A 132,419-nucleotide genomic window follows, 5' to 3' on the forward strand; every position below is an offset into this window, starting at 1 on the left:
GAGGAATAATAATACCCACTCACCTCTGGGAAGCATACGGAACACTTCTGATTTATTATTTGTTTTATTTATTTTGTCACATTTATCAGCCATTCAACTCCCTGGGCATACAGCCCATACATTAAAAACCAGAATATACTACAAACATCTCTACCCTGAGAATATCCTTTCTGTAAAACCAGTCATGGGCAAGAGGGAAGGATGAAAGATGCTTTACAGAAGCAAAGAATGACAACAATGTATATTTTTCTCCAATTCTATTATTGACGGAACCATTCTAAAAGTGTTGGCAACATCAAGACAAGAAGATGTGGGCAATAAAAGTGTTGGCGACATCAAGAAGATGTGGGCAATAAAAAGCATGGGGGATGTAAAGGCCTCCTGAAGCATGGCTACAGAGACTCAGCCTCTAGCCAGCCTGTCTCATGTTCAGGAAGTCCCCTAGAATGCTCTTTACATTATTATTTCTCTAATGACCCCATTAGACACATATGAAATTCTGAGAATCCTTAGATGTGTTGTAGAGAGCCACATTGGCAGATCTGCCCAGCTCTTCTAAGAAACAGCAGGCTGCCGCGATGAATATTTTAGCTTTAGTGCATCCCAATGTGTAATTTATTTGCTGGAAATTAATTTCATGTGCTGGTTTCATTTTCCTGTAGCAAATAATCAGTTTTGCTCCCTTTTTAATTAGGTAACAACATAGATTCCTCTGCTGATCATGGCACAGTGGTTTATGCATGTCATGTCTTATTCTAAGAGAGACAATTTCAAATGGTTTTCTGGGCCCCAGCACAATTTTTGGGTGGCATCAGATTGTCTATCAGCTGTAGCTCCTTGATCACTGCCAATGAAGACCTCATACACAAGACCAACTAGAGAAAGAACTCGGCCTGGGCATTTGTACATGTTCTATCCTGCTGCAACAGGAGTGTGAGGAAACCCTATGGAGAAAGCAAATTGAGGACCCTGAAATTTCAATGGTGTTGACACGATGTCAGACCCAGGCCCAGCTCTATGTCATTAAATCTGGTGGGTGTTCACTTGCACCTGAACTGAAACATTGCACTGACATTAGCCAGATTGCGTAGACTAGAAGTCTTTGGATCATGTGTATCATTGATAAATTCGTTCCACATCAAACCTAGCACCTTTGTTAGCTCTTCCAGCTGGGATGGCAAAGGCAAAGCCCCAGGGGAGAGCTGACTTTCCCCATGCCTTTGAAGGCTGGATGGGGCTGCATGAACACACAGAGCAGGACAGTGTGGAGAAACCCACCTCTGGTGATGTTTGCAGAGAGAAGCTAATGGGCTTAAGTAGCAGCTGCTACTTAAAATTAATCAAATAGGCTGAATAGAGTAAAAGCTATCCCCTTTAGCAGCCACTGGTTACTTTCAGCAAATCTCTAATTAAGAGATAGTGTTCAGGCATATCTGCCCTTCACTGGGCTGCAAGGAACCCGTATTTCTACTGAAATATATGCTCCTGAAACAAAACACGTCCATCAGCAAGCAAACGCTGCTGGAGTGAAGTGAAAAAAAAAAATTATCATAGCTATTAAACCATGTAATGCTCTGCAACTAATTAATCTGCTAGGGAAAAAGTTTGTTAGTGGGATTTCGGCTTCCTGCTGGGAATCTAAAGCAGACACCACTACCCGAGAAATCGCCGAACAGTCGGTCGCTGCCACCTGCCCCTGAAAGTTTCCTTGTCTCGTAGGTCCCTGCAGCGGCCGGTGGGAGGTGAAAAGCAGCTTGAAAACGCGCCAGAGCGCAGAGGTTTCGCTGCCTTCCGTCTCCTCTGAGGCAGCGGGGCCGCTCCTGCAGCAGCCGCGCTCAGCAGGGCCGGCTGCAGGGCTCCCCGGCGGCGAGGGGCGGAGGGGCCGGGGCTGCGCCCCGCGGAGCAGCGCGGAGGCGCCGCGCCCCGCCCCGCCCGCGCCTGGTGGAGCTGTCCGCGGTCCGTGGTGCTGAAGCCGCAACGGCTGCCCAGCCCCTTCCTCGCCCCTCCTCCCTTCCTCGCCGGCGTGGGCTCTTGCCGGCAGCCCGGAGCATCAAAGGTTGGGAAGGGACCCATTTCTCCCTTTGATTCTCCCCCTTTCACTCCGCCTTTTTCGCCTTTGTGCTGCTTCCCCTCTCCCCCTTTTTGTATTTTTTTCCTTAAGGCCGGGGGAGGGAGGAGAGCGCAGCCACGTTACACCCCTCCCTTCCTGCAAATCCCCGCTTGCACTGCAAACAATCTGCCTTCCCCATTGCATCTGAGAGAGATAGCAACAGCAACATCATCACGGCAAGCCGGATGGGAGAGCGGAGAGGAGGCTGCTGCTGAGGGAGAAAGACACACGCACACATCAGCTCGGTGTTGCCAAAGCGGTGGGAGCTGCACGAAAAATAAGCCATGCTGCCCCGTGTGTCTGGCGCATTGTGCTCCATCCGAGCCTTTTAGGAGGAAGAAGAGAATTATCTGCTCTGATTTTTTTTTTCCTCCGCCAACGAGAGTGCGACAGACTTGCAATGGTTGAATGTCAATGCCTGTGAGAGAGAACAACAGTCAGAGGAGGAGGAGGACAGAAGGGGAGGAAAATGAAGGTGGGGACGGTGGTGGAGAGAAAGAAGGAGCCTCGTCCAATGCATCAAAAGGAGGTCCCTGCAGTTGCTGATAGAGCCCTGGCCGCCTCGCCATCCACAATGGTCTGTACAAGCTGCCAATGCGTTTGATGACGTTCCTGTTTTGTGAAAGGAGGAAAGGAAACGTGACCATGTAAGATCCACGTTTCCCCGGTCAATTACACGCGAAGAATAGATCCGATTTCGACGGGATTTTTTTTTTTTTGGTCCAGAATGGTAACAGTTTAGGGAATAATACAGCCGCCTTCCCTCACCAATTTTGCTCTGATTTTTTTTTTTTTTGGTGTGTTCCATACAGCTGCTGGAATAGAGAAGGTCAGAATATATAAATATATATAAAATATATATGATATATATATTATATATATACATATATTTATCTCAGTACGTCTGGGATTAAGCTCATTGAATGCTAATCATTTCTTTCAGGACTTTTAATATTTGCAATGAAATCTTTTAAAGGCAACGGTAAAATCTGAAGCCACCTGGGAGTACAGTGTTGGAATCGTAGGGTGTTTTCCCATAAACAATGTGAAGGTCTTTTTTTTTTTTTTTCTCAAAGGGGCAATTTTGATAATAACAACAGCTACCAATTTTGCATTTTGATAGCCAGACCAGCTGCTATTTTGTCTGGGTGCACACCGGGTCTCGTGTGATCGGGTTTTATTTTTTAATTGAAAAGAAAAAAAGAAAAAGATATATATAAAAAATAGAAGAAAAAGGAAAAATTACTTGAGATGCCAAATACTGTTGAAAGAACCATATTCTTCCTCCTCCCCACACCCACCGGAGAAGACGTGGACCTTTCTTTTTTACAGGCTTAGGAGTTGGGAAGATCGGGGGCTTTCTCCCGAGCCCGCCGCCCGCGCCCCGGACCCGCGGGCGTGGGAGATTCATTTCCTCCTCCCGCTGATTTCTAAACAAACTTGTGGAGGGGGGAAAGGATCCTCCCGGAACGCAGAGCCGGGGGGGGGGGAGGGGGGGGCTGGTGGTTTGGGATATTTTGTTTATTTTGGGGGATTTTTGTCATTGTCATCCTCGCCGGACTACCGCGGGCTGCCGGGGCATTCACCCCTCGCCCTCGGCCCCTGCTTGTGTCGTTTCCTCGCCGGCCAGCGCTCCCCCCGCCGGCACTGAGACCGCAGCGGAGCCCCCCCCGGCCGCGGGGCGCCCGGCTCCTGTCCTGTTCTTTCCCGCCCCGTCCCCGCCTGCCAAGGAAAGGCACATGTTAATTCCACCCGGCGCGGTCATTTTCTGTTACTGCTGCTGCGGGCTCCTCCGTCCAAGACAGATGTTGCGAAACCAAGGCCTCCTCAAGTGCCGCTGCCGCATGCTCTTCAATGACCTGAAGGTCTTCCTGCTGCGGAGACCCCCCGCGCCGCCGCCGCCCTCCCCGCCGCCGCCGCTCCCCATGCTCGGCGGCGCAGAGGCGGCGGCGGGCGGCCCGGCGGGGGCCGCTCCGCTCGTGGGGCGCGGGCTCGGCTGGCGGGCGGCGGGCGGCGGCGGCGGCGGAGCGGGTAGCCCGGCCGCCGAGGAGTGGGGCAGCCCCGCCGGGGAGCCGCCCGCCTCCTTGCCCAGCAGCACCTCCTCGGATGACTTCGGCAAGAGCAAGGCCGAGGACCGCTACTCGCTGGGCAGCAGCGTCGACAGCGGCATCCGCACCCCACTCTGCAGGATCTGCTTCCAAGGGCCCGAGCAGGTGAGCCCGCTGGGGGCGGGGGATAGCGGAGGAGCAGCGATGCTCTGGCCTGCGGGAACCGGGGCCTGCTGCTCTCAGGGAACAGGACCTCAAAACCCAGAGGGCATCTTGGCCTCTGCCCAGGGCCTGTACTCCAGGATTTTGTGCCTCGGTGGTGTTTCCCAGGGAAATGTGGGGTGGAGGCTGGCTCCATCCCTCTCTGCTGCCTGGCAGCCTTGGCCCAGGCACTCATGCCTGGCCTCAGAGCCGTGCAGCCCTGGCATGGAATGGACTTGTGGACTCCTTTATGTTGCATGTGTATATTGTCTAGGGGGCTTTTTGTCACCTCCTGGGTACCCAGTTGCAATGAATGCAGAAGTGATGCAAAAGATGTATTTAATGTGCTGTTTGCTTTTAAAAATACAACTTCAGTCTGTATAAACACGTGGCAGGAGGCAGCCCCACTTCATCAGTGGTTCCCAGGGGATGGCTGGTGAGAGCTCTTCAGGTTTACCTCTGCTCCTGTGTTCCCAGTTGCACTAGCTGGAGGAGAAAAGACTGCTGGTTGCATCTAGACCTGCTGAAGCTGCAGCCTTGAGATGCTTCTTGGTACAAACTGAGGTTAGGCCAGTGAAGTTTCCCTCCACCACACAGGAGAATGAACCAAATGCAACATTACTAGAACTAAGGTGCCACCCTGGGGTGCTATTCTCCCTGTTTATGACAATTCAAAACAGTTCATGTATTTTCAGTCTGGCAACTTCCTTACAGTGATATACACAGCAGTATTTGTACCCAATGTGACATAGCTGCAGGTGGAAAGGAAGGCTGCAGACCTCTGCTTGTGAGATCAAGCCCGGATATGCGATAAACTTTATTTCTCAGGATAGCCTTGTTACCTGTGATAAGGGATCCTTGCATGAGAAAGGGTTGTGAGGTTTGACTTGGCTGATACCCATTTCCATTTTAGGCACAGATCGTAGCATGTAAGGCGATACATTGAAATCTTGAGCAAAACAGGTTTTGCCCCATGTCTTCTTTCCCATTCATAGACCTATGTGGTCTGTGAAAGAAAGCCAGTGCTAATCTGAGAGTGGCTATGCTCTAGCACACATCCTGCCTGTCCCAAGGCTGCTCACGTTTATAGTGCAGTGATTGTGCCTTCGCTTGTGTTGGTCTGAGGATGCTGGCGATGGGGGCTGGGAGGTGGGGAATGGGCTTCCATTCTTCTTTGGGAGAAGAGGGGCCTGCCACCAGCTCATCAGAATATCCACAGCTCTGATGGATGTGTCATACCAAGGGTTCTATAGATCATAGCTCAGTGTTCAATGAACTGTAGCCTTCTCTAATGGTTTATGCAGCTGACTGATAGCTGTGAGACATGGTTTTCACCACAGGCTTTCAGATGGGGGGTGGTGGAAATAATTCTTTTTTGAAGATGCTGTATGCCTTCCTCACGTGACTGTCTCCTTCCCATCTCTTCTAAAAGTTGGAAGCCATGCGACTCACTCCATCGGAATTTGCATTATTCCACATTTCTAGTACTCTTCCTTGGCTTGCCATTCTGCCTGCATACACGAGACATAGTGCTTGCAAGATTGGCTTACGTGTCTGAACAAATAGAGTCTAAGCAGAACTAAAATAGAGGCAACTTGCTTCCTTGGAGAACATTAGTGCTTGAAAATAATTGGATGCTAATTCTCACACTGAAAACCTGTGTAGGTTGCATTGTAAAAGTGAGATTATTTGCTGACCATCTGCCAGCCTACCTGAGTGAGAAGCTGAGCAGACGTGACTGGTGTCTAATTGCATTTCACCAGGATTTCTCTTTTTTGCTTCTCACAGTTTCTGACCAGTATAATAAGACATTGACAGCTGGATTCTGCCACTTGTCCTTGAGCACCACCTTATTCCATAAATATTTTTTTCTTCACCAGCATGGCTTGGGGAGAATCTGAAACCCTTTTTCCTGCAGCAGTTGGGAAATGTAAGTCGTTATGGAGGCACAACTCCTCATGGAGGCCCAAATCATGGGGTTTTAAAGCACGTCTAGGTCCTGACACAGCTTCCTAGAAGTATGGTTCAGAATAACTGAGAGCTGAATCAGTTCAGCTGATGTCAAAACCTGCAGTTTGGTTTATTTGGCCCTTACGTCAATAAAACTCCAACAGGGCTAAATCCCAAATTCCTTGTTCCTTTTTACTATGGTGGTTATTACTGGTTTAGTCTTTATTTCCCATTCATTTTCCAGCTCAACAGCTGAGCTAAGACTCTTCATGGTTTGGACCCTCACAACTATAAAAGTCATAGATGCACATTATTCTATTCCACCCCTGCCAAGATCATCATAAAAATTTATCCACTTGGAAAGAAAATGTAATTGCTAGTTCTTTACTCTGCAGATTAATAACAATGACAGATATAAACAGTGTTTTATTTACCTGTCAAAAACATCTGAAACTGCTGCAGCTGTGGGCAAATTTGCGAGGCTGCATCACAGTACGAAGAACAAAAACCTTCATTATGAATTGACTGTTAGGCACTTTAAGCTTATTTATCCAGATAGAATGACAGCGAGCCTCCAAAAGATGTTTTAATCCTGTTTCAATTTAAAAAAAAAAAAAAGTAAAAAATACAACAGCCAAAGAGGTTTCTTACTAATATGGCTTTTCAAGCAGGTTTTATTTAATATCTAACGCAAAACAAAATCGGTAGGGATTTTCACTTTAAATTTATGATTGCCCAGCATGCATGATACTTCAGGCTACTGAATTGCTTATATCTTAAGCTCCTCATGTTTGTTTGTGGCTCTTCTGGGTAAGCTGATTCATTTAAAAATGTGCTGAGGACTGTAGGAAGGAGTAAAGCTCATTATTGTGAAACTGTTCTGATACTTGCATGTTACTCAAGAGAAGCCAGGGATGCAGATGAGAAAGAGTGGGTCTGATGACCAGGTGATCATAGAATCTAGGCTCCTGTTTTGAAGGCATGAAAAGCAAGCCCTGCTCAGGTCTGGCAGTTGAAAAAGGCAACTGCTTTCATTGAAAATGAGAGCTTAACATCAAGAAAGCTGATGGGATGAACTCTGCCCTTGGTAATGGCATTGCCTTTCAGGGCCTTGATCGGCATTTTCAAAGGTTTCACTGATTGAACATCCTGCACCATTGTGTCAGCTAATTCTGCGACCCTGGATTGAATGGGAAAGCTCTGAAGAGAAAATGAGAAAGATAGATGCTGGAGTATTTGCTTCTGTTTTAGTTAATGCTCAGTGTTTGCAGAAATTTGTCTGCATTCCTGGATCTCTGACAGTGTTCTGCAAGAGAAAGAAACTCAGGTGAGCTCTGCTCTCACAAATGTTTCATGGTATTTGATATGGTTCCAAGTTGAAAGCAAGTCATGGAGAGTAGCAGAAAAAGACATGGGTGAAAAGCCTCTTCACATCAGTGGATAAACTGTTTGCCCATGTCACAAGGAGTTAGCAGTACTGTGGAGTTTAGGATCTCAAAGATGGTACTAGCTGTGCTGAAATTAAATAGAAAAGCATTCTTAAATGAAACTGAGTTCATTTGGAAATCAGTGTGTCTCAAGGACTGCTTGTTAGGTTGTCAGTTAGAGTGTGTGCACATCTTTTCTTACCTGTCAGTTTCTGTCTGCGTTTCTCTATTTCTCTGTTCTGGGAAAAAAAATGCTGTAAAGATGGAGATTTGAAAAGTCAGTGCAGATAGGACTGGCTGGCTAAGGAGGTTCAGAGAGAACAGACTGTGAAGTCTTTTGCCTGCAGGCTGCTAGTTTGGCTTGGCATTCAATGGAAGTGTTTGCAAATAAACTATTCTACCCATCAAAGTCCCCTCCAGACTTTAGGAACACCAGCTCATTAATACAAGAACATGAAAACCTTCAAGAAAATTGGAAGAGAAGACAACTTATGGATATTGGAACATGCATTTCCGTGTGATACATAATGAGGCTATGGACATTAACGTGACAAAGAAGTAAACTTAAATCTAATGAAGGATTGCAAAGCCATGTGGTTACTAAGAGTATCTAGAGTAATTGCAATTAATGGTAACACTTCTGAAAGTAAAATTCATGCTTTAGGTCTGAAGCCTATCTAGAGATGATGGTAACACTGAAGAGGAGAGCCCTGGGGCTATTGTCTATTGCCTGATCTCACCAGGCCCTTGTGCATGGGCAGTAGGACTCAACTCTCAAAATGCCTGTTTGGACTTCATGCCTGTGTAAATGTAATGTCTTCAGCATGTAGACACCTGCTATGCTCAGGACCTCTCTAGAGTTAAGGTGACACTGAATTACTCAGTCTGGATTAACACATAGTTCTTGGGGTCCCTGTGTAGGATTACTGAATGGTTAGTACCATCAAATGGTTGGTTGTTAGCATGTGTTGCTTGAAACAACTAGTGAGAATCTCAGCACTGTTCCTGTTACAAATACAGACACAGGCAAAAGCCATCATTAGCTTCCTGTCTGGTGGTGTCTGCAGAGAAGGCATGACCTAAGACAGGAAATATTGCCACTCTACAGTCTGGTCTCTAAGCAGCACAGAGGAGTGGATGAAGTCTCTGGGATGCTTGATTTCTGATTTACAACATTGTAAGACTGAAGAGAATCAGGTATCTCTTTACTGGAGTGAGACAAAGAGGAAAAGAGGTAGCCTGTGACAGAATTCAGGGGATGAGTACGGTAATGATTGAGCAGCAGAAGAAATAACTGCACAACCAGCATCACAAGCATGTCTAAAGCCAGGGATACTCAAGAAGGGGGATGCTGGTGTTTGCCGGGGTCTGTCCAAACTGCCTAGGCCGTCAGGACACTGTTTCTAAACATGTTGAATCACATAAGGATGCTCCAGGCTTCTCATCCATGTCCTTTTCATAGGTATGTTTCCACAGGATTCATTTACTTAGTGTTGAAAGAAGAATCATTCATTGGAAAGCAGCCAGTCCTGCTAAAACTGAACACAAGAGATGCCAGGATGCAGCGCTTTAGATTTCAATCAGTAGGTCATAATTTATGTTGAAAAGGAATGGAAGATACTTTATGTGACATTCAGTCCACTCCTCTGCCTTCCCATCTTTGAATTTTAACACCTCTACAGCTAACTGTCCCATTTCATCTGTCCCAGGATCAAATCTGTACTGTGCAGACAGAACATTTTTGGCTTTGGCAAAACCTTTGCTTGAGCCATCAACTGAAGGGAGCCCAGGATGTAATCTATTTTAGATTTAGACTCTGTTGCCACAGAGTTGATTGTCAAAGCTCCCATTAACTTCAACAGCAAAAGAGTAGGCATCCAGTAGCAGGGACTTGACCCTTGTATTTCAGTAATGTTGTGCACACAGTGGGATTTCTATAAATAATAGTGAGGGCCACTAATCCCGTCGACTTTTAATTGCTCCAGGAGACAGGGCTTTCACCTTTTGTGCCTGCTGAAACTCTGATGCCTGACCCATTTATTTCAGTGCTACTAGATAGCCTGAGGAGCAGTTTTTCTTTTCTTTCACTTTTCCCCATATAAAAGGCTTCATGAAGGAACTTGTCTGTGTTTGTGTCACTGTTTCCTAAATATACATTTCAGGCTATGATTAACAGTAGCTGATGTCAGTTAGTGACAGAACAAGCAATGCAAAAGCATGTAGCTCCATTGTTTGCATCTGTAGAGTCACTGTTTTTTCAACAAAGGCAACACTTGCTCCTGGAAGGGCTCTGTTCATACAAAACTGAATTGCATTCAAGTTGTCTTTCAAGTAAAATTCATACTCAGTGAGGGCCTCCTGTGTGTCAGCCTTTTGCTCGCATTGGTATTTTTCCATTCAAGGTTAGCCTAGTCCAGAAGTTAGGAATATGGTTGTGCCAAAAATCTGTGATGCTGTGTGTCTGCATATCACTCCTGTGCCTGGAATAAGGTAGCAAGATAGACTGTAGTTGTTATTGATCCATATCTGTGACCACCACATCCCTTTTATTAGCTGATTGCTAAAGGAATAAAGCCAGGTGATGGTGTTAGATGTTAGAGTTTATGTTCATCAGCCCTTCTCTAAACCTGCTGGCCCATTTCAGCTAGATTTGGCAGAGAATGCAGATCTGAAAGGAATTAAATTCCTGAAAGTTCCATGAAAACTGGCTGCATGAAAAAGAGGAAAGCTAGAAATGTCATATTGTGGGAGAGATTATAGCATTGGCCATGCAACACACTAGGTAAAGTCTATGCAGGACAGAGCTTCAGCAAGAGCAACAGCTCTAACAGGAATGTGTATCCCATTAGACAAAAAGAAAAACCCAACATGATATGGTTTCCATGGGAAACCAGACTCAAATAGTACTCGCAGAATAGCTTGTTACCTTTTTATTTTTCTCCTTTTCCTTTGTTAATTAGAGTTACTTGCCTAAAATGAATTGCTTGTTGCTGAAGCCACTCTTAGCTTCGCCATCTTTCCACAACTGACCTATAATCCTTTTCTGATATATCTCTGGTTACAGTAGAACAGATTTCATTGTTGGATGGGGAGAGGGATGAGCGATGGATTTCTTCTGGTGAGGAAAATAACAGCAAGACCTGGAAACCTCTATAGATAATAAATCGGCTGTCCCTATGCCCCTCTGTGGAAAGTGATAAGACAAAATGTTGGTGGGCAGATTGATTCTAATGGCAGGGCCCAGATCTTGAAATCCTCACACATCTTTTCTTCTGTCATATAATTTCTTTTTCTTTGCATTCTTTGGTGGTTTTCTCTTACCTCTTCTTTCTTTTTCTTGGCCAAAGTCTATTGACACATCAGCTGTGGTTCCACTCGTCCTGTCTGACTGTATTCTGCACAGGTTGTCCTATGGTCTATGTACCTTCTTGTCCAAGCACCCTCTGTTTGCAGCATGAGCAATGTTGGCATCACTCACAACAGTCACACAGGTTTAACCCGCTTCCCTGGGTGAGAGTGAGGGAAGGGATAGTACAGATGGGAGAATGATAAGCAAAAATATGGTTTACATGTTGTTTTATTCTTTCTACGTGTGATGAAGAAACCAGGATGTGCTTGGGGAAAACTGTATAAACTCCATGAATGAAAAGGTTAGTTCAATCTTGAATGATTCCTGAGAAAGTTTTGTCTCCTCTGTAGAAGAACTTTGTACGGAACTTCCACTGTGGATGGAGAATAGGACTGTCATGGACTCATAGATGTTTTAGATAGCAAGCTCCATGTACAAGACAACTTTGCAGAACACGAGAGAGAAAATTAACTTGATATTCCACCAGTTTAGGATGCCAAAGATTGGTCCTGTCTTTGTGGTGTCCCACTGTGCCATGTTGCTCTAAGCAGAAGTTTATCAAGGGTTGCTTGATTGACAGTGTTTATGTTTTAGGCAAGGCCATGCAGTCACCATTTCCGTGCAAAAAGGTTGTGTCATTAGCTAAGAGATCCAAGTAAGAAGCACCTTTAAAGTTTGTAGTGCATTGAACATTTGGAGGGGTTTGTCCTCACTGGATGCAGACAGTTCTGTGGCTGTAGCCTCTGTAAAGTCATTCCCTGATGCTACCATCATAACCTCTGGTACTATGTGGGTTTAGCTTCTGTTACTTAATCCACTGATCATGCCCAAGCATCAGGCAATGCCCAGGTCTCTAAAGATCAATTAGTTCACCCATCCAGTATCCTGACAGAGGCTGATCTAACCAGTTCTCAAGGGTGATCATGGATTGGAGACACATCTTTCCTGCTGCAACCCATTTCTTCTTGCCCTGCCCATCAGGAAGAAAGCAGATTATTTTTACTATTTTCTTTTTTTCCAAGCAATAATTTAAGGTATTATCCAGTAGTTACATATAAATACAGTGAAAATTCATCCTTTGAGGACTTCACAAATTGAAGTGACAACTGAAGCCGTAACGCTGCTTGTTATTCTCTAGACCAAACAATCCAAATTCTGCCTTTGCTCTTATGACATAATTCTAAACCTTTAATAATCCTTGGTATTATCCTCTGGATTCTCATCAAATGGTCCATATTTTGCTTTACATGCATTGTCTAAAGTTGGGAACTGTTCTCAAGCTGAGTCTTTCTCAGTGCTGAGCAGTGCAGAAAGGTTTTGAATCCTGTGTAACAGATAACAGATGTCATCCATTCTAAGGCTATGTTTGCCCTATTTATTTATTTATTTATTTATTTATGGTTCAGCAGATTATTGATTGTTACTCAGCTCATGGTCCTGTATAATCTTTATGTCCTCCAGTTCTGCTTTGGGCCAGTTCTCCTCCACCCTGGCTCGCTCTGTGCATTTGGCATTACTGCCCTTGGTGGAGGACTTGTACTTGGCCCTGCTGAACTGCATCCTTTTTCATCCAGTCCTCTCCTCCACAATAGCTGCCCCTTCCAGGTGGGCCTGCAGATGCCGTAGGCATTAACCATTGAGCCTTCCATGTCATTAATGACTTGAGCTTGTCTGCCTTGAATCCTGAGGGGAGTTGGGAGGAAAAGGCTGGAAGAGCAGCTGTGCTTTTCTCTAAGGATCCCTTGGCTGCCAGAGATGAGACTTAGGACTGGAGCTGGTCCTGTCACTGCTCCGTTAAAGGCACAGGGAGGAGGAGAGAATGGATCCTCCTTGCTTCAATTCATGTGTCTGTTCTCTGCCCTCAATTAAAGCTACTCTCAGCAAGATGGAATATGACCTTTCCTGACAGATGCAGACCTCCAGCCAGTCCTGCCTGGAAAGTTGTTCCCACCACCCATTTCTCTCCTGCTTCTATAATCACTTTATCATTTATGGGGTGGCTCACATTTCCTCCACAATCCCCTAACGGTGTCCGTCAAAGCTCCTTTCTCCTTCTCCTTCCCATCTTTCTTCAGCTCATCCACATCCTCCATAATGTCAGCCCTTATGGCTGGCTCTGCAGTCTTTATTTGCTTCAGTCCAACCACAGATCTCCTTCTATCTCACAGACATCTGTTATTGAATGCTCTGGCATTAGCTCAGATTTCTTGTATCCAGCATTTTCCTCCATGTCCATCCTTTTTCTGCCTCTTTCTAGTGCTAGCACTGTCACATGGGGCATTAACCCTACCCTCAGCTTGAGCTTCTTTCCTCTCACTTTCCACCTGTGTATTCATGTTGTGCCCAGATCTTTGTTTTCTTTCTTTTGGGTTGCACAGACACTTGCTTGGATGCTCATTTCTTGTCTTCATGTCTGTGATCCCTTCTTCTACACCTTACCAGCAGAGGCATTGCCCTGCTTCAGATGAGTCAAAACCAAGGTGCAGAGATCACTTCTTTTACTGGTATTTTGGTGGAAGAAGTGGTTTTCCTGAGAACTTCCATGTGCACCTCTGCTCTCATCAGTGTTCCATGTCCTTACCTGTGTAGGTCCTATGGTGTTTTTTACTCCAATTCCCAGTCTTTGGGAGAGAAAAAGAAGAAGGCTTGGTGGATGGATCTGATGAAGACATAACATGCAGCACTGGCACACAGGAATCCTGTGAATGCTTCACCCACATCACATCAGCACCTGCCTTCGCAATTTCATGCAGGTAGTGAACTAAAGCTCAAAGGATGGTTTGTACTTTCTGCAAGTATAGGGCCATGAACTAAAGCTGCTCCTCCAAGCACCCCAGCACTTTCAGTTGTGTCAGGTCATCTTCTCAGCCTGTCTGGTATCTTGCATGACCTTGCCCTGATTGATGAATGAAGCACTTTTCCTTTCCTTTTCTCCTTGTTAAGCACACTAGGACCTGTCAGGATTAAAGGTGCTGGAGAAGTACAAGCCGATTATTATCCCATTCCAAGTGATATTAAAAGAACGTTAAGACGGATCAGATGATCATTCAAGAAAAGTAGGTAATAATAAACTACTATATCAGAGAGAAATAGCAGTTAAGTAGTTAAAAGAGAGGGTTTGCACAAGAGGCAGAAGTAAAGTTATGGGTGCTTCTGGCCTCTAGACCATTCTTTATTTTAATACTGTGGTAACCTTTGGAGGATGTTGCTATGTCAAGCATTGCACCACAAAGTGAAACAAAGGCTTTTGTTGCCCTAAAGAGTTCACATTTTAGAACATAGAACTGCAACATTTCCTTAACACTGAAGAGAGGTGAATTTTTACAACATTTAGGGACAGAGGGGGTTATTGGGCTAGTCTAGTCTGAACCTTGCTGTAATAGCAGTGAAATAAATTCCCTCAATCAAATTCCTCCTTGAAGTGTAATAGCTGTGCAAGGACTGGAGAAGAAATACCCCATCTTGGTTTTAAAAGAATGGAAATTGTTGCAATGCCCAAGGAGAAAAATCTGGGGAAACATAGAACTGAAACTGTCTTTGAATATGAACTTTTGTGTTTTCTTATACGGAAAGGACTGTGTACTGTATGCATCCTTAGTAACCAGCTTCAGAAACTCTTGGGCTGGCTGGCAGACGTTTCCTTCATAGAAAAAGTTCTGCGTTTGAAGACAGTTTTATTCCACATCAGATTAAAAGCAAGAAACATGCAACCTGGGAAAACAGGCATGGAATTCAGTTAGTTAGGAAAAATTAGTTCATGGCCTCCTCTGACATATGAGAGCAGAAGTGCTGTCACCTACATTTAACCCACATTTGGAAAATTTTCTTCATAGACAGGATGGCTACATCATTTCTAAGAAAAACATTTCCACAGCCCCATAGCCTGCAGTGAGGACTCCTACTTAAATCCAGCTTTTGCTAAGCTGCCAGCTGCCATTGTTATTCTTTTTCCCAGTACTTACAGATTTATTTCTTGCCCTTCTTGCAGACGTGAAAATCTGCAGGGGATCCCCTGGCCTTCCCATCCTGCAGCTATTCAAGAGATTTCTTCTTTCTTTTTTTTTTTTCCTTAATGTTGCCTGACAAGATCTTCATCTCTTTGAAGGTGTGCTCAGGCATGTGATGCAAATGTCTGGTGAAGGTGACAATTCTGAGTGTTATAGCTCAGGTCAAACAAAATCACACAACCCCAGAATAATTTAGGATGCAGGGACCTCTAGAGTTCATCTTGTCCAACCCCCTACTCAAGCAGATCTAACCAGATCAGGTTGCTCTGGGCCCTGTCCATCTGGAGTACTGTGTCCAGTTCTGGGCTTCTCAGTACAAGAAGAACAAGGAGCTACTGGAGAAGGTTCAGTGGATGGCCACAGGGATGATCAGGATCTGGAGCATTTCTCTTATGAGGAGAAACTGTGGGATCTGGGTCTGTTTAGGAAAGAGAAAACTGAGAGGGGATCTCATTAATGCATATAAATATCTCAAAGGCAGGTGCCACGAGGTTGGTGCCAGACTATATTCAATGGTGCCCAAGGACAGAACAAGGAGCAGTGGCCATAAACTAAACCACAAGAAGTTTCACCTCAACATGAGGAAGATCTTCTTTACACTGAGGGTGGCCGAGCACTGGGACAGGTTGCCTGGGGTGGGGTGTGTGTGTGTGTGTGTGTGTGTGTGTGTGTGTGTGTGTGTGTGTGTGTGTGTGTGTGTGTGTGTGTGTGTATGTGAAGTCTCCCTCTCTGGAGACATTCAAAACCCACTTGGATGTATTCCTGTGTAACTTGCTCTAGGTGGCCCTGCCTTGGCAGGGGGGTTAGATTAGAGGGTATCCAGAGGTCCCTTCCAAATCTGGTCCAATATTTTATCTCCTTCATGGTGATTTTTTTTTTTTTCTGATTTCTAGTCAGAATTTCTTGTATTCCAAATTGTGTCTGTTGCTTCTTGTCTTATAACCATGCAACTTTGAGAATAGTCTGGTGTTCTTTGCTGTACTTTTCCAGGAAGTGGCTGAAGACAGCAGTAAGATCTCCACTTAGCTTTTACAGTGATTTTAGGAGGAGCTGTGCAAAAGATAGGATTAAATGTCTGCTCTGGCTCCCCAGGGTGGATTTAGACAAGGGCTGAGATTTTTGTTATGGTAGTCAGATAAATACCAAGGGAAAATAGCTGCCAAGCCATAGATTGAAGAATGAGAACAAGCATCACTAATAATAGCACAAGCTCAGATATTTCTGTTTGTCATAGCTAAGACACTTCTTGTTCCAATAATCACTAAACCTCCAAGAGGTGATACTATTTCAATTCAGAGTCTTACAGAAACACTGGTTGTAGAAGAGCTTGATTGAACAAGAACTGTTTCTGTTTAAGCAGAACAGAAGGAGAAGCAGAAAGAGATCTGTAACTAAGGTTATCAACTTCACAGAATCAGATTTTGAAAAATTAGGAATCTTTAAAAATATGGAATATAGCAGAAATTTATTTTACATTGTCTTATGACTAACAAATCAGCCATTAGTCTCTTTATTACAAACAAAAGCATTCTGTTACAACTGCTGCTTTCTGGAAGCTTACAGTCATTCTCCCTTTTATGGGTTGTTTTTGCTTTCTGTCTTCAATTAATCTGTTTGGAAAGCTGTTCAAAACCTGTCCCAGGTTTTTTAATAAAAATGAAGCATGTTCTTTTCTCTCTTTCTAGCTTGCTTCCCTAAGCATCAGTACTTATCCATGTAAGTCCTATTTATAAGTCCACAAGATACACTCAGTGACATTTAAACTTGTTAGCCAAATTCAGCCAACTTTGATAAACAAAGGCTGCAGAATTCCTAAGCTCTTATGAGTTGTATGAAAATATGTAGCCAAGTGGGGCATACCCTCACTTTGGGTTTGTGATGTCACGGAGGGGAACTGTCATAAGAGCTCCACCAGTACGAGACATCAAAAGAAGGTATAATTCAGGGGGCACCTAGACTAGTTAGGTTAGACTAGAATAGTTAGGGTTGGAAAGGACCTTAAGATTGTCCAGTCCCAGCCCCCTTGCCATGAGCAGGGACACCTCACACTAAACCATGTTACCCAAGGCTCTGTCCAACCTGGCCTTGAACACTGCCAGGCATGGAGCATTCACAACGTCCTTGGGCAACCCATTCCAGTGCCTCACCACCCTTACAGCAAAAACCTTCCTCCTTATATTCAATCTAAACTTGCCCTGTTTAGTTTTTAACCCGTTACCCCTTGTTCTATCACTACAGTCCCTAATGAAGAGTCCCCCCCCAGCATCCCTATAGGCCCCCTTCAGATACTGGAAGGCTGCTATGAGGTCTCCACGCAGCCTTCTCTTCTCCAGGCTGAAAGGCCTCAACTTTCTCAGCCTGTCTTCATATGGGAGGTGCTCCAGTCCCCTGATCATCCTTGTGACCCTCCTCTGGACTTGTTCCAACAGTTCCATGTCCTTTTTATGTTGAGGACACCAGAACTGCACACAATACTCCAGGTGAGGTCTCATGAGAGCAGAGTAGAGGGGCAGGATCACCTCCTTCAACCTGCTGATCACGCTCCTTTTGATGCAGCCCAGGATACGGTTGGCTTTCTGAGCTGTGAGCGCACACTGCCTGCTCATGTTCATTTTCTCATTGACCAACACCTCCAAGTCTTTCTCCGCAGGGCTGCTTTGAATCTCTTCTCTGCCCAACCTGTAGCTGTGCCTGGGATTGCTCCAGGTGTAGGACCTTGCACTTGGCATGGTTAAACTTCATGAGGTTGGCATCAGCCCACCTCACAAGTGGGTCAAGGTGCCTCTGAACGGCCTTCCTTCCCACACAGCTTGGTGCCACTGGCAGACTTGCTGAAGGCACACTCAATCCCACTGTCCATGTCAGCGACAAAGATGTTAAACAGGACCAGTCCCAACACCGATCCCTGAGGGACACCACTCGTTACTGGTCTCCAGACGGACATTGAGCCATTGACCACAACTCTTTGCGTGCGGCCATCCAGCCAGTTCTTCATACACCGAGTTGTCCATCCATCAAATTGATGTCTCTCCAATTTAGAGACAAGGATGTCGTGTGAGACAGTGTTGAACGCTTTACACAAGTCCAGGTAGATGACATCAACTGCTCTGCCCCTGTCCATCAGTTCTGTAGCCCCATTATAGAAGGCCAGCAAATTGGTCAGGCAGGATTTCCCCTTAGTGAAGCCATGCTGGCTGTCACCAAGCACCTTGTTGTTTTTCATGTGCCTTAGCATGCCTTCCAGGAGAATCTGCTCCAAGATTTTGCCAGGCACAGAGGTGAGACTGACTGGTCTGTAATTCCCCGTGTCATCCATTTTCCCCTTCTTGAAAATGGGGGTTATATTTCCCTTTTTCCAGTTATCGGGAACCTCACCTGACTGCCATGATTTTTCAAATATGATGAACATCTTAGATAATCTTCTACCCCTGAGTGCTGTGATCAGAGCAGCAATACCAGCCCTCCCTAGGCTACAGGGGTAATTTCCACCTTCTCTAACTGCACTCTGAATGTTCCCAGTTTTTTAGCATGCTCTGCATTTTGGCCTGATTAGGCTATTTGTTCGGTTGTATTGCAGAGACAAGGAGTGGTGCTTAGGCACAAGAGAGTATGTTCTCTCTGTATTCTGTAAAATAAGGAGAAAATTTGCTCAGCTGGAAATGAAAAAACCTGGAGTTCAAAACCCACATCCATTGACAGCTGTTTTGCACTTTCATACACTTACCAGCCATCAGTACTGGCCAAAGTCCTTACCCCTAGGTAAATGCCCCTAAAGCACTTAGATTTTTGTATGCTGGAGATACTGATGAGTCAAAAAGAGGCTGTACAAACACACGGAGATTGGGAAGCCGTCCAGTTCCCTGCCATTTACCCTGCCTTAATCACATCTGGAACAAATATGCACCTCCTGAGTCGCCTTTCTCAGACTGCCCTGTGGTACTTGGTCCCCAGGGGTGAGGTAAAACATGAGTCCTCCTGGTGGACACTGCTTGGTAACCCTCTGACACAGCTTTAAGTATAATGGGTAGGCTGCAGCATGAATAATATCTCTTCCCATGATTTATACCCTGTCAAGGGGTAGGGAGGAATTTTTGACAGGTACCTATAAATGCATATGGTATAACTGCTGGGACATGGCTGCACTCATGTGACTGTCTTTTCCTTTTAAATTCTTTTAAAAGTCTGTTTTCTTTTAAATCACTGTGTCTGCATTGCCTTGAGGTGTTTTTCTTCCCTCCTGAAAATGTGCACAGGAGCCTTGGAGGTAGGTGTCGTCCGTGTTCCACTCCTAGACAGCATACCCTCCAGCACTTTCATGAGACGGTTGGAGGACCACAGAGGTCAGGGACCTTGGCTTCCACTAACACATCTCCTGACCCCTCTGTCTTTGAAAGTTCAGCATGATTTTCATGCAACAGCCGGCCACCATCCACTGCTTCAGCATGTGCTTATTCCAGCACTCACTATTAGGCAGGGATTGGGTGTGCACATGTTTGCGGCAGCATGGTGGAAGGCAGATGCCACCTGGCTGAGCCAGATTGGATAGAGTAGCAGATTAAGTGGTCACTTGTGGGTCAGCTTTTCCTACAGAGGGCAACTTGGTGTCATGGTGCACATCTGGGCTGTTGTGCAGATGCAGCAGAATTTCAGGCTGCTGCAATGCGTTTTCCTGGAAGTCGTTGCTGAGCTCAGTGCAGGGTTGGAGACACAACACACCAACCAAGAGCTTCCTCAGCCACAGACGTTTCTGCATAGAAAGTAGTCCTTAGAAAGGTGACTACTCTTTGCCGTTACCGTTGCATTTGTACACACAAATTAACACTGGCTGTTTTTCGCAGTAGCTTGTGCATGGCATGTCCAGTACAGCGTGGTGATTTGCAAGGTATCATGACTGGGCTGAATCAGGAAGGTTTGTCTTGTTTTTTCAGTCTCCATACCAGTGCTCTGTGTCCACTCACAGAAAAAGCTGACCTGGTTGGTCAGCTATGAGGTTTAGCAGCTCATGAAAGCAGGATGACGTGGAAAGATCCAAGATATGAGCATGTTTCAGAACTTAGGCTTGGTTTAGCCTTGAGCACTTTCTGACACTGGGATGTCAGGACTGTGACTGTGAAACTGTAGTGGGCCCTTGCTGGATAATAAATAGGTCCCAATCCAGGTGGAGGGTTGCTCACTGGCTCTAAAAGGACACACTTAGAGTAGTTCCCCCATAGTGACAGCTTGAGTAGAGAAGGTTCCTCTTCCAGTTCTAGCAGATGAGCAGTGACCCAAGGATCTCTGCTTCTCCTCTGAGCTTTGTGAACATGCCATAATCCTGGGCATATCATTGAGGGGCGACACAGCTCTGGATTTCAGACACTTCAGTGTGAGTGTCGCATCATAGGTGTCTGCATGTGGACTGGGGTTTAGGCAGTGAAAAATCAGGAGATCAGGAGCTTGACTCATGCCCACACAATGACTTCTTAGCGGAAAATGTCTCGAGGTAGGTAATTGTTCCCCTAGTCAATACAGTCAGTGGAGCTGGAGGGCTAAACACCTACATTTGCTCAGCTGACTCATTCCTGGGGCTTCACTGTCGACATTGACTAGACCTCCATCGATTATATGGGAACACAGATACCCAGTGCACATAGTGCTGCTTCATCTAGATATAGTCTGTCTGGACCTAGATTCACCTGCAGTGGTATGTAGGGCCTTTTCATGCCACCATAAAGCAGGTCTAGAAAGCTTCACTTCCTCCTAGGAAAGCTGTAAGGGATCCTTGCTCAACTATAAAACACCTAAACAACTTCAAAGCTACATGCTCTGCAAATGCTGAGTGTTTGCATTATTGTAAGTAAACAGCAACTTGGAAATGCACGCAGAACATTGAAGAGTAGCAAACAGATGGGAGAAGTTGCCAAGTAAGGCCATGCTGAAGCGGGGAGCAAAAATAAGTGTTAGAGACTGTATGACATTTTTATAGCAATACAGACGCAGCCAGGATTTGTAGCATATAGCAATGAAATGGGGTCAAGGAGGTGAGCTGCCTTTTCTTGGCCAAGTTCTTCTCCTGTTGGGCAGTCCCTTCTATGCTCAGACAGCAAATGTTCCTCGTTGCTGGCCTAGCTGGGGGCTTTCAGCATAATCACAGCTCCAGTGGACAAGGCAGGAAGAGTGATATTGGTTTTGATGAGCTTCTGTGTGGGAGAAAAGAGATTTTAAACACAGCCTTGAAGTCACTGGGTTACACCAGCACTGGGCTGAGTTGAACTGACAACTACTAATTACGGAGAGAAAAATGACTCACTAAAACCCAATAAAAATTGTCTTACGTGTAATTAAAGTAGATGATTTACAATCAAATAGAAAACTACAGTCTTAGCACAGGGGACATGCAGAATGTGATGGACAGCCTGCAGCCTCGCATATTTCTTACAGAAAGAGTGCAAAAGCTGTGCAAGATGTACTGTATTTTAATTAACCAAAGCCCAGAGAGGCTGTTCTGTAGACCCGGGCAGAAACTGCAAGACACTGTTCTCCTGGCAAGACACTGGAAGTCCAGTCTGATGCTGCTAACAGCAAAAGTCCTCTGGCTTTTGAGGGGGTCACTCTTTTTCCTTTTCCAATACCTGACTGGAATTGCTGCTAGAAACTCTCCTGTGGGGAGGAGAGAGCATCATCAGGAAGGGTTTCCACAGAGAAATAGTGAGAGGGAGCAATTCTTGGGCACTGATGTGGTGAATGTGACAGGCAGTTCTGAAAATTCATGTGTCTGTCAGAGACTTTAAAACTATTTCCTGTTGGTGCGATAAGAATGTATGAAATATTTTCCATGGTTTACACTAGTGCGGATTATGAGAAAAGCTCTTGTATTTTAAGGGATTACATAGTTTATTACCGTATATGCTACCTAAGTAGTACTGAGAATAGTTCTCATTTGTGTGTTTCTGGGCTACAAGGGAACAGTAAGCAAAAGGCAAATGGTGGTTGGTGGTCTCAGGTGTAATTTGGATGAACAGGCATGGCTTTCCTTTTTCTGGCACCCAGAATGATTTTTTCACCTCCATAAAGCAACCCGAAGTCTGTCTGAAAACTGAGCTGATGTTTTGGGGGTGAATGGCTCCACTATGCTTCTTGGGCATCAGAGCTCAGGGGATCTGTCTCTGGTTGCCAAACATTTTAACCTTGAGCAGGGAGTTCAGCAGACCTTGGGTCTGATTTTCAAGCTTCTGGGCCCACTCAGCAGAAGGAGGTGTCTGCTGAGGAGCAAAGCACATGGCATCTCTGGAAACAGCACCATCAGTTTGATGTAATTTTTGTTTCTTAAGAAGTTAGCTTAGCTGGCCTTTGCATTACTGTTACCTTCCCATGCATATATTGATAATTCCTTATTATTGGGTCATTTCTGGTTGTAAAGCACTTTAAGTACAGTTCAATACCAGTGTGGGGCACAGTCTTCCCTAGTGGTGGTGGCCTCCTCTTTGCCTCCCCTTCTCCTTTTCTCTCTCTCTTGCAGTTGCTTGAATGTTCCCCTGAGCCCTTGCTTGGGTGATTCACCCTGGACTCAAAATAGTAACAGCCTTAATTCAGGGGACTTCTCTAATCCTGGGGTCAGAGTGGAAGGCATGAGTGAGTGCTCTAAGCAGCAAGCCCATTTATGCAGTGTTTCTGAGCAGCATCATTGAGGAAGGATGAGATTAGAAGGATATCACTGGCAAAATGACTAAGAGATTTATCTCATTCATAGGCTTGGCTTGTACTTAAGGAATTTACATTATTGGGATTTTTCAAAATCTGAGCTGGCTGAATCTATCCTTCTTTCAGCAGTATCACAGATACAGAAGGATGCTTGTTTCCTTTCTAATTCATACCTTCCAGCACCAACACACTAATCCCATTGCTTTCTCTGTTGCTTTTCCACACTTGTTTTCAAATGCCAGGAGTACCACAGCCTTCCCCAAGTCCCTAATAGATTATCATAAGGCAATTCAGTCTCAAGATATTTTCCCAGGTATTCAGCCTGTTTTTTTCTTTTGCTTAATTAATTTATTCCTGATTTGTCTAGTTAATACTGTCTGGAAGGATTAAAAGGGATGCATCTCCCTCTGACACTAACATGTCTGGATATTTATAATTAAGAAGAGTTAGATCTTGAAACTTCTAGGTCAGAGATCCCCTCTAGAGAGGGAGCTGAGCCAGACCATAGGATGGAGATGGAGACAGATATTTCTGTGCATCTGTCCAGAGAGAAAATGCTCAGAAGGACAGACCTCAGGGAGCCCTTCCCCCAGCTGATACTGGGGATGCCAGCATGACACCAGCTTGCAATGCTGAGGGAAGTCCTGGAGTACCTTTACTCCATAGGAGTGTGTATTCACACAGACTACGTGGGAAATCAGCAAAACCCCCGTACTCCTCTGCTAATGAAGACTGACACCTTGCTGGGGGCTTTGGAGGGTTGACAGGGCTGTGCTGGGTGAGGAGTGGGGATGCCTGGCCTGGGCTGGAACCAACAAGGAAAGGCTACGTGGAACAAGACATTCAATGCTGGAAGGCAAAACATGCACGGTGAGCAAAGTCAGGCTGAAGTCAGTTCAGAAAGTCTGTCCTCCCAGTATGGTGTCTTCCTGCTCAGCAGCTGAGCCAGGAGCAGCAGGGACATTCCCAAGGGGAAGTTGAAGTTGAAGGTGAGGAGGTGGTAGGTGAGGAAGAAAGGAAGGCAAAAGCCTATTCTGTAACCTTCCCTCAGCGTAAGAATGACTTTCCAGTCTCTTGGTGGTGTGTGTTCATGAGCAAGCTGAGCCAATCTAAGTTCACACAGCTATAGTGAGCTGCAACCTCAGCTCTGCATTTCCACCCTTTCCAAGCTCTAGCACCAGAGACCATGCAGCCAGGGACTGGATCCAGCAAGAGCCAACTTTTACATCTTTATTGGCTTTCAGTTGGATCAGTACCCCAGTTTGACTACCCAGTCACCAGCACAGCACTGTTGAAGGGGCAGGGCAGCACACCCATGAGGGCAAGGGGGAGCGGGAGATGGCAGCACAGACCTAGGTATAAACTGTGTGTGGAATTGCATCCCGATACTGCAAATTTAACAACTCCTATCTAGCAACAATTAAGTATAAGGCATTTGAAGATATACCTCAGCAATTTCATTCGGATTATTCTAAATTCAGCCCAGTGAGAGAAAGCAAATTTTGGGTTCAGCTCTTCAAGAAAAGAATCTCCCTGCCTGACATCTGAATATCTGTCCCAGCAGGGAGTCTGTTTCACCTTTGTAAAAGGAAAAAGAAACCTAGTGGCGCTTTTAGGCATGGAGCCATGCCATTTTTGTTTTCACATGCTTTGCAGTTTTTCTCACATGACACTGCTCATTCCGTGTCACAGATGCAATGTCTTCTGGCAGCCTGGGAGGAAAGGCTGTACTAGGGCTAGATGAGGCAGTTCCAGTCTGCAGTTTCAGAGGTTTGCTTCTTAGTGCCTGAAGACCCCCCACAACAAAAGAGAGGTTGATCATCCAGGCTAGTCCAGTGGGGGCTGCTAAAATGGTAAAGAGGCAAAAGCACATAATGTGTGAGGAGACGTGTAGGGAACTGGGCTTGTTCAGTCTTGCAACAAGAAGATGAAAAGGGAAATCTACTGCCTTCCACTACTTAAAGCCAGATTAGATTATAGAGACCACAGAGCCAAAGGCACAGCAAAGGACAAGAGGCAATGGCACAAGTTGCATCAAGGGAAATGACCGTTGAATATACAGAAACAAACTTTCACAATGAAAGCAGTGCAGCTGTGAGACTGGGGGTCAGAGATATGGTAGAATCTGAGTCTTCAGGGATCTTCAAGGCTCAGCTAAACAAAGCCCTGAGCAACACTGAAGCTAGGTCTGGTTTGAGCAGGATGTTGGATAAGAAAATCCAGAGACTTTTCCCAACCTAAATTCTGCTACCTTATGAAAACCACAGAGTGTGGGGACTGACAAGTGGTTGCACTCATAGGATTTGAACACTTCTTGTTCTGGAGAAAGCATTTGGCAGAGAAGAAGGTTTTTATGCATGCAGAGATGGGCACCCATTCAGTTCCCCATTCAGGGGAAAGCAGCCAGAAAGGAAAAGCACTTATACGACTAACCTGGTTTACTACTGGTTACCCCAGGTCCCTCCAGTGTAACATTTCAACATTTTCCAAACATAAACGGGGAGATTTAAGTTAGATATAAGGAAGAAGTTCTTTACTGTGAGGGTGGTGAGGCGCTGGCACAGGTTTTCCCATAAAGCTGTGGCTACTCCATTCCTGGCAACATTCAAGGCCAGGTTGGACAGGGTTTTGAGCAACCTGGTCTAGTGGAAGGTGTCCCTGCCCTTGGTAAGGGGGTTGGAACTGAATGATCTTAAGGTCCTTTTCAACCCTAATTATTCTATGATTCTAACACCAGACCCCTGCTCTCCTGTTCATCAAGCCCTTTATTTTCAGTATTATTTCCAGCTCACCTTGCTTGTGCATCCAAGAACCCCATCCCCAGTGACTGTCACCTCAGAGCCACACTTAGCAGCACCTCTCTTACACCCCCATTTCCAAGCTCAGTACTGCCAATGCACTTGTGACTGTTCTCCATCCCCATCACCTGCGTATCCCCCATGCCCTGATCTCCCAGTGGCTTTCCCAGCCCAGCCTCCAGGAGTGGTCCTTCCAGGTGCCCTCCCTTCCTCTTCTCCCTGGCTGGGGTGTAGGAGGAGAAAGCAGGCAAAACTGCTCCCGTAGAGTGGGTGTGCTTAATTTGGTGTTTGTTTTCAGTGCCGCCCGCTCAGTCACTGCTTAATGGAGTTCATTTCTGATGTTCAAAGTAAAAGAGAAAAAGAAAAAAAAAGATACATATCCCTGTCTCACTGCAGCACCTTCTGTGAAGGGAAAATACCTTCCCTGTTTGCCTGTGGATGCTGGTTTCTGTCTGTGATGTTCAGCTACCAAAAGGCTTTAGTGCGGTCACTTGAAGTGTACTTTGAAAAGCTGATTATTTTCTCCCTCAAGGAAGCAGGTGAAAAAATTTTAAATCTGGTCCTGGTCTGCCAAGGGAGAAAGTGGTGCCAAAATGCAGCCTGCCTGCCCCAGCAGAGGAGCCAGAAGGAGAAGACAGCTCTGGAAAGGCAGCATCACCTGGCCAGGTCTGGCCATCACAAGCAACCCCTCTATCTCCTGAGCATACCCAGCATCAGCAGAAAGGGGGTTTCTTCCCCACCTGCTTTTGCTGGGGACAGACCATCATCATCCCTGTGCTGGGGATGGCCTGGAAATCTCATCTGGTTGCTAGCCTGCCCACAAGTCCAGGCTACTTGAGACACATTTCATTTTGTGTCCACAAAGTCCTTTATTTAACCAAAGTCAGGCCTTAAGCCTCCAGAAGTGTGAAATAGATGATTCATACTCCTTTAAATTGCTATTAATTTCCTCTTTTAAAATCTCCCTCCCATTCTCCTGCACTATCTGAGTTTGGATTAGGTGCCACAACCAGCCTCTCTGTTCCTGGAGAGCGGCAGCTTTCCCAGCCTCCACATAGGGTTTGGTACCAGACCACTGATCTGCGGAGGAGCCATTTTCCTGACTGTGGCATGGGCTTTGACTCTTTCTCAAGCTGCTGTGAAAGCAGAGGCATTGGGGAATGGCTGTAAGGTCCCCAGAGAGCCAGAGCCAAGCAGAAGTGTGAAATGTCACTGTGCTGGTGGGTGAGAAGGAAGAAAGTGTGTTAATGCTTTTTAGAAGCACTGTTAGACCACAGACTCCATTTCTCAGCCATCCACCTCACCACCCTATTCAGCAAACCACAAATAGTAATACCTCCCTTCATCCCTCCATTCCTCCCTCTCCAGAGAGCTGGGAGGCAAAATTAACTATTGCAAAGCCCATTGGGCACATGAAACAAAGGGTCCAACGGGTCCATGAAAAAGCCTTTCCAAGGTGTAAATTCTCACTCAATGTATTTTAGGACTTTCATAGAATTAAAGATAAAGCAAGACAAGCCTGCTCCCAGCGCTCAGAGCTGGATATGTGTGCAAGGCAGATTTCAGCTCAAAGCAGGCACTGCTCTCCACAGCATGAGCAACTTGAAGCAGCCAGCAGCCTTGCATTGTGCTTTTTGCACAAAAGGATGGATTTTGAGGCTAGCTGCAAAGGAGTAGCCGCTGTGCTCCCACCTTCATTACGGCAGAGTGCACTGCCAGGAGCGATTAGGCAATACGAGTTTTGTTCTCTCAGAGAGCAAGAGCTCTCTTGTGGTGAGGTTGCTTCTCACTGCTAGAATGTGGCTTAGCTCAGGAATTTGCTGTGGTTTTTGAAGGGGTGTTGCCAGGCAGGGTAGGACCAACAGGTTGCATTATAAAGAGGATGAATGCGAAGCCGGGGAGCGGCATACAGGCTGGTTAGAGGAGGGAAGGATAGTGCCAAGATGAAACCTCTTGCCTGGCGCTTGGAAGCCTGTGATGCAAATCCCTGCTCTGCTGGAGACCTCCCATGTGTCCTCCAGTGAGTCTCTGCCCACAAAGCAGCCCCACCTGGGTGCTGGGGACACTGTGCTGCTCCTCTTTCCTAGGGAGACTATCAAGGTAAAGGCACTGACAATTACACAGCCCTCAGATAGTCTGAACAAAGGAGACATGCACACATGCCCAAGATAGCCACTATTAACCTTGCCTCCTTTTATATGTTTTTACAGCTGCAGCAGATACCTGTGTCTCCCTGGAGGGACATTAGGTACTTAGAACCCTTTCAGCTCAGACAGAGCTGCCTAGAGGAGCTGACAGCTTTGGCCCCAGCTCCACGAGGCTCCCTCCTCATGGGCAGGCTGATGGAAGTCGGTTAAATCATCCCTGCCCTGAAAGGGACTTGTCTGTGAGAGTGTGGCTGGGTTGGTGCTGGCAGCCGCTCACCCAGATCTAATTGCAAGCCCGGGACGTAAATAAGACAGGGGATAAATAAGGAAAGATGTGCTGGAAAGCCCCACAAGAGGAAATAAGGATATTATTATTGATTAATAAAGATAATAACAGTAGTAGTTATCGACTTGATCTTGCAGCATCATGCGCACCAGCCATGTTGTGCTAATGCAGGAGAGGCGAGAGGTGCAGCAAGCCCTGCATGCCAGTCACACAGCGTGTTTGCTCTCTCTGAGCTGAACCGGAGAGAACACATTTGTAAAATGAATAAGCTAAAGTGACCTGTAGGATTTTCCCACTACACCTCCCACCTGGGAGCTGTTTGCAGCAGTACCAGAAATACTTTTCTGTGCCATCAGCCCAGAGGGTGGGGGCATTGCTGGGAAATGTGCTGAATTTGTGGAGCTTTGGAGCTGGCTGGAAGAGTCTCGCAGAAGGTGGAGAGGAATTGAGTTTTGGTGTCAGGGCACTGCTGGCTCCCAGTCCCAGGCTCTGTAACAAACTGGTCTCCTGCTTTAAGCCCCCAGCAAGATGGGTGCAAAGAAACCTATCACCCGCCCTCCTGATGAGGTCTACACAGATTCAAGAGGTGGAAGAAAACATGGGATTTTCATTGTGCTGTGGCCATCTCTGCTGTCCTTCAAAGTGATTTTATTTTTCCTATCAAAGATTATTTTCCCTGATCCTCCCTAGCTGCTTGATGCTTGCCTGGCCCTGGCCAGGGTTCTCCCTTTGCAGTGCATGGGTGATATCTGAGCATCACATCTCCAGGCACCCTGGCTGGTGGGTTAGACTGGCTTTGAGTGGGGACTTGAAGCAGCCAGGAGCAGGACATCCTGACAGGCAGCTCCATCATCCCCTTTCCCTGCTCTCAGTCCTATGGATGTACCCAGCAGGGGCTGCCCTGCCCCAGTTCTGCCTCTTTGCTTTGCCTCCTGTGTGTCCTCATTGGCTTGGTATGTGAAATGCTGATTAGCCAAATGGAGATCCCCTTGTGAAGGGCATTTTCCAGCTTATGGAGCTGCTCAATAGGGCAGGTTTGGTTTCTGGAAAGCCAGTGTCCCTGGCAAATCCCAGCTCCCTACAGTTTCCAGCTGCTTCCTTTGCCCCAGTTGTGCCTTGTTTTCCCCATATATGAAGTCCAAATGGGAGTAGTCAGCTCTGTTTGGTACTAGGATGCTTAGTGTATCAAAGATCACACAGCACCTGGATAGCCTCAGATGAAAGCGCATGGAAAATGGCTCCATATTTTTATTAAATACGTTTTCTACCATTCATTCTGTGCTTCCTCCCCAAAGCCACGAAGTCCCCTGCAGATGAGGCAGAAATCTTGTACCTAGCAGCCAAGACAGCCGCAGGGACTTGTTGGTGGCAGCCATCCCTGGGCTCACTGTAGCTCCCTGGGCTCAGGGCTGGCACAGCCATCCCTGGACATGCTGTGTGGTGGAATGGATCTCTCCTGCCCCAGCTCAGTGTACACACCCGGACCCCCAGGCAGAGGATGCTCTCCACAGAGCTAAACAGTAAATGTATTTGCTGTCCTCTGCTTTGTGGCCCCCCAGTCACCTCACAAGGCTTTTAACTGGGGAAAGGACTACCGGGATGCTGCAGCAGCTGCTGGCATGGAAAACAAGTTACAAACGGCACAAGCTAGAAAATGCTGAGCTTGGGTAGCTCTCACCCACAGGGGCTGTAGGATGGACACAGCCCTGACCTGGGTAAGAGGCTTATGTGTGTTACAGCAAGCGTATGTCATGCTGCACAGGAGCAGCTCATGTTTGCTTTGTCCTCTCACCCTCTAAATCTGATTTAGGGTGGCCTTGTCTATGAGGAAACATGTTTAATTCCCATTCCTTCAGCCTGTTTCAAATCACCCCACTGGCCACCGTGCTTGTGTGTGGATGTGTGTGTGTAGAAGGGTGTTAAGCCCTTTAGAGCATGAAATGTGATAGCTCTCCCTGCACGCAGTGAACTGGAGCTGCAAAGGGAGATTGGAATTAATTGCACCCAGCAGTAGAAGTTGATTGACAGCATCGAGGCAGTGGGGAGGTGAGTCTGCAAAGGAGTGAGCTTTATCAAAATGCTGAGAGTTGGCTTAATCAGGACAGTAGCTGGTAACTGGGCAGAAAAAATCATAAAAGAATTTGGTTTGATGTGACCGTAATAAGTTGGCCACAGACAAGTCCTTGGGATGGAGGCTGTCAGTGAGGGCTTGGGACTGATCTGAAATACCAGATTTAAAAGTAAATTTTGGAGGGAGGTAGCAATTTTCAGAAGTTGCTGCCCCAGGCAGCTGAGTTGGAGGATAAAGGACATTTAACTGCTCATCTTGAGTGAGAACCATTCGGCCTGGCATTTCTGGTCCCAGAGCATGGAGAATGAACCTGCTGTGCCAGGGCAGAGTAAAGCACATTTCTAGTCAAAGTTGTTTTTACAGTGTGGTGGGCAGCACTGATGACTAATCTCCAATCCTAGCTCCCTGTGGAAGACTTTATTAAACATCTCCGTAACCCAAAACCCACTTTGTACAATATGTTGATTCAGGGTCCCCTCTAGGGCTAGATCATCAGTGACTCCAGCTTGGTGTCTTTCCATCCTTGGTGCCATGGAGAGGTTTTACTGCATGCATTGGAGATGTGACCACCCAGGCTGATCAGTCCAAGGCTGACAGTGACCATAATGACAAATTACCCCAAAGCTCTGCCTTTTGTTACAGGGCTATTGCCACCATGCCTGTGACATACAGATGACTCATTTTGCCCAGCGGTAGTGCACAGCCTCCTCCAGAATGGCTGCTAGTTACTCATGCACAGCAGCAATACGTGCTGGCTTACTGCTTCAGGACTGCCAGCTCCAGCTGCCACTTCAAAATGCAAGAAGAGGGTGATTTAGACCTGCTCCATGCCATAGCTGAGTGGGGCCAAAGCACTAGGTGGGCAAAAAGAGGGGCAGCAAATGGTCCCTCTATGGAGAGCAGAGTTGCTGAGATTCTACTGAGCATAAGGAATAATCAGGATTTCCATTCTTGCATAAAGTCATTTGAGCTGGTCTCAGTGGGAGGTGGGACTGGACAGCAGGGTCCCTGAGCCCAGAATTCAGCTCATAGCTGATTCACTGCCCGACAAGGGAAAATGAACTAGGGCTTGTCTGCACCAGAGAATGTCCCCCTGCACTAATCTGGTCTGGCAGGGGAGGCAGAGTGAGGTGCCAAAATACTTTTTTTCTATTTTTTCTTTTCCTTTTCATCCTCTTTTCAAATAGTAGCTCAGCTGATGGGCAAAGCATGGCCTAGAGTAGCATTTCAGGCAGCAGAAAATTAGTTCAGCTTTTACCCTCATTAGCTGATTGCCAGTAATTAACAAACACTTTGTCATTAACTACAGCTGCTTATGGCCTGCAAGAGAAGTTTGGTGTCTCCACATTAGCGCTCAGAAATGCACTGATTATGTCCATTTAATTGGCTGTTTGTGCCTCAGTTTCCTTATCTGCTAAGGGGAAAAAAAGTTATAATGACTCACCCCCACTCTCTTCTTCACATCTCAGTTTATAAGGGCTGTCAAAGGAGGATGTGCTGCCTCTAGATACGGTTCTTTTTTAGGAAGGTCAGCTTCAGCAGATGCAGTACTCTCTATAGTTTACCAGCCCTTTGCTTTAATGAGCCTCATTGTCATAATATCCTTGGCATTAAGTAATGGCATTAAGTGACTTTTCATTATGTCCTGGAGCTTTATTCAAACTATTATCTTCAAATAAGTGTGAATGCCCACAAGTGTATTCATGCCTGGTTTTGGTAGCACCTGGATCTTTTGCAGCTGGTTACACTAAGCTGGGGCTCAGGTGGACCATCCCATCCTGAAGACCCTGATACTGGTCTGAAAAAGCAAGCATAGCCTACCACCCGAGTCCCAAACTCTGCGGCAAACATTTGTGTCATCCTCATGCCTTCTTCCTCTTAGATAAGCTTATGTATCTCCCTGGGTTTTAGTACAAATCCTTCCATACTGCTTGTATTCTCATTAAAATAAATGCATTTATGTAGCAATGTCTTCTGCAGGAGTAACCCCACAGCAGTAAATCCATGTGTGAAGCCTAGCATTTCAGAGCAACAGTGTAATGGGAAATAAAGCCAGCTGGAGTTTCATCAGGAGAGTTGGAAGTGAGCTCCCTCTCCGCTGTGCGCACTACTCCTGCCTGGGGCACTAAGCATAGCCCCAGCAACATGATGTGGTTGTGCTTTTCCTTCCCTCCTATTCCCAATTCAGCTGCAGTGACCCCAGAAAACATGAAGGGCAGCAGCACTCAGTGCAAAAGTGTTTCCAGGAGGCTGCTGTGTCACTGAGTGAACAGGGAGCTTGGGTAGGTAGGAAGAACTGGAAAATCATGCACAATATCCTGCCAGTTTCCCTTTGAAAGTCATTCCTGTTTATGGCCCCAGCACACCCCTCTCCCTTTCCTCCTGCTGCTACTGGGAGCCTCAGCACTGCTTTCAGCCATTCCTCCTTCTTTGCCTACGTAGCAATTGCTACCTTTTGATGCTCTTTCTGAGCAGAGGGGTGCAAAATGGAGATTGACAATGGAGTTCAAAGGCCCTGGGGATCAAGCAGTGCCACTTTCTCACACTACAGTGATTCTGAGTCTGTTTCCTCTGGCTCCACATACAGGGTTGTACACCAGTGCCTCACCCAGGTATAGCTACTGCCTCTGCAGGCTGAGACAAAGGCTGTGGCACTATCTGGAGATAGTGGCCCTTTTCAGTAGGAGCAAATGTAGGTTTTCAGCAGATCTAAAGGCAGCTGGGTGGTTTCTGGTTCACACAGCAGGCCTGGCGCTCATCTGCTCTCTGCATGGGCAGGATGAGCTTGCATGTGCCAGCAAAATGCACATTGATGCAGCTTCCTGCACAGCAGCTTTGGCTGCCAGTGTGGTACCCACTGTATTTATATCCCAGTAATGCCCGAGTCACGCTCTTAATAGATGTCAACATCAGCACAAGCAGCTTTGACTTCCCTAGGGAGAGCTTGTATGAAGGATAGGAACATGAGGGCATTGCAGTACTGGGCTGGGGCTGCTCGAGCACACAATGGGAGTGTTGCTTTTGGAGTCTGGGTACCTGCTGTCATGCTGGGGGCACATGGTACAGTCACACCTGATGTAGTGTCAGAGCAGTGACCTATTGGGATGATTTGTAAGTCCCAGTGGCTGCATTAGCTCTGCCCTGCAAGTTCTGTCCCACTGGGGCAGCTTTGCACAAGGCAGGAATCCACAGTCTCTGCTCTTGGCAGACAGGCTTTCCTCATGTAGTAAAACCTCCAAACACCTACAGGATCCAAGTGGATGGAAGGCTCCCAATCCCTTTTTTGATGAAGTCTCTGCCTTTCGTGCTCTTCAGAACACCACCCAGTTGCCTGGGGTGACATAGCTGATTTGCAGGCAGAGGGGCCTGGAAAATTTGTTCTTCCTGCTTGTTAGATGCCTTCAAGGTGGGAGGATCCTCCATCAACAGCCTCAGCAAACATTGTCTCCCATGCTGGCACCCTCATCCTAGCTCCATGGTTTCAGGAGGAAAAGACCCTGGGTCTTCAGTGGAGGTCTTGACAAAAAGGGTGGATCAAGGCTAACCAAGTCTGCTATCCTCTGTGCCTCTGTGCTTTGCAGTCAAATTCTTTGATGTTTAACCATGTGAACTAAAGCAATTTCCAGGATACTAGAGCATTTCTGACACTTGCCTTTGTGTCCTCTCCATCTTTGTGAGTACTCCAGAATCTAATAAGGAATTCAGCTCAGTCCATTGATTTTCATACTTTGGTAGGGTTTAATAAGGTTTTTCTCTTCTGCGCATTCCCCTATTTTTAAGAAACATAAGAAAATTTATTATTTTGGAGCCCTCCAATCCTTGCAAAATTTGGCTGAAAGTGGCCAATGACTTAAAAATGAGGTTTTGGGTGGTATACAGAGACCCACATGTTACCAACAATGTAGTCCTGTAAGCTTCATTTCCATTAAAAACCAAACAAAAAAAAAGGGGAAGATCAGATATCATCTGCAATATCCGATTAGATGAGGAAAGTCATGAAGAGGGAAGATGCAAGGCTATAGAGGTGGCAATGAAGATAGAGCAGAGGTGGGGTGGCCCTGACTGTGGGAGAGAAGGAAGACTTAAATTCAGCAGTGCTGCTAAAATGATGAGGTGTATCTGACATATGCTGGCTAAAGTGTGTGCTGGGATAATCCAAAAGACTGCAGTTCCTGCCAAAGACTGACATTTCAGGTGTGACAGAGCATTGGTTTGAACGCCTGCATTCTAGGATCTTGTGGGTTTTCTGGAGTTCGAGCTAGAGAACTGGACAGGCCATTGATGGTCACTGGGAAAATTTTAGCAGGACAGGAACTAGTGCATTTCTGCCTGTGTTAGTGCACAAGCATGTTGTGCCCTCAGGAGGGGCTTCAGGGCTGGACTGCCAAAGTGTCTAAAATGGTTTGGACAAGAAGGTCTCTGGCAAGTGCTCAGTGTGAGAATGGAAAAGCCCAAGGACATATCGCTGCCATTACTGTGGCAACTAGGAGAGAAAGTTCTTGATTCTCTTGGCCCTTTGGTCACCAGATGGATGCCAGCAAGACCATTTTGCTTGTTGGAACTTTTTCACTTATTAAGAACAACTGCTTCCAGGTGGGGGCTGGAGAGGCATCTGGAACTCAGTGTGAGCCTGAGCAGCACAGAGATGCTCCTCACACACCAGCAAGCACGAAAACGGGGAGAAACACGTTCCAGACTGGGAGCCAGATGTTCTGGCTAGATTGAGATGCCTTTGCAGCCTCTGAGTGGATCCAGGGGAGAAGGAGGGAATGTCTGTGCCCAAAAGATGTGGGGAGAAAACGATGTGAGAAGAGAGCATGGGGATGGGCTTGAAGAGGAGGCAGGTTGTTCTGGTCATGTATAGGCGAGGAGCAAGGGTCATAGTTACTGTAGGACCCTTGAAAACTGGAGCAGGAGAGGAAGAGTATGTGCAAGTGATTAAGAGTCTGATTAACATTCTCCCTTGGAGAATGTGTGTAACTGCATGATACACAGCTTAGTTCTGGAAGGCAACAGCTATGAAACAGACATTCAGAAGCCTTTAGGAAGCAAAGATAAATTCATGGATTTTTTGAAGTGGGTCTTTTATAAACCAGCTATCCAGTTTTGTTTGTTGTGTGAAATTCTAGCAGGTTCCCTGTATTTCATACCCAGTGACACCTATGATTTCAAACATAACCAGGTTTTGTTGAAGACTTCAGGAGCTGGAGGACCTAGTGCATCTCTCCATAGGTTCTTTAATGGCTAATTGCTTTCAATGTTTCAAAAAAAAGCACTGTATTTCTAGACTGTATCTGCTTGCCTTCATCTTCCATCCACTGGATCTTATTCTGCCTGTCTACCGGATTAAAAAGCCCTCCACTGTTAAAAGCCTTCTCCCAGTGGTATTACTTAAGAGATTGCAGCCATGTCATGTCTTCACCTCCTCTTCATTAAACTAAACAGATTAAGCTTCTCTCTCCACTCACCAGATAGGCAAGCTGTCCTAAACATGGACTCACAGTTCTGCTTTTGAAAATTGTAGGAGGGTTGTGGAGAGCCACGGTATACTCCAGATGGTCCAGATGACCAGAGTAACCTCAAGACACAAAGATAAGGTGCAGGCTGTGTTTGAGAGGCTAAACACACCTTGAGATGCTGATTTGCTAGACCCTGGTCAATGGAGTTGAAGTACAGTGCAATATCATCTTGAACACCTCACCTCTCTACCATATCCCCTTCCAGGACGTATTTACAGGAATGGGAGGAACAAGAACATCCTCTCTCCATCTGGCAGTCCTTGGGTTAATCTTGCACTTGGAAGGTTACTGATTCACAGAAATCTCCTGCTTATTTCTTGTGTATGCTTTGTTAAGGATAGGCCCATATGTCCTGTCTGCTCACCTAGTACAAAGAGGATTGACACAAATGAATGGTGCAATCCACAGCTTGATCATACTTGGTGTCCTTGCATTTGGCAGAGGCTGTAGAGCTAGTTTTAAAAAAAGAATAAAGAAAAAAACCCTGTAAGATGCTGTCAACTCTGCTTTCCTAAAGGGCTTCTTAGAAGGTGTAAGAATCTGCTCAGCATTTTTGTAATTTAATCAAGAGTACCTAGGGGGGATGAGGGAAGCAATCCGGAAGGTATAAGAATTGATCCAATTGATCCAGCCTGAAACTTACTGGAAGTTTGTAAGTTTGAGCAACTTCATGTTCCCATTGCTACTTTCATGAGCTCCCACCTTACTAACACTGAGACCAGGACCCTGAATAACAGAACTTCTCTAAAGCCAGGATATGTCCTGCCTGACCAGCTGTGCCAAGTCTTGAAGAGGATCTCTGCCTCTGGATTTCTGGCCAAGCCACACTCCTTGATGGCATGTTTCTCCCTCAGTGTAAATGTACAGTTTCTCATCCTAGCAGTCTGAGAAGATGCTGTCATTGCTGCCACCCGGGAGCAGTGGGTGCGATAGGCCTCTCAGCTGGGGACTGAAAGATGTACAACTTGTATGCATGCTGTTTGTGATGTTGTCTGTGAAATATGGATACCTTAGTAGTTGATTTGATTTAATGCACTCAGATTGTTTTGTGTCAGGAAAAGCCTCTCCTGTCCTCTCTGGTTTGTGAAGAGTCAGGAAGCGGATGTCTGGCTGACCAAACTGTGCCAGAAACTGAAGAGTCCTTGAAACTCAGAAGTTCTCGAGACAACACAGAAATCTTTAGTGAGGGAGAAGACCAAGCAGAAATCAGCTCCAAGGTTCAGGAGGGGTAGGAAAAAGAGTAATTGTTGAAAGTGATCCCACTGTCAACCACAATGGGCCTGCCTGCTGATAGGAGACCTTTCCAGTCCGTGCCCAGCAGACTGTCTGAAGAAGTGCTACTGAGTTAAGGAGATATCTCCCTCCTGCCTCCAGTCTCCAGTGTGATGATAGGGTTTGTGTTTATCTCAAGAAGCTTGCTTTCAGTCAGAATAGCAGTGTCTCTTCCCACTGGAGGGTGTGAAAGTTCTCATAATGCTTTCGGAAAGGGCATCCAAACAACAGCGTCCTGGCAAAAGGGCATCCAAACAAGTGTCTGGGCTACTTGCCAAGCTGGGGAAATCACTGTGCCTGCAGTTGCCTAGATCCCTAGTTATTAAATTGTGGTAGACCTGCCAACACTAGTGGCATTGAGAGTAAATTACTACTTTTAGTGGCAGTCTACTGCCTCCCTGCTTTGAGCCCTAATCTGCCACATTTCCGGTTATCTACTGACGTACATACACCTCCTCTCCATGTGTCAGGTAGGTAAGTTGTACATTAAGCAATAATTTTGATGGCTTCACATGACACTGGACTTTCCAGAGCAACTTGACTTTTCCAGAAGGAAAATCTGCTTTCTCAGGACATGAGATGGTGATGGTTGGGTGGCAGCCCAGGAAATGCCTCTGGTGTGTCACACCATATGATGAAAAAGTGGTTGTGGGATTTCACACCTAGTGCATGAAGCTTAGGGATACAAGGGTACATGTTAATTGTTGAGTTGTGCAGATACTATGTGCATAATGGGGACCCAGTTCCCTTTCTGTCCTGTTAGTGCAACAGAAGTGAAAGGTCTTAGATAGGAAACACTCTCAGTTTCAATGTTAAGACTGAAAATACTTAATCCTTATGCATGCTAAGTAAAAGTTTAAGGAGCCACCTGCCCGTTTGGTTTTAAATCCCAACTAAACGTGTTTACCACATTCAAACATGTAATTTAACACTGACTAAATTTCTCTGTAAGCAAGGAGATCATTAGCTGTCTGGACAGGAAGAATGGATCACAGTTCTGATCCTTAGAAGTCAGTGCCCTGTGGTGGTTAAAATGTCCCCTCTGTGTCCCTGTGGGCTTCCACAAAACACACAGGGTATGATGTTTAACCATGTGAATTTAAGGTCAAGCCTTCAGGGGACCTGATAACACTAAATCCACTAACACTACAGAAGGGACTGTTCAGCACTGAGGAAATCTCCCACGCAAAGGTCCTTTTCCATGTGGCAGTCATAGGTGTTCACAGTATATACATGTATGGATTCATGTTCCTTTTTGTACCTTAAAAACATAGAAAATGAGAAAGTTGGGAAAACACAGCTATGAAAATAAAATATAAGAAAAAAGGAAAAGAAACAAAAATTATGTGTAACACAGAGAGTGTTGCAGTCTCTTCAGCTTTCTCCATCTCTGGATGCTGCCAGAATAAGCACCAGAACTGCAGTCTCTGCGCTGCTAGCACAGCCCTAGCCCTTGCTACTGGCGTGGTGTATTTTGCTTATCAGATTTCCCAAGGGGCAGGGAGAGCCTGATTGGAGGACAGTGGCTTGGTGGGCTATTACAGGAATGTGCTAATGAAATTTGCTGATGATACGAGGTTCAGAGGCATTGGCTGTGGAGAGGAGAATGAGAGTCTCAGCTTTGGATTACTCAGGGTAATAGAAATGACACGAAATGGAGTAGGGCTACAGGGAATAACAGCCCAGACTTGCAGTGTTGCAGCTGGAAAGGGCAGTGATGGACGTAGTAGGCCAGGTGTTTCCTGCAGAGGCAGGAAAATCATGAGCATGGCATTGGCAAGCTCTCCTCGGGAGGCCTGTGCAATGGAGGGCTTCTGGGAAAGCCACGGGCATGGAAGCCACATCAGATGACAGGAAGACACCAGCTATTTGTTTAGCCTAAGAAAGCAAAAGTCTGAAGGAGAAATGCTGGGCTATTCTAGCTCTGTTGGATGTAGAAGACTACAGGAATGTACACCAGTGTTCAGCACTGGTTCTCAAAGGAGAGAAATTCAGAAACAGCCTCTCAATTGGACTAACAAGAAGAGGAAAACTGCTTGTAAGAGGATCCTGAGTCCTTTATTTGGGATTGAGGCTTGCCTTGGAGTCATGCGACTTGATCTACCCAAGTTCAAAGTTTCCCCTATAGCAACAGTCAGTTCAGAAAAGTCTTGCATAAATCACCCACCATTTTATGTCCCAGAGTCTGTATCCCTACTGTTCTTCACACACCCAGCTCCCATTTGCCAACATTAAATAAGGTGGCATGAACAGGTAAGAAGGTGACATGTTTGGCTGGAGAGGAGGATTTGAGATTCCAACATAAAGTACACCATTCTATATGTGCAGCTTGTAAATCCCAGCTGGATTTGTTTGGTTTAGTCATTTGAGACTCATCCAGTAGTAAAAATAAAAACTTCAAACTTACGACTGTTTCATCATCTGTGGTTTCTTCTCCCTGACGAAAAACTAGAGCTACAGTTCATCTTTGTAATCTACAGCTAGTTAAAGAAATGCTATCCTGGGTCTTAATCAGAGTAAAGCTTCCTTTGGGCACAGAATATTAAATTTGGGAAAAGTCTAGATCTGCACACACATTCTTCATCCCATGTAAGTAGCCAGGTCTGCTGTCAGGAGGCATAGAGAGGAGATTTTCCCTGGTCCAGCTCCTGCTGTCATAAACAAGGGCACAGCAAGCACAGACACTAAGACCTTGTCTTGGCCTTGTCTCAGCTCTCATGGCTTTGCAGAGAGAAGACAGATAAGATGCAAATCATTCAGGTCAGTGTTTAAACTTCCACTCACTGTCCAACTGGTGATCTGTCAAAACACGGCTATCTGAGGACAACCCAACTGATCAGCAGGCAACTGGGTTTGGCATTACCTGTAGCTAATTTCCTGCAGCTAGTGCAGGTTCTTCAGAAGTAACAGAAGTCCCACTGCACCTCAGCCATCTGTGGAAGGCAGTGCAACCTCTCCAGCACCTGAAGTTATGAACATACCTAATGATCTCTACTAGGCAAAACCTTAAACACTCCCAGCGTTTAGTGCCGCTGAGACTCGAGCTTCCTTCCTGGGCTTGACCAAGGGGCAGCAGACTTTCCATCTGGCATCAAAGGACTTACAGAGACTGTATTTTTCCACTGAGAAATTGCAAGGTCTCCTTGAAATGGGTAGCTTCATCTTTCCTGAGATCTCATGAAAAGGTGGAAAGTACAGGCAGACAGTCTTTGAGGCAGCTGATCTCCATGGAAAGCAGTCTCCTGTTGCCCCGCACCATGTGGCAGACCCCTGCAGACTGCTCCATCTAGAAGTATCTCTAGGCACTTCACAGGCCCACAAATCAGGGTCCAAAAAAGGTGGCAGAAGGGTAGCTGAGCAGGCGGGAGTCTGGCCATGTGTGCTGGTCAATCCCAGAGTGATGTCTTGCATTTCTCCTTCACTCAGAGGAGGTTGCTGACCTCCATCAGCCCCAAGGTAAACTCCGTATGCAGTTATTCCTTCAGCCTTCACAGGTGGTAGGAGGTCATATAAACTATTCAAATGCCCCTCATTCAGTGTTCTCTTGTAACATGCTTTCTCCTGGTCCCATCTACACCCTACACATAAGACTCCTGGCTCTTGCTGGGCATCTCCAGCCCTGCTGGAACTGCTTTCCAGGGCATGGCAGACCTGATGCACAGGCTGGTTTGTTCACCATCAAAAACCCTGTTCCAAACCTACTTCATTGTGGCCCCCATGCAGACAGAAAACCTCCCTTCCAGTCTCAGTGGGCCTGGGAAGGGGTTTGCACATACCCTTTGATTGACCTGCCCTAAGACTGTGCTGTAGAGAGGCATAAATTACCCAGCTATTGCTGGCTGTGCAGAGAGCATTAAATGACTCACTAGGCTTTTCTGCCAATTTGTTGTTTTTTTTTCTCTTTATTATTTATCCTCCAAAAGTATTTTTCATATCCTCTCATCTGCTTTTAATGGAATGCACTCAGTTTACTTTTTTTTTTCACCCAGGATTAAGGCATGATTTTCTGTTTTTAAACCTGGGCTGGTCATTATCTCTGTCAAAGTTTTTAGTATGTCTGGGGTTCCTTTACCATGTGCATTAGGGAGAGCAGGACTCGAAGCCAGAATAGACGTCTGACATTTATTCACTGTGCCTACTGTGAAAGCCGTTCCTGTTTGAAAAAAGTCTTGTTATCTCAAAGATGCCTCTTACTTCTGCAGTGGCAGCTGCCAGAGGAAATGCATTACGCTTCCAGCTTGTACAGGGGGGTTGTGGCTGCGTGTGTGGGAAGAGGCGTGATTTTACTGGAAGGACCCTTTACCCAAGTGCAGATGCCTTTCCAGCACAAAATACGAGGGACACCAGGAGAAGCAAAGATGGAGTCTGCTCCTCGGGAAAACATGGGAAGAGCAATTGAGATGAGTGGTGTGAGCATGTTGCATTTTTAGGCAGTCTCTACTGTTACTTGGCTCTGGTGAAGGCTAACATGCTTTTCTGGTGGAGCAGAGGGCCTCTAAGAGGAGCAGCACAGCCCTCAGTGCCCACCTACACAACAGCACATCAAGGTCTCAATCCCAGCCTTTCCTGAAGCCTTAGCCAGCCCTGAATATGGAGGCGTGTGTGGATGAGACGGGGGCTTCTCTGAGCAGCTCTCCAAGTGACGTCAGTGGAAATAAACAAGGAATACAGGCACAGTGCAGAGAAGGGGGAGGGAGGCAAACTGGGAGGGTGAGCCCAGAAGCAGGCAAGGGAGAGGAGAACAGCAGAATGCCAGAATCAGAGGCAAAAAGAGAGCTCAGTGCTGTCATCAACCCAGGAGGATCAGGCAAAAAGCATGGGCGTTCCAAGGACTGTGCGGCTGTGCTGGGACTTGTGGGTGTATTTGCTGTCTGACAGAGATTGCACAGCATCTTCATCAACCCTATCTAATATATTGATTGTGATTAATGCTATTACATGGCATATCTGATTAATTAACAATGGCTTCCCACTTACGACTGCTCCTAGACCAGCAAGTGCATCAGCTCTTGCCTGGCAGATGCTGGCACTGATATTGCTGGTGCTGACAGTGTGGCTGCCTGCGTTGGAGCATGGTGGCCAGGGCACTAACAAAAGGACTGGAGGAGAAGTGCAAAAAGCACCACGTTGGCGGCAAACTGAGCAGCTTTGTCACAGGAGGTGTGGGGTGGCCCATTCTGCCAGCAGGAAGGATAGCAAATGGGAGGATGTTCATCTGGTCAGATGGAGCAGGAGGCTTGGAGAAGTCACAGTTTCCCCTATGCAGGGCCTTCATCTTCCTCACAGTGCTGGCTCCCAACCACCAGACTGTAGGCTTTGATCCCCCTCCAAATGGAGGGCTCAGCACTATTTGGACAGGCAGGTTTGAGGCTCTTCACTGCCTTATATGTCCTCCTTATTTGGCATTAACTGTTTTATCTCCCCTGTAAAGTTCTCCAGCTTTGCTAGGGAAAAGGCACAATGAGAGCCTCTTCTCCCTGACCTCCATGGCAGGGGAAATCAGGAGTCAGCATGGCTGCATCTACTCTCTTGTGCTCAAAAGCCATCTTGATCTGCTGCCACAGTAACCAAAGGAGAGTGGTGAATTTCTTGTAGCTTCTTGTGTGTGGAAGATGGCTCTCCCCCATCTTTCTCCTCATCCAGGGGCAAAGCCACCCTTTGACATCTCCTTCCCTGCTCTGTGTCCACCCTCCCCCTGCCCCAGTTGCTGTCTCTCCTTGTAACATTTTTTTTGTGGATGGTTTTTGATAGCTGATAACCTGTTACCATGACAACTGGCCTCTGCTGTGACATCGGTCTTGAAACAAGCCCAGGCTGATGGTTTTCAAAGTTCCCCCATGCCTCAAGTGGTCAGAGGGCTGCCTTTGTGCCCTCTGTTCATCCCTGGCATGTCTCTGAGGCCAAGAGGAGGGGGGTAAAGTTTCCCTCTAATGAGGGCAGTGGGTGCCCAGCTACATTTCTGTCTATTAGTGAACCAGAGAGAGATTAAAGGAAATAGGCTCCACTAAAGGATTAGCAGATTTGGGTATTCAACATCTCTTTAAATTATTATCCCTAATTACGAGTATGATGAAAGTCCACTTGGTGAGGGATTAGAAGAGTCACATGCAGCTCTTGGGGCTCTTTGCTAGTGCTGGGCTCTGGGGAAGACCTCCATGTTGTGCTTTTGTGTGCTCCGCTCTGCTCTTGCCTGTTCAGGTTAGAACAACCCACTTAAGGGCAGCCTGATGTCCTGGTGTTCCCTTTCCTCCCCTCTGAACCCAGTGAGATGTCCATGTACAGGAGAAGACAAAGGCGAGCATGACCCTGTCCCCTTCCTGGCTCTTCACCATCTTCCTTTGCTTCCATTTCTGATTGGACATGGTTTCTCTGTCTTCCCACATCATGACATGATTTCTCTGTCTTCCCACATCATGACATGATTAGAGCCTCATCATCTTTTGCAAATCCCCTTGAGGTCCTCATGTATGCTCTAGACAGAAAAATTATTAGTGTTTAAAATCCACTCTATCTGTAGTCTTTGCTACATATAGATCTTTTGCATCTGCTACATTATTTTCCACTTAAAGGACTCCAAAGTGGTTTTCAGGGCCAAGGCTTGGGTTCCTGCTGCTGATGGAACTTGTGGTGGCAGGAAAGAAGGTCACTGTCACCAAAGACATAACATTCAAATGGGTCCAGCCACTGAAAGTGCTCAGCAAATGGGTGAGCTGAAGGACAGGGACTTCTTCCTTGGAAGAAAGCTGAAATTGGGGCAGGAGATAGGGACCAACCACCTGTGCCTGCAAAGTGCACACAGAGAGGTTTTAGGTAATTTTGGGGGATGCTGATACCCCTTTTTCCTGGGAAGCTAGCACATTTCTTCCTGGCAGCCTGTGGGGTCTGGAGGGAGAGTCAACTATGATACAGTGCTGAGCACTGGGGACCAGAAAGGGGTCTAATTAAGCTCAAACACCCTCTGGGGAAGGATGAGGCTGAGCAGGGCTGGGGAGCGGGAGATGCAGCTAGTATCCAAGAGACTGGGTTTTGTCAGGGACTTGGTGGTAGTAATCCCATGGGACGAGCAGACCTTACTGGCAGCGGGGAGAAGGACCCTACAACCCTGTGTGTGAACCATGCCTCAGGAGAGCTCTTCAGAACCCCCAAAACCAGGGGCAGCAGCCTGGGTTCTCTTGTGGCTGGGGTGTTGTGCTATAGATTTGACTGAATAATTCCTTTCTTTGGGTGTTGGGTGTTTGGGGGTGGGGGAGGGTAAATCTTTGGCAAGCATTTGAAACACAGCAATTAATAGGATTAAAGTGTCATGGTTTACAGGACTGTGTACACAACTTACAATAATGAGAATTGTAAAAGTTCTCCCAACTGATGGGGAAGGCACAGCTTTGCGAGTTGGAGTGCCTTATCCAGCACACCAGAGCATCTTTTTGGGATGGGGAAGAAATGAGCAGCAGTGCTTGGGAATGGCATCACCTGGGGGGGAGGAGCTGGTATATAGGCTTGTAAAGGAAACCTGAGTGGGCCCAGATGGGGAATGGAAACCACATCCAAACCAGACATCATCATCCCTGCAGAGCTCCAAGTTACATCCTGGTAACCAGATCAGTATTGTTCTCAAATGGTGATAACCATGGCTTTGTTGAGCTTCTTGCTGAGGAGAGGGAAGGAGGAGATCAGAGAAATGAGAAACCACATTTTGATTACTGTGACTCACAGATACACATGATCTGCCGGTTTCACTACGGCCGTGACCTTAGATTTGTGTATCTGGTGGAATAAGATTGAATGAAGAAGGAGCTCTAAATAGGAGTGAGCGTCATTGTGGTGAATCAAAAGTGTTCTAGTGCCCAGACATCTGCTGCCTCTGTCACTGCCCTGTCTGCAAGACATTGTGGCTCCATGGTCCATGTCTCCAAGGGAAGGTCTTTGGGGCATGCTTATGGTGGTCAATTAGTAACATCACAATCCTTAGCCAAGAGGTGTCAGTAATTTGACTTTACCACTTCATTTCATCTGCAGCATGTAAATGTGGGGATCTCCCAGGGGGATCATAGCCAAAGAGAGCTGGATTTTTGGAGGGTTTCTGTGTTGGGGATGTCTCTGGGTCTGGCTGTAACAGGAACTCCTCTTGGGCCCCTGCATATGGCTGACATCCATACCTGGTTCTCATGTATGCCCAATGGCCATGGGCTTAGCTACTTCCCAGCAGCTAGGAGGAGACCCAGGCTTTGTGCATTACCTGGGTAAATGGCGCATCCTGAGCAATGGTATGTTGTCCCTAGCCTGGCTGAAGTGGGAAATACCACCTGGTAAATAAACTAAGAAGCTTGAGAGAAGTGATTTGAGTACTGTTTCTACAAGTTTCATCTCACACCATTAACAACAGAAGATGAATTTTACCTGTTAGTTTGCAGTCCTGGTGCTGTTTCTGTGGTGCTGTTGTGTATTGGCAGGCTCAGATTCAACTGGTCTGACTGACTCAACCCCCTGTGCTCCACAGCGTCACAGGGATTTAGACCAGCTACAATGTCAGTGTTGTGGGAGCTAGCACATTCCAGTGGGATCTGCCACTTTTCTTTGTCTGCCAGAGAGCCATGGAGCTTCCCATAAATTGTTCCCTCACTAGCACAAATGTATAGTCCAAAACCATCTCACTTTTCCAGGAAAGAAGCCAGGATTAAGTTCCCTGTAAACATCAGCCTTGTCATCATCAGGTTTCCAGTTGAAAATAGAGTCAAGCCAGTCTACATTGTCTAGTACACCAGGGCTGTGACCTCTGAATCAAATAGCTCCCAAATTACGAGTCCTCTTAGCCAGTGGGGTCACAAACCCCCAGGAAATACATCCCTAGAAATGGAATGAACCCAGCAGTGCTGTAGGAAGTAGATCATCCATAAGAAAGTCTGGATACAACAGGGCTGGAAACTACCACCACAAAGAAAGCTGAGATTGTCACTGAAGGGGAACAGGTCCCACTGGCAGGAGAGGTGGCACACAATCTGTTTCCTTTAATTTCCACGGGAACACCCACTGTAGGCAGGAGCAAAATATGTGTCCTTCTCCTGACACTAATCAGCAGTTACCAGGTTCTTTGTGTAGAGATATGCACAACGACACTGCAATATTTGGGGGATGCGAAGGGCAGAGGGTGGACTAGATTTATTCAAATCCAATTTAGGAGAGATTTCTTTATGTATTGACTCTGAAATTCACAGCAAGGACCGAACAAAGCTCATGCAGCACAAAAGCCTCACAGGAAAAAAAACCCAAACAAGTGAGCAGCTCAGCATGGGCACTTAATCCCTTATTGTCAAGGAAGGCCGAAAAGCAAACCTCCTCAAGCTTATGATGTGCCCACCTTCCTGCCAGCCTGGTCTGTAAAATCTCTGCCCCTAGCAAAGACTTCTCCTAGCTCTGTGCAGCTGTTGCTTCTGCACCATTTCATCACAGACCTCTTATGTCATGTTTACAAGGTGCTGATGGAAACCTGATTCATAACTCTCAGATGAGGAGCTGGGCCTGTGTTGAATGAAAAGCAAGAGTTAGAAGCAAATGTTGCCTTGGATGAGATCAGTTGTTACAGGTTTACATTTCTTTCAGATTTATATCCCTGTCCAGCCCTCCTCTGTGCCTGGGGGTCACTGCTGCAAATAATAGATAAGTGAAATGCTGTGCTGAGATTCCTGCATTTAAGCAGAAACGCACTCCCTCTTGAGCTAGTTTTCTGATGGCTGGCAAGGAACAGAACAACTCAGAACTCCCTGTCCCTTTAGCTGAATGCTTTTCCGTCATGTTTCAGTAACAGCATTCAAAGTCACTCTCTTGCTGATTTCAATGTTTCACAGCTTGCAGGGCCTTAAATGAGTTGTGTATTATGAACAATAAATTATATCACAGCATGTGCAACTGGGTTCAGCCTAAACATGAACACTCCTTTTCTTTTCTTGAGTCAGCGAGTTTTCCTGGATAACTTTTAAGGCCATGTGTGTTAAATATCATCTGCACAGAGGATCTGGGACCTGTCTCTTTGAATGCTGAGGTCAATAACTGCCTACTGAATGCCAGCAAGAGCAATAAGGATTTTAGTTATCCACACTCCTTTTGCCAGAGAGATAATTGCTTTGTTCACAGAAGTCTGTACTGGCTGTTGAGTCCTGAGTTTGACTCTTAAGTCCACATTTAGTCCCCCTGGGGCATTTGCCCTTACCATGCCTCAGTTTCTCCAGCAGTAAATTTGAAATAGTGGCTCTCCCTCCTTATAAAGTGCTATGAAGTAATCCTGAAAAACAACTCATGTAGTTTCAATATGGTGTTAATAAATCCTGCAATAGGAATTATTTGGTAGCCTTACATATAATTATATACCCTCCTTAATTATTGAACAGATGCTTTAATAAAACATGCAACAAATAAGTCCAAATCTATTCAAGGAGAAAGATGTACAAAAATTCTTCCTGTAAATATGTACAAAAAATAATTTGTATATTATTTAAAAACCAGAGTAATCCTTTGCTCTGTCTGTAGAGAATAATTGAATAGAAAAATATTGAAGTTAGCAAACAGCAAATTAATAATTCACATAGTATTTGCAGACACGGTACACCATATTTTCCACCAAATGCATGTTCTCTTTGTCAGTCAAACAGATAGATGCTGCAGTCTAAGGCACTTGTACTGGGTGCTTTTGTGAGCCATTTTGTGACTGGGAGATGCTGCTATCAGTGACTTATTAAGTTGTCCAGCTGACATTGGGGCTGGTGAAATCCTGCCAAGACGGAAAGCCAGTCCCTGACTAGAGGTCTGCAATATTTCGGCTCCAGCATCCAGAGCATCATACAACCCATGCTTCATGTGAGGACCAGTGGTCTCCTTTGTATGATCTGCATCCTGGTCCCATTGTCATAGACTGAATCCAGTTTATGACTCACAAAGAAATTGATTTTAAATTATTTTCCTTGCTCCTAGCTCTGCAATGCTCAGTTTTGGAGGTGATTGTCCTATGTTAACATTTATTCTTCTCTGGAATTGTCTGAAAATCTATTGTTTGGCCTGTGCCAAAATCTGTGCATTGCTCAGGAGAAATAAGCGGTCATTTAGGGTTCTCATTTAAAGAGGAAATGGCAGTAGGAACCAAACTTTGCCACAGATCTCCTGTGGGATCTTGGTGAATCACTCTGAGCCAATCTGAAACCATCACTCGAGTGTGCAAATTTTGAGGAAAATAGAACAATTTGGCTCACCTGCTCTCCTGAGCCCTCCTTCTTGCCCCCCTAGGGGGCAATGCTGAGAGGTGCTCACCCTCAGTATCCAGGTATTGGGCGCTCAGGGCCCGTCAGCGCTGAAGCAGCACTGCTACAGGGGTGGTTTGAAAGCAACTGCTTGTTGTGGAAACATGAGATGGTGTCTGTGGTGCAGCTTGAAGACAAGCAGGTTGTACCCCCAAAAGGCAGCCTCATCCAGCAGCGAGGGCATCACTGCTCTATCCCTGTCTCCAGCCATGACATGGGGAAGGTGTCCTCACACCTTGCACACACAGCAGTACAGGAGGAGAGATACCAAGAGCAGTGCTGGGCCAACCTCCATAAGATCAGACACCGGGCTGGGGATGTCTGCACCTGGCTGCAACCCCCTGTTAAATCAACCCCCGGCACCTACTGCTGGGGAGGCATTTACTGTGGCTTTCAACTCCCATGCGTACAAGAGGCTGAAGCCTAAGAGTCAGATAGATTTAATGTGGGTAGCCATCTGGGGAGGATTTCAGACCTGAACTCAGCAGCTTTTGGGCCACTTTAGTTCAGATTGGCTCCAACCTTACACTTTTGCCAATTACATTGCCCGGGGCATGTCTCCCTAGAGTTCAGTGCCTTCAAAATTTGTGGGGATTTTTGCGCTAAATCTTAGGGGACAAGGCCTTTTCACAAGCTCTTTGAACAGGTTTTCTTAAGATCTAGATTTCTATTGTATCCCTTCCCTTTCTTCAGACCAAAAATTAAGTACTGCCTGACTTCTCCGGGAATTTATCCCCAGAATGGTGAGCTGTTGCTTCCTTTTGAAAAGCCAGAGCATTCACAGCATCCATGAGCTCAAAGGACTGGAATCAGGGAAAAGAAGTGTTTTTTCCTTTCTAGCTCACTGGTCAGCAAATGCCCATGCAGGGTGATCCTGTCAGGTGAAGAGCTGAACCTTGTTCTTTGTCCCGAGCCCTGGACAGGGCAGTTTCAAAGGAGTGAGAAGCCAAGACACGCTCATAGCTAGACATTAACAGGGCTGAGATGGACTCAGGGAGCTTTTGGGAGAGTCAGGAGTTTTGGTGAAAGGGGAGCAAGTGGTAGGTGGCTCTCTAGCATGGGCCGTGATCAAGGAGAGGCCAAGAGCAAGGAAACATGTCTTCAGCCAGGACTTAAGAGCGCTAAACCCCAAAAGAGTGGAAGTGTTTGTACAGAGCAGGGGAAGAAGGAGCCAGTGGCTGCCTTTTCATGACTGAGAGACCAGCCCTTCGTGGGGCATCTGGATCTGCTGATGAGGGTGGGGAGGGAGTCACCAGAGATTTGCATCAGGGTTATTTCTTCAATCAGGTTCCTCTTGCGTTTCCCCCCAGGAGGCCCTGACTGGCAGCTCTCCAGCAGGGGTTCATGCCGTGCTGTCAGTCATTCATTACTGCCAGAGATGCTACGTGCTGACGGCAGCTTCTGGTGGGACTGCAAAGGTGCGGGAGGTGTCTGAGGGGCAGGAGCTACATTTTACTCCATGTATCATTTCGCTTCCTTGCCAGGGCTCTCGTGACTTCGTATCTGGCAAAGACAGGGGTATTATCTTCAGCTCTGTGACCAGATTTTAATGAGGCCATTCTTTCGTTTCTGCTTTACATTCATTGAATGCCTGGGTGCGGAGAGGAGGCATTGCACAGGGAGTAAACCATTATCAAAACTGCCAACAGTGGCAAGTGAGAGTTGCCATTCATGCTTCTTGTCCCAGATCTCCCACAGAGGCTGTGATAGACACCTTGCCGCAGTCAGGAATTTCAGTAGGGGTGATCAGGCAGTTTGGGGTGAAAGTCATTTATGAAAACCAATTTCTACAGGGTTAAGGCGGTAAGACCATGGAGCATGAAAGGCTCACAAATGTTTCACAAATGTTGCCTTGCCATCCAACAGGTGAAGGATGCAGGTACAGGTTATGACTGACTCTACTGGAAGCTCTTATATGGTGAAGGGTGGTGGGGCTGAGTGTAGTGATGTGGCCAAATGCCCACTGATACGAGAAGAGACTGGCCCTGGACTGCCTCAGATGAGAGCAGGGAACATGTGTTATCCTGAGGGTGCAGTGTGGATGTATGTCAGGTCCATCCTGGTCAAAATGACCCTTTTGGTTCATGTCTTTTAGTGGATTTTCTTGGACACTCATAACCACGTTAGGGAAAGCAGAAGCAGAAGAAAGTGAAAGGACAGGATCCACATGGCAACACCTGCTAATTTTGCTTCTCCATCCTCTCCCACACGTTTAGCTCACATCATCTCTAACTGCTTGCTTAGGTGAGGTTCTCAGTCATGGCCTTGCTTTGGTTACAGGGCAGTGCCTGGAGAGAGGTGCCTCAGATTTTGTGTGGTTCATCTCTCCTGGCACCCCTGCAGTTGTCCACTTACAGGTACAGTCTTGGCATAGTCCCACTCATTGGGTAGCACATTGGCAGGGGTCTAAAGTTAGAGCCTGGCTGTTGCTGGTAGCAGTATCTGTTCTACCATCCAGGTGGATCAAGGGGATGTTCTGCTCCTTTATAGTTTTATCACTAGAGATAGACTTCATTGCTGCTGTAAAGAACTTTTTCTGGACCTTCGGCATGTATTTAATATATTTAGCATCTGTTTTGTGCTAATGCTGATGTTTTCTTTTGCTCCTGAGAGCACCAAAAGAAGAACTGAGATACAGATTTTCTTCTCCAAAAAATATAAAGGGCATTATTCACAGTACAGATATATTTAAATCAACTGAAAGTGTCTTCCCCTCTATATACATATAGAGCAATTTCAACTAAAATTTAAAAATGAGAAAGTTATCTCTATAAAAGCTAATTATATTCAATTAGTGTAAATGAGACATTGACTGATCCAAAATATTTTTGCATTTCTAAAAAATTTAAATTCTAGTCAGCCTGATTGTGCAGGAAAAAGCCTAAAAATGTCACATCTCAGATTTCTTGATATATAATTTCTGCCAGTGAGATCAGAGAAGGGAAATTTCCAGGTGTGCAGGGAAGGTAAGCACACTGCACCCCATACACCTGCAGAAATGTCCAGAAACTAAGCACTGTCCCCATGGATTAATAATGGATATGGCACAGCTAGAAAGTGTCAAGACCAGCTCATTGGCCATGTCTGTTTAATGGTTACTGCTACAGCTCCTAGCCTGAGACTCTTCCCTAACATTGCTGTCATCACATCAAAAAGCAGGTGTCCACATCTGTCCCAGCTTCCATTAGAGACAGCAGGCGGTAGAACAGGCATCATCTCACCCAAAATAAGCCAGAAAACCTCTACCCTCTCTCACCTGCCTTGACTTACCCCTAAACCAGGAGCCTAGAGACGCAACCTCAGATGGAGATGTCTGCACAGGAGCACTGCGCATTAGATGTGATAAATCCCACCCGCACGTCTCTCAAAGTGTTTCTCTTGCTGTCAGTGCTTTTCTCAATGTCTCTCTTCATTCCAGATTTTAAAAAGGCTGGTGTTGCCACTATCCATAGGTTATGCAAATATCTTTTTTTTTCCTTTTCATCCAAAATACACCACCATCTGTGGAATACACCTTTGCTGTGTTTCTACAAAGCAAGAAGCTGAATAACTAGCTCACCTCTGCTTGGTGAAAGAATTATAGTGGGAATTACAGGATAGAAGTCTGTAACATCCAAAATGGAGTGAAGTGCAAGAACAAGGAACAGGGGGTTGGAACTAGATGATCTTATGGTCCTTTCCAGCCCTAACTATTCTATGTTTCTGTGATTCACTGTTTCTTCCAAGGTTGCCCAGTTACCAGATAACTGGTCAAAAGGCAGGAAAAAAGGCAAAATGCATCAGCTGGAAGCTTATTTCCTTGGGATGTCATGGGAGGAAAGAGACTAAAACAAATGAAAGAGGGATTAGCAGTTATTGAACTCAGTGGTCCAGAAGTGACCTCTTTCAATGAACTTTTGGTCTGACCCGACCCCATTCTTATGAAGACTGTCACTGAAATATTAACCCCAATCACTCTTGTAAACCCCAAGAGGAATACTAATTAAAACACAGTTTCCTGGTCCAGGGCAGACAGTCCCCAGTAGCAATGGGAGGAGATTCAACGGATACTGGTGACTTAGAGGCAGTATCATCTCCTGTCAACAAAGCAGAGGAGCCCAGCTGGACTCTAGAAATAGGAAGCTGATCTGCATAGCCTCAGGCAAACCATTTCCTTGGTATTGCTTCTGACCCTGGTCTGTCTTTCTAACACGATGGTCACCACTGTAGGGCAGGAGCAATCTTTTACTATTTGTCTGTTCAGTTCTTAGGAGAAATGAGTTAATCTCTCAGGCAGTGCCTCTCACTGTGCTTGCAGTGGAGACCCAAATTGGCAATAATTATGTCTATTATAGAAGAAAAAAAATAATCCAATCCACTGTGTATTTTATCCTGTATATTTGAAGCTGTTCCATTTACAGACACCCTCTATGTGTCACTCCATTTACAGACTCTGATGCAGATGGTCCAATTATTTATTAATCTGGTTTTAAAATATCCTCAGAGTGTTTCAGCAGGAGACACTTTCTTCAAGGTCCCAGCTTCAGCAGAGTCAGTAAGAGTTTTGCTGTTGAATTTGCTGGAGAGCAGGATTGAGGTTTCTTTCGTCCTTTCTAACCTTCCCTTTCACATACTACCAACATCTCTTAGACCTGGGAGAGGCATTTACTCTTGTGGTGCATATATATTTTTTAAATGTCTGAAATTGAAGGGATTGCATCTTAAATCTTTGCCTGCATCCTTTGAGTGCCTCATACTCGCACAAGCCAAGGGAACATGGATAAGAAAAAGCATAAAAATTTCTGTGAGTTAAGTGTTAACGATCTGGGTGTTTTTTCTTACTGCCACATGTCCCAGAAGACTTAGAAAGGTGGAATGTTTGCTACAGGCCTGAAAGAACTGGTTTTAGTGGCAGCTCCTTGGATTTTACCCCAGTCTTTGAGTATATAAAGCTGACCAGGTGATTCATTCAATCCAGGCACCACAGCTGAATCAGGCATCGCTGTGACTCAGGGTTTTCCCTTGCTGTGACATGAAAAATGTTTCACTGCAGAATACGCACGATCTCTTTTAGCCAGCCATCAAACTGTCCACCAGCCACATTCATGGGCTAGGACACGTGTGCTGCACTGAAACCCAAAGGCCAAATTCACCCAAACCACAGAGGACTTTAAACATCACCCTGGAGATCATGCCTTTCCTGAAAAAGCAGAGGAAGAAAAATGATAGGAAACTAATTTGCCACCTTGGTGTTTTTCCAGCACCATTAGTTGAGCACTGTTGCTGATGTGCTCAGGACATGTCCAGCATCAAAAGGGTCCAGACAGCAATCTCAGGTCTGTGCCTACAGCCTGGCTTTACAGGATGAGGTTTGAAAATAGCCATAGCTTTCAGAAAATCGCAGCAGAAAAATAACACACACAAGACTTTCCTCTTGTGCATCCTGTGAACTTGAGGTCATGGTACAACACTGCTGTTGCCACAACCAGCCTGAGCACACCTGGGAGAAGGACTGCTTGTACTGAATGGCACAGGGTGTATTTTAGACGTCCGAACCTCTGCCTCCAGTTCAGTGCTGTGCCCCACATGCGGGAACATCTGGAGAAGCAAAAATGAACAGGGCAGCAGGCTTTCCCATGACAGGTTCTTATTTGTCCTCATATCCTGACCTGCCTCTCAGAAGTACCTGTCATTCAAATCCCATCATAGCAAGGTTAAGATCCCTTTTGTTGCACCAAGTGAGTAAATTTACAAAGTCAGTTAATTGATATACTTGTTTTGTAACCATTAAGTTACAGTGCAGCAGAAAAGCTTTTCCAGAATAATTGTTTTATTCTTGGCAAGTGAAAGGAACTGTTTAATTCCTTTTTGTAGTGAGCTGTTTGGATAACACAACATTTGAACTAATGGGTAGAAAACAAAGGAATTCTGCTATTAAAGAAAAGCGAAAGTCCTCCCAGCACTGCTGCTGATGGAGCGATCCTCCCACTCCCAGCTCCATGGCTGAAAGCATCATTGCTCTTGGAGGGAAACACAGACAAGAGGGATATTCAGGACTTCTGCTTTGCTGAAGGAAATCTTCAGCTCATCTGGGCTTTTGCTGCCATGCCCCTCCATGCTTATTCTCCATACTTTCTGGCTTTTGTAGCCAGGGGTTTCTGTTGTTTAAAGATCCTTTGGCTTCAGGATCAGATTAGATCCTTACCCTGCCACTAAAGCATACAGGATGTGGATGGGTATTGTGGAGTTTAGTACAAGATGAGACTTGGGCAGGTCTGGAGCTGATCTAGTGTGGAGCAGAGCCAAAGATTATAAAAATCCTGTTATAAAAATCTCTCAGTCCCTAATGCACAAATATTAGACATTTCATAAACTTGTGCAGTTTGTGTAAATTTTATAAACTTTGAGGCTTCCACTTCAAACATGCTGGTCTCAGAAGGCTCCAAAATACACCTTGTGGTACAAATAATATTCCTACGTTTGCTGCTGTAAAGTCCTGCACACATCAGAAGCATAAAGATGTGTGTTTCTTTCTTCCCCTAGAAGAGAGAAGGTAACTGAGCTCCTTGAGGAAGTCTGGTATCTGTGTCTAACACAAAGACTTGGTGTTGTCACTGAACATATGGTGATTTTGAATGAGGGAAGGCCTTCAACCAAGCAGCAGTGCAGAAAGAGGCTATGCATATAACTAAAGCAAGGTGGTCTCATGAGCAGGAGTTTGGAAGTCCAGGAAAAAGAAACAGCTGCCAGAGGACCTGATTATCCCTGTAAACCATAGAATAGTTAGGGTTGGAAAGGACCTTAAGATAATCCAGTTTCAACCCCCCGCCATGGACAGGGACACCTCACACTAACTGTGTCACCCAAGGCTCTGTACAGCTCAGCCTTGAACACCACCAGGGAAGGAGCATTCACAAGTTCCTTGGGCACCGCATTCCAGTGCCTCACCACCCTTACAGTAAAGAAGTTCTTCCTTATATCCAATCTAAACTTGCCCTGTTTAAGTTTTAACCCATTACCCCTTGTCCTATCACTACAGTCCCTAGTGAAGAGTCCCTCCCCAGCATCCCTATAGTCCCCCTTCAGGTACTGAAAGGCTGCTATGAGGTCCTCAGCCTGACAAAATACACAAGAGGGAGAACTCCAGGGATTGGAGGGGTGGGAAGAGACCTGTTCAACCCCCCACATTATTTTGCAACAGGAATACTTAATACAGATAGAACTGGAATGAATTTAGGGTGAAAATCATAAGTAAGTTTCTAAATGACCAAGTACTGAGGTTTTGGATATTTGCAAAAAGAGCTGGGGCATTAAATTGAACTGATTTTGTAATGGAGCAGAGCACATTTGCACGCAAATTTATATGACATGCAGTAACAGGAGGCTGGAGCTGGCCACTGAAGTGATCTCTTCAATCTTATAACTGCCTGTTCAAAGCAGGATCCAGTTTCTTAATGTGAAGGCATTTACCTTAGTTAGGATAGGAAGATGTGTGGCAGGCCACCAGCACAAGGACCCCTTCCCATAGCCCAGATCTGCTTCCCATGGTCTGCCCTCTCTGTGGTTGGGCTGGAGGCTCCCAATATTTGGTCTAAGGAGATACTGTCAAGGTACTGCTCAAGGCAACAGAAACCACTGCACCAAATAAACTCCCTCCTCTAAAGCCGGACCCGACTGTATTCTCTTTCTGGAAGAGCCTCCCTTGAACGCTGTCGTGGTTTAAACTCTTGTCAGCCACGCAGTCTTGCTCACTCACTCCACCCCCCCACCCCCCCCAGAGGGATGGGGAGGAGAATTGAAACAATGTAACTCCCACAGGTTGAGATAGAAGCAGTCCAGTAACTAAGGTATAACACAAACCACCACCAATGATAATAATGATAAGGGAAAGAACAAGGGAAGAGAATATGATACCACCCGCTGACTGATAATACCCAGCCCGACCGAGCAGTGAACCAGCCCTTCCAGGTAACTCCCAGTTACATCCTGGGCATGACGTGCTATGGTATGGAATACCTCTTTGGTCAGTTTGGGTCAGGTGTCCTGTCTCTGCTTCCTTCTGGCTTCCCCTCCTCCCTGGTAGAGCATGAGGCTCGCAAAGTCCTTGGTCAGACCAAACATTTGAGCAGCAACTAAAAACATCAGTGTTATCAGTGCTGTTCCTAGGCCAAAAGTCAAAAACACAGCACTGAACCAGCTACTAAGGAGGAGAAAAAAATGACTGCTACTGCTGAACTCAGAACAAAAGCTTTTAGGATTTTTTTTTTTACCACTGGCTACAAGGATGAAGGTGTGTTGTTCCTTACACAGAAGCAATCCAGAAAAAGCACCCACAGAAACAGCAGAAGCATCATGGTTCACGATACCTGAAGGCTGAACCAGAGTCTGTGTTAGGGGAAGACCCTTCCCAGCCCAGGAGAGCATCATCCAGCCTAAGGTGGACCCTTGTCATGGGGGGATTTTTGTTCAATTTCTCCCATTGCTTCTCCTTGAACTTTGCTAAATAGTCTCTCTCCTTCCCCGATCTCACAGCTTTCAGCAGACTGTGTGCACAGTGGGACTACCTGTCCCTCTCCAGCCTTTTTGCTGGCTTCTGCCATGGTACTCCCCTATGATAACCCCCCTCTGGGTTTTGTCAATTGGAAACAGGATAAGCAATCCTCAGATCAGCCACAATTGCTGAAAGCAGCCAGCTCCAAACCCACATATACGTGAAAGCACAAGTAAATCTCAAACTGGTGAACAGCTTATTGCTCATTTAATATTATCACTCAAAGCTCCCAGATTGCTAATACACCTGTGTGATCTTGTTGCAATTACTGTTGAATTGCAGAGGAGCATCCTCCAGAATAGTTTCAGGTAGATAGTACTTGGCTGGCAGATAGCTCCGAGTAGCTCCCAAGTGAAATATGTACTGTTTCCACCTAAACAGGACCTAACAAGCTGTTCAGGAGGATAGAGAAAAAACAAAAAAGTCTTTGCCCCAAGGAAAAGCATCCAAAGAACTCAACAGCATCTCCAGCCTGCTCCTGGCAGGGCTTGTCTCACAGATAATACCGGCAACATTAGTTTGCTTAAAGTGTAAAGGAAAATACAGAATTAGGTAGAGGAAGTCTTTGGGATACAGATTTTGTAATTGCTCCCAAGAGTCTCAGTATTCAGTTTCACAATACCTTATCCTGTCACACTTGCAAAAAAAAGATAGTTAGATATGGATTGTGGTGGTTGCAGAGAGCCAAAGACAGGTCAGCTGAGTGGTGGCTCATCGCAGGTTCATGAAGTGCAAGTAGCAGCGTTAGCACTGCCAACAACCACTTCACAACTCAAAAGCACAGAATTACAGCAAAATTACACAGAAGAAAAGTGAACACCTACCTGAAAGGCTGCAGGGCTGTGACAACCCATTTCTATGACTGTGGGGGTAGGGCAGGAAGATGCAGTTCTCCATGCAGTCCTGTAGTCCACAGCAAGGTTTGCAGAAGTGGTAATGGCTTTCATCAGCTGAGCTGATAGTGGTGAAAAAAAACAGCCTGACCCAGGGGAAAACCTGTGTCAAGTAAAGGCCAGATACTTGGATTAATCTGGTTGTACAGGAAGAGGTCATGGTGGGCAGCCCCAGGAGGTAGCTGGGTGTTAGAATGAGGAGGGAAAGTCTGCAAGTCCCAGATGGAAAGAGAAGGATGCTGAGCACCAGCCAAAACAAGGTAAGCAGCCCCATTGCTGTGGGCCTTAAATCTAAGAGAACCAGTGGTTCATGGAGAAAAAAAATGATTTTTAGCCATAAGATTATCTCAAAGTCTTGAGGATCAGAGAAGAACAACAGCAACAAAAGAAATCAGAGCTGGATGAGCTCTCTGGTGAAAAATATTCCCTGCCCATTGACTGAGTGTCTCTATTCAAGTACACAGGAGAGGAGACAACTCTGGAACCTAAAACACAACAAGGGTGAGGTAGGTTAGACATAACCTACCATTCTTCATACCTATGGCAGTTCCATTTTCTAGTCTTGGATGGTGCAGAACAGAGAGGCTCCTCTAGGGACTGGAGAACTGTGAGGGGCTTCTGAATCACAGAAGCTTAAAGATAAAATGTGGTTAGCATCAGGTTAGAAAGCTCATGGCAACTCTCTGCTCACGTTCAGCCATTTATCTGCTCTTAAGAGATTTTGTACCTGAGAAACATGCAGAGTAAATGTGCATGCAGGAGGAAGCACAGTCAGATCATTGCAGAGCTTATGTTTCTATTTGCACTATGTTTCCTTTGGCTGCATTGTGGACTAGGACCAACAGATCTGTCCCCAAGAGCTCCAAAGTGACCCTAGGGGCTGCCCAGCCAGTTTGGGGGAAGAAAGTAAATTCCATGACGAGAGAGTGGTCTTCAGGTTTTTTCTGGCAATTTCAGACACCAGGTGACTTTTTCTTCCCTATACAATAGCTGTGATTTAGGAATAAAATGAGTTCATATTTTGTTTTTACACACTTAAAATAACGTGCCTGGGAATGAGCACACACAGGCACTACATACCCATTCAGAAACAAGCAGAGGAGACATGGGAAGCTGAAGCTTAGAAAAATCAAAGGTACCTGCTCTCCGTGGGACCACAAGACCAGTACAAAACCCTCCTAGGCAGGAAGTACAGGTTAACTGTGTGACTCTACCAGGAAAACTAATTCTGCATGACTCAGAGTGACATATCATGACCTACTGAAGCCAAATCAAGGCCATATAACCTTGCTGCCTAAAAGGGAGCACAACTCCCTTCCACTCTGCTTCCAAGAACAGGTTCCCTTCTGTGTATCTAGCCCTTCTCTGGCCCACCAAAGCCTTCAGTTTTTCCCAGGCTGGTTTTCAGCCAGATCAGCAGAACTGGACCAACCAAGTGCCAGCAGCAGCACTAAAGAGCCAGCAAAAAAATCTCACGTCTATGTGACCCACAGTAAACGCATACCCAGCAACCTCTCTGCCTTAATAGTGGCTTCTAAAAGTACCTCCTCACAGCTGCTCTGGGATGCAGTTCAGCTACAGAGGCTCTGCTCCTGAGGATGCTGGGACTGTTCCTATGTGGGTAGCCTGAGACTACCCCAAGAAAAGACCCCACTACCACATCCAAACTCTAAATCAGCCTTACTTTCCACTTTTAAAGGGTGTATGTACGATGCTCACATGTGTCTGATAACAAGGGACAGGGCTGTGGAAATAAGCCACATGGCTTTCCACAGGTGCCTTTAATAACCGAGTTAAAGAGAAAGCTTGGGCAGAAGCTCTGGGATGCTTTTTGGTGAGGTATAGTGTTGCAGCTGCTGATAGGCTGTAATGCTGAGGATGTCTGAGCTGGAGAAATCCCACATTCTCCTCAGGTGGTATTCTAGGATGTTTGGTCTCTGAAATTTTTTTCTGCTTTATCTAGGATGCTTTTAGTTTTAATTCAATATTAATACTTGAAAACAAAGGCTGTAATAAGACTCTTTTCATGTTCCAGGGCATTTTAGGATCTCACTGCTTGGTCAAAACAGGGAAGGTTTTCTATGTGTGGCAACCTCCATAACTATCAGTGTGCAAAAAGCTCGGGTACACACACACTGATGATGGATAATGGCATTTCCCTCATAGCCCTCTGCTTCTGCTGTTTGTCCTCAGACATCTTTCATGGCTGTACCATATGATGCTTCTCCCAGGAGAATTTGGCATGATGTGGTATAAGCAGCTGTCTCTTGCTATGTGCTCCCAATAGTCTGGGATGAAATGAGAAACTGGTGCATGTAGAGAGGTCATGTAAAGAGCAGACAAGGGAGAAAAGGAAAGGTTATGGCAGAGTCATTCAGGCAGGTTTGAGTGACTGGCTTTGCATATCTGAGCTTGTTTCATAGTTGATGCAGGGAAAATACTGGGTTTGGCTCTTGAAAACAATGTGCTGGGACAGTACAAAGCCCTGCTCTGAAGGGCTTGTGTCCTGGGACGATGAGCAGGTAACCAATCAACCAGCCCTGGGATCCCCCTGCCCAAAATCCCACGGCCTGAAACAGTCAAAGCACCACCCGGGTGAAGGCAGGACTGGACCTGCTGGCAGTCTCGAGGTGGTGTGACTTACACACGTTCAGTCCTAGCCGCAGTTTATCCCTGCCTCATGGGGAAAACCAAATCACAGATCTCCCTGGGTTGCTGCCTTGCTGTTTCTGCACAGCCGGCGCTGCAATCGACTGTGGCCAGCGTGCAGTAGCACCGGGCAGGGCTCGGCGCCTGCTGCCCGCCTGTGTTTACTCCTCACACCGCAGCTCTCTGCGTCTGTTTCCTTTGCAGTTTCACACCTCGCGGTGACCGCTTCCCCTCTGCCTTCCCTTTTGTGCGCTGCAGCCCCAGCGCTGAGCCTGGCCTTCACACGCCCTAGTTACCTGCAGGCTGTGCAAATAAAATCGCTCCCTCGGTGACAAACGTGCCTGTATTTCTGGCTTACACTGGGGAAACTCTCGCTTAGCTTATGTCCCTGATTCCTTGCAATCTAATCAGGTAAGGGGGAGGTGAGCTCCCCTCTGTAATGGTGGTCAGAGCTAATAGTCACAGGCTTGGACTTTTATTATTCTTTTCCTATTAAGCAATGAATTTAACCAGAAAACAAGCTGTCAGGAGCAACCCGGGCACCCTGCTCTCTGCAATATAGCCAGCCTGAAACACGTGGCAGCCTAGCAGAGTGTGTTTCAAGACCTGTCCCCTATGTTCATCAGTGCTGTTACCGGGCAGACTTTCATCACTGACATCTCCGAAGAAATTAAAGAAAATAAATTAAATTAAACATTAAAATACTGTTGCTCTCCTCCCAGCAGCAGGAGGGCAAAATTGCTGTAGATCCTGGACAGAGAAAACCAGGATGCAGGTCCCACCCGGAGATCCCACTCAGCTTCCCTGGCTGCTGGCAGAGCCCAGGGATGGTGGCCAAGCACAAGGAGAGGATCTGGAGAATGCAGAAGCAGCATTTCCTCCTGCCAGGCCCTGGGGCTGTCAGAAATCCTCCAACTTCTCAGGATGATTGCAGGTACCCTTGCCAGCAGGCACCACTGCTTTCATTTCCTACTCACTGCCCTTCAAAGACAATCTCCGAGTGATTTACTGCCTGTGGAAATGCGGGCACGTGAGAGATGAAGGCAGATACGGCTTGGCAGGAGGCATGGATGCAGGTGCCATGTCTCTGCTAAGGCACCTTGACCCCTTTCTACCATCCCCAGAGCCAGGAACCTCACTGAACACTAGCACTTCACAGAGGCTTGCATGGTAGCTGGAGGTACTAATTTTGGAAATTAAGTATAAAAAGTTCATCTCCCACTGCCTATTCTTTTCAGCAAGGACACAGAAATCAGACTGATGATTTAGTGTAAGCATACTCAGTAAGAGAAGCCTCCTCACTAGCAGGATAGCTTCTGTTCCCTCAAAGGCTCAAATTGCTTTAACATAATGCTTCCAGACAACTCTGAAGGACACATTTCATGTAAACAGTCCTGTGGGTGGACAGGGCCATTGCAAGGGATAGGACCTTCCTCCAGAGTTGATATAGGCTGCCCCAGTACTCAAGGCTGGGACACACTCTGATTGCCAGAGCAGCAAAGGCACACAAGTGAAGATCAATGTCCATGCAGATGGGTGGCCAGCCACATTTAATCATTTGCTCTTCAACAGCCTTATTTATTCAAGATCTTAAAGCCCTTGAATAATGCAGATAAATGAAGTATTTGGTTGGCCATGTGCAGTGGATAAAAGTCATTACCCTGACACACAGAGCAAGGATCCCAACGTGGAGATTGCCCCAAACACAAACAGCATGTCATCAGCAGAGCTGCAGGAGAGAGCCGAAGCCAGGACCTGCTTTTCCCATGCTGACCTGAGACAGCTGTGCTTCCTGGTGTGCTGCAGCCCATGAGGAGCATGCCTGGCTGCTGCAGATATTTCTCATTCCTGGAGCATCGCAGTGAAGGGTGATGGCTGAGTAATGAGTTTCTTTAGTCTTGCCTGAATGCTTTTGGCTTTGCAGACAACTTCTCAGCGTTCAGCACCAAAGAGCAGATGAGTAGCTGATTACACACTACCCTGCCCTCAACACAAATCTGAATAATTAGTGGGACTTCTTCCAGGTAATACACATCTGCGAATAGTGATCGTTCTGTACTTATCTCTCTACCAGCCCCAGTTCTGCAAAGGCAAGAAAAAACCCCACGAACTTTCAAAAAACCTCTTAAAATCTTCCTGGCGTATTGAAGCTGAGGAGCACCTCACTAAAAGGTCTCAGCTCTTGGGACTTGCACCTCTGGACACTTTGCATCCATAACACCCAGAGCAAAGCAATGAGACCAACATCCATCTTTCCTCTTCCTTCTCTGATGGCCCAGCTGGTGACCATCTTGCTTCCCAGCTGCTTGCAGCATCAATGATAGTGAAGGAGTAACTAGTCATGCCAGAAGACAGCAGGTTATCGTTTGGGAAGCAGGCTGGCCTAGCATCACATCTCCATGTTGGTCTTAGCTTGGTGCACCAGGAAGTGGAGCAGCTGGGTGGAGGTAAATGACAATCCCATCCTAAAAGCTGACTGCAGGTTAGAAGGACAATAAAATCTCTACCCTGGAGAGTGTGATGGAGTGGTGTCTCTGTGCAGCTTAACTGGCTGCAACCCGTGGTCAGTGCACACAAACATTTTTTCCCCAACACTGCCCAAGAACAGGCTGAGCAGCAGTTTCATTGCTTATGTCTTTGGCTTCATTACCAAGGCAAAAGGAAAGCCTGGCCAGGAACAGGCACTTGACCCTTCCTGTGCAGAGACACCACTTGCTAAGGGTTGCTGCTAAGTTGTTGCAGAGATGTGTTGTTTCAGAGGAAGGCAGCTACCCTCTAGGTAAAGGAGGATGTTGGAAGACCTGTCACAGCCCAGTCTGACTGGACATAGCTCCCTGAGTTAAATAACCTAATCCAGGTATGGTAGGAGGAGCCTCATGTGGCAAAACCAGGTTCTGTAAATCCCATGTGCAGGTTTCAGCAGGTCCCATGGGGAGGGAGCAGGAGAAGCAATGTGACAAAGCACAATAAAGATCACCAACAGAGAGGGTAATAATACATATTTCAATAGGGCATCTTTCATGCTGAGAGATAAAACTCATTTGGCCACTGTTTGAAATTCAGCCACCTCTGGAGTGGAACATAGCCATGCATAACATCTGACATTGCCTCAGTGTTGATGTGTTTGTTAATATGCAAATTACCAATCAGTGTATCTTCAGAAGTTTATTGCACAGTCAGATAATATATCAGCTCTATGTAATGCTTAGTATCTGTACACTGACAGTGCTGAAACCTCAAAGCCCTGGCACTATTTATATATTCATGTCCCTGTGTGTGTATTTCACTCTTACACACACAGTCATAGAATCATAGAATTGTTTAGGTTGGGAAAGATCCTTAAGACCATCAAGGCCAACTGTCTTCCAAGCTGCACCAGAAATGCGGGTGTATAAACCTTATATTATTCTTGTGCAAAAGAGAGACTGAAAGAAGAAATCGAAAATGGCCTCTGTAGCTCACATTACTGGTGTTATGGCTACCTTTTACTTCTACCTGTTTTATACTCTACCTGCAAAAGTGAAAGCTGTATTCCCCAGCTGGAGCAGGAAAACATGACAAGGCTTTTCAACAGGAGGTATAGGCAGGCAAAGACTGAAACACATGGATTCATGCAGCTTCTTATACAGGAGGCCTTTGGCCAGGGCAGCACTGAAAACTCAGAATTAATGTTGTGCAGCTTCCCCCAGTGACAGTGCAGCCAGCGCCACTGCTACCTTCAGCTCTATCCTCTAGAGCTTCTCTCAGCTGGAAAGTTGTCATGCAAGGCAAAAGGATTTGGGGATTAAGCTGCCTCTTCTCCTTCCCCATGGTTTATTTTTGCTGCACTTCAACTAAATGAGCCTATGGGTTTATGAGCTCTGGACCACGCTCCTGCGGTGGAGTGTAGAGGAGGGTGCTGAGAGTCAGCAAGAGCATGCTCACCCACCTCCTAATCCCAGTATTTCCCCAGGGGATTTCACCTACTTTTCTAGTACCCAGGATGCCTTGAAAGTAGGAAGAAATTGAAGGGGCAACATGACCACTCTTGCTATGGCCAAGTGGTTTGAGATTCCCAGCTTTTCTCCCCTCCCTCATCCCATCACTTTTTCCAGCTGCTCCACACTGCCACTGGTTACCCCATTGAATTTCCAGCCCTGTGACTCTCCCAGGCATGACCCTGAGCTGCCAGCCATGCAGACACCTAGCACCCCAGCCCCATGGGTCTTTCCACAGATCCCATTGAAGATGTATTACCAGTGGTGGTTGATTTGGCCTGTTGGGGTTTATGAGCAGCATTCGTCACTCCTTCACAAGTGCATCCTGCAGTCAGTTGCTCTGCTGCCGCTTCACCCACCAGCTCGGCATATACCTACTGAAGAAACATTTTATATTTAAGGCTGGTTTTTAGCTCATTGCCAGTAAAGGCATTTCAGCTTCACTCTGTAACTACATCATTTTCCAAAGGAGGTGCCTCTAACTCCTGTGCACGTTTGTGCCAGCAAGCATTTTGGCTTTCTGCCAAACATTTAAGTGACCTTATGGCAGGATTGAAAGGCAAGGCTCTGGAGCTCCATCATCCGTGGTCCCTGAGGGCCTCTGTTCTCTCCTCTGCTGCCTCCTTCATATATTTTTGTTCAGCATCTCTGCTTTCAGGGTTGCCTGAGACATTGAAAATAAATGCCTTCTCCACTAAGACAGTGTGTAGTAATGAGGAACTTGATCTCACATAAATTGGGATGTTCTGAGACCGTTTTAATTTCTGCTAATCACAGATGAAAAATGAATTACTTCAGATGTCATGTCCTACTGCACGAGTCTTGTAACATTTGGAAAAGCCATAACAAAGTTACCCAGTAATTGAAGGGCTCTACATGAGTGAACTTTGTAATTGCGTATTCTTCTCCTCTAGACCGGGAGGCAGAAAGGAGAAGCGGATCAGGCCACGTCTTAATGAAACAGCTTAGTCCTGCAGCACTACCAAAGCTAAAAGTAAACAAACCATGCTCATTATTTTATATCCCAGCTCCCTGGCCGCTGCCAGCAGCCCTGTGTGTGATGTGCTGTCTCCCACTTCACTGCCCCTTTACCACTTCTGCTTTCAACCCCACGCCATACTGCCCTCAGCCTTTACCCTGAGTGCACTTGAGGCCAATGGCTGCCTCTGTCCCAGCACAACTCAACAGAGCAGCGGACACAAATGGCTTTGGAGACACGAATGGCTTTGGAAGGTTTCCTTCTCTGAGCTGCTGGTCCTGACCAGCTGGGGCAAAGCAGGAAAAGCTCCTGCATAACTGTCCCCATCCAGACCTGTTGGGATGGCCTTTCCTGCCAAATCCCCATCTCCACTCCCAGCTGGGAAATGCTGTCTTCAAGTGCTTGAGACATGCTCTGCTCTTCTGTCTGCACCTTATTTTTGGCTTCTACTTATTGAATGTGTACATAGCTCCCCCATTTCCCACCCCACTGCCCTTAGTCCTGGCTGGGGATCACTTGAGGGTACTATGGCAAACAGGGACCCCCAGATCCTGTGGTACCCTCATTTTCCACTCCTGTCCATTGATGAACTGATGGTACTGGCATGAAGCAGCTATTCAGCAGTTGCTGCACTTTCAGGAGGAGGATCTCACTGCTGTAAGGCTGCCGCAGCACCTGAACATTTTCTCATTTGTGAAGAAAGTGGGAAGATGAGGCAAATACAGAATAAAGTTTTTCTTAGCTCTCATGTTGAAGAGTTCTTCAGCTGTCTCAGGGAAAAAAAAATTAAGGAAAAAGAAGTGTATTGCTCTCTTTGTTTCACTCTCTTTAAAAGTGGGATCTATCATCTGGAGAGTCAAACCATCATCCATTTCTGTGGATTTTCCATGGCTGCTGCTCCGCGACTGATGGCATAATGTTTTCCGAAATGGCCATTAGCTGAGTGAGTATCTTTATGAACAGCTTCCCAGGGCAGTAGCTGCAAAGTTCAATTTGCTAAATTATAAGCACATCTCTGATAAGAATTGCATTATACGGTACTTGCATGCTGAAAGCATTAACTTTATACTTTGAACTTTTAAAATACGCATTGGTGGATCTGATGAGGACTGAAGAAGTAGAAAGGTGAAGGATTAAAGAAAGCAAGGAATAATTACTGCCTTTTTTTTTCCCCATCAAAAGAAGTGGTATATTTAGAAGAATTCTATTTAGCTGAGGCTTTTTCACTAGAAAAAGCCATTTGTACATTGAAAAAATAAATAGAAGGCCTCTAATTGGTTGAAAATTTATTACAAGCCATATCTTAAGGGCACTTGATTTGTGCTGAAGAGCTGTTTGGCTTCATGGAGTCACATCAGATTTACCCCAGCATCCTAGGGAGTAAAATTGTGCTCACCCTTTTATCTCACACAGAATAAATCTAACTGTTGTCTGAAATAATGCATTTATTTTTTTTTAATGAAGAATAACCAGAGCGAAACGACAGCAGATTTCCCTTTCAGAAGAAGCCAGATTATTCTAGCTCACAAAGTGGATGTGATCTTTACTAAATCCACAGAAGTTTAAAGCTTCAATACTTTGGGTGAAAGTCCAGGAGCTACAGGCTAGAACACTTCTCTGGGATGCTGAGCCAGCTCCTCTGTGTGTTCAGGATAAGTCTGAAGCTGAACTTCCTCTAACAACCAAGTGTTCTGGGTGTTCAGGTATCTCGATTTCACATGCACAGGGCTGTGATATCTGTGCACTGAAGGCTCTTTACTTGATCGATGCTATTATCAGACCTGATGAGGCACAGCAGGTGATATTTGAGATGCTTGCCTTTTGATTCCTTGCCACTGAGCAGCATTTAGTAAGAATTACTTAAATCAGCTAATCAAAAATATGTTCAGTGATATGAAGTGGGCTCTAGAACACCTAAGTAAAGATATTTTTCTTGGGGAAATCCTTTTGTAGAGAGAAAAGCAAATAAATCCCAATGTGATCTATATTTTATAAGCTCTCTGCTCCTTGGGCTATTGATAATTCCTGAAAATCCTTTGTTATTCCATATTTTGGGCAAGGTTTGACTTTATTCTGATGGTTGGTTTTTGAAAACTTTTTCTGCTCATATTTTGGTGGCACAGCTGAGACTGGCCAAGAGCTTGTGATAGCTGCCAGAGCAAGGGCACGCAGTACAGCTGGGCTCGGCAAACATGCCTGTGCATAACTGGGACAACCTGGTGTCTGCCTCCCTGTGGCAGGGAGACAGGATGGTGGGGCTCTTTGCAGGTGTGATATTGACGGTGGTACATACATGCTGTGGTATGGTCCTTTGCAGCATTGGTCCACTAGTTGCCTTTTCTGTTGAATGGGTTGTCATTCCCTAGGTAGGGTGTTCTCCAGCTTTAGGAAATTAATTTGCCTGGCGTTTGACTGCTCAAAAGGGCTGATTCTGAAAGGACAAAGTGGTAGAACCATAAAGGTGCGAAGTGTGAAGCTTGGCTCAGTGAGCAGAGCAGGGTGCAATTCATCTCCAGCTTCTGGTCACTTGCTCCGTCCATGTGGAGGGGACTGCAATGTTCCATGCCACAGAGGCATGAGGGCCTGGCCAGGTACACTGGGGACACACCACGAGACTGCACAGACTCTGCAAAATGATGGCTTCCAGTTTGCTGATGAACAAAGCCAGGGACATTGCTGTCAGACTGCTGGAGAAAAACACTTGCAGAAAGTCATGGCCCATGTTTTCTCCTCTCTGAAGTTGGTAGAACCCTTCTGCTGGCCCCATCCGCTGGGCACAGGGCTGGATCAGTCCCAGCTTCTTGGGTTCAGTGGTGGCAGCAACAGTGTGGCAGGACTGCTTGCAGGTCCCTGTGCTTGCTATTTTTCTTGCTCTGAGGACTGATGGTTCAGGATTCCTGTTTAGAGGAATCTCTTCCTGTAAGGTAGTGTTTTGGCAGGACTTGCGCACAGAGGTGGAGCTCAGCATTTTCCCTCTCAGTTAAAGGTACCTTTAAAGACTGTCCTTCCTTCTCAGTGTCTGTCCTAGGTGAGAACCAGCCCCCAGCATCCTTTTCCATGCTGGCCCCCTTTCATAGCCGAATGACACTTACATCTTAGGGCTTTCTGCCCTTCATCTTTCACTGGCCTGAAACCAGGTGTTAAAATCCTCCATAGCTCATTGCACAGAAAACGCTCTGTGATTCTGTTTCTCACAAAAAAAAAAAGGGTGTGCTTTCTGCTCCTTTGAAGTACTTTCCCTTAAAGGAAGTTGGTGTTAAACCATGAGACATCTTGTTCTACCTGTACCAGCTCCCTTTGGATGGGATGTACCTAGAGCTGGTGGTTTCTGCCTGCCTATGGGCGAGCAAACACATGAGCAAGTTACTGTCAGGTAAATATTGAAAGAGCCCTAGCCTAGATTAAACCCCATTCCCCCCCCCCTCCTTTTTCGCGTGGGAAAGGGTAGGGCTATGTCCAAATATTTCACATTAAACTCTGCAACATTCCTGCTTTTTCTATTTCTGAGGCATTGCGCAAATGTGTCCCAGCTCCCTGACGGCTCACATTAAGCTCTGTGGAACTGCATTCAATCACCTTCCCCTGGAAATCAGTGAAGGAGTGAGGGCAGCGCCATGCGGCAGAGCCACCTCTCCCGACTGCTCCCAGGATGAGTCACAGCAGCAAAGGCTTGTCACTCTAATATGCGCTGGGCTTCCTGCGCCACGGTCTTCTCCAGCCTCTTCCTCCTTCTTTCTTTTCTTCCTGAGTTTTTATTCCTCGTCTTCATTTCTCTTGAAATTGCCTTAAGTTTCTCGTCTTCATTTTCTCCTGTCCTGCAGAGTTCTTTAAGGTTTGAGCAATTAAAGGCAGAAAAAAAGCCATCCTTTTTTCTGCTCCCTGGCAGGCTGGAGGGCTGATCTGCTTGCAGAGGAGACTGGCCCTGCTCAACCGTCTTGCACCATTGCTTACCCCGTGGGAAAGGTGGAGCATGGAGGTTGCCCTCAGGCTTTTTGAACGTGGCACGCATCCTTGTTAATAAGTGGTGGGGATGCCATGGGGGAGCACAGGCAGTGCTGTGGGGGTACTGCTTTTGAACATGCCATTCTGAAGTGGCAGAGGAGGAGCCAGGCAATTTGGTAAAGAGGACAACCAGTGCCATGGTGGAGCTCAGGGTCCCTGTGGGGCTTCTCTGTGTTCTGCTGACCAAGGCACAGCCCTGGAATGGTGTTTGGCCAGATGCCTCTCTTCTGAATCCCTGGACTGTTGTTGGGCATGGAAGCAGAGGGGTTTTACCTGATGTCTTCCTCCAACATAGCTGAGCATCCTGAGTCATTCACTTGAACAGAAAAAGACATCTTTTGGTTTAAAACTTGCTGATGCCCTGGTGAGCAGCCCAGATGGAGTGTTGGTCCTCTAGCTCTGCAGCAACAAAAAGTCCCTATGGGGATTAGTAAGGTTTAGAAAACGAAAGTCTCCCTTCCCCCTCCTCCATCCCACTCCCAGATTCTGAGCTGCCTCCTCTGGCTGTGGCCATCCATCCATCTGTCCCAGCATCAGTGACAGGCACTGAAGATGGGAAGTAGCAGAGATCACTTAAAATTCCCTTTGGCCATGGTGAAGCCAAAGGCTGTGGGCAGCAGCTGCTCTGCCAGAAAGTTGTGTCTCTTGCAGTAGCGGTGGGATGAGTTTTCCCACAGAAGGGGGTTGCGGACCAGGTCCCACCCTTCCCTCCCACAGCTGTAGCTGCAGCCTCTCGTATTTTCATCAGAGAGGTGCAGAAAAAGCCTGTGCAGCGTGTCAGCCTTGGTGCTCCTCGCAGCTTCTGTGGGTGGAAAGGCAATTTGTGCTGTTTTCAGAGGATCAGGCGCTCTGCAGATGTGATGGATTTTTCAGACAGGACTTGCTCTGGAACAAACATTTGTCTCAGCTCAGGACCATGTGAGACATATCCCTCTCCTGACCAGCATCCATGTTTCCAGACATCACCAGAATACACCTTATGGTCCCAGAGAGGTGCATGGTGGTTTCACTGAGTGCATTACAGCTGAGCTGCCTTTCTGCTCACACCCAGCCTATAGGCAGAGAGATGCCTGTGTTTTGTTGCTAGATTAGTCATCACCCTGTTAGGGAGAAGTGTCCCATCCACAGGGCTGCCAGAATAGCTCATACCTATTGAAAACTGCAGAAAACCACAAAAAGGAAGAGCTGTGCCAAATACACCCATCTCAGAGCCCCCAGGTTGCCATGCCCAGCTGTGGCTGCTCCTACTGCCATGGGGATGAGGAGCAGGGGTGCATGGTCTTGCAGAGGAGCTGTGGGATGAGCCAGTCCTGGTCATGGAGGTGGCATGGCAGCAGTGGTGGCACCTGGGGATGGGAAGGGAGCTGCAAGGATTCTGGGTGGTGTCTTTTTGTAATCACTAGCATAGATTTTCCTATAGGTTCCTCAGGTTTTAGGGAGCTGCCCAGTTGGTGGATTCCCTGCCAAGAAAAGTCTCTCAGCAAATTGCTGCCACAACAGAGATTGGGCTCAGCACCCAGCTCTGTCAGGGTTCCTGGGGAGATGCCATCTCACCACAGAGGTACGTAACCATGTCCTTTGCTGTTCTAAGACCACAGGAGATGTAAGCCCACTCTTCTCTCAGTCCACACTCTGCATCAATTTCCCACAATGCTGGAGGATTTAATGCAATATATATATATTTATAGATACTTATTTCATGCCCCTTTTTCTCTATTGCTGGTTGGCACTGTGCTTGCACACAGGAGGGTACTCACAGGAAGCATTTGAAATGCTGATAGTAATGTCTGTGTTTAGTTTAAAATGATGGAAGGGCAGTTCTTGAAAGTGTGTGTGAAGACAGAGTGATTATTAGTACATGTTTATTGAAGTTTACCAGCTGTGTAACAATGGGGTTTTCTTTGCCATTGGACTTCATTCCTCTGTAATTACGTTCCTAATATAGAAATAATTTGACATTTATTTGCCATAATAAAACTTCCCATTGCATTTAAATTTAATGTGAAGATTTAAGTGTATTTAGTAGACTCAGTTGAAGACCTGAAATTAAATATTCCCGGTTTCCTCTTCCAAACGAGACAAACTCAGATATATCCTAGCATTCAGATCCATGCATACAGCTACTCCCATGAACAGTGACAGCTGCATGAGCATATCCAGACAGAGATGGTAGCCCTTGTGATGTGGCAGCTCTTTCAGCATCTTCTCACTGCCTTGCTCTGGTCCAGGGCACTGTGTTATGCTGATGACTGATGCTCCTTTGTACATCTGACCAGGGAAAACACACAGTTGAGGAAAAACTGCAGGTGCTAAACTCACCATCAGCCAGCCCAGTTGCCTGTACAGCTTGCACTGGTTTTCAGATTTTTTGCTTTAACAGTTGTGGTAGCAAGATGTTGCTCTTTCCAGCTGAGCTGGTGCTCAGGAGCAGCCCAGACAGCAGATGTAGGTCAGCAAGCTGGAACTGGGACACGCCAGAAGATGACATCCTGTCCCAATGACACCATCGTCCCCATGTTCAAAAGAGACCGGGTGGGCAAATTTCCTGTACTTCATTTATAGTTAAAAGAATGGGCCTGGGAAACACATCCCATGAGTGCCTGCTGGTTTAGTGAGCTGCTGCAGCTTCGGTAGCAATGCGTGGATGGGCTTCCAGCACTGACACACAAAACATCCAGGTGAAACACTGACATCAGCACTCAACAAGGGTGTTGCTGCTCCTGACATCATTTTCTCCCTGGATGTACCAAGCATCAGAAGCACACACACTGGCAATATTTTTTTTTCCATCCTTTCTCAGAACTCCTCCCAGTAGCTTAAAATAGCAGGGCCCAGATAATTGTTAACCACTTTGACACATTGCAATGGGCACAGATTGGGAATTCATAAGGAGAGGACAGAGCTGGAACAGACTCACACTCCCCATTCATCTCCAGCAGTATCATCCATCTGAGGGTAAAGCCAGTTCATCCTGGCCTTGCCCTTGCTGCTCCTAGAGACCAGCTCCCACCACAGACAGAAAGAGGGAATAATATTCTATATAATTGCTTAATACATTACTTTTCTCAGAAGTAGAGTAATATATAGGAAAGAGTATTTCATCCATATGTTGAGACGGTTATGGCCAAAGCCAGAGCACCCTTCCCTTTTGTTAACTCTGGGTTTTCACCTTTGAAATGAACCTCAAGTTAGACTTGGATAGTAACAAAAAAAAAAAAAAGGCAGGTGCCCTGATTCCAAAGCACACTTGGTTGTTTCAGGGGAACAAGATGGTACTGAGCAAGCTGAGGATGAAGCTTGCAGCTGGGGGACATTTCTCTGACAAAGCAGAAATGCTGATCCAAGTAATGGGATGTAACTCTAAAGGGAAAACTGCCAAAATAAGTGTTGGGAAGAAGAGCCTTCAAAGGGTCTTTGGAGAGCAGTCCCCAAAGGGAATTGGTGGGAACACTGTTGTTTGAAGCACTAGAGAATATGTTGTGCAGAGCCGTTTTCTGCAAGCCTACAGAAATCGCCATGGGGATTTAATTTCCATCTCTAATTGCTGCGATCTGCACCTCATTTGGGGCTTACTTTTGTGTGCTTGTAGCTTTTAGCAGAGGTCTCTGCGCAACAAATCCTTTATGAGTACCACAGCCAATGGACTGTTCCTGAGGTCACTGTACAGCCAGCAAGGAGGCTCATTCTCCTTTACTGTACAAGGGATTTATTCCCTTAATATGCTGCTGGTGTTTATTTTTCTGCTGGTATAGGAGCACGTGCTTGTATGTGTGCATGTGGCAGTGTTTTACGAATGCTTGCTGTGGACAGAATTGGGCTTCACAGTATGCAAAAATAGGTATATGCCACACTGAAGGATAAAATATTTCACATGGCTGGAGAAAATGTGGTAAATCAGGGTTTTGCTGGATTTGTGAAAAATCAAGAAACTGTGGGATTTGTCTCCACAGTTGAGTCCTGAGCTCTTGAAGGAGCTGGCAGGTCTGCCTAGATTGAAAGGGGACTGGGTCCCCTCAGCAGTGTAGGGTGTCTGTGGACATCTCTTGGCTCTGAAGAGACAGCCTTAGATTTCACAGACTCATTTATTACACAGCCCAAGAAGCCAATGTGAGTCCAGGCTGCAGCTACAGCTTTCCTCCTCTGGCTTTGCCTCGAGGTTGTTCCTCCTAGTTCCTGCTCCATTCTGCCCCATTCCTGATCCCTCATCACCAGTGCCTCCAGCTCCTCATTAGACAAAACCCTGTCTCTTACCATTTTGAGGGAAGAGAAAGGCAGGGACGCTTCACATTTCACCTCACACTGGGAGCTGGAGTTCCAAGTGTCAATGCTCCTTCCCACATGCACCCTCCTCCCCTCTCATCCTTCCCTGCTTCCCTTCTTTTGGCTTGTCCTGTCACACCTTTCCAGGTGAAAAAAGTTCATGGGTTCTACAACCCTCCTTGCTCCCTCTCTCCCTTTTCATCCCCTCTAGTGTGTAATGAAAAGTAGTGACAGGTAGAGCTGATCTGGGTTCTGTAATGTAAACAGTTATTTACAGTTTTGCTAAAATTTCACGGAAGGTGGCATTTTTAGGTCACCTAGCTGAAGCAAATGAGCTGATTAAACTGTTTGCATTAGGTTTCATAAAAAAAAGTAGCATTCTTGCCCAGTGTGGTTCTCATTTCCTCAGGTTCTCAAACCTGATGTGGTACCCTGAAAGTTAAGGCAGTTTCCCACCAAGGTTAGCAAGAGCAGGATCTGGTTTCCTAAGTTAAGGCAGTTGGATGAACAACTCACTGTGTCCAGCAGCCTCAGACACCGGGGTCTGTTATCCTGGAGCTCCATCAGTGGTAATGATGGGGCTGATCTAGGGGTGTGAGAGGAAATATCCTCTTCCTAACACTGAAAGTATGATGCCAGCCTTCCCATCCCATACATTTTCCTGTTCTACCTTTTAAGGTTTTTAAATCATGGAGTGCACTACTGGAATCTATACTGTGGGCTTTAAATACTAAGAGGTGGGGAGAAAAATGTAGTGGCTCTGTTCTTCCCTAAATAAGTGATGGCAAATGGCTGTAAAATGAGCTCCTGAGCTTGTGTGTGCAGAGAGGAATTTAGTCCCATGGTGAATAGGATGATAGCAGATGGATCATAATAATACTGTTTTTTTTTGTGGATATCCTGTTTAAAGCTGCACCAGAAACAAGGGAGCGAGTCAGGAGGTTCAGTGTTATGGCCATCAGTCATAAATATATGTGTCTCACAAGCCAGGACTCAGTTTGTTCTTCATCCCATTTGTTTGTAGGGTGGAAATAGGCAGCCCTATTGGCTATGCATCACTATGACTCACCTTCGGGACAGACTGTCTGGGGGAAGTAGGGGATGTGTGAAATTTGAGGACCTTTTTCCCTGCTGGGCTATGGGTACACAAAGACCTGAACCCAAAGCACAAACCTGCCACTCACAGTCAGGTTCATCCCTCTCAGTCCAGGAACATTAGAAAGGAGACTCCTGTGTTTCACACTGCAAATGCCCACTGACTGGCAAGTGCTGGGAGGTAGCACATAGCGCTGGGCTCAGTCCAGCTCCTGGGGTGGAGTGGCATCTCCATGGCTGGCACGAGCTAACCTGCGCAGAGAGTCCAAGAGCCACTGTGTCTGTGCTTGGCTGGGCTCAAGGAAGCTGCCCTGGGCTGAGCAGGACGGCAGTCTGCAGCAGAGGCTGTCCCACAGCTATCCCCACACCAACCATGCTTTCTGAAATAGGGAGCAGAGAGACAAACCTGAGCAATGAAACAGTGGCATCTGGTATCCAACAGAGCTGTGTCCACTGGTTGTGGTCTAGTGTGGGTCCTTTGGTGTCTAGTTGTGCTTACCTAGTTTTTCCTTCATCAGTGATGCTAGGCATCTTTTATCTACACAGCTGTCTCTTTCCACCAAAAAAAAAAAGTAGGACCCAAGTATTTGGAACTGTTACATCCCTGTCAAACTTTATTCACATCAGACAAGAAGTATTTGAGGGAAAGCAGGTGGAGGCAGCACAATTAAAGCCAAACCAGGTAAAAATGAACAAAAAGCAAATGGGAGGATGGAGGTTCTGCTATGCCAAGCCATGCCATGCCTGTGGGAGGAGGGGTGCCTCGCTGATGCTGTCTGTTTTTTCCAGGGGGAGTTGCTGAGCCCATGTCGATGTGATGGATCGGTGAAGTGCACGCATCAGCCATGTCTGATCAAATGGATTAGTGAGAGAGGCTGCTGGAGCTGTGAGCTGTGTTACTACAAGTATCACGTCATTGCCATAAGCACAAAGAACCCTCTGCAGGTAAAGGTACTAGAGACATTTCAAAGTCTATTTATTCTTGTTTCTGTTTTTGTTTCTGGGAGCAACTGGATTTTACCTGTGTGGGTCTTCCTTCCCTGCACAGAGTGATCCATATGTCTGAGACACTTAGAAAAGGTTGTCAGGGGCTGGTCCAAAGCAGCCCCATGTTCTGCTCAGTGGTACTGGGGGCATCCCTCGGGAGTCTGCTTCTGCTCCTTCTGTCGTTTGACAATTCCCACATTCACTTGCCTCCTGTTGAAACTGCCAGTGTGATCACGATAGTGCTGTTACACCTCACAGCCCTTCAAATGTGCTCATCCCCTGGAGACCACAGGTATGCCGCTGTCTCCAGGGGTGGGTGGGGACGGAGCTCTTACGGGATTTGCTACAACAGAGCACGCAGTCTGTGACAGAGCAGTATCTTGAGACTCCACTTGCCTGTACTTGTGCCACTAACACTGATCTGCTGAGCCTCCTCTGTGTTGGCACGAGGGATGGAGAAGGCGAGTGGAGGGCTCTTACAGCTCTCCTCTGTGATCCTGCCACCCTTTTCACTTTACTGCTACCCCATGATCAAATACATCCTGGCATGGCACAAGGGGTGTGTGATGCTCTGGCCTCTCCAAGCCTGATTCTCAGTGGATGCTTGCAGATGTGCACACATCTTAATATGGGTGGCTGTGAAGGGTATCAGAGGACCCACCTGCTTTCCCTTCCAAGTTCAAAAGACTTGTGTTTTAACAATCCCCGCTGCAGGCTGGTAATTTCAAATCAAGATTCAGAATGGGGAAACCTGTGTGACTGTTAAAAATGAGATCAATTATCCTTAATAGCTATTGATTTATTGTGGGGGCTACACCTGAAGATGGATTAATTGCTGCATGGCTTTGGTGAGCACCATTAGTGCCTTGGATGTAAGGAAGCATATTACATCTAGGTAGTACTGCTTAATTAGCATCATCTGGACTGGAGAGATATTACAGCAGCATGCTGTGCTTAGAGATGGGGGTAATGTCAGTAATAATCTGTCCAGAACCTGGTGGAGCTTTTTGACTCTCTGCTGATCGCCCTGCTCTCTAACAGAAGGCAGGGACTTTGCCCCAGTTGTAGAGGAGTAGGATGGAATGCAAACTCTGCTCTCTTTTCCAAACTGCAGTCTGTCTTTTTCCAGGCCTGAGGTCACTAGCTGCAGTGAGGAAACAGGAGCCCTTTAGGACTTCAGATTTAAATGAAGTAGTGAAATTAGTGTGATATCATGGGGAACTTTTGCTGGGATGAAGGAAAAAGACTGCCTGCTCTCTGTGAGTCCCTGCAGCTTCTGATTTGATTTTCCATGTGCCCTGGGACGGAAAAATCAGTAGTTTCATCCCAAGGCCCACACCCAGGGTGTTTTAATTTCTCGGCTTTAGTAACTCAGAGCAGATTGAAACACAGGAGGAGAGATGGACAAAGCATTTGTTTATTTCTGGAAAGATGGTTTATGAGTGCCCTAATGCTTCCTGTGTCTTAGATTGGGGTGCAATGCTGAGCAGCATTGAAGGTTTGTGGGTACAGATTTGTAAGCATGTGTGTAGCCAGTCACTGAATGACCTTCAAATGCTCTACACCTTCAGATGGCTCAGGGCAACGGGTCAGTGACTTTCCTCCTGTTCCTCATTCAGTTAACATTTGTTGGAGCTTTCACAGACAAGCTCCCCTCCTATACACACATTTCAAAAGCCTGAGCAAAGCATTGGTCTTTCTGGACTCCCCTGTTAGAAAGGGGCCTGATCTGATGGCCTTTGCCACGAATACAAGGAATAAGTGGCAGGAGCAACAGAGAGAGAGCTGAGCTCCAGGCGCGAGGGTCCCAGAGGACCGTCTCGGAAGCTTCATGCTGCTGACTCAAGACTTCACAGCATGTCTTGCAGAAGCAGTGAGAGGTTTGGGGGGTGGGAAGAAGCAACTGTAGTGAAAAGCCATGCGATCTGGAACAAATGCAGCATGTGTGGAGTTTCAGCTGTGTGCCCGGGCGCCCTGTCTGGTGCCAGCACAAAGGCACTTCTGGGAAGCAGATGCTACACTAGCAATAGTATGTGAAATCCTGTGGGAAGTGGCTGATATACCAGGTCTCAACTTCCCACGAGGACTAAGGGCTTGGGCCCCCTGTAACCCACTACCACATATGTCTTGTTCCCCCATGGCTCTCACCGTAGTCTGACACTGGGAAAGGGAGGCAGAGAGCACCCAGGTGGCTGCAATGCCCTGACATGATGTGCCATAACAATATGTCACAGCATGTGCAGGTGGGAAGAGCATCTTTTCTGCTCAGTCTTCACCCCACATGTGGATAACAGGGGCCACCTGGACATACAAGCGTGTCCCTAAGTAAAACAATAGTCCCTGACCTTCCTTCTCAGGGTCTGATGGAACTTCTGCCCAGCTTTATTCTTACTAGAGAGTTCCAAATTTCTCAAACACAGGTTTTAGAGGGCAAATCCTGTAGAAATTCACTGTTTTCTGTTAATTCCAGCCCAGCCATCATGCAGGCAAAGACCACACAAACCTCACCTCCTTGTCAACCTAAATCTGTTTGGATGATGCTCTGAGCATGGCTAGATTTTAACCAGCAACGTGGCCTACCTATCCCCTGCATCCCCTCCTGTGACAGACTGCTGGAAAGCCAAACCCAGGCAGCTGGGAGGCCCTGGGCTCCCTGAGGCATGTCCAATTGGTCCAAGCACACCCAACACCCACATATTCCCCGGGACCTGCATGTTCCTCTGCCCATGTTCATATCTGCTGCCCCATTTTTGGAATTCCTAGAAGCACAGCATGGGCCAGATGTGTGTGGAGACTCATGGCACGAGCAGAGAAGTTGCAGCGGGGGGAACATGGTTCATGCATAATTAACACAGACTCCCTCCAGCCTCCAGGCTGTTATGATGTTTCGTACCAGAGAGAGGCCTTTAGTCTGGTATTTTGGCAGAATGAATCTCTATAAATTAAAGCCTCCCATCCCATCCATGTATTGCAGGCATTTAATAGCAAAGGTCTTAAAGCAGCAATGGGTGCAGTAAAAGACTTCTTGGCCCTCCTTCCTCCCTGATGCCTTTCCAGTATCTGAATAAGCCACAGCATCTGTAAGTGTACAGCAGGGAAGCTATCATAGTGGTAGCATAACTTTGCTTGATGAATTCATAAAAAGAAAAGCCATCCTCCAGAAGATAATTGAGGAACATGGCCAGGGCCTCATGACAGCAGTGAGTGGAGAGCCAGACCTAAGCAGTTCTGGGAATGGTCCACTTCAACCTTCTAGGAAAAACCTCTGCCTGCTTGTGATCCTGGGTCTGAAGATTAAATTGCTGACTAGCATGGCTCAGGATGTAAATGATACGTACTAAGGGGACATGTCAGATACAGCAATAAAAATAAACTGAACTGCCTGAGGCGGGCAGGGGGGAGCTCTCAGAGGAGTGCAGGGAGGCTTTTCCAGCAAGCAAGTTTTCTTTGCAAGCTGCTGCAGTGAGACACAGATATCTTCTGCAGGCAAATATCTGCCTCGGATCTGCTCATGCTGGTGCTTGGGAACCTTTGGAGACTGCTGGTGCCAAAGAAAGGGAAATATGTATCAGGACTTAAATACTATAGTAATGACATTATTAATCTGTGTTACATTAGCAGTGGGAGTCTTCCCTTACAAGCCTCTGAGCAGAAGCTCTAAAGCAAACAGGGAAACAGGTTTGTTCCTGTCCTGGTTTCAGCTGGAATAAAGTTATTTTTGATTCTTACTATCTGGTGCAGTGCTGTGTTTTGGCTTTAGTCTGAGAGCAATGCTGATAACACACCGATGTTTTAGCTATTGCTCAGTAGCATTTACCTGGCTCAAGGACTTTTCAATCTCATGTTTTGCAAGTGAGGAGGGGCACAAGAAGCTGGGAGGGAGCAAGAGACAAGGCATGTGACCCAAACTGGCCAAAGGGATATGGGTATTCCATACCACAGGGCATCATGCTCAGTATGTAAACTGGGGGGAGTTGACCAGAAGGGACTGATTGCTTCTTGGGTCAGGCTGGGTACTACTCAGCGAGTGGTGAGCAACTGTATAGTGCATCACTTGTATTTTCTGAATTTTAATTTCTCTCTTTTTTTTGTGTGTGTGGGTTTTTTGTTGTTTTTGTTGTTGTTGTTTGGTTTTTTGTTTTTTTGTTGGGAGTTTTTGTTTGCTTGTTTGTTTCCTATTATTACCATCAGTATTGTTGGTATTATTTCTATTATCATTATATTTTACTTAATTTCAATTTTTAAACTGTTCTTAACCTTCTTCCGATTCTCTTCCCCATCCCACCTGGGGGGGGGGGGGGGGGGGTGGCAGGGAAATTAGCAAGTGAAGTGGCTGCATGGTACTTACTTAGTTGCTGGGTGGGTTTAAACCACGACAGTCACAAGTACAAAATGTAGGTTATGAAACAGTGCAAGAGGATGGGAGTGACACGACTGGCAGGCACCAGTCCTGGGCCCCTGGATTATTCCAAATGTTAGACCTGGGCTCCAAAGAAACCCTTTCTGAGGCAAAGGAGAAACTTGGGGAAAGTCAGTCCAAGAGAGTGTTCTGTTTTGCACATGCACATCTGGGTGGTGTGCCAATGCACTCTGCCAGGGGGGGTGGAGCAGAGGACAGACAGCTCCTGAGTGAATGAGGATATTTCTCCAGAATGGTCTGGAGGGATGAAGCCTTTTTTCCAGTACAAGTGGCAAGCCACTGCAGAGAGCTGCTTGGGCATGCTCTGAAGCCATTGTTAGCCTGGCACTCACAAAGCTGCCCCTGTTATGCTGCAGGAGCCTTTAAAGCTTTCTGGTTTCACCAAGTCCTTAGTTCTGCCCTGTTCAGCACTGGCAGAGCATCTGTAGAGCTTCCTGCCTGCCTAACAATCCTGATTGACAACCTGGGTGAACTGGTTGTTAAAGGTGCACTTCAGTACAGCTCAGCAGCTACCTGGGACTCAACAGTCATTATCAGCTGAGGAAAGAAGGTCTCCCATTTAGGTTTGCCCTCTCCCCGCAAGGTGGGATTGCTTGACACTGTGACCTTGCTGGAATTTGAACGTTTGAGCTGGAGATCTGGAGGGAGGGAGGTGTCTGCAGCCCGGCATTCACACAAAGAGCATTGGGGGTTTCAGACGTGCTGGTAAAGGAACTCTGCAGCGTAGCTGAGACCTTTCTTTGAAGCTCCAGTTGTGACCCAGGGACTGTAGGGTTACCCACCAAATCCCTGGTCTGCTGGCCATAGTGATGGTAGAAGGGGATTAGGAAACTGTCTGATTTTACAAGGGCTGTTATGAAATCTGAAAGGCACAGCTCCCGAGGTGAGCTCCCGAGGCCACCAGTACACAGATGCATCAGGGCCAGATCCTGCAGCTGAAATTTACCAGTATCTTCCACCTCTGAACAGCTCTTGGACCCTTCTGTGTGTGCTCTCACTGGCTAACATGCTTTATCCTCTGTCTCACCCCTTTTCTTCTCTCTCTGAAAGCCTCATACCATATGTACCAAAATGGAATTAAGAGATTAAAAATAATGACTCCAGTCATTGGTGGCTCTGGCTAGATGTGGGATGCTAAATTGCAGCTCTTAGGGTTGTCAGAGAGGAAATACAACATTTATTATTTACTTTTTTTTCTGGAAAATTATTAAATTCTCCTGCAAGCTGGTTATTTTCCTCAGTGTTCAGCTCTAACCCATTTACCTCCTTGCCAGAGGGTAATCACACCCCAGTGCCACCTCCTGAACAGAGTCGGGACTGCTGCTGCGTGTGTCACTGTCAGTTAGTGCCAGATGCGGGGGGGAGAGTCTCCTACCCCCTGGCACGGCTGACGCACTCCAGCCTCTTCATTATCACCACAGTGAACTTCCCCGGAGCTGCTGCCAGCAAGGCAGCGTCAGGCAACATCCCTGCTTGGGTTTCAGCCTCTCTGTTCCCAACCAAAGGGAGCAGGACTTCCTTGCGCTCAGATGAAACTTCTTTGTGCTCTGAGCTCCATCCCTTTGACAGTATATTTAGTACAACACCTAAGCCTCTCTCTCTGCAAAATGGTGGTGCTGGCTGTGCATGGCTGCTAGTTGTAGAAAACAGCTCCTTCTTTTTCTGTCTTTAATTGCTACCTTGGAAAGACCCCTTGCCAACACAGGCCTTGCAGTGTGCCAGACAGATGGTGAGGAGCCAGTCCATTGCCACCTCTTGAGAGAGAAATGATGCAGAATGATTCGGCTGGCACAGGCACGCATGGGTCAGCGTGAGAGACCTGCAGTAAAACCTTCACACGCAGCACCAGGCACCAGGCTCCCTTCACTCCCATCCCCTCAGTGTTTGACAGTTAGTGGAAGGGAAGATGAGGTCTGGGAAAAGCTGCAGGGGTGAAAGTGCAACCCCGTGCACATAGCCAAACCCCCTCCCTGCCACATGCCTCTAGTCCTGGAGCTCTGAGCTGATGACACCGGTTGTGGATTTGTCCTGCATTGGCTTACGGTGCTGTTGAGAACGAAGCTGAAGAGCGGATGGGAGGACAGCATAGCTTCTGATCCCACCATCAGAATTCAGATTTGGAGGCCATGGGTGCTGGGTGGCCTTTGCTCTGTCTTATGTCAGAAGAGTTGCAGAACTGTGCATCTTCTGTGGACTCCAGCACCCCTGCGTCTAGCTTTGGCCTGTTTCAACTGGTACCACCAAGCTTCCAACCCTAAGAGGAGAGCTGTTCACCATCTCAACTTCTTCATGGCACAAAGGGGCCAATTGTGTGGCTGGATTTGGTGGAGGTGTGGAATACATTGGGCTACGGCAGAGTGGGAACAAGCTGTTGAAGGGGTCACTCACTGAGCATTCCCAGTGCTCGGTGTTTGCCTTTGGCAGGGCCAGCTCCTGGAGCATATGGCCGGAAGAGGACTGGAGTAAGCTGAGCCTGGGGTGGGGATGTGGCCCAGTCCTGCTTCAGCAGGGAGCAAACTCTCTCTCTGCTCTGCAGCCTTATGGCCATTTACTCTGTGGCCAACTACAAAATAAGCTGTTACCACCCACCTCACTGATGATGCACATCCCTGACATATGATTTGAGAGCTGACTGCCCCTGCAGGATGTAAGCCAAGGAGCAAGGCTGGCAGAGGCAGACACTTCAGCTCCCCTCTGAGCCAAGCCAGGCAATCTCCTTCCAGTTGCAATACACAGACTTCAGTCCCAGGCAGAAGCTCTCATCTGTGCCTTTCCAAAGGCAGCCCTTTGCAGGGGAGTGCATTAAGTTCAGGGGTTGGTCACTGGACTGGTAGCAATGCCTGACTGTACCACCACAAGTTGCCTGTTGTACTTCAGCCAGGTTTCAAAGTCCTCCCTACCTGCCAAAAACACCGGTAACTCCTGGTTAGCCTGCATATTAAAGAGGGACCCAGCAACTGAACTCCCTTCTTGCCCTGAAAAAGGATGGGCCAAGGCTTGACAGGTGACCCTGCTATTGCAGGGTATGTTTGACAATCACGCAGGGTGCTGAGGGCTTGACAGAGATGCATTTTCATAGGGACACTGAGTTTGGGCTGAATCCAGGCTGAACATTTTCAGTTCCTCTGAATCCTTTATACCTGCAGGAGGTTGAAGTCTGCATTTATTCTTCTGCCAGTCCCACTGAGATTTCAAGGGCATGTATCTCACAGCTAAAGGTGGCCTATATGCTTCGGTGCCAGGAGAGACTGTCTCTCCCCAGCCTGTTTATTCATTTGATTTCTGATCTGCAGGAGGGGCTACAGACCATGTCCCCAGGTCTTGTTAAAGAAAGTAATTTCTGCTCTTGGTTTTTTACAGGGCAGCTCTCTCAGCAGTGTAAATCTGAGTGGGGAGGTTTTATGCTGGATGACAGAGAGGCTTAGGATATTTATACCGTAGTTTATACAAAGCTGTTTGACACAGTGAATGGATTTGGGGAAGTTATTTCTACTTTTTTTTTTTTCTTCTGGGAAAGAAGCATTGACGTTTACCTTGGAACACAGCCTGAATGTGTCATCACCTAAAGACAGGGTGTCCTGACCACAGCAACTTGTGTTCTTTGTAGCATGTTTTGTGGGATGTGCCTACCTAGTGCTGTGATCCCGTCAGATCTCACAAAGTGGCACAGAGCCAGCTCACGGGAGGCTTCCAAAGGAAAGCCTGGCTCTCTGAGACGGTTCTCTTGGTAGTAGGATGCCTTGGCTGAGGATGCTGCCTGACCTCTATTTGAGGTAGCAACTGAATGTCCTGCTTGTAATGGCCACCACAGACCTACTGTCATGGGGATGTTATATTTGGTGTCTTGCACCCAGGCCATCCTGCCTCCCTCAGGTCTCTGTGCTTTCCTGGTGAAATGCAGGATTCCTCCTCATTGCCTCCTTCAGCAGTGCTGTCAGGAAACATGGGGCCATGCACTGTTGAACAGCTGCCATGCTCCACCCCAGAGCATGGGCAACCTGTGGACCAGGTAAAAGCACTTATAGATGCTCTTTGAGATGTCCGAAACCGCCACCTATAATGTAAACCAGCGACATATCCCAAGTAACTAATCTCTTCTCTTTTTCATTCCTCCTTCCCCTTGTCCCCTCTCCTCTCTCTGTTGCCTCCCCTTGCAGTGGCAGGCCATCTCTCTGACAGTCATTGAGAAGGTTCAGATTGCAGCAGCCATCCTGGGTTCCCTCTTCCTCATCGCCAGTATCTCGTGGCTCATCTGGTCGACCTTCAGTCCTTCAGCCAAATGGCAGCGCCAGGACCTTCTCTTCCAGATCTGTTATGGAATGTACGGCTTCATGGACATTGTCTGTATAGGTGGGTGATCGTATCTCATGGCACGGCCGAGGTCGCCCACCTGCTCACCCATGGAGAGGAGCGGGAGATGGTGTAGAGTCAGCCTGTGCAACTCAGCTCATATTGAGCCTCCCCAGCTTTTCCTCCTGTTTGCTTCTGTGGCACCTTTTTTACAGTGCACTCTGCTCATCTGGGGAGCCCTGGAGTGTTTCCTTGGCTGGGCAGGCAGAGGGATCTGCAGCAACCCTAGAGAGACACAAATCTCTCTTCAGAGCAAGAAGAGGGTGGGGAGGTCTAGGGGAGACTGAGGAGTGTAAGGCTTTTGAGAAACTCCTTCTTTCCTAGAATAGCCAGAGACTGCCCCATGGTTGGGTATGGCAGGGTCTCTCCACATGCAACTCCTTGTCTCTCTGCCAGGAAGGGGTGGCTGCCCCTTCTTTGGCCCACCCTGGAGCTGCAAGACCCAACCAGCCCAGGTCATGGCCCAGCCTGGGGTCATCATCAGGTTGCTGCTACAGAGCAGATCTGAGGGCAAAGCTGCCCCACAGTGGGCAAGCCCAGACAGCAAAGGAGATGGTGGCACTGGTCCCCAGCAGGGTCTCACTGCGAGCTTGAGCTGTATTCCCAGTGCAGGTCTGCAGGATGAGGGATCATAGCTGACAATACCTACGGGCAGAGGCACTCACCAGCCAGGCTGCTGAAAGACTGATGGTTACCATAACAGTTCGGTGATCACCAGCTACCTCCAAACATGCTCCTGAGCAGTGTCCACCCAAGCACAGGCCACCAGATAATGTCTGTTCAAGTGGCCCTGCCAGGAAGCAAAGAGGGTCCCAGAGACCTCTTCATGTCTGGGTTCTTCCTTCATTCATATAAAGGCAGAAGGAGCCTCCCAGAAATTTGGTGGGACAAAGCAGTCTTCTTGATTTGGTGTATATATGTTTGTGTGCCACTCCAGAGGGAAGGAGCACAGCCCCCAGTTCAGCCCTCAGGAGGAGCAGGGCTATATCACAGAGCAGCAGTTGGTGGAATTGGGATAGAGAAGTAAACCAACCCTAGCAATAGAGACAGAAGTCTGGATTGCACACCATAATATCTGCATTCAAATGGATCATCTGGGTTCAAATGCTATCATTATCTTTCCAGCACAGGACTTGGGCCTGCTGAAACCCAGGCCAGTTTCTCCCACTGTTACCACCACTGTACTGACAATGAGATTTGAGCATGACCTGTAGAGATTACCCTGCTCCTTCATGAGATGCTGGTGGAGCTACCATATATCTTCAGGAACAAAGGGTGGCAAAGGGGATGAAAGAGAAATGGGAATCACCCACATGTTGGCACAATAGCCACTGGTTACATCCTCTTGCTGATGGAATTAAGAGTGGAAAAAATTAAGATGCATGTTGTGTGTGCTTATGTTGCCTTGTTGGCAGAGGACAGAACTGGAGAGCCATGGGCTGGGTGGACATCAGTACCATGACTAAATGGCTTTGATACAGCTTCAAGAGCTAAGGGGAGCTGATTAGCTCATCTGTCAATAGGAGCTAAATCCTCCCACATGGCAGAGAACAAACCACACTAGCCATGAACTGCAGGGGAGCTGGGCAGACAGATTCAGATTGGAGATTCCTTATTTCTTTCTTACTAATTTTTTAAGGGTCTGGCCTTTATTTCTCTTTTCCACCTTCTCTGAGGGGAAAAAAAAAGCCCCTTTGCATCTCCACTGATGTCACCATTAAGCTTAACGCCCTAACCTGGGAGCTATGACATGACTTTTCCAGCCAAAGAGCAAGTCTGCCAGAAACTCAGTGGGACAAAGCAGTCCTCTTGATTTGGTGTATATATGTTTGTGTGCCACTCCATGGGGAAGGAGCACAGCCCCCAGTTCAACCCTCAGGAGGAGCAGGGCTGTGTTACAGCCATTCTGTTCCCAGGAACACTACAGAGCCATGGCTGGGACAGCCCCTTGTCTCATGGTCCTCCCTGCTGGGTTGCTGGCTTTTTCACAAACTCAAAAGCAAGTGGGAAGCATTACAGATGCTGTGAGTTACCATGTCTGTCTATGGCTTCTCTTGCTCGGCACCTCAGAGACTACCCAGAGGTGACTCCACTAGTGCCATGTGCAGCATGCCTGCCTGTGCTGCCAGGCAGCCCTGCCATGCTTGGTCAGGAGAGGTGATGTTCTGGACCATGTGAGCCTTCATATACATTTCCCTAGAAAAGCTCCCATGTGCATGCAGCCAGCCCTAGTGTAAAACTTGCTGGTATTGTCCACCAGTACTTTTTGCAGTCCCAGCTGCTGCTGCGCCGGGGTCTGCAATGGAGGGGAAAAGGAGCTCTGAGCCATGGTAGCTGAGATCTGCTGTTCTCCTCCTCCTCCTCTCTCTGCCCAGGTTGAACCAAATGACAAATGAGGTCTCCCTGGGGAGCTGTGACTCCCTGGTTAATGGAGTCAGGTCTTTTCCTCTGAGTGACTTCTCTGCTCCCCCACTGATTTCAGGGGGCTACACTAGTGCTAGCCAAAGGTTGGTCTATCCTGTGGAGAGGCCAGGCCGGATTAGACCAGCAGAAGGGGCTGATCAAAGGGAACTCTGCAACTGGGTTTAATTCCTTGTTCATTTTAGCTATGCTCAGCTGTGATGGATGCAGCAATGCCAGCTCCCTAGGAGACTCACAGTATGTTCCTCACTGTGGAACAGCTATTCTCCCCCTCTTTCTCCTTCTCCCTAACCTTGCAGCCTCACATAGGGGTTTTGGTCACAGCCAGGCAAAGCCAGCAGCAGAGATTCAGAGTTCTTCTCCTGACTGCCAGCATGGCCTGAAGGCTCTTATTACTCCTCCCTGGGCTTTAGTCCCACTTCTGGAAGTTCAGGATACAACCTCTCACAGATAATCGCAGTGACAACAGTTCTTGAACTACCAGGGTGCTGTCTGTGCATTTTGGTGACTCCTCCTCTGCAGTCCAGCCCTTTTCCCCTTTTGCTTTCCAGCCTGTGGGTGGGTAGGAAAGATTAAGGGACTAAGAAATGCTCAGTGATGGGGAAAGAGCAGGACATAAAGTGAACTCAGTTCTACTACACTTGTTTTTTTCGGCTAGCGTAACACACACACTGTGCATTGCTTGGTAACAGGCTGTACAGCCTTAGCTAGCAGAATGTTATACTGTAGGTCTAGACTAATTGTATGAATTCCTATTGTTCCTTTCCCCAGTTTGACCCCAAGTTTTGCTTTCACTGTCAGAGGAGCAGAGGTTTGAAAGACAAGGTATTTACTAAGGAGCAGATGTGCTGAAGCAGAGTTCCTCCGTAGTTCCGGCCAGTTCACACTTTGGTTGGCCTTGGATGTCTCATGTCCAATGAGTTGCCAGCAGTATTTGTCCAGGAGGCCAGTTTACATACCCTTGCATTTGGAGGTGTTTGGTAGGACACCTCCTCTGGCACTGTAGAGTTTCACAGCTGTAGATGACACCAAATCTGCAAAGATCCTAACTACCATCCGGCAGGGAGTACACACCTAGTCAGAAACTGCCCAGCTGTTTTGTGTGATCTCCTTTCTACCAAGTCGTTAAGGGAATTAGGTAGTAATTTGCCAAGACAGAGGTATCTGTGGCAATTTGTGTAGGCAATCACATTGCAGCTCTATGCTTTCCATTGTGGAGGCAAAGGTGAGGACATGGATGCTCACTTGCCTTTATAGCTCCGTAAGCACAGATCATTTGGTGGTTGTTATCTTCACTTGAGCTATACTTGATCTGAAATGGTCACATTATCTCCAAGCTGAGTTCGCAAAATATGGCTGTTAACTCCAACTATTGATCCATGCATCAAAATCCAGGGGTCTTGGGTTTGACCCTCAGCCACTCACATTCAGTAGTACACTAGTTTTCTTTGAACTTTGCTGCATCCTAGCATGCTTTGTGAAAACAGTTACAAGGGACAGACACCATTTGCTACTCTTTCTGCCACCATGGAAACAAAACCACAATCAAAGTAAGAGGAATCTACTCCTCATGACCAGTAGGACAGATGGTATGGCCCCCAAGTACTAGAAACTACGTCCATCTGGGCAAAATGTGCAAGATGGCCTTTCAACATTGTTCTCCCTCTCACTTTCAGACATCTAATAGGAGGGCAAGAAGCACTGGAAAGGGTTGCTTGGGATTCATGGGAGTCTCCAATACTGGAATTTCTGTTAAGGATCTGTTAGAAAACATATGTCAAGAACAGGTTGCAGAGAGATGATCCCAGTTTGTGAAGGAGGAACAAGACTAAATGCTTCCTGATATTCAGCCAGCCCCAACTTCCTTGATTTTGATCTCTCGTGTCTACTGTCTCTGGTCATGGCTGTAGGAGATACGAGAGCTGGACTGAACTAGAAACTGGTAATAGTGCCAGCATAGGTATTGCTCTACTGTGAAAGTATCTATAACACAGACATTTGAGATCAGCAACCAGGAAGTGAATAAAAAGTGAGATGGGGACTGTTCATTTGATTAACTACTCTCTCCATGGGTCCATGAGAGGTAAATCCAGAAAGCTGGCATAGAGAGGGATTAGCAGAAATGCAGTTATCAAAATACAGAGATAAATGTAGTGAGCCTTCATAGGACTGATTTACTGAGTAGTGAGAGTGTCTGCTTAGAGCTGGGCTGTAATCCTGAGACATACCTGCCTGTTAATTAAATGACAGTTCTTGGAGGGGAAAGGAGAAATTTGCCTCTCTCTCTGTCAAAGTGCAATTAGAAAAGTCATAGTTTGTAAATTAAGGTGTCATGTGGGGTCAGGAGGACAGGAAACCATCTCCTTTAAGCAAGGAGGAACTCTGCCAGATAATGAGAGCATGTCACAGTCTAGGCTCAGGCATTACCAGATTGGCTCTAAGGGGGAAGTGCATCTCAGGAAGGCCATTAGCAGGCTGTGTGCACAGGGCCATCATTGTGCCAACCTGCTCGTGCTCACACGGGGGTATCCCTGTGGTTGGTATGCTGTGTGGCTTACTCCCAGTGATGCAAAAGCAGTCTGATCTGCCTCCCCTTGGTGGATTCACTCTCTGGTGGGGACTGTTTCTTTGCCTGTGCCCACCCAGTCCTTGCTCTCTTGACTCACCTTGCCTTGGTGCTGACAGCAGTGCAATTTTGTAAGCAGTAAATCCTCACGCTCTTCGAAGCTTTTCCCGCTTTCCTTGGCAGCCAGTCCCTCAGGGTAGATGCCTTCACAACAGTAACTGTGCTGCAGCTCAATAGCACAAGAGACAGGCAAACCAGGACCATTCATCCTGCCAACGATTTTTGTTGGCACACCATGGCAATCCATTACAGATCAAGAAGTGTGTGCCCACTGTTTTTAATCCCAGCTGCCAGCAAGAATAATCAAAAGCATCCAGTACATCTGACGGCATCTCAGCACAACTGTAGGTAATAACATAAGAAATCGATAGCCAATTAAAACTGATCCACAGTATTTGATCATTCATAGTGCAATGGGAACAGTAATTAATGGAGCTGCCTTGAGACAGTCACAATTCAAGCTTCCTGCCAAGACTAATGTGGGATCATTTTAAATGAGATTTTTTCCTAAAGGAAATGCCAGGCTGAGGTAGCCTCAGGGTGTTTTCTAGCAAGGTCACTTGTGCCCTCAGTGTTCAAAAGATTTAGGAGTCCAAGCAAAATAAGGAGAAACTGATAAATTAGGTGTCTTCAAGGTCTTGGTCTTCATCTATATTGATCTGATTCTCAAAAGGAAAGCAGGTGTTTTCAATTCAGGTCTGCATAGGCCCCAGGGTACAAAGCAGGAATATTTGCTACGGTAGCAGGGAATCAGTTTTGGGAAGCACCAAGCCCTAACATTGGTTTGATGGCACCCTAAAGGCAGAGCACAAGGCAGAGAAGTTCAGCAAATGCCTCTGAAGGAGAAACCTGAAGCCAACAGACAGCAAATGTATATGACTTCGACATACCTGCAAGAGACCTATGAAAGTATGCAGAAGCCTTCCATGCCCTTCACCTTAATGCACTGCTTGCCATGCTATGCATACACTTCTTTCCCAGTTTGCCTGTAAACCAGAGCTACCAGGAGATAACTGGAGTGACCAGATCCAGGCCCTATCATCAAAGTGGGCAGCTGGGATAAAGTCAGGCAGCCTATTCAGGGATTTTTTTTCACTGTAAATCCTGGTTTGCATACATTCAGCCATGGGGTGCGTGCTTGAAAAATCACTGAGCAAATCATTGATTTATCAGCTGTAAAGGGGAAGTAGAGACAGGAACAGTCCCCAGAGGACACGTCATGGGCTCTGGATCCAGCTGGGCAGGGACCATCCCTGAGAGCAGTCACGGAGGGGCCTGTACCTGGGCCAGCCGCAGGAGAAGCAATGCTGCACAACTGATCTGCTGACTGACTTCTTGGCTGCTACCCAGGGAGAGCGGATGCTCAGAAAAGTCAAGACATGCCACCCCTCCGTTCCTGAAAGATGGCACCTATTTTTATCTAATGCTGCATTGATTATTCAATAAGAGAGCAGAGTGGGACAGCTGGCATGTGTGCATGAGTGCTGCTTTCACCAGCAGGCATTCCTGCAGGGCTCAATGCACCTACTGAACTCCAGTGCAGCTCCGGCAGCTCTCCGCAGAACAATCATGTCACTGCTGAGCAAAGAGCCGTGGGGTTTGGACCTGGCTCTGAGCCCCCTCCCTTCTTGTAGGGAAGGAGCTTGGCTTCCATCACAGTCAGAGCAGCACCTTTCACACATGTCCTTTAAACTCCACACTCCTTCACTGCATCCATCCCCATGCAGTTTCTCACTGTTGCAACAGGGCTCCAGAGATCTATTTTGTCATGAATAACCATATGGTACTCTCTGCTCCAGTGGATCAATGTGTTTAGCATTTAATGAGGGCAACATAATTAACATTTTTGAGGGAGAAAATAAATCCTTTTGCCTTATGAACTGCATCTTGTGCTTTTGAGGGTGATATGTTATAATCAGAATGATGCTTCCCTATCACTAAACCCCATGCTGGAATCAAGTGTCTGATGTCCCTGGGTTAAGTTCCCACCAATGGGCAGAGGCAGAAGCACTCACCTGCCTGTCATAGCTTCTAGATTATGCAGGAGATTCCCTCATTGGCATCTGGTAGGAACTCCTGCACCAGCTGCATAAATTGTGCTGTCTAGTGAAGGATGGGAAAAGTCCTCAGCTCTGTGCCAGGCTGTGTTTTTACAACTGCCTTCTGTCCCATTACTCCTCCTACTACAGCTTCTATCCCTGCACACACATTACTCCTGGAGGTGGAAAGCTGTGGTCTGTGGCATGTCATTGTGGCCATAGCAAGAGAAGTCAACTCTGTAGTCAAAGATGAGGCTACAGGGGGTCATTCCACATGCATAGGGAATGGGGCTGATTTTTGTGTGTCACCAGCTCTGTAGGGAGCCAGAAGCAGAGGTAAGAAGAGATTAATATGAAGCCACATTATTCCAGGTCTGGGGTAGCTTCTTAAAGTAGTGACTGATTGGTTCTTTTCCTGGAGAGATGGCTACCTATCAACAGAGATATCTGTCAGACCTAGACAGAACAGTCTGTAAGCAAGAATACTGCAAACAGGCCCATGGACTAAATTGCGAAACCTCTTCTGCCTGGAAGTTACTCCCTGAAGCAGCACTTTTCTTCCTGATCCAGCCTGAGTCTTTCTGCCCCCTGGCAGAGCTGGATCCACAATACCTATATGACCATGCAGTGTTCAGCAGAAGTTGTTCAGTAAGATTAAATAATGCCAGGGAACCTGTGCCCAGTAGTGCAGCCATCACTTTACCTTCTCAGAAGAGGTACAGCCAGCAAACAAACTCACAGCAGTGACATTCAGGCAGGGACAGCATGGGGCAGGCAGTTACCACTACCTGCTGAATGCAGAGAAGCGTGAAGAGCTGAAGGTCCAGGCATTTACAATGCCAAGTGGGACAATTCACTGCTCAGCCATGGCTGTATCATGGACCTGTCCTACAAGGCTCTTCTCTAGACCTTTGTTTCTGGCTTAGCCACTCTCAGTTCCTTTCACTGTTTTCATTCTTGTCAGCTTAGCACTGATGGATCCCATAGATGCGTATGAACTCTTACCTGCCCCTGGGATAAAGTCAGCATGCAGTCAGCTGGGAGTATTGCAGCTCCTAAAAAGGTCTTCAGATCTGCTGGAAGAAACCTGTATACCCAGAGCAGGAAGGCAAAAGTTTTGCCTTCCCAAAGATCCTAGCTAGTAATAGATCAGAAATGATAGACCCCTGTCCTCTTGGGTCCTACTGCCTTCCTTAATTTTGTGTAGTGCCTCTGTGTGAGAAGTGAAGACTTTTGTAGGGGAGAAAGTGGGATGAGACCTATGGGGACACTGAGGGGAGCAAACAGGAGAGGCCATGGCACCCAAGGTGTAAGGGTCCTGGAAATCTCACAGGAATTCTGGGGTCTGCAATGAAAGATTTTGTCATGGCTCTGGAGGACAAAGCAGACAAACAAAGGCTGCACCGTGGTGTGTCCCATTGTCCTGACAACAGGCTAGCAAAAAAGCACCATGAGCAACTTCTGCTTCATGTCCTTGAGACGCCTTCCTACATGGCAGAGGGGAATCTCACTCTTAACAGGAGAGTAGAAGCAATCGAAATGCACACACCGACTTGAAACTCCAGAGGCACTCCCAGGTCCATTAATTTGGTCTGTGTGCCTGCATGACTCTGGGGGAACCTGTGTTAAGGGTAATTTGTACTCACCTTTATGTCTATCCTAACTGGTCCCTATTCCTCTTAGTGGAAGATCACTTGGGTGGCTGGAGGGACTGGGCTCAGACAGGACCTGCATCCCTTAGAAAATTAAAAACTCTGAAACTATTCCAATTTTTTCTTACAGAATTGCATTTGCTAATAAAAGCAAAGAGGGAGGCACTAGTTCTACCTTCAATAAGCAAATGTCTTGTTTTGATCATTATTGAACAAAGCATTTAGATTTAGCATTTAGAGATGACTGCTCATGCTGAGTATTTTAAATTCAGTGTCAGAACTGGAATACAACATTTTAAAAAATTCAAGACCAAATGAAACATTCTCACCTGTCTGAAAATACGTATTTATTCTTCTATTCTGGGGGACAGCGTGACTTTTTCAAGTCTCACTCCAAGAAAGTGTGAAGCCAGATTTCCAAACCCTACACAAACCAGTGATGTTTAGCTTTGCCTTTAAAGAAGTGTCCCAGGAATGGCTGAGGATCTAGGATCACTGCACAGGCAGCGCTTTAGTGAAAGTAACATTAGCTATTGGATGGGAAGGTTCAGGATGCAGACCAGGAGGACTGACTGCCGTGGTAGAAGCATAGTGAAATGAGAGCCTGTCCTGGGTTCAGCAGTAGCAGCCATTTTTCGCCTTCTTAGTAGCTGGTGCAGTGCTGTGTTTTTGACTTTCGGCCTGGGAACAGCGCTGATAACACCAGTGTAGCACCAGCACTAAGAAGGAGAAAAATGACTGCTACTGCTGAACCCAGGACAGAGCCATGTATTTTTGATCCCCTCACCATGACTATCCACCTCCATGGACTTCTGTAAGGGAACGTCTGGAAACCTAAACATAGAAAAGATCCATAAAATCACCCAGAGACCAGGGTGTGCATTTGTCCAGTGCTCCCTTCAATCTAGTGTGAAATGATTAGTTATTCCCTTCTTTGAAAGACCTAAGAGTATGTGCCATGCACACAACTTGGGCACACAGTCTTTTGAAGATACGGCGTGTTGCTGTCATCTCCATTTTAAATCTGAGAAATAAAAGCATTAAGAGGTTCTATATAATCCTAGCTCCACAGCAAGAAGCGGAAACTTTAAGAGAGCAAGGGGGCATATAGGTAATGCCTCCAAGCCATCCTATACTGGCACAGTTATGGGCAGACTCACAAGTGGGGAATGCTGCTGGAGATGCATGAATCAGAAGCAAGGCTGGTGTGCCGGTGGAGCTCTCATCTTCATTTATTTATTTGCTTTTTCCAAGAAGAGTCTCATCTGTTGCTGCCTGCATAGCTAGAGACTGCCCTTTAATCCTCTGCTTTATTGTGCGCTATGAATTAAATAGCACATGAGTACAAAAGCCCTTAAGGGCACAACATCCATTTTGCTGTAGCTGTCTACAGCCAGCTGAGTTTACAGGAGTGCTTTTATTTGTGGTTTATCTGTTGCCTGATAAAAAAAACAGGGTTTCTCTGGTTTTTATTTTACCTATTTTTCACTGTTATTTCTTGGTTTGTTTTTTTTTTTTGTTCCAGTTTTGAGGCAGGGTGTAAAAGTGCTAGTCTGGTCAGGGCAGGATAAGGTTGTGGTGTTTAGTAGCCCATATGCTTGCAGTGGAAAATGCTGCAGCATTTCTAAAGCAATGGTGGTGCTTTGTGTGGTTCCCAGGGTCAGCCCAGCTCCTCTGTCACAGATGGCATCCTACAGACAGCTGAAGCTGGTTTTCCCACTGCAAATAAACCATGTGGGAGTTCTGAACAAAAAGGAATTTCCTCTCCCTTGGACAGCTGCTACCAGTGCCTTAATTTTGCCAGTCTTTCCTCATTTTGGGCCTTACCAGCTCATCCCTACAGAGCCCAGCCTGTGTCTTGTAGAGGAACATGCCAGTGAGCAGAGGACATGGCTGAGGATGGCTGCTCTGTGATGAAGGCAGCACCTTGCAGAGAAGCTGGCATCTACCTTCTAGCCATAAAAGTTCCCCGAATGCTCCTGCAACGTACTGTCTCTAGCACCCACCAGCTTCCCAAGCCCTGTGACAGGCAGCCCTACCTGTCCTGTCAATTCATCCCATTGGATGAAGTGTTCCTTCTTCCATAGCTACAAATGCCATGTATGTGAGACGGATTGCTCCTTCTCCCAAGAGGAATCCATAGCATCTTATGCACATGGGAATTACTGCCACATATATGTATTACATGAACTCATGATGTGCTGCAAAGTCACGACCTGGAAATTGTCTCTTGCCGTATAGCTCAGGAGCATCCTGCAAAATCACAGTGATGCCTGCAGGAGAGACACTGCCTGCTGGCACATCAAGAGCTCCCTTCAGGAATAGAACACCTGCCTCCTTTCTCTGGCCCCCCACACTCTGCCCCAGTGTGGAAGGTGCTAAGGTCTGCCATCATTGATTACCTGGTGGAACAGCAACTATGGGGACCACTGGATCCATCTCCCACCTGGCAGGGCTCTTGATGAGTCTGGGGGTAGGTGTTAATGGCTGCAGGGGGCTTGGGGTGTAGTGTAATCACCCACCCAGATGGGACCTGCTCTGCCAGATGGAGTGGAGGAAGCAAGGAAGGAGAAGGGCTCTTGCTGCCTTTGTGGGGGGTCCTGGTCCACCTGGGGCTGAGGAAGCTTTGAGGCAGAAGCATCCTTGAGCCCCAGCTTGCATGGGAGAAGATAAGCTGTAATAAACACAAGGTTTGCTGGTTAGTTGTGAGTCAGCCTGTTTGTGCTGTTAATGACAAAAAATGCAAGAGTTCCCACCTCCATAAAATACCTCCCCAAGACAGCTGGGAGCAGCTTTTCCTTATACACTGGTGAGGGCTCTGCCCAGGCCATGGAGGTCTCACCCTCTGGGGTGCAGTTTCAGTTTTGCTGGAGTTGTGGCCCCTGTGGCCTGAAGAGATCTAAGCATGGCATACACATCACTGTGAAAGCTGCCTGTCAGTGGAGCCCCATTACGGCAAATGTGCTTAAAGGGCAATGAGCAAAAGGAGCGTTTTATCTTCCCCAGATCCAAGTGCTCCATGATGGCACATGTCATCCAGTGATAACAGTACTCAACAGGGTCCAGCCATGCAGCCACCCCGCTTCTGCCAAACCAAAACACAGCCCAGATTTGTACATATTTAATCAGTTCTTGAGAGATTTAAAAATGTGCATGGAGAATGATTGATGCCTGATTATAATCAGCTAATTATTTTTTCCATATGCCAAGAATTCACTCAAGCGCTAACCATTAGGAACACATTTTCAGTTTATACTATATGTCATTCAATGCTGGCAATTGCTAAGCTTGTACTATACAACCTGCTTGTATAGTTCCAGCATTATTCAGAGCAGACCTTTGCTAGATGTCTTCTGGAGTAGAGACATCCTGCTCACTGATCCAGCGTCCTGCAACTACTCTAAAGGACAGCACCACAAGTTCCCATTCACCCATTACCTGAACTTTTTCTGTATGCAGAATAAGCTCTTGAAACATTCTGGGAACAGAATTTGTATTTTGGGAAGTGTAGGTGACAGTTACGAAGAAGTCTATGTTTCCTGTTTGATTCCACCAGAAAGCAAAGGATCCCTGAAAACCCGAATGTAGCAGTAGTTTGTATGAGGATTGACTGTGCGATGAAAGCATCCCTGAGCTGAAGAAAAGTATGATGTGAGGATAATGGACTCCAGAAAAGCAGCGGCAGCAGCCTCAGGGGACCAGAGCAGGGAGTGTCTCCCGGGAAGAGAATCTGAAGGATAAAAGAGCTGCGAACAGCTCACGGCTGCCAAAAGGGATGATACTAAAGGCACAACAGCAAACTGTGCCTATGCAGGGAAAAGCTCAGAAGCGTGGGAAGAGAGCACTGAGGCTGCATTAGGAGCTCTTTGAGGACTCAAAATCGGCAGTTGCAATCATACAAGGGCAGAAGGAAGAGCCTGCAACTAATGAAAAGTCCCTAGAAATCACACAGGCAAGGGGAGCTGTCAGAACCAAACCCCAGGATGACCATCCAGAGATAGAAAAGGCAGTAAGAAATGGGTCCATAAGCATAAATAAAGTAAAAAGAACACGGCAAGTCTAAGAGCTCAAACAATATTTGATACAAAAAAGGGCCAAAGCATTAAATGTTGCTTTTGTTTCAGTCTTCAAAACTTAACTAAAATAATTTTAATGAGGAGAAAGAAGCCCAGAGCAGAATCAGGAAAGAACAGACTCGAAACCATTCAAATGAGTTAGCTTTGTCCTTGTCAGCATGTCCTAATGAAATTCAGAGGAAGCTGTAGGGGCATTCTCTGACCCATAAGCATTTCATCATCAGGAACTTGGGGGGGACACAGGAGGTGCCAGGCAGCTGGGGAAATGCAAGCGGAGTACCTAGCTTTAAATATAGTCTCTGTCATTAAAGAAGGTAGAACTGAGGATCAAGAAAATGAAGGGCAAATCAGCTTTACTGATTCATAGAAAGATATTGGAACATTTTTGTAACTAACCATGTGATGAGCATGAGACTATAATTGTATCTAATCTGGGAGTGGAATTGTCCTAGGGGCTGAGGAGGAAGCAGACAGGTATGCAGTAATTTGGGCAGTGCTCTTGGTGCTTTGGGTTGATACTCCTGAGCAAACCAGAGAAATGTGGTCTAGATTAAATAACTATAACACAGGTGCACAGCCAATCAAAAACCTGCTTTCTCGGGTTGTCAGTGGTGTGCTGGAGACTGGAAACACATTTCAAGTAGGACTGCTTTGGAATCTGCTCTCTTCAATATTTTTATTAATGGCTTCGATTATGAAACAGGAAGAGCTGTTATAAAATTCACAGCTGACACCAAACTTGGAAAGGCTGCAAGCAGTTTGGGGGATCAGATCAGCAATTGAAATTATCTTGGCAAATCGGAGAAATCAACAAGATGGAATTGAATAAAGAGAATTGCAAATAGCTACCCTTATGAAGACGAAATCAGAATCCCAAACACAAGCTGGGCCAGGCAGTCACACTGCCAAAGACAGTGACATGACAAAAACTGTAACATGCCAGTTTATTTCATCATGGAATCAAAAGGAAGGTGTACAATCCTGATCCTTCACCTCTCTGCTCAGGGGACTGCACCCTCCTGGGGAGTTCAGTTGCAGAAAAAGAAGGACAAAATGAAGAGGTTCTGGAGGAGATGAACAAGAGTGAGGAAAGGGAGGGTATTAACCTGATTCTCCACCTGATCATTGCCAATGTTCACATCTCCTCTCCCAAATCAGCCCAAGTGCAGAGCCACACTGGTGCTATGACATTACTTTCAATTATGAATCTACTTCTCCCCATGCCTTGGTACATCTTCTTGCTCATTGCCTTCAGAACTTAGCTCTGCAGCCTTGAGTCTCAGCCACTGGAGGATTTAAATATGCTAGATTGTTTAAAGAACTTGTCATATTCAAGGGAGCTGACCCTGCAACAATATGGGGGGATGCCACATACTAGGTCCACCTTTCCCATCTCATATTTCCTGGAAAAGGTCCCTCTGGCTCTCTTTTCCCTGTTTATCAGCAAGGACTATCATGCGTCACGGATGAGGGATGAAGTAGAGAGCATTGCAGTGGAAAGCAGTATGATTGGAAGGGTCCGGTGGGAACTCAGTGACTCATATCGCACATACTGTGAGATACTTGTGAAGCTGGGATGAGGCAGATATTCATGGTTATTTCTAAAGCCCTTTTTGGAATGGAGTAATCTTATGGGGACTATGTATGAAACTTTGGGAAGTGGTGGGGCAGCCTAACTTGAGTAAATGCAGAGCAAAAGTCTATATACTTTACTGTACAACACTAGAAACCTATGGTTAGGGTGCATAAATGAGCCAAAAGAGACCACCTGTGGCTAGGTATGGCCCGTGCAGTGTGCAGAGCCCATCAAGCAAACATCACTCTCCTGGCTTTGTTTTTACACCTCCCTTGTACTGTTTTCCACTGCTAGAGACAGGGTGCTATAAGAGACAGACCCCTTGTGTGAACCAGTGCAGCCACTTTTCTACTCTTGGGTTAAAAGACAGCTAGGATGAAACATACAGGATGAGATTAAGGCAAAGAGATAAGTGAGGGCTGAGCTGCAGGAGCTTTGGAAATAAAAGTGGGGAAATTTGAGATTGTCACAAAAGATTAAAGAATTCCCAGAAAGAGAGAGAAGGGTTTGTGTATGCAATGATGTCAATAGAGAGAAAGGCCAGCAATGAACATGTTATCTCCCAGGAGGGCTGGTTTACATTGGCCTAAGTCACTTCTTCTATGGATGCAAACCTTTGCATGCTTTGATCAGAACTGCCATAACCTTCCCTTGGCACCCAGCAAGGAAAGCACCAGAAATGGGCTGAAGCATGGCAGCTGTGTCTGAGATGAGACTGCATTTGGAAAGGAAACTGAAGGGTGAAGGTGCTGCTGAAGGTGGAAACAAGAGGTGACCTCTCAGGTGGCAGGACAGGGGCTTTATGAGAAGCAGGACGGAGTAACTGGCTTGAATGAACTGTGATTTTTTTCTCCTGTAGGTCATATGAATGTCAGCGCAGGGGTGATGTACTCACTGTCAGCAGACGCCTTGTTTTTAATGGTTTCTTTACTGGAATAGGAGAAACAGTTCCTGCCCCAAGATTTTACCCATCTCTTTCAATAAAATATGTGGCACATGTTGGAATAAGAGGAAGGTTAATTAGAGGCTGAAAGTCCTGGTGACAGGATCACTTGGTGGCAGAGTCTGACAATGCGAGAAGGGGACTGCTTGTCATTTCTGGAAAAGTACTGCTCCAAAGTTGCCTTAAATTGGAGGCTCACAACTGCTTAGGTTAATCTCAGGATGGTGGCACACCAACTGACTCCCCCTCACCCATCCAGAGGCACAAACAGAATTGCCCTTATTACATCTGGGTTTTGCCCATGTTCTTCCAGCAGCCCTTCTAGCTATTGGGCTGAGGACCTCTCTCTTGACCAGTCTTGCCATAGGCCTCCTGATGGCAATGCACCTCTGTCCTGACTAATCCCAAGAAACAAAGGGACACCTGCACACAGCCCATATGTGTCCACCCTCAGCACCAAGAACATTTCCTTGCAGAGAGACTGTCCATGTGGATCATGTTGTGGTGGGGGCAGGTATTTCAAGGCTTAGAGAAATCTTGCAGTGACATGAGGCTTACCTCTGTGCTATGATATCCACCCTTAGTCATGCTTCCCTTTTTAACTCTGGTATTTGGAGAGCCCAGGTCAGGGTTAGCTGTGGCAGTCAGTAGGACATAGATATTAAACAGCTTTCACCACTGCTAGCTCTGCTGCAGACTGCATCTTGATCATCTGGAAAAGAAACGGGCCAGTTATTCTTGCTCTGGGATGAAAAGGGGTGGGAGAGTGGTGGTAAGTGGAAAAGATGTCTTTCTGCAGAGTCAACAGTTGTCAGCTTGTTCTCCCAGGTGCTGTGAACATGCACTGATTTGGCATTCAACTGCACTGACACAACCCTTGCCTAGCTAACCTGTATTGATGTTGCTTACCTGTTTCTTTAAATCAAATCTGGCACCAGGATCTGTGCACTTTGGAGCTGGGTCACTTACTGCCAGTTTTGCGTTAGAGCTGTGGTGAGGTTCTGGGTACTCTCCCATGTATAGTAAATGAAAGGAAGAGTAAGATACCAGTGTAAGCAATGTGTACAGGTTTGGTATGACCTATTGCCAAGGTCTGTTTGTTCACATTGTTCTGTTTGCCTGTGCTGTGAAGCACAAAGCAACTTCTCAGCTCTGGGAAGTAATTGCTGCACCCAGTACCATCACTAGTCCTGCCTGCCTGGACTCTACAGTTCCACAGGGCTGACCATGATCTGTCCCTCTGCATGGACCCAACAACAAAAAAAAGCCACAGGAGAAAGAGCAAAAAAGGCTAACATAGAGAGAGAATGAACACAGTGAAAAGAGATCAATATGGTTTCCTGTACATACTGTTTCCAATTCAGAATATGTTAATTCAGAGCACTGCACTGGGTTAGCCCTGCCATATTAGCTCAGAGTTACTATGTCTTGTCCTGGGAACAGCACAGCTGCACCAACATAGCAATGCAGGCAGAGGCATTAGAATTACTTTTTTTTTGACTTTGATGTCAGGTTAATGATCCCACCACATCATATGGGCTGCCTCCAGCTCCAGAGCCATCTGGGAGATCTTTTCATGGCACAAGCCATTGCAAGTAGAAATATCTAAGAATATAATGGCCAAGTCTCCATCTAGCCAGCTGCCCTGCTTCCATCATTGGCCATGAACAGCCTGAAAAGTGAAATAAGAGTGAAATAAGAACAAGACAAGTGTATGCTATAGTTCCCCTGAATATTTCTTCCAGCATTCAACAAATTTTCAGCGCAAGGAATTTCGGATGCTGGTCCAGCCAGGTCCCTTCATGAGAAAATGGTAATGAGAACAGCATGTCTCCGTAGGAGTTTCCTTTTGCCAGCACCACAAACAACAGATTTCTGGACCAGCATGTTTTGCATAAAACAAGAGATTTTCCTTCTGAAGAGGATAGTTTTCATGGAGGATCCATTGAGAAGAGATTTTATGAAGCAGGGAGGGCAAGATAAACTCAGGAGGAGTGGAAAAAGATCAGGCCACTACCAGAATCCATCTGAAGTTCTCATACAGACATTTCTGCACTGAAGAGAGATAAGTGCACAACATGTAGCTCACACCAACCTACTGTCTTCCCCACATACACAGGATTTTGCTTATGGAATAATTGCTTCTAGCTGGACAATCCTAGTTAAATACAGTTCTTCCTGAAGGATTTCCCACTTAAGTCTGCCCTTTAATTGGAAAGTTTCACCTCTGTAAATAAGAATGATGCTAGAGGGAGGAGTGTTTCTATAAAGGGGCGGAAAGAGCTGAACATAGGAATTCCAATCCTAATTTATCTCAGGCAGACAAAATTTGTTTCGATGGGAGCATTAAGCATCCTGCAGCTTGATATAAACTGATGGGCTCTTGCTTACTCTTGGCATTTACTCTTGCAAATGAATCACTGTTACTTCCGCCTCCCTGCCTACCCCTCCACTTGGTTACTTTTTAATTTTACAGCTTCCTGAGCTTGACACTGGGAAATCGATAAGTAATTTACAGCCCAGTAAATACAGATGAAAACAAGTTACCTTGTACTTTTATAAATATTGGGAAACCAAAATAATCTAAGAAAACAGGTGCTCAGTTGACTCAGCAGCCCATCCATCAGCATCACACAGTTAATTGCGTAAGATCATAAACATTTATAATTAGAAGGCAAACAAACAAGAATTTTATAAACAGCCCTCTTGAATCAGGCTGTGCATTAAATATTTGTGATAAGGTAATTAAGAATAGATTTACAGTTCTGGCTCAGTGTTTAATACTTCGGAGAATGGATTTGATTCCATGGAGAATGTTCTACAGCCAAGGAGAAAACGTTCGATTTCGGCTCTTTTATCCGAGGCTTAAAGTGGTCTCAGAGAAACATTGGCTCTGTCATTGATCAGAGAGGAATTTCATTCATTACAGATCAGACAGCTCATTTAAATATATGTCTAATGTCTCTTGTCATGGGCTGATCCACTTCAGGCCTGCTTCAAAGCTCTGTCTCCTTGGCTGGATCTGCAGGCTTTCCCTAAGTCCTGCTTTTTATGATTGATGCTTTGATCAGAGGACATCAGAATTCTCAACCATGTCTCAAAGCAGGGAGGAAACCCCATGTTTTTCTATTAATACATCATGGTGTTTTGTTATGAAATGCCAGCATAACTACAGGATTACAGCTGTGTAATTTCAGTGGTCTGTGGGAACTAGAGGGAAGATTTCTCTCACACAGTAGTGCCCAGTGCCATTCCCTGTCCCAGAATACCCAGATCTGCATACTTCAACTATCCAATGTAATTACTTCTACAGCCAGCAAGCAGGCTCAGCACTCCAATACAACAACTTTGAGTGTCCCCCTGAAGCTAATCTGTGATCAAGTCAGCAGGGCTTCTAGTTATGCCTAAAACCAGAGAGGCTAGAAACTCAATCTGTACTTAAAGTAGGGTTTAAACTCTGGAAAATCAGATGCAAACTCTAAGAAACCAGGGGTCTGCACCCCGTCAGTAGTAATGGCGAGATTAGTTGTAAGGGTAAGATGACCTTCAGATACTTTGATTTTTTATATAGTACAGGTTTACTCCAGTAATTATTTGTTATCAGAAACTAGAACAGTCTGGAAAAGGTGGGTGGAGAGTAAAGCTGTAGCATTTGATTCATCAGGGATAGCCATAAGCCACTTTATTCTGTGGTGACCATCATCTCTCCACACATTGCTGGTTAAGACAACCTCCTCATTCAGGCATGATTTTGCTTCTTATTTCTTGTGGGTCTTTTGTTCTTTGCTGTTGTATTTATATGCTTGCAACAGGGCAGGGAAGAGAGCTGTTCTTCCTAGAAACATTTCTGATAAACTTGATCCTGAGCAAGAATGGTGAAGCCATTGTTATTAAGAACAATGAAGCTATCTATGCGCTAATTTACCCAGTCCTATCTTGCTGGTCTGGCTTCAGTTACATGAGACACAAAAGCACTTTCCCAACATGCAGGTTGCTGCAAAACAAGGAGATTCAGACACCCCCCCCCCACTTCCCCCCATTCTGCATAGATCCCACTCTGTAGCAAAGCTTGTCAGTTACAGTACAGTGTGTCAGCTAAATCAGTCTACATGAGATGTTGCAACTTCCTCCAGCCTCACGGGAGAAGAGCAATGCAGTGTTGCAGTTACTGCTGGACCTAGTGCTTTCAAAGGGTCTATCCAGAGCCCAGCAGCTTGAATAATAAGATCTTAATGCTCAAGTACTGTCATCATCTGAACAACTTCTAACATTATTTAATCCTTCCATCTTCTTGCAAGGGTAGGGAGGATGACAGAGACTGCTGGCAGGTGAGCTAAGTGGTGGTGGAAGTGCCTGAACTGTTTGTTGCCTTGTTCAACTGTAGAGAACATTAGAAGTCAGGTATTCCATAGCTTAGTACCATCCCCTGGACATCAGCTCTGGTATATGCAGATGGGTCACACACATTACATGCATACTCGGAGCACTCACAGCGTAAGTTCATCTGCCCTTCCTTTCAAGTATGTTTTTTGCCCCCTTGGAAGGGAGCAGTGATGTACAGTGAGGGACCTGCTCTGCAGATACTTCATCGTATGCAAACTTTGCCTAGGATGACAAACCATTTACAGGTATTGACAGACCTTTTGTTTTGCTCTGTTGCGGCCTCTGGCCTCCGTGTGCGTGTCTGCTCTGCTGCTGTGTGTGTGGGGAAAGACTTGAGCTGAGCACACACATGACGCTGGTGCAGCAGACGTCACCAGCACGTCAGACCCAGGTACACCCCCTCCAAACACATGCCATTTGCTGGCTGAATCATGCCTATGCAGCATGCGAAACTAGTCCAGTGATAGATAAACCTCAGGCATTTATTGGTAAACAGATACTGTTTTGCTGTAAGGGCATAACTCACTCTGCTGCATTTACGATCCCTTTATTGATTGCTGGGATAAAGCTGTAATCCTTTTAATTCAGGGGAAAAAGGATCCAGCAGAGCAGGAGCATCGGTGCTGTGCCAGTTGGTAATTAAAATGTGATTTATCGTTGAATAAACACTGGCTGGGGAAGAGCTGAGCTAACCAGCTAGCTGGGGGCAGGGTGCTGGGGTAGGTTTATGGTTCTTTCTAAAGTTTTGTTTCTGTTTTATGTTTATTTCTTTCCCCCTTCCCTCCAGGTCTAATAATACATGAAGGGCCCTCGGTTTACCGGATTTTTAAGCGGTGGCAGGCGGTCAATCAGCAGTGGAAAGTGCTGAACTATGACAAAACAAAGGACATGGAGGAACAAAAAACAGGGACCAGGACAAATCAGCGCCCCTCCTCCCAAACCACCCACTCGTCCTCCACTGGTGGTACAGCCACTAACTCCGCTCCAGCCGACAGCGGGGCACGGGCTGCCGGCCATGCCACAGGCACCCTCTCTGACCACCACTGTGCTTACACCATCCTGCATATACTCAGCCACCTGAGACCTCACGAACAGAGGAGTCAGTCTAGCAGTAACAGAGAGCTCGTCATGAGGGTCACGACGGTCTGAGCCGAGGAATTCAGGAGGCCTTAACAAAGCGGAGGAGACAAAGAACTCATACAGCAGAGGAGCATGGTGTGCCTTTTTCTTTCTCTTTCCTTTTCTCCTGTTTTTTTTTTTTAAATTCCTTTTTTGTTTGTTTGTTTGTTTTTTCTTCTCCTCTCCTTTTCTTTGTTGGAAACTGCACAAGATATAAGAGGCGGCACTTGGCCAGCTGAGGAAAAAAGCAGGTGGAGGGAGAGCTGCACACTCATGCTAAAGAGGTTAATGTTTTCCAGCCTGTTAAAAAAAAAAAAAAAAAAAAAGAAAAGGAAAAAAATAGAAAAAAAAAGTCAACAAAGCAAATCACAAAAAAAAAAGCAAACAACAAAACAAGTGCAATACAGACTACAAACTGAGTAGGCAGAGTTCTGGGGAAGCAGAGGAACAGATGGTTTAGCATGTCTTACAAATCTTGTTACCTGGAATAGGTAACGCTCTGTACGCACCCCCCTTACACACATGCACGCGCACACAAACACACAGAGTGTGAGATTTATAAAAACAAGGAAGGGAATGAAATATTTTGGAGTATTTTTGTTTTCCAGACTGTGATTAACCAGGGCTATGAATTGTTTTGTTTCATGAATCTCTCTGGAGCCTTGTTCAATTTACCATAGGATATCTGAAGTGAAATGGCTGGGGAATTTCCAGTACTGATTCGCAGAAAGAGAGATTGAATCATCCCACCAAGAAAATCTAACAAAACCCAGGCATACCCAAATTTCACCAAAAATCCTGATTTTTTTTCCTAAGGTTCCTGACAAGGGGTTTGTGAGGGTGGAACTGGGAGGGGGGAGGATGCTCCATGATCCTTATTTGACATGTAGGCATTTTTGGCAAATTTTATACAAATGCTCCACAGGTGTTTCAAGCACAAGTACTGGTGTGATTTATGCCTTCATAACCCCAAATCCGGCATCCAAATCTTGCTGCTCACATACATCATTTTCCATGCAAACATTCCAGGTTAATTTCCTTCCATTTTACTCCGATCACAAGAAGCTGACCCACCTTAGTGGGTTTCTGCTTCCTTGTTGATTCAGACAGTCATGCATTAGACATATACATCCTTTTTTTGTTTCGGTGTCTGTATCCCTGCTGCTCGATTTGAAACAGTCTCACTCAGTCTTGTAGGCTGAGCCTTTCGCATCCGGTCTGTTAGTTGATTATAGAGTCTATTCCATTCAGTTGTTCAAGAGAGTTAGTCTGAAGAAGGAGCACAGTTGCTGATCGAATATGTAACACTTCAAATAGTCTCCTTCTCTGGGATATATCCTTGAAGGTACTGGTTGCTCTTCAGGAACATTCTCTTTCAATGCACAACGGCCGAATCATTTGTGGATATTAAAGGGACACTGTCAAGTACTTTTTAAATAGTTTTTAGGGTTTGGGCTTTTTTTACTCTCCATTGTTTGTAATATTCTCTTACAAGCTTGAAAATAAAATTTCTTTCCCTACTGTTTTTGTCCTTTTCCATTTGGGCATGTATCGTTCTCTCTGCTCACCCCATTCCTTTCACCTGTCCTCATCCTCCCCTTTCTTCTGCAACAGGAGGAAATCTGCATTACTGATTTCCTGCTGTCTGTCCTTGCTCTGTGGAGGGTATGTCTCGGCTCTACGGGGTTGAGCTGTTTTGCTTGTGCAACTTCTAAAAAGGAAGCATAAGAGCAGGAAACCTAAAAATATGGAGATTGGCTAATTGAGGGGCAACAGCTCAGCAATCCCAAAATAATCAACCCATAGTGATCAAGCCTGAACCCAGCTCTGCCCAAATTTAAGATAAGGACTTCAGCCAAACTGCATCCATTTAGCAGCAGTGCTGAGCAGCATTGCGCAATGGCTGTGTCCAACTGCCCTCCATCATCTTCTCAGAATCTCTCACAGCATCTATTGGAGCCAGGGTGAACATGGGCCACCAGCTCCTTTTGGCAGCTAGATTCTCATGGCTCAGGTGTTTCTGGACCAGAGAAGGTGTCAAACTTCACCTTCCAGGTTTGAACATACTAGCCATTCTGAAACATTCAAGAGGGAAGTTAGCATCTTAAGGCAGGTCATATTTTTCACCTCGATTACTTGACAGTGTCCCTTTGAATATCAGAATGCAACAGAACAGGTACTTCTTTGGCAGAGAATGTGGAAGGCGAAACACAAGCCAAAAAAGCTGACTTACTGAGGACCCATGTGAAACAGCATGGTTTCTGAGGCCACTGTACCTTTATCTGACCAATCCTATTATCTACCAAAGAGTGCTTTTGGCAGAGGACAGGGAAAGGATGTTGGTGAGCAGAGGAAGAGGGAAGGGGCAATTCCAGTCATCTCTAAAAGCAGCTATTCCCACAATGAAGGTGTTGCAATGAACAGTCTCTGGAAGAACCACTTCTGATCCACAGTAGAGAGAAACCTGGCCAAAGCAAGCAATCACAGCAGCCTCTCACCCCAATGCCTGTCCTGGAAGCTGTCCTCCTTCCAAGAAATGAGTAATTATGGTGGGTTTTGGAAGGGGGAGGCATACACAGATGAAGGGACAGGTGTCAGACATGATGTTGTTTCCCTCCCTGCCATCCGCTCATTTAATATGGAGAAGTCAAATTCCTTTAATTTGGCTAATGGTTCATGAGGTCAGAAGCACAAGCTGCCATGAAAGAGTGGTGTGATCTAGTACACTGAGCACACAGGACTCTGCATACTCTCACTCCAGCTCTGCCACTGACTCTGTAGCCTTGGGCTGTTTGGCTCAGTCCCCCCTCCAGGCAAAGGGGGAATAACAATACGTACCTACCTCACAGGGGTGTTGTGAGAATCCACGTTGGTAAAGCCTGTTGAAGTGCTAAGTCTACCACTGGTAGTCACAAAGTGTGTGGTGGGGGTGAGCAGCGCTGCCCTTTTGCTGGTTACAGTCCGAATCACTCAGCGGGAGTCCCATCATCCCTCTCCTGCTTGGAGATCCTCCTTGATCTGAAGCGGAGGGTGTCGTCCGAGTGCCCTCTCCTCCATTGCATGACATTTTAAGCGGCTGTGAGGTGCAGGGTAGTGACAGACAAGAAGTCCTACTTGACCAGGGATTTGCTACAACGTTTTCTATATCTGTGGGGTTTGTTGGTTTGTTTTTTCCATATATTGTGCTTAGAAATAAACTTTCCACTTAGGGCTGGCGGTTTGGGGTCTATTCTGTTGCATGGCAATGTATACAAGTCTTACTGTCTGTCCTACTGTGCAAATGATCCCGCAGCCCAATTTCAGAGATGGGTATTTCAGGTCTGAGCCTTTTCATAGCGGCATAAGACTCAAAAGCCTGTCTAGACTGTTTAATATTTAAACAACACTATGAACTTGTCAATTGTATGTGTTCTGTGCAATACAAAGCATGTCATTAGCTGGCTTGATGGGCAGAGGGGCTAAAGAAAGGTCAAAACTTGTTCCAAGAGCTCCATATATGTGCCAGATGGAGCTGAAGGGCTGCCACCAGCAAAGCAAACTCGGGGAAACTACTGGAAACTGTTTTTATAACAGTTAACTCCAGAACAAGGTACTTCTGAGTTTATGAACTTCTAGGCTGCCAGCCTGAGAGAACAAGTGCAAATGTAGTGTGGGGTTTGGGGTTTTGGATTCACTTTTTCTTTCCTCCCCAGAGTATTGATAGCAGAAATACTGATGAGGGTCTCTTCCTTCCATAGCACAGTCCTCTCCTCTCCCACAACCTCCTTGTGCTATCCCCTCTGTGCTACTATGCAGGACTTTAAAAGGTGCAAATGAAGATAGTAAGCTCCCGAGACATGCAAAATACATTGTGTATTGGGGGATTCTAACAGACAGAAGAGATGGGGCAGAGCTATGCTGCAAAAGGCATCTCTTCCCCCCCCCACATCTTTCCTCTAGTCTTGCACGCTGGGTTCCTGAAGAGACGTTCTCTGTATTTTGTTACAAGTCAGTCAGACCAGCTTCCACTGACAAACAAAGCTTGCAGAGTTTGGCAGCTGTTTCTCCCAGTGGAGAAAATTCCAGGTCCTACCACTGTGGAGACCCCTCAGTTCTTGGGCTTTGTGGTCCTCCAATGCAGTTTGGGGGTGGTCAGTGTGGAGGACTGTGTTCAGCCATCATCAGAAATCGTGTGTGTGGTCCTGCTCATTCTTGTGATTTCTGCTAGTCCCCTGATTTTCCGTCAGTTTTGACAGGTCTTTCTGGTAATGCTTTTCTGGTTATGCTCTTCAGAGGTGTTTTGCTCTGTGTCAGTTGCCAATGCTGTTCTTGCCTATTGAAACATCAGTGCTGGCCTCCAGCTTTCACAGCTTTTCTGTTCTTGCCATCCAGTTGCTTGGTAAATACCCACTGCCAAGTTCAGACCCTCTTCCTCTGTGCCTGCAGTGACTCAAGCACATGCACTAACCCAGTGGTCATCAGAGAACACAGGGACCATTAAGAATCTGCATCAGTCAGCTCTAACCATCAGTCAGTCCTCTCTGATATATTCACTTTCCCAGTCTCAGTGTCTGCTGTTAATTGGTTGCCCCAAAACCCCCATAATGCTAGCAAAACCCATATACCCACCTAACACTTGGCTTTCAGTTTCAAATGTCAGGAGTGATGGACTGTTTTTTGTTTTTCAAGTAAGTCAGGTGTGTTCCCTGTTGTGGTTTCCCAAGCAAGGTGCAGAAGAGGTCCATGTCTTACCTTACCATGATGGATAACCCAAGGAACGAACAAGTCAGCAAGATAGATTTGAGTCAAGAGAGGCATTGGCTGTCCACTGTTTTTACTCAGGGAGACAGAAAAACACTGCTTTTGTCTGCCAGGTCCCTGACCTTTCTCAAAGCCCTTTTATCTGGCAGCAGTAAACCATCAGAGCCAATGCCTGTAAATGGAGGACAATTCTAAAGTTTTTCCAGTTCTGAAGATGATCCCCTACCCACATGTGGTGGTCAGTCCTTCAAGCACCTTCTCTTTGTTTTCCTCAAGAGAAGAAAAGATTATTTTGACTAAGCAAAGTACTGCTACTCTTTAGTATAGGAGGAGGCTGCAACATTATCACTTCCAACCTGTGGTTTATCCACCAGGACCCCTGCACATCTCCTTGTGAGGACACATGACCAGAAAACCTATTCCTTCCTCTTACTGTTATATGTCAGTCAAGCACATGGAGGGAAGTGCTTGGTCAGCAGTGCCATTGTCTTAGTGACTACTTCCTGAATATTCTAACCTTCCATCTACTCTCACTTTGCTTGTGACTGCTCCTTCTTGCTCCTGAGCCAACAGATACTTCATTTCCTTTGCCAACCCTAAACTCCAGCCCTGAATACTTCTTGAGCAGACAGACACAGGGTTCCTCACAGACTCATTTTAGAGTCTTCTACATCCTTCCTGTATCCATTCAGGCAAATTAACTTCATTGGTAGATAATGACATAGTTGAATTCTGAGAGGAGGAACAAGTGTTGGAGTTTATTACATTGACCTTCACCTCTTCTTCCACATTGAAGGAGATACAGTGAAAACATCAATTGGCTTCCATATGACATCAGCACTGAGCTGATGGCTTTATGAATATTTCCCTCAATAATGCAAGTCTGCCATGCTGCAGTTACTGAAGGCAGTCTTTGATCTCACATCCTTCATGCTGGATACAAGGAGAACAGAACCTGACACTTCTGTTCTGTTTACACAAACATCAGAAACTATCTTAGTTCATCATTCAAATTACCTCCAGGTCAGTGGGTAAATTTCTCCTTTGATGAAAGAATGATGTTTTCTCTTACAGAACTGGCATTGCAAGCTAAAATATAAGTGTACATTTACATATATATTTAGAAATGTTATCCTGAAAACACAAAGAAAAAAAAAAAACCCAAACCAACAAATAAACCTGAAAGAACACTTAACTGTATTGAAAAAGCCTTCAGAGGAGCTAAGGAGTTGCTGTGTGGAAAGTATGACATACGATTTGACTTCAAGAAAAGGGAAGACAGAAGAGGGAAATGCTTTCATGTGACCTCTGGCTCATCTCTGGTTTATGTTCATTATTGTATAGCATTTAATAAATGTAGAAGTATGTGGAAAACAGACATTCAACTCCAGTAGCAGGAAACAGACTGAAGACCCTTAAACTTATCTGAGCCATACTCAGCAAGCACAATGATGCAAAAGCACAAACACCTGCCATCACAGGTTTGAGAAGAGATGGATTTCTGAACAGGGGCAAGAACTCAAAGAGAATTTTTTTCCAAGCCACATTGACAGTATTTTTCCTTGCTTGTTTACTTCCTATTACTAACCCCTTTTTTTTTCCCAAGCATCTAAAAAAAGAAAATAAAAGATAAAAAGAGGATTCTGATACACAGGACTTCAAGAATTAAGTAGCAGTACAGAACTACGAAGCAAAGATGCTCCTTTATATGTTATGTTATGCATCAAGATGTGCTTTACCAAACAGAATTAGGACATCACATTCAATACTCTCCTTGCTCAAATAACATCTGAGCGATTTAGTCTGCTCACAATCAAGGAGCCTTCCTAGAACTTAGCCTTCTACAGGAGACCACAGCTTTCCCCTAGATGGGATAGCCAGCATCAGACAGAGATGTGCCCCTCCCTCTATGTCAAGATGACAACCTGCTGTTAGCAGGTTGTTAGCAAGTCACTGCTGGGCAATGGGAGCATCTATCAGCTTATAAGTGTTTTGTTATCAATAACCATAGAATTTGCACAAGCCAAGTGTGCCCCTGCAAGTTGCACCTCTTTCATCCTTTCACAGTTGAAGTTGATGACAGTTACTCTGCTCCTTGCTCTTCATTGCAAGACAGCTTTCATTTAAAATCCAGCCTGCTGTACTTCTCTGGGAGTTTTTCCACTGCATATTATCTGCTCAGTTTAGTCTTTTTTCCTAGAAGGAGGAACAGATCTCTACCTAACCCATCTGATCATCTTTCCCAAGTACAGAGACAAAAATTGGTGTTTTCTGAACAGCTCATCTCAGTACCTGTGTTCTTACGAGGTTATATTCTCCCTCCTCTTCCACTCACTACTCCATATCTTTGGAAAGGGGTTATTCATGGTAGAGCATCTGTCTGAGATGGGAGTGTGAACAGCCCTTCTACTCCTTCCTAACAGGCACACAAACCTTCCTCCTATCCTTCTAGACTGGTGTGGCCAGCAGAACCCTTTTTCACGGAGTTTAGCTTCTTGATCCAGAAGAGCAAACACTTTCAGGTATGTCCTTCACTGCTATTGAGCTGTGGAACAATGGCATGGGTAACTTGTTTTTTCTTAGCCTCAGGGTAACTAGAGTGAATGATGTACCTGAGCCAAAATCACAGTATGGAAAAAGCACTTGTATTTTAGGTGGTGGTAAAACTGAGTGAGGTCTGCTTTGATGACAGGGAAACCAGAATCTTTGTCAGATTTACATGGTAGCAAAGCAAAAAGGCCACTTCCCTCATGTTTTAGCTCATACACATCAGCTCTGTGTTACAAACAAGCTCTCTGTAGGCAATGCAGGCCAGGCCTGGAGAGGAAATCTTCCTCATTCCAGAAGCACAACCAGCCCATAGCTATGCATCAACCCCTTCGGGACTTTTACCCAAGAGGCTGAGAGTAAGAAGGGAGGTAGCTAGTGGGTATGGCAAGAACACTTCTCTGGATCTTCATCCCCAGCAGGCAGAATCCCCAAGTAGGCTAAATCTGCATCTCCTCATGCGAGTCCCTTTTGAAATCACTCCCAGGCATTACGGTCTGATCTTTCACTACTACAGGGTCTGCCTGGGAGAGGAAGCAGTGTCTCTGCATGGATCTCCAAGGTCTGTTAGGGTCCTGAGTCATGCCTGGAAGAAATCACTATGTTCACTGAGGGATGAGTCAGTGGTGTGTCCATGCAGAAATACGCTCTTTGAGATTCTACAGAGATACCTGTGGGGTTGGGAGGGGAGTAGTTTTTGTTTAGGGCAGGAAGCACAGGGAAGGGAAGGCTGTAATGTAAGAAATAATCAGCCACAAGGGAGGGGTTGACCGAGAGGAATGACCATGTCAACTGTGTTACTGTCCCATCATTCTCCTGGACCCAGAATGGAAACTTCCAAGTGCTCTTCATGAGCTTACATTTACTAGAAAACTATTCCTGGGTGTTCAAGGTTGTTTTCTAATGAAAATATACATAATAAAAAAGCAAATGAATGACTCTTGTTAATCTTTTCATCTCCTCTGTTAACCTGTAACACACACTGTGAAACTTAACTCCTTCCTTGTTTGTTTACTGCCATTCCTGGTCAATAAAATCTCTCTCTTTCTGGTCACAATCTGCACAGGGCTTTATCCAGTAAGCTTTCATCTTCTGCCTACATATCAGAGCTCAAGACTTCACGTGAGGGATTTGAACAAAATGCCATGGCTTAGCACACATAGCACAATGTTTTAGTACTCTGATTTATCATTTGTTTATGGCATTAAAGAGCAAAAATCATTTACCAAACATCACAACAGCGTTCATGCGTGGTGCCTTCCCTGTGTGTAAAAGAGAAGCTTGAGGTAACTGTGGAAAGTACAGGCAAGCACTGGAAAATGCCGCCATTTTCAGAGTACCCCCTCTGCTGTGCTAGGTCCTTCCCAGGGACACCACAGAACTGCCCTTGACAGTGAACATCTCCTGCCTAAGCAGTACTGGAGTCAGCCCTTACTCCAGGGCTTTATCTTCTACAAATTGATGTGTGAACTTTAAGACGGAAGGAACACTCAGAGCAAGCATGCACAGAGAAAGTGAAGATGAGGGAAGCCATCACCAATGCCATAGTAGGAAGGGGTTGATAACAAGCTAGACTAGAGCCACAGCTCCCTTCCTGAATGCTGGGCATGACAGCAGCTGTACCCCAGGACATCTTCTGAGGCTGCCACTTGTTTCTGTGTGCCCGCTGAATGACTATGCCAGAAAGTCTATTGAAATACACAGAGAGGGAAAAGGGAACAAATGGAGTAAAGGAAACGGGCAGGACAAGGAACTGCTTGGAAAGAAGCAGCTGTGCTAATCAGAAGTGGAGGACAAAAAACAATGGAGGGGATAAGGCAGTGGGAGCAGGGGCTGGAAAAGAAGATAGGGAGCAGGGATAGGACTGGCAAAGAGAAGGGAGACGTGTTGAGAAGAAGCTGGTGGCAACTATCGATTACTGCAGCCTGATGATTTGGAGAAAAGAGGGCAAGACAGGCTCTAGACAATCCTCACGGAAGGGAGGAAGAGGCCACGAAACACAGGCAAACTGGACTTCACAGGGTCCTCTCCAATCAGTCTTTCTATGAGTCCAGGACCAAAACTGGGTCTTTTCAGACGACAGCCTGACAAACACCCTTCTTGTTAGATTATATCTCCTGATTGTCCAGGATAGGCAAACACAAATAACTGCACATATCATCTTACCCACAACTCATTCCTACCAAAATGTATTATTCCTAATTCAAGGCAGCTTCCCAGGGCTTGTTTTATTTTGTGCACACAGCTACATTGCTAAAAACTGTAATGTGCTCTGCACCTGCTCAGATCAAAAGTAATTTCCTACACCAGCCAGCCAGGGCTCTACTGAACTGTAGCAGCTATAAAATGCTATGGTCTTTGCCACCTCAGTGGATTTCAGGAGAACTGAAAGGCTTTCAGGGGATGCTGAAAGGCCAGGTTCCTCTAAAGACATAGAGGAGGAAACAAGGAGGTTTGAGTAATATTGCAGCCTGGATTCCTTCACACACAGACAGGAGTGTTGCCAAAACACTGGGATCTGAACTGAAACTGCAAAATTCACAGCAGAATCGTAAAAATTATAGGCTTGAGAATAAAGGCATTTCGGGCAAGGTGGTGGCAGGAAGAAGTTTTAACCACTGGCAACATGAAACTATTTTGGTTCAGAAATGGGTGAAAAAATTCAAAACCTAACCTACAATGAATATAAGTGTATTTGTGCGGGGAATATATTTATCTGACTCTTAAAGAGATAATAATGTTTGCAAATTTCAAACAGAGAATAAATGTTTCCCATCCAGAAGCTACTGGCCACTTCCAGAACAGATACAACGGCCATCTGCTCAATGGCCAGAGGATGCCGATCCCTGAAGAAGATGGCTAACAACTGTGTGCAATTACAGTGATAAAATTCCCAATACAATATAGGTCTATCAAATAACTGGTTTATTAATTTTGAACAAGATCAACTCAGGGACTGACATAAACCTATATGAAATCAGCAGGATTTTCCCTCGGGCTTTAGTGGGCACATAGGATGAGGACTGTATCCCTGAGGCATTTCATGCTCCCAGCTCCTCAGTAGTTGATTCTTCTCGTCTTGCAGTCCAGAAGCACAAAGCACAGGAGAGCAGTGAATGGATCACCTCTGTGAGGCCAAATGAGTCAGTCTTACCACACAATTTGCACAAGTAACTATTTTTAACATTCACCACAGGAAAAAAAACTCATTTCGAAGGGAATTAATAGCCATTAATCTTTAAGCATCATCTCTGCAACAAAGTCTTCATGAATTTGCACACCTATGTCCAGTCATGCTTACAGGTGTAGTAAACATATGCTTGTGTGAGATGGCACTCAAACTGCTATAGGCACACACAATTAGTGCAAGGCCTGCTGGGGATGTGCACTAGCTATGCTGTGATGACCCCCGATGTACATGGTCATACCACCCAATAAACTGGCAACAACTGAAGTGGAAATGCAGTTAGTTACCTTGCATCTGCAGAGGGAAAGAGCCTGTTCACAGACAGTTATGGTAGATAAGCTGAAACGATGTGAGTTCATTACCAAGATCAGTTATTCATCACTATGAATAAGCAAGGCCTAACGTCTCCAGAAACAGCCAACAGTAGCCCCATGCATCCAGGCAAGACACAGTCACAGAGTTGCACATCTTACAAAGCGTAAATACAGTATTCCCCTCCCTCTCATTCTGAATTTAGCTGGGAGCAACAAGCACTGATTACTCAAGGTAAAGATTGCCCTGGTTATTTAATGCACTAAATAATAACAGACACCGATAAACTCACTTATTTTACATACTTTTTAAATGCCCACAGCCTTGTCTAGTTTGTGAGTGCTATGAACCTTATTGCACCACTAAAGCCTTATGAAACTTTGGAGTAGTCTCAGATCAGAGCGTAATGGATCATTTTCAATGCTATAAACAGAGTAAAGGGAGACTAAATCATTTCACTAGATTCCCACTTTCACATACAGTCCGTGTACTTGTCCTTTCCATTCAGTAGGGTTTCATGATGGTGAAAGATGTCAAATCTGGAGTTGTTTCTGTTCACAGCACATGGAGTAACCCTGAAAGCTACATCTGTCCTCATATGGTTTCTCAGTCTCCAGTAACTACCTCTATAAGTTGAACAATGCTTAATGCCATATATTTCAATGTGCTTTTATACGTATTTAACGTAGGCATCTACAGTTCACCCAACTTCATACATCTAAAGGCCACTTGTCAAACTCTGAGCTGCCTTAGTAATTGTCAGAGAAAAATAGGTACCTCCTAGGAATTACTCATCTCAATTGTATTCAGCACCAAACTGCCTACACAGTTGTCTAATATAATTTGATATGTTTGACTGGCCTCCAGTGTCTCAATTTTAAATTGATGCTCATCTCTAAAGTTAGGTAAAAAAAAAAAAACACCCACCCCTCTTTTGCATGTATTGGGTAGCCAGCAGCCAAATTGGTCATCTTTCTCCTGACTTTATGAATCAAAGGAAGTTAGGCTGCCCAGGCTGAATACACGATGTGGTCCCTGAAACACTGGTTTCTTCACTCATCTTACTGAAAAAGGGTTTTGTGAGGTTCTCCCACCACCCACAATCAGGATGAGACTCCAGCCACCAAACATCTTAACCCTGCACTTGTTTGCTTACAGTCTACAGCTAGTTACATCTGTTGCTTGCAACCTCTCAGTCTCAACTTATTCTGCATTTACAAAAAGGATGGAGCAATTCAGGGTGTTCAATTCAGGGGACTTTTTTAAAGAATACTTTTCATAAAAGTAAAAACCCCACTTTCTAGGCAAATTTAGGCCCTTAAGTTATTGCTGCCTCCTGAAAATGCAGACCTGAATTTCTGAATTCTAAATTAATAAACAACATTTTTTTAAACAGCAAACACTGCAAGGCTGTGAATGAAGCCTGGCAAAAAAGCAGTTTTCTAAACAGCAAGGCAGCTAGTCCTGTGACTGTCAGCACTTGTGACTCGTGATACTGCAGAGATCTCTCATCATTTTACAGTTAATCTTCCTGTATCAGAAGCATCTTTCAGAACTTTCAGGGATTGTTTGTTTTCTTGTTTAAAGACTGCAGAAGGGTGGGGGTGGGAAGCTGGGTATCCACTGAGTATCCAGGCAGAGTGGAACAAACACAGCCACAGTAGTCAGCAAGCTGGCCTGATGGAAAACACAGCCTCATGCTAAAGAACAGCCCCTGGATTAGAAATCACCCCTGAAAATGTTTAACTAAGGCACTGTCTGACAGTCAAAGCAAACAAGCAGCAGCATACAGGGGTACACTGAAGCTTTAAAATACTATTTGCAAGGCTGAAGGAGATTGGGGCTCAACAAGCCAAAGCTGTTGGTGCCCATTCTGTTTTCCAAAGTAACAGATCTATGAAAGGGAATCACTCATGACCCCGTACAACAAGCAATTGATGTTTTATAGGGAGAGCTCCACAGCCAGGAGATATTCCTTGGACTGCCTTTCTCAGTTACCCAAACAGTCGTGCTCATCTCCTATCACTTGACCTGCAGCCTGTCTCAGCCTCCTCTTCTGGAAAGCCAAGACTTTCTATTCCACAGAGCAGGGGCAGATGTCACTGGCTTCCCATCAGAACCCCAGCAACCGGGCCACAGGGTGTGAGCTCACAAGCACTGGCATCTATGGCGATATTATCCTATACTTCATGTGGATATCATCAAAAGGGACCAGCAATCCTACTCCTTGTGCTGGGCTTCATTTGAACCTATCATGTTAAACTAAAACTACAGCCCAGAAAGCATTTGAAACATTCACAATACATTTCTAAGCACACTGTCCTTGAGCATGTATAAAACAAATCCTGTTACTTTATGTCTCCAGAAAAGTCCACTGTTGCCTTTGGCATCTGTCTCCACACTTCTTCAACACTTTCCTCTGGGCTATGGTGGTATTTGCTGCTGTTGTTCAGATGCACGAGATTATGCAACTGTCTAGCATTTTGATTTAATCAGCTAGGGGAAAAAAAAGCTGTTCCAAATTCTATTAATAACTGGCAGTCAGCTCCCTCCTCCCCTCCCTCCCCAAATTCCCACAGAAAGAGGATCAGACAGATCCCTGCAAGCACAAACTAGCAGCCTGACTGGATCAATAACATCCATGGAGCCAGAAATCTGCAATGAATTCTGGGTAATTAATCTGCCAGGGAAAGACAAGCTTAATTAAGAAAAGCCAAGCTGTTCTTTTCTCAAACCTTTTGATTAATAAAGCCACAGTATTGGTTTGGCTGAGGAGTTTGGTCTAAGCTTTAATGGGTTTTGTGTTCCTACCAAACGTTTGAAAGCAAGCACACAGGCAGCAGTAGAATCTTCAAGCAGCACTCAGTGATGTAAACTCTTTACTTTGCCTTCTTGACACCACATTAAATGATGTCATTAGTTAGGATGGCCTCAGTGTTTTGGGGAGAAGCTTGGATGGACAGTGACGTGGGAAGGTTGTCCCCACCTTCACATAAAGAGGTTAAGACTGTTACCCTCCCTTTCTTAGGAAGAGTATCCAGGACAAAAGGTTTCCTCTGAAGACCAAATCTGCTTTCACATCCATTTCAGGCAATCCTGGAAATATCATTTGGAAGCAAAGGCAGCTTGCCAGCACCCATATTAGATTGCAAGCACAAGCAGCCATTTGGATATGAACCTTTGTACAGGTCACTCCAAAGTTCCTGAAGCAGCTGTTGTTGTGAGGCAGTCATCAGCCCTCCTGGGAGCCATGTCAAGATTTAGGAGGGGCATTGGGTATATTTCAGAGATGAGGGATATAAGTCCTTTGCTCTTTTGCTTCTGGTTCTACTTCAAACTCCTTATTTCATGCATGATAAGTATCCACGGCAACATGTGCCTAGTATGCTCAGGACCTTTCTCTGGTGCTAATGCCAATTGGTACAGACTCAGCCAAGTCCAGAGTCTTACTCCTCAGGGAAAAAGGGTGGCCACATCCAAACTGCCTATTGATCCTAACCTGTGTTAACTCCTGAACCATGCTGGGTACTCTCATGGAGACATCCTGGGCTAAAAGCATGTCAAAAACGAAGCTAAAAACTTACCAAGACAACTTCAGTGCCTGAAAGTGTATCCTGGGTATCCATTCAGACGGAGGACATGTCTCAAACCACTCTGGAAGGGCATATGCAGAAACACCCAAGAAGCTCCCCTCAAAGTGGCATTATTCCCTTAAAGGACTTGGTCAGCTGTGAGCAAAACCCTTCTGCAGCAATTTGCATATCCAGTTTTGAGGGGTTAAGAGGTGAGTTCTTGCTATTTTTCCCATGGTAAGAAGGCTGTTTTGGTCTGTTAAACATGTGACAGTTGATCACATTTCTGTCTTGACACAGCACAAAAAACCAGCAGACTAGACAGTTCAGAACAGGATGTTTCTGGAGGCGCTGGGTAAGTCACAAAAATTCCAGAGACTTTCAAAGGGAACTTTAATCTCACCATCCCTGCTCATCTTTGCAGGTCAAACCCTACTCACCTGTCTGAAGCCAAGGAGGTTCTACATATTTATTGGAAAAAAAAATGCATTTTCCCTAATGGTACCCTGGATACAGGGTAATTATGGTAAAGACTGATGAAAATCATTTAATTCCTGCTATGGGGACAGCATGATGGCAGCTAGATTAAAGATGTCCTTTATAAACCATTACAGAGCAAGAGAACTTGATAATGAATGAGTTAATTACACCAGCATTTGAGGCTGATACTACCCATCTGCTGCTTTGACTAATTAAAACTCTGACTGACAACAATGAGGCCCTTCTCAGGTCTGAGAGCAATTAATTGCTGAGGTCCTCAATAAATCTAACAGCATCACTGACTGAACTGGCAGAAAAGACCACTTCAAACAGCCCCAGAGGCAGCAAAGCAGATTATGGAGTTTGAAGCATCCCCAACACGATGCATTAATCTTTCGATGTAACACTGGGAGCTGGGGCCTAATAATTTTAACTTTTTATTTTCTTCTCTCTCCCCTTCCTTTCCTCTCATGAACATAGGAAGAGGCAATCTCAGTAAAGGACATGAACTGCTGAGGAGATTGTTAAGGACACATTGGCCCTTTTTGTCCTTTGTCCAGACTCTCCAAGATGTACTGAATGGGTTAAAATTTTGCTCTTAAATGTCTGCTCCCCTTGGACCAGTTATAACCAGTCCTGACAAAAAAGGATTTTGGAAATGCAATGGGGAGCCGAACTCTTCCAATGCTTTCCCTGTTCATCATTCAAAGAATGACAAAAAGAAACAACAAGCCCAGCAAGTGGTGTCAAATCAAATCCCACTATGGGCAGGTCAAGGAAAGACTCTGAGAAACCAGAGACCATGGGGGTCAGGAGCAAAGGCAGAGCATAAGCAACAGAAGATGAAGCTGATCAAAGGATTTTCTACTGTGAGAAATCCTAGACTCCAGAACTGCTTTCCAAGGTAGGCAAACACGGAAAGCCCTAGTGCACAGCCATCTATGAGCAAAAAAACTTAGTCAATGTACTGTAGGGAAACTGGCCACAGCCAGCAGAGGGGAGGGATTAGGCTTTGCACTTTTTGTCCTCTGTCTACCCTGAATATCAGTCTTGCAAACTAAACCCAGCTGGGGCACAACGGGATTTTGAGGGAACACCACAAAAGACCACTTTTTCAGCAAACAGGGCTAGGGGACATAAGACATCTTCAAAGCCAGCACACCTCAAACATGTAGTTTGGAGACCTTGCACAGGAAGATGCTGCTTTTTCAGAGGTGGAGTTAAAAAAAAAAAAAAGCCTTTTTTTCCCATTTTTATCCTACTTGTGCATTGTTAAGCAGCTCTTCATTTTACCTCGAACACTTTCAATTAAGGAACTAAATCTTCTTCATATTACAGATCCAAGACAATGATTAATAACAATTATTAGCACTGCTTAGTTAATACGACCATAATACAACAATCCCACTGCCTGCCAGTCACTTGCAGGCATCAGTGCATTGAAGCATGACAGCTGCTCTCATTAAACACTGCCTTGTTCCTAAGGACAAGAGAAGAATCCTCTTCACAGAGGCAGTCTCAGCCGAGTGTGATACAGGCTGCAACTTCCCATACTGGAATGGGGCAGGAAACAGAGTTTAGATATGTTGAAGTCAATACAGGGATCATTGCTCTATAGTTATGTCAGAGAGAGGGTAATTATATCCCGGGTGCATGGCTTTTGCTCATTGCTAGGTCTTTAGTTTAGTAACTGAAAAGGAACCATGTATGAAAGGGCAAAACAGAGGTAAGTAAGCAGAGGACAACAGAAAGGGTTTACTTACAGGGCTCCTGTTTCAAATTACAAAAACTGGTTATTCAAGTGCTGCAAAAAGGGCTCAGTATGGAAAGGAACTTTTAACATGCAAGTATAGTTAATAACAGACCTCTTTTCCACTTACAGATGAGAAGGAAACTAGCCAAGCGAAGAAATGGACCTGAAAGGGGGACAGTAGGAAGGCACTTTCCAACAGATGAAGTGGCCATTTGCAAACATTAATAACTCTTTGTCTCCATCTAAACAAAGGAGGGTGAGAGACAGATGCCACATACATACCTAGATTTCCCAGGAGAAGAATGGAAGGGAAATTAGAAAAGACCAGATGTTCAAGAATTACAATTTTTGAAGAGTAACTGAACACTCAAGCAGCTGTTATTGCTCAGGTGAGCTGCAGCTGCCTCAAGGTATGTCTATCTCATGCAGTACAGAAGTAGGCAGATGTGCCCTGGGCATCTCAAAAGAGCCAGCTAGGTCAGAGTCATACAAGTATCTCTTCAGAGCACTGCACTCCCCTGAGCCCAGAGGGCGAGAAGAGGCTAATGTTCTGCCAGTGCATTTTAAGCCATCTTCGGGAAGCAGATAACTCATTGTGTCTCTGCAGATCAGTTGACAAGACAGATACGTACAGACATGCGTATCCACTGGAGAGCGAATCCATCATCCAACTTAAGATTTGTCTCAGATTTTCTGACTCCACCTGCAACTCAACTAAAGACAAGTCCGAAAAAAACACAGAGGGACAAGGATGAAGTGTGGGGGGCGCTCACGTTTTCACTTTCTATCACTTCCAAGTATCACATACTTAACTCATCCTACTCTCCAAAAGTCCTTTCCCTGTTGCCCAGCCCCAAAGGACTGCACATTCAGGAAGGAAGCTAAGAAACCACTCTCCAAGGGCAGGGATTTTTTGTCCCAGTTTCAGGTTTGAATCCATTGTCTTTTAATGTTAAAGCATCTTCCAAATAGCTGCCTACAAAAAAACACCACGTTAGAAGAAACAACTTTAAAACCTTACAGCATTCCGCAAGAACAACCACTGTGCCAAGCTCCCTGTAGAATTTGGCCAATGTAAGGTAAGAAGGGGATGAGAGTGTAACTTTAGCTTTGTATTTCTCTCTTAACCACTATCAGTTCAAGGTAAGCCCAAATGTTATTTTTATCCACTGTACAGACCGAGTGCTACAGAAGTACTTGTCACACTGCAAAACAAGTGTCATATTGAATTAGTGATTCTCTGCTACACTTGTCCTGTTCCTCCACAAACAGGCATGTAGTAGAAGTGTAATAGTAAAAAAAAAAAAAAAGACAAACTAAAACCAGAACAGTTTCTAACTCCTATATTATAAATCAGCTAATTCCTCCACTTACATGGCATTATTGTCATGGACAGTCAAGAGAAGCAGTAATTAGACTGGCACATTAGACACTTGTTAATTACATTCTGAGTTCTCAATGTCAGGAGAGTCTCTTGTTCGTACCTTTAGAAGTTGTGAGAGAAGGAAGAGCGCAAACAAAAGCAACTCTTCTCTGATGCTGTGTAGTTGAATTGGCTAACAAGCTACTGCAGTGTAGTTGCCTTATTTTCGTCACGCACTAATGTATGCATCTGGGAGTGCAGATGGACTGATTTTATCCACAAGAATATACAAAACAAGTATCTCTCTATTGAAGTCAATGAAGCTGTACTGGTATGGAAACCAGCAAAAATAAAATCAAAATGCAACATATCACTTCTAGCATATTGATCTTGGTTAGACCAATTCAACTGATAAGAACTCAGTTCATGAGACAAAAACACCATCTAGGTTTGAAGGAATTGGAACTAATATTTTTTGATTCAGGCTCAAACCTGACTTGAACTGATTTTCCTCTCACTGTGTATATCGTACGTCTTTTAATATCTTTCTCTCCAACTAAATTATTATACTTCCCTCACACCTCTCCACCTCATGTACTTAACATGTATTAAATTAAAACGTAATTTTCACAGCTCTTTCACAGGTGGTCTTTGAGCCAAATATCCCTTCTGAAGCACAGAAAGGGGAAGATGGCTGTCCAAGCAAGCGTCAAAGATGACCCCATCTATCAAAGAGCTCAAGAACTGACCAGTACATTGCTCTCAAACAAGGGAGCAACAAAAGAAGGAAAAATCTAGGACTAGAGTCAACACCCCTCTTGCACAAAAACTGAACAAAGTGAAGGGTGTATCAGGTCATTGCTGATACACAGCACAGCTGATATGCTGAGCAGCAGTGAAAACAGTAGTTAAAGCCTTGCTCAAAGCTCTGCTCAGCCAAATGCCCTGAACCACTTGCTCCCGGGGGTAGAACTCACAGCAAAAAAGTGGAACCCAGAAGCCCTCATCACAAATAGAACCAGTGAACTACTAACACATAAAATATGGCTACTAACATATAAGATCTTCCATCTGCTTTCATATGCTTTGATTCTCCAGGCAGAGAACAACACCAACTCTGATGACACATTCCTGCACTGTCTTCTCTGACAGCCAAGCTGCAGCAGACAGCTAAGTGTGCACAAAACCTCTTCTGCACTGAAGTACCTGTGTCTGGAGCCCTCTTGCAAGCTCCCACAGAACTAAGCATAAACAGACAATTAGATGCCTTTGACAGTTCTGGAAATGTTCTTTTAGACGTTTTAAAAAGCAATCAAGGGAGCACAGGCCTAGTTGAAAGGGAGTATGTTTGCTCCTTTGGAGCGAGGATCACAGGCAGCTGCCTGAGACAGCAAACCCCTACACACTGACCTACAGCAGTCATCAGGGAGTAGCCACATCATGAAATGTCCTGAGCAGAAAGCAGTATGGGCTTTCTGTACCTCTTGCTTTTTAACTGCTGCATCTTTCCTCAGAGAAAAGGGCCACACACACATTGGCTTCTGCTAACACAGCAATCTGCATAAGATGCTTTAAAAAGGGTCAGTGAACCTACCTTGAACAGAAAACACTTTCTCCACTGAAAAAGCATGGGGAAAAAGTTGCCCTTTCCCCAGGTTCAAGAGTATTGCATTAGTCTCAGCCAATCCATGCTAGTGAAGGGTGTGAAAGTATGGCTCTATCTTACACAAGAGATCTGAGGCAAAACAAACCATTTAACACCTCACATCCTCCTTTTTCCATATTCTAGTGTGCAAGCAAAAGTTTTTGCAGTCATGGATTTCTAACCTCAGAAGCAACAGTTGGCTCATTTGTTCTGACTTCTCCCACACCCCTTAGCTCCTCTGGCTAAGGGAAATGATGGCTAATCATGAATTTTGTAGAAAGCAATCCAGAGCACTGATTTGAAGGCTTCAGGACATGGGAAAATCCACCAATTTCCTCAATAGTTTGATCTAAACTGTCAGCACAGGGAATCAGGCTCTCCATGTCTGCTGCTGTTGCTGCTTTTCACTTAACTACACATTAGAAGCCTCAAGAACAGGGCAAAAAGGATAATAGCAGTTCACAAAAGTGCAGTGAGACTGTTGAAAGAAATACGGTGCTGATTAAAAACAGATTGTCTAGAGTTCAAGCACTGTCTGCAAAGCGAATCAAAACTTAAAGGTGTTACTACAGACAAATGCATGTGCTAAAAATCAAAATTTCTCTGCCTATGTCAACTGTCTCTCACAGTTACAGCCTATATTTAACAAGGCAGACAAGCAAGCCATGCTTACTTTTTCAAAGTGCATTTCATGAGAATTTGCTATGCCATCTCACTATAGTGCTTAGATAGCAGCAAGAAGATGAGTTGGTAGAAAAGTTTGCCTTGTATTAGCTCAGTAAGATTAGATTGGAGAGTTATGAAGTCTGCATTTTGACAGGAGATGACAGGACAATGCTAGTCTCAACACAGGCACATTTTGAACCCGCAGACACACATTCTGCTACCAGGAACAGGAAGGGTATTTTTGGAATCATCCAGAATCTGCCTTGTAGCATGTCTTGTCACACTCCTCTTCAGCCTCCCACGCTTTCTCCCACCCTGCAGTGCAGGTAACGTCTGCATTTTTGCATCATTTGCGCCCCTGAGGGCACATGGTTTTCCAGTTGCCCCTTTCTGCTGCTTCCCACTGAGAAACCAGCACTGAAAAGTATTTGCTGTTAGAGCAAAGCCCACTGCTAAACACCATGATCCCAGAGAAAGGGTTCCAGAGATGAACCGGTCACTTGCGTTTTACAATCCAAATGGGCCCTGAAAAGCCCCTTGGGGCTTTTGTCACCACATTTGATGTTGGCTTGGCTTCACCAGTGGCACAGAAAGACCATGTCACCAATGTCACTTCCCCACTGGCTTTGACTTGCCTAGCTCAAGTGTGCAGAGCCAGTCCATAAAGGTCTGTGACAAGGACATGACTTGTCTTTGCCAGCCTGGACTACCTGAGGACTGCATCTACCTTCCTCTAACAGGCACAGCTAGAGTAAGAGTTGCACAGAATGACAGTGCTGAAAGTGTAGTTTTACAGATCCTTGGTTGTTTTTTGTAACACCAAGCTGTGCGCAAAGAGAGTGCTACATAAAGTTAAGACCACCACCCCAATCCCTACTTGATTGACCAAGTACAGGTGCTCTCTTAGTCACACTACACAAATTCAGATACAACTCCTCCCAGGCAACACAGTGACACCGAAAGCCCTAATGGCATGGGCTCAGATCAATATCTCTTGCAAAGCAGGTGCTTTTGCTTTAGGATCAAGATACCAAGTTGACTTCTCTTCAGGCTACACTAGCTTTCAATCTTGAAAGCTTACATGGGTGATGCTCTTTCCTTCCTCATGCTGATCTACAGATCAATATGAACCTCTTTATTCATCTGATTATAGCTTCAGGGGCTCTTCACAGCTCAAGTACATTTGTCTCCCTATGATGTTAATATAATCAGGCACAAAGATCACGTCATTAAAAGATCATCTATGCTTGATCTTATTTGAGCTGTAAAGATCACTTCTTTGTCATACAAACCTTATGGTGAAAAGTGCAAAGCTGGATGACTCATTTTAGCCCAGGAAGCAGAGTTCAGCTCCAAACTGCAGCTGGAAGAAGAGCTGTCACCACACAAAGGCAGTACTTCCACCATGATTCAGATGCAGGCATCACACTGCAAACCCCAGTTAACCTTCTACTTAAGGACCCAAATCAGTCAGTATCTTGGCACTATTTAAGCACTTAAGACACTTGTTCCTGCCTTATGCTCAAATTGGCGAGACAGGAATGGAAGCATTCTTCAAAGCCAGCAGAGGTGACTGACTAGCCCGGCTGGCTTTGCAAAACAGTGAGCCAGGCTGCAGCCCCTACTCCCTTTCTGTCACAGCGCTGCCGGTGGGAAGGACAAGCCTCCAGCAAAGCAGCTGTCCCATAACAAAGCAGCAACAGCAGTAGTCTTCACCACTCCAGATGAATCCAGGAAAGACACCCATCTCTGCCCAACAGGACCTATCCACTACATAGACAGATAGACACTCTGCAACTGGGTACATGGAGGAAATGAAGAGTACATTGAACGCAGGGTGCAAAGTATCTGTAGCAGAACCCACAATGGAGTCTAGCTCTCCTGTACTGTAAAATGATGTCCTTTTTTTTTTCCTCATCTACCTTTCATATCACCCCTGAAATGCAAAATGCAGGGTTTGCTTATTTATAGTGTGGTCAGACAGACACTGTACTCCGAGCAAAGGGGCTCTTTTCTAAGTGGCTAGTGTCCTAGAGGGGATGTTGTCTGCAAAGGAGGCCAAGAATGTCCCAGCAAATGCAGCTTTAGGTTGGTACTTAAGTAGCCTGGTGTAACTTCCAGCTGGTTACACAGCGAATATCACACTTCCACAAAAGAGCACACCTTCAGCAGTAAAGACTAAGATTTATGATTAACAACCCAGAAGAAGCAGGTAAAAAATTGAATTTGAGACTCCAATATTGCTACAAAATGCATTAGCTCCTTGACTAGGACAGACAATAACAGAGTAATGGACCAGCACAACCAGCCTGTGTCCGCTAGATTTTTTTCAGATCTAACCCATTTTCGCAGACATCATCTAAGGACACCTACCCTCAGGCCTGCAGTGAAGAACAGTCTTTGTTAATTCTGCAAGGAAAGCAATGCAGCCTTGGGACACTGGAGCATGCACACAGAACATGTAGACAAAGCACAACCACTGCCACTGTGTCCCAGTCCAAAAGGGACATCATTCCTCCAAAGAAATTATCTTGCCCTGCCAATGTATTTCATGTGTCTACCAATACTGACCCATCTGTGTGGATATTGCATCTCTACACTATAAAACACTCAGCTGAAAAACAGGAGCAATGCTTAATATTTGTTTGAAAACATCAGGATGAAAGTAAGCTATTACAGCACTCTCTGTGCCACTAAGTTATAAATAAACAAAGTCCTGAAATCTTTCTATCAGATTCTCACTGAAAAAAAAACCCATACCACCTACACCTGCTAAAAATCCAGCAATACAGGAAAACCTGAATCCTTGGTTTATCCTTCAAAGAAGTTTCCAGACATGAATTAAATACTTATGCTTAACACCAGACATGCTCTTATAGCAGCACCACAATGCAAGTTGTTCTTTCCTGATCAGCCTGAATGATTCTTCAGGAACTAGTGATCATAGAATCATAGAATAATAGAATCGTTAGGGTTGGAAAGGACCTTAAGATCATCTAGTTCCAACCCCCCTGCCGTGGGCAGGGACACCTCATGCTAAATCATATCACCCAAGGTCCCGTCCAGCCTGGCCTTGAACACCACCAGGGATGGAGCATTCACAACCTCCCTGGAAAACCTATTCCAGTGCCTCACCACCCTAACAGGAAAGAATTTCCTTCTTATATCCAACCTAAACTTCCCCTGTTTAAGTTTTAACCCATTACCCCTTGTCCTGTCACTACAGTCTCTAATGAAGAGTCCCTCTCAGGCACCCCTATAGGCCCCCTTCAGATACTGGAAGGCTGCTATGAGGTCTCCACGCAGCCTTCCCTTCTCCAGGCTGAACAGCTCCAACTTCCTCAGCCTGTCTTCATACAGGAGGTGCTCCAGTCCCCTGATCATGCTCATGGCCCTTCTCTGGACTTGTTCCAACAGTTCCATGTCCTTTTTATGTTGAGGACACCAGACCTGCACACAATACTCCAGGTGAGGTCTCACGAGAGCAGAGTAAAAGGGCAGGATCACCTCCTTTGCCCTGCTGGTCACGCTCCTTTTGATGCAGCCCAGGATACAGTTGCCTTTCCGGGCTGCAAGCGCACACTGCCAGCTCATGTTCATTTTCTCATCAACCAACACCCCCAAGCCCTTCTCCTCAGGGCTGCTCTGAATCTCTTCTCTGCCCAACCTGTAGCTGTGCCTGGGATTGCTCCCACCCAGGTGTAGGACCTTGCACTTGTCATGGTTAAACTTCACGAGGTTGGCATCAGCCCACCTCACAAGCGTGTCAAGGTCCCTCTGGATGCCATTCCTTCCCTCCAGTGTATCAACCGAACCACACAGCTTGGTGTCATTGGCAAACTTGCTGAGGGCGCACTCAATCCCACTGTCCATGTCAGCGACAAAGATGTTGAACAAGACCAGTCCCAACACAGATCCCTGAGGGACACCACTCGTTACTGGTCTCCAGACGGACATTGAGCCATTGACCACAACTCTTTGCGTGTGGCCATCCAGCCAGTTCTTTATCCACCGAGTGGTCCATCCTTCAAATTGATGTCTCTCCAATTTAGAGACAAGGATGTCGTGTGGGACAGTGTCGAACGCTTTGCACAAGTCCAGGTAGATGGCATCAACTGCTCTGCCCCTGTCCATCAGTTCTGTAGTCCCGTCATAGAAGGCCACCAAACTGGTCAGGCAGGATTTCCCCTTAGTGAAGCCATGCTGGCTGTCACCAAGCACCTTGTTGTTTTTCATGTGCCTTAGCATGCCTTCCAGGAGAATCTGCTCCAAGATTTTGCCAGGCACAGAGGTGAGACTGACTGGTCTGTAGTTCCCCGGGTCATCCATTTTCCCCTTCTTGAAAATGGGGGTTATATTTCCCTTTTTCCAGTCATCGGGACCTTCACCTGACTGCCATGATTTCTCAAATATGATGGCCAGTGGCTTTGCAACTTCATTTGCCAGCTCCTTCAGGACCTGTGGATGGATTTCATCAGGACCCATGGACTTGTGCACATTCAGATTTTTAAGATGGTCTCGAACCAGTTCCTCTCCTACAGTGGGTGCAAGGTCTTCATTCTCACAGTCCCTGCATCTGCCTTCCAAGACTTGGGTGGTGTGGTCAGAGCCTTTGCCAGTGAAGACCGAGGCAAAAAAGTCATTCAGAACCTCAGCCTTCTCCAAATCCTGTGTAGCCACTTCTCCTGAGAGCTTCCTGAGGGGGCCTACATTGTCCCTAGTCTTTTTTATTTGCTATGTACCTGTAGAATCCCTTCCTGTTATCTTTAATACCTCTAGCTAAGTTTAATTCTAACTCAGCCTTAGCTTTCCTAACCTGGTCCCTAGCTTCCCGGACAACATCCCTGTACTCTTCACAGGCCATCTGTCCTTGCTTCCACTTATTATAAGCCTCTTTTTTCAATTTAATTTTCCTCAGGAGCTCCTTATCCATCCAAGGAGGTCTCCTGGCCCTCCTGCTGCACTTCCTTCTGGTTGGGATGCAACACTCCTGAGCTTGCAGCAGGTGATCCTTGAATATCTACCAACAGTCTTGGGCCCCTCTGACCTCTAGGGCTGTATCCCATGGAACCTTACTAAGCAGGTTCCTGAAGAGGCCAAAGTCTGCTCTCTTGAAGTCCAGGACAGTGAGCTTGCTGCACGCTCTTCTCACTGTCCTGAGGATCTCAAATTCGAGCATCTCATGATCGCTGCATCCAAGGCTGCCCTGGAGCGTCACATTTCCAACGAGCCCTTCCCTGTTGGTGAGCACAAGGTCAAGCACGGCACCTCTCCTTGTCGGCTCCTCTATTAGTTGCAGAAGGAAGTTGTCTTCCACACAATCGAGGAACCTCCTGGATTGCTTGTGCCGGGCTGTACCGTCCTTCCAACAGATGTCAGGGTGGTTGACGTCACCCATGAGAACAAGGGCCTGTGAGCGTGAGGCTCTTCCTATCTGTCTATAGAGTGCTTCATCCGCAGGTTCTCCTTGATCGGGCGGTCTGTAACAGACCCCCACAGTAATGTCTCCCATAGTTATATTCCCTTTAACCCTGACCCACAAACTCTCTTTTAACTGCTCACCTGTCCCCAGACAGAGCTCCATACTCTCCAGCCTATCCCTAACATAAAGGGCAACTCCCCCTCCCCGCTTGCCAGGCCTGTCTTTCCTAAAGAGCCTGTAACCTTCCATTCCAACACTCCAGTCGTAGGAGCCATCCCACCATGTTTCTGTGATTCCTATTGTATCATACCCCCATAGACATGCACACATCTCCAATTCCTCTTGTTTGTTCCCCATGCTACGGGTATTTGTATCGAGGCATCTGAGCCGAGCTCCAACTGAAGCCGGCTCATTGGCTGGAGGGGCTGGGATATCTCTACATTGCTCCAAGCATTTATCATAGGTTCTGGCAACTAACTGGGTGTGTTGGGATGGAATGATGCCCCCCTCCTCCAACACATCTAGTTTAAAGCCTCCTTGACCAGTCTGGCAACCCTCCTACCAAAACTGCTCTTTCCCTTCTTTATCAGACCAGCTCCACCAGCTGCCACTAGACCTGGCCTACAAACTTGGGTCCCGTGTTCAAGACACCCAAACCCCTGACTATGACACCACCCTTTTAACCATTTATTAACCTGGCTAATGCTGCTAGGTTTTTTTAGGTCCTTCCCTGTATCCTGGAGAATTGATGAAAAGACCACCTGAGCTCCAGAGCCCCTAACCACCTCCCCCAGGGCTCTGTAGTCCTTCTTTATGTTCCCCAGGCTACTACTATCTATATCCCTAGCACCCACATGTATCACCAGGAGTGGGTAATAGTCTGTGGGACTTACTAGAGCAGGCAGCCTTTCTGCCACATCCCTGATCCGTGTCCCCGGTAGGCAACACACCTCCCTTGAGACGGGGTCTGGCTGGCAGACAAGTGCTTCTGTCCCTTTCAGTGTAGAGTCCCCTAGTACTACAACCCACTGCTTTTTCCTAGCAGCGCCAGTAGAGATCATCTTTAGCAGTGCATCAGCCGGCTGTTTCTGGCTCGAGTGCCCTTCCTTATTAGCCCCCTGCAGGACAGCAAAGCGGTTCTGTGTGGGGACAGGGGATTTAGGGGGAAGCCCCTTGCTTTTGGTTGTCCTTTTCCTCCCTTTTTTGTTGTTTTTTTTTTTTTTTTTTGTCGCTAATTCCCAGCTTCCCAGGTTAACGGCCTCCTTCTTTCCTTCATGAGGTAGAGGGGAAGCTCGAGGCCCCTGCACAGTTTGGGCCTGGAGCAAGCATTCCTGCTTCCTCTCGGCTTCCCTGACATCTCGCAGCCTATTAACAGCATCCCGCAGCTCAGCCCCTGCTGCAGGAGGACCTCCACCAGGGAGCACCGAGCGCAGCCCTGCCCGTTGCGCACCCTCCCCTCACCAGACCAGGGCAGGCACTCTCCTCTCTACACCCCGAGCTCTGCGCTGCAGCCTCCCCCCTCTCAGCGGCTCTGTCTGGGTGCCTACGCTGGCCACCGCCGGGGCAGCCAGAGCACAGCTCCCGGGCCGGGCCCTGCTCACACGC

The 132,419-nt window shown here is 46.1% G+C and overlaps 1 protein-coding gene across 3 annotated transcripts; it reads left to right on the forward strand.

Moving 5' to 3' along the window:
- The first annotated feature begins 1,986 nt into the window (after positions 1-1,986).
- On the forward strand, positions 1,987-105,470 carry MARCHF4 (membrane associated ring-CH-type finger 4). Of its 3 annotated transcripts, XM_057430138.1 has the most exons (5): positions 1,987-2,939; positions 3,054-4,323; positions 75,325-75,486; positions 84,100-84,292; positions 104,796-105,470. In XM_057430138.1, the coding sequence occupies exons 2-5, from the start codon at positions 3,850-3,852 to the stop codon at positions 105,155-105,157; spliced, it is 1,191 nt and encodes a 396-aa protein (XP_057286121.1). In that variant the 5' UTR covers positions 1,987-2,939; positions 3,054-3,849; the 3' UTR covers positions 105,158-105,470. The 3 variants fall into 3 exon arrangements, with proteins under 3 accessions (XP_057286121.1, XP_057286120.1, XP_057286122.1); XM_057430137.1 differs by having other exon boundaries at positions 1,987-4,323; XM_057430139.1 differs by having other exon boundaries at positions 1,987-4,323; positions 75,325-75,480.
- The last annotated feature ends 26,949 nt before the right edge of the window (positions 105,471-132,419 follow it).

This window comes from Pezoporus wallicus, unplaced genomic scaffold (genome assembly GCF_028554395.1).
Source record: "Pezoporus wallicus isolate ANWC-B61680 ecotype Strahan unplaced genomic scaffold, APGP_CSIRO_Pwel_v1 contig_5261, whole genome shotgun sequence".
Taxonomy (NCBI): Eukaryota; Metazoa; Chordata; class Aves; order Psittaciformes; family Psittacidae; genus Pezoporus; species Pezoporus wallicus.

What these genes read in the sequence shown, in the direction of transcription:
- MARCHF4 (XM_057430137.1), top strand. Translation starts at nt 3,850, where the DNA reads ATGTTAATTCCACCCGGCGCGGTCATTTTCTGTTACTGCTGCTGCGGG. An exon ending in AGAACCCTCTGCAGGTAAAG is followed by an intron (nt 75,487 to 84,099) that starts GTACTAGAGACA and finishes CTCCCCTTGCAG; the next exon opens with TGGCAGGCCATCTCTCTGAC. An exon ending in CATGGACATTGTCTGTATAG is followed by an intron (nt 84,293 to 104,795) that starts GTGGGTGATCGT and finishes CCTTCCCTCCAG; the next exon opens with GTCTAATAATACATGAAGGG.